We start from the raw sequence: 142,200 nt of genomic DNA, 5'->3' as shown, positions 1-142,200 counted from the left end.
GAGAGTACATCCGGAAGAAAATGAATGCAGTTTTTATAGCTGCTTTATAGCTGCCTGAGGAACGAAGCTGTAAACATAACATTGACATATTATCACCTTACATAATCGACATGGGTGAATGTGTTAGCAAACAGTCGGCTGTTTGCTAACACAGCAGAAACACGCTAACATTAGCGTCCATTACGAGTCATTTGTCTGTGTCTGTGATGAATATATGCAGAGGTATTTATCCACCAGCTATAAGCTTGATGTGTCTGCTGATCCTGGGCAGGGAGGATATAATCAGGTTACCTGAGCTAAAGTCAACCTTTAATTCTCTGTGGGTTTGTCTCTGAGTGAGACACCTGTCACTTTAGAAATATTATCAGTGCAGCTTTAAAATCATAAAAGTTTTGAGTTCACTTTGGAGCATGAATGTTCTCGATTTAATGGCTGCTTAAGGAAAGCTTGTGGAGTGTCCAACATGCAAAGGCCACTTTGGAGAGCAAAGACATCACAGAGGAGTCAACAGCATCACCAGAAAACCTACGTATTTTTTGTATCAGCCAGAGTTTAAGCAAAATCGACCCCGTTGTTGAGAGAAGCGTTGATTAAATGGAAGGTTCATTAAAATCAGACAGCAACCAATTTTCCCCCGGACAATAAATACTCATACCACAATTCATATCAGTCCAACCAGATGTTGATACAGCTGCTTTGGACCAGAGCGCTGCTCGACAAAAACCAAACAGTGTACCGGCTAACAGACCGACGGACACGGGGGAATTCAAGGAGCAAAGTGGTAAAGTCTCAAAAGTGACATCTTGTTCTCCCTGTTCAGTCAGGAGTGCTGCCAGAGAGCGGCTCGCAGCGGGGGAGCAAGACTTACGCCGGTGCATCAGAGTTGTTGATGACGGTGTTGATGATAAGGATGATGATGGCAACTTCTCTTTTCCCCCCCTGTGATGACTGTGGTGCTGACAAAATGCGCTCGCTCTGGCCCAGTCAGCGTTTTGCAGTCAGGAGCGCTGAAGATAAACACGATAAACATTTGCAGTTGGTGACAGAGGGAGAAGATGCCTTCATTATGTTGTCTTCACCGAGGATGTATTTCTTTTCTTACAGAACCCTTGCAGCACAGCAGAGTTTGGTGGAAAAAAAAAAACTGTTATGAAAGTAGGTGCGGTAGATAATGCGAGGGGTGACAACAGAAGGTAAGGGGAGCCTCACACGTATCTGCCTCGGGCCCTATAAACACTGGGCTGACCCCTGGCTGTGCTGCAGCTTGCACCTCTCGGCTTCAGGCACCTTGCAGTTTTGGAAGAAAGCCTTGAGCGCCCCGAGTTGAAACGAATCCGGCTTGTTTTGTTTTTGTTTTTACTTCCCCTCTGTTCGCCGGTTGGATTAATGCGGAGACGGGCCTTCTGGGGGAACTAAAGCAGCCTCGGAAGCAGATAAGAGCTGTTTTGTAACCATTCTTCTATTTACCCGTGTAGCCGAATCGCGCCGACCTAGCACAATAAACAGCAGCTGGGCCGCGTGACTGACAGCAGATCGTCAGCTAGTCTTTAGTCGCCTGGCAACGGCGAAACAAAACCACAGCGCCAGGCCGGGTTTGTGTGTAGATTCCCTCCACAGACACGATATAGTAATGGGTGATGTTTCCTGCGCTTTAAACACAAAGACACTGCAGCTGATGTTGCGAGCTCCGGCTCTGCTCACTCGGGCGGCTGTCGCTGCGAGAGGTGGCTACATCACGGACAATTAATTACAATCAGAATTCGCCAGACCCTTAGTGATTACTTTTAATGGTAATGAGCTTTAATCACTTTAATACCGTCATTATCAAATTATGACGAGGGTCTTTATTAGTTCAACATGAATACGTTACATGTTATTATTCATTTCATGTGCCGCACAGAACCCCATTGTTATTTGTTTAATTCATTAACATGCTCTTAAGCCAGCTTAGAGCCATACCCAGCGCCTAGTGTTTGCTTTAATTGCCTCATTTGAGTAAGTCATTCAAATCGATGGTATTCCATCTTCGTGGTAGATTATAATTATATCATGTAATTAGAAGTTAGATCCATAAACCTTGGCATGAAATGTTGTTAGGCTTTGGCGCGAGGTGTGACTGCAGTCCCAAATCAAAAATATTCGGGCTGCTGTGTTCAGCCAGAGTTTTTTTCTTTTTCAGTATGTTTACATTCACATTATACTGAATTGCAGTTGAGTCAAACACGTGTCTGGTTTGCTGTATTTTGTGAAAGATTAAGAGAGAATCATTAGTTAGGACTGAATCATGTGCACTGTTCCCGTTCAAGGCCGAGTCTCTAAACTACAATAATGCTCTATCAGGTGGTCGTTGTAATTAAGCATCAAGTAAAAGTATACTTACGCTTTGTATGTTGTATTTCTAATACAATAAAGTACTTTCAAAGCGTTTTACCTTGGTGGAATGACCCACAGGCCGTTGGCATAGCTGAAGAAAACTTTGTTTAAAATGCTTAATGAATTGTATTTCCAGCTCGCACTTCCTGGTGAGCTGGCACTGCTGCCCTACTTTTCACAGTAGTTTTTATGGTGTCACTGAGTACTACATTGAACAGAACAGAGCGTTTGGTTCCCCTGTCACCAGCACCCACTTGAATGACAATCACTGTCAATTATTACTATATGCCCTCCATCAGTAACAGCAGCAAGATGGTAATTATTTCTTCATTTGTGAAAAGAAAGTCTCATTTTTCTGCAGCTCAGAGGTCAGACCCCGGAGCCGATGGGGTTCAAATTATTGCTCAAGGACAGTTGTGAACTGAGTGAGGAAACTGGGGGTTGGGATGGATAATTAGGCAGAATGGTCTGTGGACACTAAGAAGGTTTGCAAGTCCAAATAGAAATTTGTATTCAGCTATTCAAGAGGTTCAGTAGTTGTCAAACTGATTTTCTTGTTTACTCAGTTGCGTAGTAATACTTTCAGTTCACAGTCTAATGTTCATGAATCAATTATGAGTGTTTTTGTCTCATCGGGGCTGGACTAACGTAATCATTCTCTGTTCAAACAACTGAAGTTACTGTCAGTGAAGAAACTACGGCAAGACCCACCAGCCCGGATGGGCCCTGTAATGCAGGAACAATTCAAGAACTGGCTGATTCTGTATCAGGTTAACCAGTTAGTTCAGCGCCGGCCCAACCTAAAAATGGCTTGGTGCTGAAATTCTCAAAGGATGCACAGGACAACTCAATCCAACATCCATCCATCCATCCATCCATCCATCCTTCTTTCTTTCTTTCTTTCTTTCTTTCTTTCTTTCTTTCTTTCTTTCTTTCTTTCTTTCTTTCTTTCTTTCTTTCTTTCTGCAGTTGGTCGGCTGGTCATCGAGCGGAAAACCTCTGCCGAGCAAAAGGACAAATTACACAAAGTATTATTTTCAAACTAACTCCAAACCAACAAACACATATTTCATAGATTACTCAAACATTATGTCACTTAATCAAAAGTGAACAAAGGATTTGTACACTTCTGTCAGCAGCGCTTGTGCTTAATCAACACATCAATCATGAAATCATTTTTCAATTCAACATGGCTGCAAATTACACACACACAACAAAACCCAAACTGATGTGCTGATGGAGCTCATCAATAATACTTTCGTGTAAATGACTTCCAGCAGCACAATGCAGCGTAAATAACCAAATTAAAAGTCTTTGTTACCAGTGAGAGTCGCTTCTCCTCCAGGTGCTCCCACTTCAGTGGTAATGAGCAGCCTGCTCTCTGAGCTAGTGGGGCACCATGGGAACCGTAGTTTTGTTTTCTGTCTCGAATGTTTTTTTTTTTTTTTTTGCTTCCAGCCATCATGCCATCATTTGTGAGCCCCACGATGTTGTGGCTGGAGGACTTTTTAGAGACCGAACCAGAAACAGAAGCAGGGTACATTAGGTTTAGGCATGAGGAGGTGGAGATCAGAGACAGAGCAGGGCGGGTCTTGGCTAAAAAAATCAATAGAATCGATAATGACGACCCAGAACAGCCATATCAGAACAGACTGACCTGACTTTCATATCTGGAGGTGCAGGGGAGTGAGGTTGGTTGAGTTACAGGCTAATGTTTGTAAGTGGAAACCAGCAGACATTAATGTTGAATGGGGGTTTTGACATTTGTAAGACTGACTGGATATTTTTAGGGAGACCTTATGAAACATTTCAGCTGTGTTTTCCTCACCCTACCCTAATGGTTTCTGTACCTAAACTTAACCAGAAATAAACACTGCATTGTCAAAGTATAAGATAAAATAGAAATAAAATTGAAAATTTAACCCAAAGACATGTAAAGTTTCAACTTAACCATGGTTCGCATAAACATAGATTGCCAAAATGTATTCTAGTGATTGAATTGTGTTAAAAACCTGGCACGTACAACACCCCCAATTTAACTCAATGTAATTCACCTGACTGTAAAGATTTTGTTATATTATGCTAACAGCAGCTCACTTAGCCTCAAGGCACTGCCTGGTTTAGTCAACAAGCAAAGATGAGGTGCAGGCAACAGAGGTCTGGTAAACTTCCTTTTGTCTAACCCAGATTTAGTTTTCTGCCACAGCCTACGCTGCCAAGTCAAGACAAGTGACATCTCTGTGGTTTATCAGATTTTGTGCAGCTTCATCCGACGCCACAGAGTGCTTTATGCTACTTTTTAACGCAGGCAAATGTATCCCTAACCTATTCTCTTAAATCTCCCATCCCAGTCTAACCCAAAGTACATTCAAAGCTGTTGTTGAACTATCTGGAGTGTTGGGCTTTCTGAAAGCTTATAAGCTGAAGGTGTCTCAAGGTGTCACAGGCTCTGTAAATGCCTCTGGCATCAATCTATAGGAGTTTGAACATGCTACTATATTTATTTATTTTCTTGCCCATGTTTTTTTAATGCAAAAATCACACACAGAGTACATTGCATAGTTTTGCATGGTCAAAGTTTAAGTTAGATAACAATATCACTGAAAATAAACATGTTTTTCCAATGAAATTGGCTGTTCATACCTACTAAGATGCGCTGTCAATCAAATGTCTCAGGATTTCCTGTGTAGAGGTAAAACTGTGTCTGCTGTGAAATGGAAGTTGTTTGATGATGGAATACTAATGATAATGATAGAATACTGCATTTTGCACTAAAAATGTTAATTAAATGGATCAAGTAGACAACTGGAAATAAGAGAGGACAGTTGTTTGATTTTTTCGGGTGTATCTTGCTTTAGTGGTTTTATCTTGAAATAGTCTGCAAGAATAGAATCATGAGAATCTAAGGTTTCTAATGATGTATTGCATGTCTGTACATTTGAATCGAGGCATTGGCTTTGCTGTGTTTGTGCTGTTAAGTCAACTAGCCAGACCTTTGCTTTAGTGTTAACATGGGGATAGCTCATTTTTACCTCTGTTCCTCTGATGGAGCTCAACCCGAAAATAGGGCAAATTTAGCCACAGATCTATGTACACCCATGTGTCACAAAGTGCTTCTAAGACTTCTCCTAACCTTTGAAACTCCACACCCCAGTGATCCCCCCCTGAAGCTCTTTCATATTGTTTTGCAGCACAAGGAACAGATGTGGAGAAATTATGGAACCACTGTGATTGCTCTGAGGGTGAACAAAACAAAATGGTGCTGGGAGAAGTCAGCATTTCTCTAACATATTGCGCCCTGGAGCAAATGAAATTGAACACCACAGAAGACTGTACATTGTATCCATTATTTTTTATGACTCAAACGCATTTAGAAGTATGTACTGAGTCATCCAACAGTGAGAGGATTATGTTGTCCCTCGCCGCCATCAGTGAGCCCTGCAGCAATCAGTTCAGGATGCTTTAACATCAGCCTTCCCAAAACTTGAGACGTCCTGGACTTTTCTGCTAGGTGTCACACAGTATATCAGACCTGTCTGCGCCGTGATGCTAATCCCTCAGGGCTTTACAGTAGGTGTGTCACACCAAACCACTGCAGCTTTATTCATCGTCTGAGACTGGCACTGGCGTCACTGGAAAAAATAATGAATTGGTCACTTGGTCAAGCAATTATAATGATCTATTTTTACATTTCCTTGTAACCGTGCAAATCAGAAAGGTGGACAGAGAATGTAATTTCAGCCATCATGGGTCTCTCAATCAAAAAAAAAAAAAAAAAAAAGGAAATAGTGTGGGATCATGGGAGTTGGTTTCTCCAGTGTTAAACAACTATCATTGCTGATGCAAACGTAATGTCGTTTCTGAAACACCCGGCTTGACTATGTAAATTACATACATACCTTGGTGGTACCAGAGTATATACTGGCCTTAAGAGCAGTGGTTGTTACTGTGCTTATTTATCAGACATGCTTGTATTAATCAGTCACACAGCTTCCCTGGCTTCTTTTTATTTTCTCTGCAGGCTACTGCCCAGACATTTAGTTCTCCAGACTGTGCATCATTTCATTCAATTAAATTAATTTCACTTATTCTCCTGGACAGAGGGACAAAGCTCTCCAGTCTCGCAAGCTCCCTAAGTGCTTGGTTGCTAACAGGATGATGAGTTCGCAGTTAATTCAAAAGACGTATTCCTATCATAGAACCCTGTCTCATCACTCTCAGCAAACCAATAGGTTCGACTGCGGAGAGTGAATAAAAGTAGACGGTGCAACACAGCTAATAGGCTACGACAGCTTTCTCTATTTTGGACTGTGGACTACCCTCAAAGGTCAACATTGTCAGCACTGGTCAATGGTGTAAATTCAATGCAACTTCGTTATGATTAATTGAGTTTGCCACAGAGTTTTGCAGTTTTAAATGCTGGTGTGACCAGGCCTTTAAGGGAGGAGGTCGAGGCTGATAGTTGTACAAAAAGAAAAAGCATCTGAACGTATCCTTCAACATGTAAAAGAGAATTTTAGTCATATGAGCTTCTGTATCCTTTTCGGTACAACCTATATTTAACACCATATACAATGGAATATAATGATGCAGACTGCTCTTTATACATGCCTCATTATTCTGATATTACTGACTAGTATTCTTGCTTTGATTAATAAATTATATGTATTTTGTGTGAGCCGCTGACAGCTACAATAAGATGTGAGCAACAACAAACAATATGTGGCAATTATTCCAGTGTTTCCCACACGTTCAGTTATTTGTGGTGGTCCGCTACAATATCAACATTGGCCGTCACACATTGATTTTCTATTTTCAGAGCTGCGCATCCCGTCACTAAAGATAGTGCACCCATCAGTGAATAGCATGATGTTATGTACTCGATACAGTGGGTGGCGGTGCCGCTTTTAGTCCACCAGTAAAACCAACGAAGAAGAGTACTATTTAATGCAGTTGGCTCGACCGTAAATTCCTCTGCGAAGAAGACGGCTGGCCACATCGTCGAGAACAAGCCTCCACAAAGAGCGCCAGGCCTTGAAGCCAGTTTTTGTTGTCGCCAAGCAGTGTAGTAACGTCGTCATGTAAAATGGTAATACAAGCCTCACAATCCCCGTGCAATGACTCGTTTTACTGTCAGGATTTGAGCAATTCAGTCCAACTGGAGAGTCTAGAAGAATCGCGCGATTACATATCATCCCCATCCAAGTTAGCTCGACACTAACCAGAAGTCAGCCAACTTGGTTGGTCGGAATTCTGGAGTGCGCATGCTCTATGGCATCCCAGCTGGACAGCAACTGCCACAGTTAAAGTCTAATGCTGTGGGAAATATGGTATTAGCTCTGTTTGTAACCTGCACTAGGAAGTCATCATAGCACCTCAAAACAATGTGAAAATAACCAAATCTTCACTTAAGAAATTATTATGGTATAGGAACACTGGATAAAAAGGGGTCAAAGAGGTACACACAAACTGTGACAACTGGAAGCATTTAAATGCTTCCACACGAAAACAGATGGAACAGGTGTTAACACGAAACAGAAGACACAAGAAAGCAAATTAAAATAAAAATGGAGTCTCCAGAAGTTCAATACCCTGTGAGAATGTCGCAGAGCACTCTATCTCTCTCGGCGCGCCCAAGGGCAGCTCAATATCTTACACTCGGCTGCCAAACACTTTGTAAATGCAAAGTAATGGCCAAAGTCACATTACTGTTTTCACATCATCTGTGTTGGTTTGTTGCAGTTCTTCCAGGTTTGTCTTTTAGACAGAAGAAAAGCTCATGACTGCTTTATTTCCACACACAAAGCCAGCTTCAGGAAACGTTTCAGGTGTTGGCACACTTCACTTCCATAATCAATGCTTGAGGAATAATTTAATTCAGCAGTTTCAAATATTATCTCATGTGTATGCATCTCCTCCTTTCCCGCACTGCATGATTAAGCGCTGATGCCATTTACTCAGTTCCTCGAGCAAACAGCTCAGGAAGGGTAGATATTATGAGGCTTTGGGGGCGGCCAGCTGCTAGCATGTGTTTCTTCCCCGCACAAACCATGCACCTAATTGCTTGTGAACATATCATTTTGCAGCACTTTCCTCCACCTTTTCTATTCCGTTCTCTCTTCTTCTCTCTGCAGTTTCTTTTCTCCACCCTGTCGGTCACACGCACCTCACGCACTGACTCACTTGAATGAATTCAGCAATGAAACAACAAAACTATGAAAAACCTTTTTACAGTCTAAACACAAAAATAAAACAGGAAACGAGCCTTTCCCTCAATGATGTGGCGGGTGCCCAGTACAGTGCGATCATCCACTTCCTGTATTTTACAACCCTGCTTTAGAGGGGCACGTTTCCTCGGGGCTGACGAGATTTCCCTCCAGCAGCAGGACCCACAGCACTGGTAACTCAAAAGTAATAGAACAAAATCAACTCTGACAAAAGTGTTGACTCTATATTAACTAATGTGTCTATGTGAATGTAACAATTATAACTGCCAACAGTAATACATAAACCAATAAGTAACAACGTCATAATTTATCTGTTTGCTGTTGTACGAGAACTGCGCATGTGACGTGAGTTCAAACGTTCAACAAACTAAATAAGTGCAAACTGGGGCTGACCGATCCATGTGACAGCGTCCACTGTGAAACGCTGTGATGGACGATGACATCACAGTTGGAGGGGGGTTTCCCCTTAGAGTTGCCCATCAGAACCCCACTGTTGTCACTGTTGATTCCCACTGTCTGACCCCGTGCTGGGCTTTAAAGGCTACAAGGACCCTCAAAAGCTTGAAACAAAGTTAGCCGTCGAGCTACACCGATGTCCTTTATCACCAATCATGGGCAGTTATGTAGGGCCAACAAGAGCAGGCCTCTATCTAAACCAGTGGGGGAGAGAGAGAAAAAGTTTGGTGACTTTGCCCCAAAATAAGATTTAAATCAGGCATCAATTAAGTATCAAATGACAGGGGCGGGGAGACTTTGTCTTGAGCTGTTTCTCACTTTAACGTTTAATAAGCAGATGTCCACACCAGATATTTTACTTCTCAGCCCCAAAGATCGATGAAGAGATTTTAGTTATTGCTTTACTCCTTAACAAGGCTGCTCGTAATGATGCAGACGCGCTGGCCTGCTTTCAACCGCTGGTGCAAGCGCCTTCAGACCGATCAATCTAGATCAATTGAGGACTGTAACGGACAAATTCATCTCAGGTAATGAAGACGCTTAACAATGTTTTCCTGACGCGCAGGATGCCCCCTAGAAGCGCTCAGGAAAAAAAAAGAAATACTGCTTGTCTGGTAACTTGTCTAATTGCCACAGGGCATCACCTCTGCCTTAGTTTTCCTTTATTAGTTTTCCGAGCCCAAACGAGGCTCATTAGCCGGCTCGCTCTAATTAGAGGACATATATCAGAACACTCCAGGGTTTCTCACGCTGCATGCTGGGAAAAATGAAATGCCATTAATCAATCAGGCCTCGTGTTTAATGTGCTGGACAGTGGAAACAAACAAAACGTTGATTGAGTCGGCGATGCGGAAATGAAGTTTGCTCGACGCACAGAAAACGAGTATGGGAGCCAGCGAGGCGTTGCAGACACGCGCCTGTGGAAAAGGTTCTCTGAGGTCCGCTGAAGTCGGGCGTACTCTAGTTCGTTGCATCCACACTGGAATAGATTTGATTCTCAATTTAATTAGCCCGCTGAAAGCAATTTAAATATTTAGAACGTCACCCTTAAACAAAAAACAGAAAATGTTTCAGGCAATTAAGGGGAATGCTTTGTATTGCTGTTTTTAATTGCCAGAGAAGAGTTGGGAGGAGACTCTGAGGGAACTGAGGGAACCTGGAGGGATTCCAGCTCAATAAAGCGAGCGGGAAGTCTTCGAGGACCATTGTGCGCCTTCACTGTATATTATGACAACTCCACATTTGGCACGGCGCTGTATACTGAGCGCGACATGCCATTCCTCTTTTCAAAATGACACTCCTTTAGTCTCACTCAGCGCTTGAGACATTCATGAATTTTAACAGCTTTCATGTCATTTTCTAAAGCGATCCTATTACCCTGAGGGACATTTGTCATTTTTTGTCTGCGCAAAAAAACTTTTTTAATTTTTTTTTTTCATCCAGTCGACTCAAAAGGCTCCACAGCTCCTCCTATGTTTTAATTAAAGGCACCATTTCTTTATAGATTTGTAAATAAACTCGTCTCCCTTTTAAATTATTCATGTGGATTTTTAGATCAAGCGTTCACTTCATTTAACCACGGGGAGTAAATGTGTCAGATGCCATTTGTGGCCTGTTCGGGTTGCATTTGAAGAGCCTTACATGAGAAATCCAAATGTTCACGTTTTCAACATCATCATCACCAACAACAGCATTCAATTTTCACAATCATTTCAAACAATCAAATGACCGCAGGATTGTTTGTGTTTGTTCAAATTACTCATGTGAGTATGACCGCAGAGTTCACTCGTCCCAAGCGGCCAGATTACCTTACTGTGCATTAGCCACGAGATGGCGAGCAGCCAAGGCTGTATGTCTGTGTTTGTTTTGTCATTAGCACTAACAGCATACAATCACGTTCATGAAACTATTTAAAACTACTACTGCCAAACTATTTACTATTTTAAAATAACTTTATTATTTTTTTACAAATTAAAATGCCTTTAAATTAAAAATTAAAATAACTTACTAGGTCCCAGAGGGATAATAGTTTGAGGGTCATATAAAGCTGGGTGGGTGTCAGCATTCACCTTCAGTACCAGCGTACTGTTTCATATCCCAACATGTCCTGATCGTTAGTGGTGACAAGTCTCCAAATTAAATGTCAAAATATAGTCAGTTTTCTCCCGCTACTGTCAACAGGGTGAAAGTGTTTGTCACTGACTTCAGAAGCCATTTAAATCACCACTGCAAAAATTACATTTTCAATCTGTCGCCACAGAGGTTAAGATCTGCTGCGGTTCAGGCACAGAAACTCTGTTGTTACAGTTTGGGAGATAACATGGTTTGGGTTATAATTACCAGTTCAAAGTTTGAAGATCTTTGTCGTGGTTACAATACAATTTGTATCGGGCCTGGTCGGCTTGCTTCAGAATTTAAAATATTAAAATGTAACCTTTGGCTCACCATCTCCCCGACTCTTTATGACTTGAGCAAGCTACAGGGGTGGTGTCGTCCGGCTTTCTCTCTCTGAACCCTTAATTAAATGCGCGATAAGTGGAACAAGTGGGCTCTCTATCAAAATAACAGATGTTTGCCAAGTGTTGTGTGCAGTGCTGAGTGGTTCGGTCCACAGGATTGAGAACAGGTACCAAAAATCTGGCACAGATTAAGTTAACATTACTCAGTGGTCCCATTGTAATTCAGTCGGAGTTCAGTACCAGTTCTCGTGCCATTCATTCAGCTTGTAAATGACGTCATTTAAATGCCTCATGAGAATGCTGGGGAATGCTGGGGAATTCAGAGTGCCAACACACGGAAACACAGAAATCACCAGTGGGCCCTTCATTTCCCTCACTGATACACTCATATCACACATTTTAAAAAATGGATTCAAAAACAGGTCCGACTGATGTTCAGGTGACAGAAAATGTTGGCGGAATGTCGCAAATATCAGCCAGTTCAAAGCAAACCGCTGTTTTTTTTGCTCAGTTCAGTGGCTCCGACACTTCAATGTGGAATTGGATGTTATGAGTAAAAGGAGGGTGTTGTTAGCTTTGAATGGCAGCTGGAAACACACTCTGCAACGAGAAACAATCTAGGTTAGCAGGGAAAAAAGATCAGGACAAATACTGGCATTTTCTTTTGACAACAAACAAACCACCTGTAAAGGACTCAAGGACATTCACCCCGCTGCCAGCAAACCCCCTCAGACTCCCTCTCTATCATATGAGCGGTGCAGACCACATGTTGCTCTTTTGATCCATCGCTGTGCTGAAAAGAGACGGCAGGAGGAATCTAAATTAGTTGCGTGGTAATGATTTCACAAAGGATGAGCTTAAAGGACTCGATGTACCGTAAATCTTGTATAGATATATATCCACAAGTGTACATCCACCTCATCACCTCATCTATTTTTTTTTTTTTTTTTTAGAGAATCACGGGCGCCCTCATCTCAGTTTCTCTGGTCTCTGGATGGAGTAGGGTGAGGTGGGGTGGGGGGGAGACCTCTAAGCCCTCTAGCAACCTCTAATGCACTGAAGCTATTGAACAGGCAAGAGGGGCTGTATTGACTTTGATCTGAATTGAGCGACTTTCATGGTCAATTTTACACGGGCCGCTGGCTCGGCGCATCAATTCACCCCGAGCCTTTTGGCCGCGAGGAAATGAGATTCCTTCTTCACTTGAGGATCTACTGCAGTGTGAAGACAAGATACACGCTCCCTCACTCTCACATGACATGATACTGTCTTGCTCGAGACACAGCGCGCGCACACACACTCACGCGCACACACACACACACACACACACACACACACACACACACACACACACTTGACCTTGTAGTCCGACTTTTGTGACAACCGGTGTTGAAATTCAGCCAGTCCCTCACTGTCAGTCCCAAAACGTTTCTTGATCACTGGGGAAAATGGCGGTTATTAAAATCTGTAAATAACTTCTTCATCTGCACCTTGTGTAACAACTTTACCTGCTTTCTTTTTAATATGATAAATGACACTCAGAGCAAATGTGTCTTACAGCTGCAATATGTAAGAATTTTAATTGAAAACATTAAAATCATCAACGGAACGTGAGGAAATAACAGCTTTGAAGTTGTGAAGTCTGTATATTCTATTATAAAGAGGTCCACTGAAGTTAGCATGCTAACCAGCAATCCCTGGTCTGTCCCGGTCCAAAGCTCCTCCGCTAGTGGTTTGAAAAAAACAAAAACAGAAAACCCCCCAAAAAACCTCTCCTGGTACCTGGAGACTGAGTCTTTACCACTAGCTGCATGGCTAACTGAGCTAACTGAGCTAACTAGCTAACGGCAACCATAGTTAGCAGCGGTTGGCAGTCACTCTGGTCTGGTTATTGTATCTGGTTTTATATCTATCCATCTTTATAACCGTGTTGTAAAAGCTAATACATGTAAATGCTTGAGGACTGATTTTTTTCTTGATGAGCAGTTAATGAGGTATTTTGTACAACTTGTTTCACGTTGTTGCTAAGGGTCATTTTTGTGTATGACCCATCCATCTTTACATACAGTGTACTGTGTGTGTGTGTGTGTGTGTGTGTGTGTGTGTGTGTGTGTGTGTGTTTAGGGTGGTGGCGACCTCCACTGCCCCTCCCTCATTACCACTAATGAGGTAGCGAGGCCCTTAACCCCAAAGTGCTCCAATGGAGCTGCTCAGTGGCCGGCGGATCAGACTGTGGTTGCACTGGGCAGCTCCCAGGTGTGAACGTGTGACTGTGCGAATATGACCAGGGTGTCACTCTCAGTGAACTGACCCTGAATTAATAGAATTAAAAAAAAAGAAAGAAAGAAAGAAAGAAAGAATTATTTTTTGATATCTTGTTTGATTTTGTACATTACTCACATTAAAGTTCTCACAGAGTGGAAGTTGAGGATCAGTAATAAAAAGACAAGACATTCTCGAGCACTAAACCAGCAAATCCAGTTTAAGGGAACCAACCTGTGTTTGCCGCTCCGCTACATGAATAAAGTTATTATTTGTGCCGACGTGTTCCAATAAAATGAAGCAGAACAAGACTCATTGTAATCTGGCAGTAATACATTGTGTTGGTAGCGTTATCTGCTGCTGGTGTTGGCAAACCTTCGTAAAGGCTTGGCTGTGGTGATTCTAATGCAGGTGGTTTATATATATTCTGCCAAATAAAATTCAGGTTCAAGCGAATATACAAAAGAAATCTCATGTAGCAGAACCTCCACACTCTGAAATGCAAGTTAATTTATGTTCTTTGCCAAAACACAGTGAAACCAATAACTTGACATTACTATAATGCCGTGTTTCTTATGTCATCCTTAAATCAGGCTAGCAAGGATACAGGATTTTTGGCCTATATTATCTGGTATCGGGTACACAGCTCCAGTCATAAACCTCCCAAACTGCTTACAGAGTCATCTGAGTCACATTGATCAGTTCAATCCTGTTTGATATTTAAGAGTTAAATCTGGATGAATACATCAGTACTTATCAAGTTGGACCACAATAGCCAATAAGAGAGACATCTTCGAACAGTCATCAATGTTGGTAAACATTCCAAATGCTTATCGAGTACGCTACTGCCGATAGATACTAAAACCTACATGGAACAATCTGACCGACAGTTTGCCTAAGAAGACGACTCGTGTTGAACGACTGTCCAATCAAGACTTGTTTGTTCCTCTGCTTTAGGATTTTCTCATTGTAAAGCAGCGCTACAGCAGGTCGTTGCACCTTGTCAGTATCCATTCTGTTTACGTCTGCTTCCCCGATATCGCGTGAGTGGGTGCATTGTTGAGTCTGTCATGATGATGTTAAAATCCTGTAGTGTATGATGTGCCATTACTAGATTGTATTAGATTAGATAGGGAGAAGAACATCTGCAATTTAAAAAAACCCCATGTAGTCTGTGCCCGGCTTCAGGGGAAAGTTTATATTTACCCGTTTTTCAGGTGCTGGTTGCATCACCAACAGTTTTTTTAACCCGTGTCACAGACAGCTAGAGGCCATTAGGCCTGAGCAGTGGGCGATTTTTATATGCCCTGAATGCTGAAAAATCGAAAGCAGTATCATGTTTTTAGCAATGTTAAGGAAAATAATGGATTTAAACTTTTGGTTCAGCCCAGGTAAAGATGCTCTCAATTCGTCCGGGTCTGTATGGAGATAGCTTTGAAGATGAAATCCCGGCTGCAGGTAGTGAAAGTTAAAATGTAACCCCTTTTGATTTTCATTCCCTTTAAGAGTGGCACAGGCAACGCTGTGTGACCAAATCACGTAACGCTGAGTAACGCTGAGTAACGCTGAGTAACGCTGAGGCAGTCAGATGGGGCTACCTGGGAGGTAGGAAATCAATCCACGAACTAACAGTACGCTTTGGAAACAAAATGATCCAAAAGGCCCGGGCTCAAACGGTTAAAGACATCATGCTGCCGACAAAAATAGGCCATAAGGAGGAGGAAAGGAGGCACAGTATTAGCTCTGTGTATAAAAGTATGATTCTCCTCACGAGTAAACAAACAGAGCTGCTGTATTTTACAGAGTGAGCGAAGTGCCTCTCAGCACTTTGGAAAACGGTCAGCAGCACTGGAACATATTCACATGTCTGGCAAATGGGCTAAAATAGACAAAAGCTCATGTACTGGTTGTCATGGCACCATTAAAAAAACCCAAAAAAACCTCTACTATTTCTCTTCAAAACTGTGTGTCCACATTGCAATGTTTTGATAAAGAAAGCACACACACACACACACACACACACATGCCCACGCAGATATACTGCATGCCGCTGACTGCGTATGGTTCCAGTTAAAAGAGGCTGTGTCATCGTGCAGCTTTTTTCTTTCCCCAGCCATGTGACGGGGAGCATCTCTCCCAGTGGTTCTCTCTGCTAAAGAGCTTTGGCAACTGGGAGATGCAGCGGGGGTGAAGTGTAAGGATGGAATTAATTAAAAATGCAGGAGAACATCAGCAGACTCTCTCCTCAAAGCAGGCGCAGGCACGCTCTCTTCTGGCGCGTGTCGCATTAAAGTGCAGTTGCAAACACATCCGATGCTGTTCCTCACTTAGCTGCTAAGAGCTGACGCCTGTCCATCCGCTCCGTCCGACGGTGTTGCAGCGTTGAACGTCTACAAAAAAACCTTCAACGCCGCCAGAGAAGTTTATGCTAGTCCCCCGGTGAGCCCTGAGCTCCAGTGTGGATTACTCAGTGATCACCCAGAGGAATGGAAAATTGAAAAGAGAAACTGAGCTTCTTTTCAACGTGAGCGTGAGCTTTTATCTATTTTTCCTCTGCTTAAATTTAGCCGCTGAGAAATAACCTCTCTCTTGACTCGAGATCCTTGCCTTTATCCCTTTCACTCCACAATTTTATTTTTCTTTTCATTTTGGAATGACTAGGAATATAAGAAATACTCAAAAATACACGCAGCAAGTGAATCTGCACAGTAGTCAAATATTCTATCAGTGAACTAATTAAAGTTGTAAAGATGCCATAAGACTAGAAAACATACATTGTTCTAATTCTTGTTCAGTAATCTCTAAACAATTAAAAATTAGTCAAATATTTGGCCCTCCTGCTAAAGCTGTTGGGGCCCAAGAACAAACCATATAAACCAGATCTGGCCCCAATCTGGGCCACAGCTCACTGTATTCTGGTGGGCTGGATCTGGCCTAGACTTGGGCCAGTATTGGTGTATTTGATTTGCTCTAGGCAGGCCATTGCATGGCCAGGAGCGGGCCGTGTCATCATTCCACGTGATGTATGGGCCAGATGAGGCTATCTAGGTAGCAACCGCTAACGGCCATATTTATTATGACGGGAGCAAAGGAGGAAGTCAGCGACATAGTTTGAAGAGGTTAAGGTGGATGGAGGGGTCATACACAAGACTTTCACCCATTAGACTGCTGTTCATGTCCCATGTGAAACCAAAAGTCAACGTCGATATGTGTTAATGTTCGTACAGTATGTTATCTTACATAACATACAGAACTAAAATCACATACACATAACCTAACATACTTCTTCAAAACCAAACCAAGATTATTTTCTAAACGTAGCCTTATAACCAAACTAAAGAAATCACTAGTCTGGTGGTACGATACAGCACTAGAACAAAGTTTACAACTACGAACAACATCAAGATATTCCTGTGGCTCTGAAAAAGTACAAATCTGTGTGTCCAAAAAAGTTCAGGAAAATTCGGATCATTTGAGGCATTTGCACAAACGACTGGTGAAGGCTGACGTCAGCCCTCCTTTTTAAACGGCTTCAGCATATTGACAGCAGCACTAAAATAAACCATCCAGTGATTCACACATCCAGCTGTTATAACCAACTAGCAGCATGAATTTCATCATTTTGACATCCACTGCGATGGTGTGGGAATGAGGTCCTGGTGGTGAAATAACAGACAGAGCGGTGCCTTCCTTTTCTCTCTCTCTGAAGCTTCGAATTCGATCACTGCAAATTTGATTAACAACAACCCTGTGCTTGGCCCTTGGAGATTAAGTTTGGTTTAATATTTCATCAACTCTGTCAAAAAGAGAGTGAGGGCAGCATCACCCAATGAGCGGGATCAATGAGCGATGTGCCGCTCGCTGAGGATTAATCTTGCAGTCTGGTCATGCGGCATTGTTTTTCTCTGCTCTTTTATGTCGTCAATACCTAAAGAGCAGAGGCCCGATACTGTCCACAAAAACATGCAAACAAAAAAAGAAAGAGTCTGGCTCTTACAGTACTCTAAATCTAATCCTGATGGATTTTTTTTTCCCTTTTCTTGCGTATGTAAGCCTCACAGACCACAAAATCAGAGACTTCATTGCTAGGCAACTAGTCTCTGCACAGAGATGGGGAGGGTGTTCAGTGTTTACTGTCAGGGATCTGCTGCTAGTGGGAGTGCAGCCTCTCCAAAAGAGAATAGATTAAAAATAGATAAAACAGATAGCGGTGGTTTACGCGGACTTAAAACAATTCCAAGTAATTGCTCAATCCCGGCGGAACATGTATGACTTGCTCATATTAGAGGTCTGTCCTGACTCGTAACGCTCAGCACCCACTCCAAAGGCGGCATATTATAACGTCTCACGGCGAGAGACGCTCGCTCTCCGGGTTACCGCGCTGTAAATTTACTGGGCAGAGTACAGAGGGAGCGGGAGCTCTCTGGAGGATGGGAATGATGAGGTAATCATTCACCCTGATCTGAATTAATAAGGCCTCATTAGGCAGTCAGAGACACAGTGTGGATTCACCCCATCATCTCCTCCGGTCAGATTCGGTCTCTGCTGCAGCCCGCTGGTGCACACCGCGTTCGTTAGAGAACTCAATGTCTCATTCGTACTTTGTGCGATAGCCTGATCTGAGATGCATGGGAATAGTACAGTGTGTCATTTGCGGGAACAAGCTTTCGCTACGCGCTCGTGCTCTGTCACAACGTGATATTTGAGGTAACAGGTTTTTCTTTCGAGGGAGCCGAGGTTTTGTCACTGATTACATCTCATATTCCGGCATATTTCTCGTTGTTTTAGTGCCCTAACATGTGAGTAACACTTTGTTTATCGAGTCTGCCAATGCATGTGGTGTGTTCTGGGTCAGCGTGAGAAGCCCTAGAGCCCCCAAATGCCCACAAGGCATCTTGTGACGACTCATATTCACTTCAACTTCAGCAGCCTTTCTGGTGTTTGCACCCCTGTGAAGCGATGTTGAGTGTGTGGACAGCCCCCAGAGACAGTATCTCAGGGGGATTGATTAAATGGCCAAAGACCTCACCACAATCAAGATTTCATTACCCAGAATAAACACGTTGCATCAGGGGCCCGAGCTTTTTGTCCCTCTGCCAGTCAGTTTTGAAATTCAATAGATTGTAGTGGCAGATCTCTGAGGAGTGGCAGAGAGAATTGTTTCATGGAGTGGAAGCCTGTGGTTTTGGTTTTATTCCCAGGGAGTACTTGCCCGAGCAGACTGAAGGGCACTTTGGTTCAGAAAGCACCCCACCTTGCCTCAGTCTAAGTGGATGTGACAGGTAGCCATGAACGGGAGGGGGAAAAAAGAGAAGAACAAAAAAAAAAAAAAAGATGCAACAAAGACACAAGAGTGAAATAACAGACATGAAAAAAACCTCTGCGTGTTCTGGCTGCGCCCTCTCTTTCTCTCCCCAGTGTGCACGGCAAAACATTTGGAGCGCAAACAAGTGATAGGAAGAGTTTCAGTTTGATGTGTCTTGTTTACTTCCATTCCATTCCGTCAGCCCTCCAAAATCAAATGGAAGTTAGGCGACGGCGTTAAAAATTAAGCGGGAGGGGTGAAATCAGATCCCATGAAACATATATGAGGGATGGAGGAATCTGTTTCACTGGTATCATTTGCTGAGGTGTGGTGAGCACGCACAGAGAAACTTTGGGGTAAATTATTGACGACTTAGTCATTAACCTACTTCTGCTGTTTAGACAAAATTAGCCTCAACTAAGAATAAAGCAAGAAAGAGGGCCAGACACTTGGAGACGTGACGGAAATCAGATCATTTCGACTTTTCAATTGTCCTGCTGGCGATGAAAACAGGTGAAAGGGAGTGCGAGCGGCGTGAGCGGTGCGAGCGACGCGTGCCGCATCACAGGGCGCTTCTTTCTTTTTCCCGACGTAAAACACTCTTGGGCGTGCATGTGTAAGTTTTTACTGGGGCAGATCTACTGCTGTGAGAAGAAGACAGAATTCCCAGAGGAGAGGTCATTTATAGGACAGAGCCACGCTGTCTGTCAGAGGTTTCGTTGCTGAACACAGACAGAAGGGATGAAAAGGAGAGCCGCTCTGAGGCCAGAAGTGAATCGCTTTAAGATCCAGCAGCCACTGAGCTGGTGCAAAAGATGTCAAAATGGAGACTCGAGCATTGGCGGACAGTGTGTAGAAAGACGGAATGGCGAGCTAGATTTGGATCAATACAGACCGGCGTAATCATGTTAGGTTTTCTTGTATCGGAGTGAAGATATTAGTGCCTCAATGGAAGTAATCACATATCGACCCACATGATAGCATGTTGCAAACAGGCTTCTGCCTCTTTAACCTTTTCCTGAGAGCAGTAGCTATTGATGTCTTGATGAAGCCTTCAGGTGTAGAAGTACTGGAAATGAAGATTACAGATGAAGTGTAACCTATTGCTCTTTTTAAATGATTACACTCTTTTTAAAAAAAAAAACCCTTGAAGGAACAGTTCTACAATTGGAGATTTTTAGGCAATGTAACGCAGGAATCTGTGTGAGATCAGAGCAGTTGTGGATAAATTGTCTAACATCAAAAAGGCATAGCCGAGGCTACAACAAAGTTGACAAAACCAAAATACAATATCAGTACATACAATACAATATCTTTGACTGACCAACTGACAGTCATCCGAACAGAATGTCTGGAAATAGGGAGAAAATGCTAGTCTGTCACTTTAAACGTAGACAAAATCCTACCAGTTCCTTTTGAGCCCAATTTTAATGAAGCCTATGATATGCAGTTTGTCTATAAGTATAAATGCGGTATAAGAGCGACAGTTACGGTCGACCATTGCATGACCAAAATGATTACTTCCTGGGGTCTGCGCTGCCAGGCACTGCTCAGATCAATAAATAGTTTGCCATGACAACAGCAAATTGTCATTTCTACACATCAGTATTTATACGCATTTAAGATGTAACATGTTATTGAGCTTTAGAGGGTAAGCAGATCGTATTACCTTCTACAGACCCGTACTTACTTGTCCCCCCTGCTTCCAGTCAGTGCTATGCTAAGCTAACTCCCCACCAGAAAGCGACTTCTTCTTTCCATATTTGTATTTCCCAAAAATGTCCGGCTTTCACGTTAAATGAAGACTTCAGTGCTCTTTGTCATAGATTTCAACAAGACAGGACAAGTCTAAACAGGATTCTTTCAAATTGTATTCCTTTATATGTGTTAAATGATGGTCGAGAGCTCAGTGTCACTCTTCCCGACAGTCTTCCATTCGTGATGAGCTGGTTTGAGATGTGATAAAGCTGATAGTCCAAAATCCAAAAGTGCGAGCAACGAAAAACACAAGAAGCCGACAGGGGCAAGTCAGAGAGCTACAGAGTAACAATTAGAAAATAAATAAATAAATAAATAAGGTACAAACCAAAGACGCACTTGGAACACGGAGGCAGGGACACGTGGAACACAAGGAACACAGGACTGAGGTGGGGAATCCAAAACAGACGAACTGACAAAGAGTGAAGGGAAGGATTTAAATGTACAGGGAGTGATACAAAATGGTGGGAAAACAGACAAAGGGAGGAAGCAGAGAGTGAGATGAGTAAAACAGAAAAATGGGAAGATGACAAATGACAAAAAACCCAAAACATTACAAAATCCTGTAGTGTGAAACAAAGTATTGCCACTCAATGCTCTTTGTCATGGATTTTCTAAGTCTTAATAGGGTTGTTTCCAATAATATCCCTTCATAGGTATTTTAATGACGTTGGAGAGCACTGTGTCACACTGTCCGACAGAAATCTCCCATTGGTGATGAACTGGTTTGAGATGTGTCGCCTTTAAAGGCCACATCATCTGACTCACATACTTTTAATACACATTAAACCTTCCGAGAGCCCTGGTGTCTTGTATGGAAGAACTTGTCATGTTCCTCCACTCATTTATTTATATTTTGCTCCTTTTAATTTGCCACCCATCTCTAGTTTTCTGCCAGCAGGCCTTGGAACAACTACAGTCCCCACTTAGAAAATCTAGGACTCGTGCAGGTGAGCAGGGCATTGCTGTAGTTTCGAGGTTACGTGATGAAACCATTGATGACTTCAGAGGCTCCGGTTTGTACGAGGGACCTCATTTTTGCTCCAGATTGCTTAGTTTCTTAGCCGAAACGAGCAGGAGTGGCGTAGTATAAGTCAAGTAGTTTCACACAGCAGACGTGTTTCTGACTTGTGTTGGACCACAGTGACAGTTTCCTCTGATTAATCTTTAGTGTGGCTTTTAGTGGCGGAACTCCCCTTCACTGGTGACTGAGCACGGCAGTGTATTTAAAGACTCTGAAAGGCACATAATCAGAATTACCAAATAGGTTTAATTTCACCTCCCTCTCTCCACACAAACACACCCACACACCTGCATGCTATCCTCCCCCCTCTACTTGTACCATTTCCTGCTACGCCTCGGTCGGACTGCACGACACGTCGGATCGCTCTACTGTTCATGCTACACAACTTTCTGTCTCGCAGTCAGGAGACTTTGTGGCCGGTTTGGTTTGCACGCAACATGATTGATCAGCGACAGGGCGTCACACACTCTGCAAGAATGCAGATGCGAGACGTGACACGGGAATGACACGGCCCAGACAGTGGAAGTTGTTTTGCGTGCCGATTTGCAGAAGAAGAAAGTAACATGGGTGAGAGAATGGCTTAGGATGCGTGGGCAGCAAGGATTATCTTTGCATTGAAAAACATAAAAACCGCCTGCGCGTATTGTGGTACAGCAGGGACGATGCAGTCACAAGTACCAAGGAAGCTTGTGTGTTTGTACTCTAGCAGAAACTAAAGGCTATGAATGTGCCTGCTCCATACAAATAGATGCATGACAAGACTTCAGTTCAGAGAGCTACTGCAGATGACAGCAGAGCAGAGAGGGAGAATGGAGAGGAGTGTCTGCTCTCATTGGTTGTACTTCGTTTTTTTTTTTTTTTCTTTTTTTTTTTTTGCGCCCACGACCCGTCAGCCACTCAACCAGATATTTACCATGCTAGATTTCCAGCAGGTGTCAGAGACACGTTGGCGAGCTCCCGGGCCACAACGAGCGAGCGCTGATTTGCCTTGGAAGAGGGGCAATTTCACAAAACTGCCTGTGACTGAAAAATCTGGGTAAAATTTGTAATGGTGGAGAAGGTGGACCCAATCACAGACACTTACAGGCAGGCAGGTAGAATACCAAATGGAGAGCTTTAATTAGCTGATAGTCCAACATCCAAAAGTGTGAACAACAAAAAAAAAGTCAGCAGCAAAAAACCACAGAGAGACTAGCAGGGGCAATTCAAAGTAAATGAGGTAGAAACCAAAGATGCATCGGAAACACAGGAACATGAGGAGCACAAGGAGCAAAACATAACAGACAAACTGACATGTAGAGAAAGGAAGACAGAGACTTAAATACACAGGGGGAGCACAGGTGAAGAGTGAAAAAGGGCAGGAAAACAGACAAAGGGAGGAAGTAGAAATGTGTAAATATATATATATATATATATATATATATATATATATATATATATATATATATATATATATATATATATATAATAGCTTACTTACAGTATACTACTTAATATTTATGTATAATATTTATACATAAATTATTTCATTTTGCAAAGATTGATCAACCTAATTTCATTTTATTATGGCTACGAGTGCTTCCGGCATCGGAATGCTGGAAACACTTGTAGCTTGTGGCTAGTGGGCCACGAGCTTGATATGTAGAAGATTTGATTATAGAAGGACTCAAGTGATTCGAGTTAATGATACTAGAGATTCACGACTCACGGGTTATTTTATTTTGTTTTCCCACTTCGGCTCCGATAAAGCATGATTTGCATTTGAGGAGAGACGGCGGGATATGTATCAATACAATATATTCTCTGGCCGTTCAGGATTTTCCTTCTCAAAATGCCTCAAATGGTTTGTCTCTGGCGTGGACAAAGACGGCCTCGGAGGAGGATCGTGATAGACAGTCTGATGACGGCCGCTGAGCCAGTTTAGAGACATCTTCCCTTCAAAACAGGGGAAGACGCAAACCTGGTCAGGTAAAGCTTGAGTCACCAGTAATGAAGAACATTTCCACCCACAAAGGAGCCATCCGAACCGCTCCTTAAATAACCTCAGTTAAGTATGCATGACGCTCCAGCAGCCTTGGCTTGCAGCGTTACCACTGAAAGGTCACAGAGAGACAAGGCATGTGGATGTGCATTGATATAGAGCCATTAGTCAGGCGTCTCCTGTGAATTCTCACTTAAATATAAAGCCTCCTATGTGACAAGCGACCTCAACAGCATGAACTCCCCCTTCAAAGCTGATGTGTCTCTTGTGATACACGACGCCCACGGATCCTCAGCGGAATGTGGCGAAGCTGCAGCAGCGGCGGGCCCTATTGGTTCCCTGCAATTTACCCTAATGGTTTTACATACTTCATTCAGCGAAACAGTCACTTTGATTTACCTGAGCGGAGCGGGCGGCCAGGAGGACATTGGGATTCCAGCGGATGGTTGCCGTGTACAGCAGCGATAAATAATCCAGAGGGTGTGTTTAACAGATAAATGGCTTTTTGCTTGAGTGCCGTCCCTCCCGTGTAGACCGTGTGGGCCTGGAGGGGCCGCCGCCGCGCCGACCCACACCGCACACTGTTTATTCACACCACCTGCAGCTTTAATGCTCAGCTGCTTCACACTGTTCTCATAAGATACAAGTTCAAGTACGCACACTAAGCAGACTGACCCACTGAAACAACACACACACACACACACACACACACACACACACACACACACACACAAGGTTAATAAAAGTTTCTACTGATCTGGACTGGACACATGGTGTCTACAGGCTGTTTCGCTGCATTTTGGTGAGTTCTGTTTTTGCCGAAGAAGTGATTCTCCCTCGGGCAAGAAATGACATCAGTTAATGTTTTTATTTCCTCACTAATTGCGTTTGAAACAAACACCGTTGCATGAAGACAAAGAAAGGAAGAAGTGCAGTGAATGTCACTCGTTGCCTCCTCGTGATCAGGAATTACACTTCCTGCTTGTGATTACATGTAGTATTGTAAGTCATAAAACTTCAAGGAAGTTGTCAGGCTGCTTGTCACTTATTAAAAACAATTTTCCCCCTGCAGCAATTCCCTCAGGGACAAAAACTGCTCTGATATAAAGTAAGCGATGCGTTTCACAGTTAAATAACAAATCAATCTCCTGATTGGGCATTTTTTGAAAGATGTGCTCGTCCATCTGGAGACAAAGTCTGACCATTGCTGAATTTCTTTTGAGGCTGATGGAACATCAATATTTGAGAGTTCAAACAATGTGATGGTGATATATCGGTCGATCAACACAATCTTGACAAGTACATATTACAGCACTGCAAACAGCTCTGTAAGGCGGGGCAGCAGTGTTCTGGACATGCTCACGACAGCGTTAATATGCAGATGTTTTGCCGGAATTAGCAAAGTTCATCATCTTAGAGTTTTGATCGCTCAGATTTATTAATAAACACTGAACACAAGTATGGCTGAGACTGGGGTGGATGTCATTAGATTATCAGGTATTTGGTTTTATTGACTGTAAGTGACACCATCAAAATGACAAAGTGGGTATTTTCGTACTGAAGTTTGTTGGGAGGTGTTGGCTGACATGATACTCAGACTTGGACACATCTGGGATCAGCTAAACTTTCTCAAGCCAGGACTGTCCACTGCGGCGCTCTCCAAGGTGCTGATGCTACAGAGCAGCACAGCGGAGCTGTGCGTCTCAGTCGGGGTTTTTGCTCACATTTTGTGACACAAGGCCTCTTATTTGTTCATGGTCAGCGCTGTGCGTTGCCTAGCCAACTGTTTGCAAGGTTGTGATAGAGATGCACGCACCAGAGGAAAGAGCCCACGTTGTTGGTCAGAAGGAGAAGCACACGACTTTTAAACAAAGACTTGGATATTAACAGGTTTTTGAAACTGAGTAAATTTTGAAAACTAAGTTTTGCATGGTCAGACAGGTCTACCACTGGTGGTAAAATACGGTTCTGACGCAAAGAAGAAGATGGCACAAGTAGTTCCAGCAATTAAACATTTCAGTGTTTTGAGGTGAGGAACAAAATTGTTAATCAGAGTGTGAAAACAGTAATATTCTCAGAATATTTGTTAGGAAAACTGTCTTTTTTGGGTAAAAGGGGTAAAAAAGAAAAATTGGACGTACTGTATGCAACACACACACACATTCCTTTTTAGTGTTTTCTGGTGGCTGAGAATTGACTTATCCAAGCTTTGATTGCTTTCTATGCCAAGCGGGACATTTAGATGGCCTAGTTGGCTGTAGTGTTGTCAGTTTTGGAGAGACAATAAAACCCTTAACTTTGTTTCCAGTCGCCTGCCTCTCAATGGTCTTCAGTCATCACTGCATTCAAAGCCCAAGAGTCCACAGGGCACGTCTGCATCGCATTTCGACCGTCAGTTTTCAAAATAAAATGCCCTGTGCAAACTGGGATCTACAGTGCAACAAAGTCAAAATTAACAACAATAAAACACAACAAAAATCATGGGAAAATGATGAAATCTGCAGAATCTGCACAAGTCTACAACTCCGAGCAGGCAGTAAGCGCCACATCTGAAACCCTGCCGCTGGGTGTGAGGACATGTGTCGAGGACCAAACAACATCACACATCGTGCTGCCCGGCGTGGTGAAATCAATGTGCTGCAGCTCTGGTCCAGAGCTGCGATTTAGTCCACCGATGTCACCCCACTTTAAAGAAATGGGTAATGACGTCTGTCACACTTTCGAACGCCATTATGCATGTAAAACACTCAGCAAAGCAACATGGGAGCCGAGCGAGAGCCACTATTTAGGACACCAAAGGCATGTCCTCTGTTTTATTCATGGGGAATTTTGTTTTTTTCGCCGGGCTGAGTGACGCAGCTCACAGCTCAAAGTTTCATGTTCATCTCCCGACGCCTTGTGGATCCTTTCCACTGACGCCGTCCGTGTTGGCCCGCGCTCAACGGCGTGACGTGCGGTTTGTGTTCACCTGCATAACTCTGCTTCCTTTTGTACTGCAAATGACTAAAGAGTGTAGGTACAGTGTGCACATAGCTATTTTGGGTACGGGCTCGGATCCAAAAAAAAAAAAAAGAAAAATCCTTCCCAAACAAGTTTAGAGAGGAGGCCAAAATGTGTTGCTGCTCTGCTTCTATCTGAGGTGCAGCGCGTGTTCGGCTCCACCGGACAGCCGCTGGATAACAGCTTACACTCCGAAATCCCGCCGCTAAAAGCTGTACCATCACAGCACAATGCAGGCGGCGCTGTGGTGAGGAGTGGACAAGTCATTTTAGGGGGACTGTATCTTCACTATCCTCTTGTCAAAGTCTGGAGGCGTGAAGCAGTGTGTATATCTGCTGCGGCTGAGTTACATTCGCCCCGTAAAACCTGTACAGTAAAACGTATTTCATAGTAGTTGCCTCAGTTTGCGCCTGTCGTCTTTGCTTTGTGAGACCGCGACAGTGTTACAGTGGCTCCAAGGACAAACAAATCTCGAGAGGGAAAGCACAGACAGGAAGGAAAATGTGCTCTAAATCTAAAAAAAAACAAAGGAACAAAAACACAGAAGAAAAAACAGAAAATGTGCAGGCATGACGTTAATGGATTGGAGTTGTATTATGCTCTCTATAAAAAGTATAGTATCACAAATGATACCGTAGGCCCGGCCTATGAAAAGCCTGGGATTTGTAGTCTTCATACTCAAACAGGAATAAACAGTGCATTAGCCGGGGACTCGCATGCATGTAGTGCAGGGAGTATTTACAGCAGCGGAGCGGTGTATACGGGATTAACTCAAAATATCCTGCTATATGGTTAGCATACTCTGGATCCTGTTTGTGCTTACACTCTGAATCGTGATCTGTGTGGGGGTGCAGCTGCTTCTGAAATAACAATGAGCCACGTGCAAGAGCATTTATACCTCCTTATGCATTCCGAGTCGGATTTAACCAAACCCCATTAACTACCCAGGCACGTCAGGCAAATGTCAGGCCTTTCATGAGGACGTGCGAGAGTTAATCTTGAGAATAATCTATGGCCTTAGAGTGGTATACAAGACTACCTTTTGTGCTCTGCTCGAGGGGAAATCTCGTTAACAAAAACCGCGAAACCGTGAATTGAAACATCAAATCCTGCTGTTGGAAACCAGCAGATGGAAAAAAACCAAAACACGAGCAGTTAACATTTAGCAGTTAGCGGTGGCTGTATCATAGAGGAGAAGAATGGATGTCAGATGATGCATGCTAAAGCTAAGTGGTCCTCAGCTGAAGCGGGAGGAATTCAAGGGGATTGTCAGGTCCGATAGAGGAGGATCACTTGGACGGCGGTCAGAGTGACAGAATTTATGTAACAACTGCTATGCTGTAAAAGTTGCCTTGCCAACAACAACAACAAAAAAAAAATAATAACAAAATCAGTAAATCAGGAAATCAAATTTTAATAATGATATTCTATATGGAGAAAAGGATATAAACTTTGCATTATCTCACTTTATTTAAAGTGAAAATAGGCACCTCTTAAATTCCCCCTTGCATCAGCAACATGGCTTCCTCTAACAGTTGTGGGTGAGTGTTGGTGTTTACACTGCTAACACTGAAGTGTTTGGACCACTGGGCCAAAGAGGTTTTCAGACAATCGCTTTTCTTATTGTTCTTAAGCAAAAATTACCGCATGAACCCTTTTCTATCCTTTTGACATAACTCCTGTTTTTGTCCTTAACTCTCCTAAACATGTCCGGAACCAAAAATTAACCTGGTCATGTTCCAGTACTTTGATGTATTCCAGTAATAGAGAGTCGATCTGTATGTATAATCCAAATATTCATAAACATAATTAGACGGCCTCCTAAGCTATTAGCTTATTCCGTTGCCTCCAACCTTCAAGCTGCTATGAACTACGAAATGATGTTCAGTGAACCTGCGTACCGAGTCTCTTCATCATTAATTACTCTGCAGGGGTGATCAATCCGAACCACACTCACAGTTTAATGACTGATTGTAGGTCGGCCCGTTATAAAACAAATTTATTTTGGAATTGGCCTCTGCAGCCACTTGTTGATGAGAGCTCGCTGTTTTGTTTTGTTTTTACACAGGAGTGCTCGACCTTGTTAAGTGCTCGGGGAGATGCGGTGGGGAAACAAGGCTAATTGTGTTTCACTCAGTCGAATCATGCATTCATTTGTGCATTCATCATGCGACCGTCCACCTGTTCACAGCTACTGTACTGTATAATACAAAGTATTACAGTCACAGGACGGACCGAAGAGACATCCCCGAGGAGGTCAGAGGTCGCCGGTAACGGGAGTCCAAACTAGACTTAACTGATACAACTACTTCGCTTTATTACTTTTTCCAGTGGCCTCAGAGCGCTCCATTTATTTTGGCGAGCACTCACTTCCTTCCTGTTCGGTCGGTAACAAGACAGAGGAGCTCCTGCAGCCCCGCTCCGATCGGTGTGAATAGGAAAGGAGGGAGATGGAGGCTCAGGGAGCAGGATAATTCTTCGGAGGATAATGGGTCCATTTTTCTCAGTCGGATCAGTTATCTCTCTAAAAAAACAAAGCTCATACGGTGTGAAAACAACAGCCAAAACAAAAAAAAAAGTTCAATAAATCAGCACTGGCTGGTCAATGTCAGTGAGGCCAGCTCCAGGGTGCACGTTGCAAACATCGCAAGATAAAAAACCTGTGTGATGTCTAACTGCAGCCAGGGGTTTCTCATGTTTGATTGCTGTTCCGTTTCATTTTCGCAGCAGTAAACAGCTGATAAGATGAACACAATTTCCCAAGTTTGTCCACCAATCTCTCTGAAAAATAACTAGGTTGGAACTATCTGGAACAGGGGGGAGGAGAAGACAATCGTTCGATGGAGCCTCGCAACGAGGCCAGACTGGTTGATGGAGAAGGCATGTTCGTCTCCGGAGCGCCTTTATTAATATGTAAAGCTCATGTAAATGCAGGATCTGTCACTTGTCACTTGAGGGGGAGCGAGAGCACCGGCAGGGTGGTGTTTATTTTGATTTTTTATTTTTTGCATCTACTGGAGCTCCTCTCGCTCCGTTAGGGCCTCAGTCTGAGGAAGAGAGACAGACAGACTTTTTCTCTCTGTTATCAGCTGGCGGCGACATTATTTATCCCCCTCATTTAATTGCCGCCCACCCACACGCTGGGAAAAGGATAAGACCCACGCATGTTGAGCACAAAGGGTTACGTACCAACTTGAAACCAAAAAATTCGCCGGTTTAGCGATGATGAAATTGTGAGGGGCCCGTAATTAATTTTGCACCAAAACTTTTTCTAATGTGCTTCGCGGTATTTTTTCCTTCCGGGCAATGCAACAGATGAACGCAATCGGTCTTCCATCCGGAGCCTCCAGCTGCAGATTAGGATTTAGTGCAGCTCCACTGGTGAATCCTAAGCACCTACTGTAGGGAACACTGACACTCAGAGCATCATTTGTTTTTTTTGTTTTTTTTTTTCCAGTCTTTTTTTTTTTTTCCCCAGCTTTGTTACCCAAACAACACGTGTTGTTACATAACGCTCAGCTGCAGAGATATTACACAGAGCGCATTTGTACGGAACCGCCTTTTTTTTCTCAGTTTGATTGGTGCGTAACCTCGACTCCATCCGAGGTGGAGCATCAGCGTTTGGCCAGTGTGTACGTCTTAAGAATTACCTTGATCCTGAATTATCTTTTCTCACAGCGTGGCGCATATAATCATACAAGAAATCCAACATGGACACCAAGAGGTTTTGAAACTGTCTTTGTTGTGTAACCAAAAACTGCACGCGACAAGAAGGAGCGGGTAGCTTCTGTTAAAAACCACTTATGCGAGAACTGTCATCGGCGTAAGCAAGTAGGTCACTTGAGACGTGGCTCTTTATTACTCAGCTTGGCTCGGTCAAACGTGCATTCTGACCACTCAAATCAGCTGCATCCACCTTTTCTTTGCCCCGGCACCGGTTCTTTTTGTTGCGACAATATTGGGCCTCATTTGCTATTTTGTCTGAAAGGTTCAGTGTGTAAGAATGTAATATCATATTCATAATTATGTTTTCACGAGTGTACAATCACCTGAAACTAAGAATCGTTGTGTTTTCGTCACGTTGGAATGAGAATGATAGTGTTATATCCCCAGAGGGAGCGGGTACACAACCAAACACTGACTCCAGTGGTCTGAGCTGCTGAAGGGGAGGGTGAGCTGATTGATTCCACTAATTCCCAGACACCGGACCGATAAATCTGTTTGTGAGAGAGGGTCCTAAGTAGAGGTTCCGTGATATGCCAACGCTGACGATAACTGTGATAATAAAACGTGAAATATTGATATTGCATCGATATGATGCAAATGAGAATATCATGTAAATAATCCAGTCCAGATGTTGGGCCTTGTGGATCTTTTGTTTGTCAGCACATCTGGTTTGCCTTTTCCTAATCAAATGTAAATGTTCTTCTTGTGCGCTTTTGTACAGTTATAGTTATTGTTAAACTCCTTTGAATATCTTTGAAATCAAAGTGTTATACACTATACAATATCTTTGAAATCTGTTAATATGTTAAAAATGCATTTCTTATATAATTATATAATAATGACCATAGGTTAAAGAGGCACCGTGAAAACAATCAAACTGAGAATTGTATTATTTATAATATCATTTAAGTAATAATACAAACTCAGAAATATTAATCTTTGCAATGAATGAATAACAAAAAATTTTCTCAGAGGAAAATAAGGTCCCCAGAACACTGTGTAAAGCTAGAAAGGTGGCAGGGTCCGCCACACATAAACAAAGTTGAACAGTATGAAATTGTTTTGTCTTTAGGGGCAGTTTGTTTATTCATGAAAAGTCATAATCACAACAGAAAATGAATATTCACTTTTTATCTGCTCACCCTCATGCCGATGGAAAGTTGGGTGAAGTTTCAAGATCCACAAAAGATTTCTGGAGCTTCAGAACAAACTGATGTTGCAGCATGACTGAATTTTCTTTTTGTTTTTTGGCTGAACTTATCCTTTTCATTGAAAACTGTGCAAACAAGTTGTTATGATGAGCGCCGTTAGTCGCTCGGTAAACCCCTTATCGGTCAGGGAAACACAACCAAAAAACAGCTACCTTAAAAAATTGGTTTGATCTCAAATCTGTGGCTCAAAAACATCTTGCCAAATACAGAAAGAGACACTGATCACTGGAGTGTCGTCCAAGCTGGATCAGCACATTGGGGCCATTGATAAAAAGACTGCACTCTCAGGTGTGGCGTCGTTTGGCACTGAGCATTTGGACACAGACCCGGGCCACGAGTCAGCAGTTTCACCTACTCGATAATCTCCTGTCTCAGCATCAGAAGGTCGGCTGGCTTTTCAGAACTAATAAGCTCACTGATTAGTTAAAACTGTAAAACCGTGAAACATTTCAGGCGCAACACCAGTGTGTAAAACCTAAAGGCAGGTGGTTAACAACATGTGAACAACCCAAGTACTCACTTTGTATTGGAAATGCTGACATTCGCTTTCGCATCATAGACCAAATTTTACATAATTCAACCCCACTACCACGACTGTTAAAAAAAAAAGGTCACGACTGTGGTTCGTTTTTTATCATTTCATCATTTATTTATGACGCACTCCCGCTGGAGGCAGCCACCCTCTGAGGTGGAAGCTGGCTCCTCGCAGCCGGTGCTTTCCTGCAGCAGCACCGTCATGCCTGCGCCCAGGTCCCATTGAACTGGCCCCACATCTGATCTAGGGTGCCGTCTTGGACCAAAAGCTTACGCAGATAATGCATCTCCGAGACGCTGGAAGAAGGAAAGATATGCCCTCGAACACGTTCAATATTTCTAAGTGATGGATTTCTTCACTGAGATTAATTGGAAGCTATAAATTACCACACTGTGAGACTCCAATTATTTTTCAAAGCCTTTATCACAAATGAGTAACTAATTGCTGTCGAACTTGGACAGCGGATGTGTTGTCAGGTCCCAGCAGTGGGCCATGACGCCCATCCTCTTGGTGCAGGGGTGGCTGAGGGTGGGGGGGAGTGGTGCGCCATCTTTCAGGGCGATGTTGTTGAAGACACAGCAGGTGACGATGATCCTTCGACACGGAACGATCAAAGGTTTCCAAAAGATCATAAAGTGTTTAAATTGATCTAATGATGGAATTCTGCTGGTGTAGTATACAGGCTTCAATAAAACACACTCAGCTGTTATCTCTACACACACCTTCTCCCATTTGTAATGCAGCTTGCCTCCCGCTGCACCAAAACACACCCGGCGTTCTTTAAGGATGCCAACGGTGAGTTTGCTGGTGGAGTGACTGCTGAAGCATGCTGCTAATTGAAGGACACCTCCTGGTGAGTCCGAGGGTTGGCGAGTGGTGTAATTAACCAGGGGACCAAAACATATGCTTGATCTCTGAACAAGTCATTACGGAGAAAGAGGCACGCTGCTGGTGGAATTAATAATTAGTGAAAGATGTGCGTCGATGTGCAAACCGACCCCAGGAGCTCCTTGTTCGAGGCAGATACCTACAGGACTGTGTTGTAAGATGTGGGAGTCGTGTACAGAGGGTAGGTTTGGGGGCTGAGGCTGACTTGTACATTAATAAAGCGCTTTTGCTTGTGTTTAATTTATGGGAACAGATCTGAGAGAGTGCCTTGATGTGCACGTGTCTGCAGTCTACCATGCCAATGGCGTTGGATAGACTGAAAAGCCCTGAGGTGGAGGGCACCTGCATGTGTGCTGGTACAGGGGCTGACAGGCTGGTTTGGCTCCAAACTACTGCAAAGTTCCAAGAGGACAGCCTGAAGCATGCCAAGAGGTCTTCTGAAAATAGATCTACGTGCCCTTGAAAGAACAGAATTTCAGAAGTTCAGAATTCAGCCTACTTTATGTCGACAAATATTGTGATCGATCACTGAACATTGGGTGGCATGGCTCCCAATTTACATGAATGATGCTCCCAATTAACACAAATGATGTTAATTGGGAGCCATGCCACCCAATATTCAATGATGGAAGTGCGAGAGCAATGTTTATTTATTTTACTAGAACATGTTTTGTTAAATAAGGAGAAAAACTAACCTCAAATAACTGTCGTATTGAAGACAACACAAAAAAAACCCAGATTGTTTTGCACAAATGTGTCATGGCAATCAAAGGAAGTCGCACGTGCACACAAGTTATAAACACCCCCCGGGTTAGTCAAGCTTCCTTTGAAGAGCAGATTCAATAATGCATTCAAATTATTTCCCAAACTCAGCCACAGCCAGGCTCACCGGTTTAACTTTACTTGCTGTACCGCCAAACAAAAATGGTAAGTGACAACAGCTAGAGCTATTTGAATAAAACTGCAGTCAATTTCCTTCAAAATTTGCAGCAAGAGGAAACAAGCAGCCACGGTTAATGACCAGTTTTTCACCCTGGATGGAAAAACCTTCACTGAATAGCACTGTAATTTCTGCGCAGAGAGAAGCCTGCTTGGCTGAAGAGATGACAGATAATAACAGCTCCTCGCCACACCACACAGATCCCAGGTAACCTTCCTTACATCCGTACATTAATGACAGATATCTTATGTTTCTATCATGTGTTCTTCATTGTTTTGATGATCATCTGGCAGTCTTTTAATTACGCCATCTTGATGCACCAGCCCGACTGGAGGAATCTCACCACAGTGTAGATAAACCAACTTCTAACAATCACACAATCAAAATTTGGTTAGAAATACTGAGCATCGACAGCTAGCTTAGCCTTTTGTGGCTGCATAGCTACAGCACTGAAAACGGAGAAACTGTGGAGCTCACACACCCTCAAACTGAGGAAAGCCCAGGTCGTTCCTCAATGCTGGCTACCATATACCACATTCACATGGCGACAGTTTTCTTCTGACCTGACAGTCAGGTTGGGAAACTCAGGCAATATCAAATTATTTCCGTATTTCAAGGTTAAACAAGAGCATCAATAACCGATTAGCTTCCGTTAGCATTCCACCACATACTAGCTAATGTCATTGTTGGATGCGATGCTGTTGTGAAGCGATCCAGGCATAACAGTCTAACAGGATGTAATCAAACTGTGATGTTAGCTAAGCAGTTGTTGAGTGCTAACATCAGTTAATGAGTCAGTGAGTCGAATGAGACTCCAGGGGACAGGGGAAAATGGCCGCCGTGTGAACAAGGTAGGCTAGCTAGCTCGCCACCGAGCAACACAATGTTTACATACGTCCAGTTAGCTCAGTGCTGGTTCACCAATTCAGCCTGAAGGTTTGGTGTCAACATCTGAACCTTGAGCAAAACCACCCCAGACCAGTCTTTAATTAATTACTGTAACTCATTAGTATGTCTTACCAACACTTGCTGTAATAAGGACAACAATTAAATCCTGATTCTAATAAAGCTACAACCCCATCCACCTCTGTTTCTTTTCCCCCAGCAGGTGAAGTTGGATAAAACGCCTACACAGACACAAGGCAGCAAGGTTAAACTAAGACCACTGGACTGATTCCCAGGAGGGTGAACGTTAATTAAAACAGGCGCTGGTGTCGTAGTTGTTCCTGTCTTTCCTTCTTATGCTGCGTTGCGCTGCTACAGGCTTTATATATTCAACTGAGCCCCCGAGAGGTTTCAAAGTCTGATACACCCACAGTTTTCCATGTCAGCTGTAAACAATAATTTGGTTTTTTTTTGTGTGTGTGTGTGGATACTTTAACAAAACCATTCAAAAAGGAAACTGACTGGCACAATAAGACCTAAACTGAACGACTGGTACGTTATGTATCCTTTTTTAATATATACAGTATATTACATTCAGAAACAGTGATTACATGCCCTGCAGTACATTTAAACTACAGACTCAAAACTCGACTGTGAATCACTTAATGATTTGAGAGGCTTCAAAGGTAAAATGAAGATCGGTCTCCGGAGAACTCCTGATGCCATTAGAAGTTGCGCAAAATCACGGCTGACTAGCTCCGATCCTTCATCGTGACAACGTTTCATTGTCGCGGAGGGGTCCTCAGAGTCATTCTCTGATCTTGATGCCATAATGGTCACAGTGAGAAATGGATTGTTAAATAGAGATTACAGAAGTGCTGCAATAAATCCTCGGCCACGATTCAGCTGGGAAACTTTCACCTCTATGTAACCTGCACCTGAGTGGGGAACATTGATTTGCTATAAAAAGGGATCGCGCGCTCTCTCCGATTCTCCTTTCCTGCTGACCAGTCTGCAACATGTGTGAGAGAGTCACTTTTTCAGGTTCGCTGGACACGTTCGCGGGTGTTTGACGGGGTCAGTATGCTCTCGTTTCCTAGGACAGAAAAAGAGCACATGGTGCCTTTTATCCCTTTTCTCTGCAAGTGGCGGGTGTAAGGGTCAGGATGTCACTCTGTCTGTTTGTATAACACTTTGATACTGGCCAGGATGTCCTGACATCTGCTGTGAGGATATTAATAACCCCCATAGGATGATTCTAAATGATTGTGCTGAACCCTAAAACCCTGCGCTGTGCTTTATAGGCTAACATTAGCAGCCTGTGCTCCTAACCTGCCAGGCTGCGGTGATGTTGGGGGAGTGGTACCAACTGCAGCAACTTCACTGCACTAACAGTGTAACGTTTGCCAGCCAGATGGTTGGAGCAAACTGGTCTTGATTGTTTTATGTGTTGTTATAAAAAAAAGGGACCGTTCTCTTAACCCTCGGTTTAAAGTTTCCTTTCAAAAAAAAAAAAAAAACAAAACACTTTTGTCTCTTTCAGTCTCTTAGAATTCACTCTAAAGTTCCAATTCATGACTTCCTGTGAGCCAATATGCCGTCTCCAGTTACCACATCTGATACCAACATAATAATAATGAGGGGGGGGGAAAAAAAGTCTACAACATCTAAATTGGTCGAATGGGATCCTCTCAGTTTCATTTCACTTTTGCCACAGCCTTAGGGGCCTCTGTGATAGAATTGGCGTCGGAGGGAGAAAATGAATTTCCAACACAAAAAAAGTGAAAGTGATTTGTTTCAATATGCACAATGAAAATATAAAGTTTTACATTCCCCCCCAAAAGATATCTTTGAATATTTAATGTCTCCAAAGCATTTTGAGCCGCAGTATAATTATTTGAAACGCAGTCAATGCATACAGAGTGAGCGCATCCGTGCAGACGTTATGGTCATAAAAACCTTTGACTCCTGAGGATAAGGGGGAGCACTGTAAGCAGCTCTGTTTGCTCTAAAGATGCTCCGTATAATGTGTGCGATCAAGTTTGAGTGTTTAATTGTGTCTTTAATAATGCAGTTAAACTGCAGCCTGCTCCTCTGCCAACTAACATAACCCACCGCCATGGATAAAATCATTTCTTCAATTCTTTATGAGGGATGGGGATGGAGGGGGGGAGCAGAAACTACCAGAACACTATAGGCTTACGATAAACGAAATAAGCCGAATGCATTTCCATTTTGAGCAGACCGAGATTTAAACAGACGATTCAATAAAACTGACCCTCAGAGACTGGCCCTCGTGAAATTGGAGTCACCATTAATAGAGGAGGTTAACATTCTCAAAGCAATTATAAGGAAACACAATTGCAACGGTCATACCTCAGGATCCTAATCCGATAAGGAGAGGTGGAATATGCTGATATGATGGAATATACTTTCCCAAGGTTACTGGGGAACATTAGGCAAAAGCCTGAGGACAGAATAAGAAAAAAAAAAAAAAAATCAACCAAATGGACTTCAAAGGAATCAAAGATTATTGAGGTGAGTCCCAGTGCAGGGAGCCAGATGTAATTGCTTGTCATTAAAATACGCATTACGGCCGGGAAAATAAGTAAGCCCTGTTGATAACTGGACTCCATTTGTGTGGCCCTGTTTAATGGATCTTGCGGTGCTGATAAAAATGTGTGTTGTTCATGAAGAATTAATTACCACCCACAGCTGAGAAGGCCGCGCTGGGGAAAAGCTACCAAACGGCCATGTTCTTTTGTTGGTGGGAGTGTTTATAGGGCTTTAAAAAGAGTCGCACTTTTAACGGCAGCTGCCCTCATCCAGAGTGTGTCACTTCATTACCAGCCGCCCCGCTAAGAGAAGAGGAAAGGTTCCCTCAAGGGCACTTAGGATATGGCACTGGTTTACATCGAGCAGCAGCAATTTTAAAGAAACCTGGCAATTTATGTGAAATACCCTTGTGGTTTTCCTTTTAAAAGATCATGTGTATTATATCACGCGGAGAATTTGCAGCTGGCTCTTTCGCAGAGGATGGCACCTGCCACCAGCTTGGATCAGAGCCATGGAGGAAAATGTGTCAAAATAACACAAAATGTCAACCTTTCAAACCAAAGCTCCTGCGACATCACTCACTTTCACCACCCCAGATGTTTGAGGCTGTCCATCCAAGAAAAATAACAGAATTAGTTGTTTCAGAAAGTTTCATTCCGGTGAGGTGGACCGCAAGTTCACTTAGGGACAAGGCCTGGGCCGACGGATCGAACAACTAAGAGACCAGACTTCAGACATCAGAGTTCATTTCACATTTTCTTTAGATTTTGAATGTGGATTTCAACAACCGCCATTGTTCCCTAACCTGAAAGCACCCGTATGCAACCGCTCTCTGTTGCCCGTACCTTCGGCGAGCGAGCAGCATCACAGCGCGTCACGCTTTATGAATGTACCACACAAACAGCACCAAGTATCACTGATTCTAGTGAAACTGGATCACATTTTAGGGAGAAAATATTTTTTTTTGCCATGTGATGCTACTGTTTTGAAGTTTAGCTACAAGTCAGCTTTGCCAGCTGACTGACCTGGGGAGTGATGGTGTTTACTCTGCTGTCAGAGCAGCTTTGGACCGCCGGGAAGAGGAGGTTTTTTTTTTCTTTTTTTCTTTTTTTTTTTTTTAATGTCTGGGGCTAGAATGGGTGTCAGAACCCGAGCCAGATGAGCGGGGAACAGAACAAGGCTCAGCAGCCTCTTCAAACATAATGACAGGGGTGAAGTGATAGAAAAGGGCGTTGTGAGAGGACGTTTACCAGAAAAAAAAAAGAGATGGTCAGCGAGCAAGAGGCAAGAGACACAAACCGGATGTTTTTGTTGCACGTTGAGAAGTTACATTAGCTGGCTTGCTAAGTCTTGTGTTGTTTGCACTTGCTTGATGTTTGGCTGTGTTTGCAATGTTGTTATCTGGCTAGTTGATCATAAGGCAAGTCAGCCTGTTTGGACAGAGGTCTAACAGGTAGCCTGTCATAATCAGGTGTTACTGTCTCTGGTTCAGGTCATGTTCGCTTGTCATTACTGTTCTGAGGTGTGTGCGAACTTTGACTGCCGCATTGCAAATAATGCCTGAGCGTGTGCATTTACCTCAAGACACACGTTAGGTCTCCTAACCTTAATGGAGATGTCATTATAAGCCTGTGAGCCTTCAGTGTTGCACTTCATCCTATGAGGTGCTGGTTGAGGTCAGGGCTCTGCGGAGGCCGGTCAAGTTCTTCCAAACCAAATGTGCAACCTGGCTTAAGTACACATGGCTCACTGCCATATTGAACAAGACATGAACTTTCCCAAACTGTCTCCAGAAAGATGGCCGCACACTGAAATATCATATTATGAGGTTCCCCTCAATTAGTACGAACGGGCCGAGCCAACATCATGAAAAAGATCTCCGTACTTGAACTACACAGAAGCACATACCGCCTGAGCAGTTCCTCCAGACACTTTGATAAACATGACACTTTTCATCTGCCGGTAACTGAGGGCCTATTGTAATCCAGTGTAACTGATGTGGATCTGAACTGACTGCAGCTGCCAAGCAGGAGCAAACTTTCCACAGCCACCTTTAATGCTTACAGCGGGTAAGAATTGGATGCATTTTTGGTGCAAGGTTACTTTAAAACTGATGGATATTTGATGCACTCTGAAAGTGCCTCTTTCCAGCGCTGTAGAGAGAACATTACATGTCAGACAAAGTGTATTATGACATAAAATCTATATTATAAATGATTTCAATGTCACGGTTGGCCAGATAGACTTCAGTGAATGAGAGGTTTTAGTAGTTACTGTTTATTCAATTTTGAAACCGAGAAGATATTAGTGCTTGCGCATTCCCTAAGTGGTAACAATTCCACTGAATTAAACCCCTGAGAGAAAATATATTTTGCAGGAGGAACCTTTGGCGAGTCTCAGGATCGCACCGCTGCTATAGTAATCCATTTTTGTTGAGCGCATATGATGCCAAAGTGTATTGTTTGCTCCAATTTACATGCAGCTGAACTGGACCGTGATGTATAGTACATTATGTACAATGCAATCGAGTCAAGCCGAGGCTGGCGCCAGACCCGCTGAAAAACAAGGACACCACGGCACAGAGGGTGAATTCCTCCACAGTTGGCTGTTCCATGGCTCAGGGCTCAGGCAAACATCTGTTGAATGTATTAAGAACTCAAACCGAGCCAATTACCAGAGAGAAACGCAGCCCCTGGTCAGTTTGTCCTCCGCCCGTTTCTGGTCAGCTGTTGATGACTTGCGGCTCGCTTCCATCTTCCTCCCTCCTAACAGCCGTGATTGGCTGAGTCTGGTCCAAGGACGGGGATGTGGAGAGCTACAGCGGCAATAAAAAGCCAACCTGACTGACTCATGTTGTTTATAAAGGAATTCATGCTGGAGTGGGTGTGAGGAGGTGGACCTCTTTGTTTGTGTGTGTGTGTGTGCTGGATCTCTGGCAGCTATTTAACATCAATATATTCATATTCAGATATGTGCTTCCAACCACTGGGGTGTTTTAAGGCTCCTCTCTCTGTATAGGTGGCTTGATGTGGAAGGAGGAGGCAATTATTTTTGATTGGACACAGATAAAAGGCTTTGCTAAATGGGGATGTGCCAGGTCTGTTCTGAACCGTAGCTGCTGGTTCGTTGGCATCAACGGCGGATTAAAAAGACAGAAGGACTTCAGATAACAGGCCAGTTGTATAGGTGATGAATATACGTAAATGTGACATGGTTCAATCAGACCATGAGATGATGGCTTAAGTGAGCTCCCGCTGAAATTACGTCTTTTTGAGTGCTGATTATTTTTAGTTTCGTGACGTTAAACCCAAGGCATGTTAGGGGACCTCAGCGGCAGGTGTTCTGTGTTCGGCTGCTGTTTGCTTGTCCTACCATGGGTGCAGAAAGACTTCACCTGTCGGCCCATATTTAGATTTTTAAGCGCCAATATGAGCAAAAATTGCAACAGCATTTTTCAGAACTGGGAAGAGCTGAGAACTTTTGTGGGCTTATCATAGGTGTATCATTTTAACTTCGCAACAATATACGGAACGGGCAAATTTACCAACCCTTTAGAAGATGACGATGTAAGCTCACTTGATATTTTGTATGGCGTAACTCTCAGGTCACAATCCCCTTTTGGTTAATGGCAAGCAAATATAGAGACTGGGAATCCATTAATCCTGTCCGTGCTCTGCAGGCTCCCCAAGGAATAATTCCTGCTATTTATGCTCCTCTTCAGACCTTTCCACAAGTGAAATGTCAATAAATCTAATTCAACCTCTGGGGACTTATTCCGGTGGACAAATATTTATTGACATTTGCACAATAAAGACTCAAAATGTGAACAGCCTTTTGGCAATTAGATCCCATCTCTACTTCCTCATATTTAACGGGGTAACAAAGCCGTGCATGGTGTAGGAAACCCCCCGATGGAGTCTAGACAGTGGTGGTGGTGGTGGTTATTAGATGGAAAGAATGGCTGAGATCTGGGTGGATTTGAGAAGGAGTGGCTTGCTCTGACCTCAGTTGATTTACAGTTTGGCAGCAACAGTATAATTGAGTTGAGAAGATTGTTGCACAATCTGGTGAACTGTTTAGAGTCTTCCTGATTGAGTTTACGCTGCTCCATTTGGCAGATCGTCAGGATTTGACTGGGTGTCCAGAGAGCGATCCTCTTCAATCTTTGGTGTACCTCAAGCTTTCTAGTCAGTGCTCAAGCCAGCAAGTCATATTACACAATATTATAACATCGCGGTGGAACTCACTGAGAACTTCCAAGTGGAGGAAACTACTACTTGCCTGTGGGTTAATGTTCTGAGCACGTCACTCCGAGAGCAACTGAACAAGATCTGGAGCGGGTTTAGTAAACTCCCTTGTGGTCTTCAGCTAAAACCAGTGCTGGATGCTCCAGTGACATCACTTATGACACATTTTAAACATAATAGTCATATCATAGTGAAGGCAGATCTTAAAACAGTCATACGAGTCATTTTGGAAAACAGTGATGTTTGAAGTCATTGTTTGAAAGAGCCATCTTGATTTGAATGACTCATTTTTTGTATAGCGTCAATCCAAGAACCAACGTCATCCCTAAAGCTCCTGAAAATCATCCGTCATTGAAATAACCATTGTTCATTTGAAGGTTTTTTTTAAAATTGTATATAGCATTTTAACATTTAAGCCTGTAGCAGACTCTATTGTGTTTCTGTGCATCTTGGTAAAAAAAATTAAATGGCACAACTATTTAAAAAAAAAAAAGAGAAGAAAAAAAAAGGAAATCCTCTGGGAAAACTTCACATATAGAATAAGCCCAAGGCTCATGAAGGAGTACTCTGGTGTTACACTGTATCTCACTGCACCCCGAGCTATTTAAAGGTGTCAAAGGATATACACAATTGTAAATGTAACCTACTTTCGGCCACCTGGAATGGGTGTTTGATTAGCGGCTTGATTCTTTCAAGCGGTTTTCTCCACTAGTTAGTGTTGCGCTATGCAACAGCAGTGATTCTCTTCAAACTAGCGGAGCAAACGTCCAGGTGATGCTCTATTTCACTCTCCACGGGCTACTCCATTATTCTGACAGCAAAAATATATGTCATCGTGGGAGATATATAGCCTGACGATGACAGCACCGTGTCAATTTTATGCTCTAAAAGTTTGAAGAATAAGTACAATGAAAGCAAAAACCAACAAAACACGAGCTTCACTTGCCCTTGCAAACATAAAATATGTGCTTGTAGCCATCTGAAGAATCTGACCTGCCTTTGTTGCTTCTCTTTTCTGTTCATGAAAGCTTAAAAAGGCTACACTCTAAAGTCCAAGAACATCAGCAAACATCTGGTCTTGAGCAGCTTTGAAAGCCAGGAAGCCTGCACCCAGTGAGAAAATGCCATTTAATACACTACAATTCAAAAGTGCTGATGGAGGTTCTCGGTCATCCAGGTCATGGTAATACTGTGCTCTGTTGTAGGCAGCTGGACATGTTTTGGTTCTTTGAAGAAGTTTCACCCCTCATCCAGGAGGCTTCTTCAGTTCTAACTGCAGGGGAGTTGCAGGCTTAAAAACTCTGTGTGGGAGTGTCCTTACAGAGTTGTTAAGGACACGTGAGCTCTGAGTTTTAGAGTTTTTAGCACCACTTGAGGGTTGTTGACCCAGCCTGCCTTCATACGAGTTGCTAGGGCTGGGTGAGCCATTCAAAAGTTTAAATTCACCTCTTAAATTAACGGTTTTCCTCTTCCCTTAATAATGCCTACTTAAACACTGATAAAAAAACAGTATAATTCAGACAAATGTATTACTGAGAAAAGGAAAGAGAAATTCAATTAAGGAAAAATTAATTTAGCTGATGTCCCAAAAGTGGTGCATAACAGAGAAGAATCCTGTTGTGAAAGTTGTTCATATATTCTTTAAAATGAATCTGTCTTTCAGTCCATGAAAAATTACCTGGGATCATTATTGAAGTAAAATTTGTATTAAATATGATTAAAAATCAGTTTGCATTTCAGCCCTCTGAAGCCCGCTGATAGTTGTAAATAGGTGTAACCCTCTTACTGTTCTGAGGTTTTTAAGGATAGCTTTGCTAATGCAACATATCTGTTACTGTTTTTACTGTGCACTTGACACTGAAACAGAAATCTGTTCCTATCACTCTACAGCGTTTTGTTCTCAATGTAAAACACCTTTTGCAAACTTTCGCAAACCCTTCATACAGAGTCACATCCATTGTGCCAAGGACTTTCTACAACCTACAAGCATGAGCAACCGTTCAAAAATATAGAGTAGAATAGTCCTCTCAGCCTTCTGACTGTGCTGAATAAAGCTTTTTGCAGCATATGCTTGAACCTTTGCAGTGTACATTTCACTTCGCTAAATAAGTCAGGATACTTTCTCATAGGAAGGGGCAGGTTTCATCACAATACAATATATACATTCTTTTTGACTATACAAAAAAGTTTAACTCAATACTATCAATCTGATTTCGTTCAGGGGCCTCATGTCGATATGAGACCATGTCATATAGAGGATTCATTTCCTTCATTAAGTGCAGTAAAATGTAGCTTAAATTAACTCCAACAGAACATAATAAACACAATGAGAAGAACATTTTAAAAGTATAACATTTGGCTCATTGACAACTTTTTCTTCTGCTAGCTGTTACTATCTCAAGCCCCTGTTATTTTACATTGGATAAATTAGCCTAGCAGACTGTTCCTCTACTCATAGCTAAATATGACATTGATTCACACTTTTTCTTACCAACCCTTTGTTAGCGTTAGCGGACTGCTGCGTGAGATGCCCTATTTTTTGACAAAATCCAAAGTATGTCCACAGGAGATAAAATATTTTCTTTTCTTTTTCTGGGCTGCTTGTTACAATCTATCTCGTGCTGACACTGGTTGAATTTTTCGGAAGGATGTGCGAAAGGTGACACGGAGGCGTTTCAAAATAAAGTTGTACATTAAAGACAATGATATGGATCAGTGGTTTCTCTTTGCTATGATATTTGAGTGCTGATCACTGAATCTTTACATCGGTCTATATCAATGGATGGTTACGCCCCTTCCCATAAACATTCAGTTTTACTCTTACTCTTGAACACTGCCACTGAGTGAAATTTTCCACTAGGCCTCCTCCTTTTGCCTCCTCTAAGAAGACAGTATTCTGTCAAACAAGTGTTCAGACTGATTCAATACTGGAGGTCAAGCACCTCCCATAATCCAGTGTCAATACGATGACATGCACCAAAGCCCAATTCAAGTCAAATTGGGCTTTCACAGCTCAGTATGTGCGGCAAAGATCAGCACACAGCCTTCCTCTCTTGTGTTCATTGCTAACAATACATGCACCTCACACCTGAGTGATGTCGCCACTTTAGTTCTCAAAAGCCAGGCTTCTACACGACTCAGTGACACATACAGATGAATCAAAGCGCCCACTCTTGTCTCATTCAGCAGTGGGACATGCTATTGTACACAAAATTTGTAATGTGATAAAGTATTTATGGCTGCAGCAACATGCTGCTCAGCCTGGCCTATTACCTACACATGTGCCGGGACACACTGGGCTGTGACTGCCCATCTGGGTGAGCTGCAATCCCTCATCCCTCACAGAGCCTCTGCTGGAATCCATTGACATTTCTTTGTTTATGTCGGGCCGACGGCACTATCAAGCTGTGCACAACTTTCGTCGGGGTGTCTGTCAACCATATCAAACCCAATTATTCCCAGTGAAGTCAGATACTTATGCCTCCACCAAAAAAGTAATTTCACACCAATTAAAAGCTGCAACAACAGAATTTGCAATCCGATATTGCGGACCCCTTTCAATCCCGCCTGCAGCCCTGACAATGTGATACAATGAGGTCAGTCGCAGGCTGAGCGTGATGATCGTAATGGCTGTGTCTGTTTTTTTTTTTTTTTTTCCTTTTTTTTTCTCACAGGATAAAGTGACAAAACAGGGAGCAGTGATATTAAGAAAATCCACACTATATGACAGCGGGGCGTCTATAGGGAGAAAGAGTTTGGGGAGGAGGGGTTTTCAAGAGAGTGGAGAGCGCTCCTTTAAGTGCGATGAGAAATAAACACACAGCATCTGTTGAAGGCTATCGTGAGATAATTAAAAGTGGCGCAATACCTGCCGCTGCCTCATTGGGTTTTATCGCGAATGTTAAACTGCCAGATTATATTTAATGGAAATTGGGTTGTCACTGCGGACTGAAGAGGTGAGGAAAAAATTAGCACGGGTTAGCGAATCACCTCATTGGTGTCGTCGTCAAACCGTCATTAAACACACGGATGTGCACAGGAAGAGGGGGTCCGCTCCCCCGCATCCATCACGGACCTCATCTATGACACCGAACCTGTTGGGATCCAAAAGTCCTTTTATTATGTTGTGCTGGCGGGAAGCAGCCTCTTATCCAATCTCTCATCCCATTGGACCTGTTATGGGAGATCTTCTCTCTGGGAATCTTATTATTGACGGTTTTCTCATTTGAATAATTTTGCAATAACAAGAAAATGAATTTCCTGTGTCCCTCGCCTGGTAGCGTTCGTGCAGCTAAAAAGTGTATCAGTGTTTTAATGGCTTGCCTGTGGTTGTTGTTGCATCACTTTGAACACAGTCTGGGAAACTATTTGAATGTTGTCTGCTTGGAGATAATCTTCAGCTAATAAGGGTATTTGTATTCTCCTGTCACAATGGTTTTATTTGCTCATTATTAAATGCATAGTTTTAAACACGTGTCTTTTTCTCTATTATGAACAGTGAGATGTCTGAATGAAGGGATTTAATGCAGGATACGGCTGTGCTCCCAGCACATATCATGTATCTACTGGCATGTAGTGAAACAACATACAGCACTGACACCTTAATCCTGGATAATACCATACAACAGAATATTGGTGGTCCCATATTATGCTCACTGTCATGTTTATACTTTTATTGTGGTAGTCTACTGGAAAATGTTTACAGGCTATAATATTTACATTTTTTTTTCTGGACATTGCTGCAGCACTTCCATTCACCCTCTATCTGAATGGCCCGTTTTACTACCTGTGACTTTAAGGCTCCCCCCAAAAGGCCAGTCTGCTCTGATTGGTCTGCTCTCACAGGCCTGAGCAGGCACTGTCCGCTGTGCTTTGGCATCAGCTCCACGGGTGTATTTTCACCCACAGCTGTCCTGTGGGTGTGGCTGAGGGCGGTGACTGTATAAATGTGACATCACAACTTAACAGGAAGTCCTGACGGCTCGTCTAAAGGTACAGATGTTAACATACTACCGTGGACTGAGCATTTTGATACTTTGACAGTATCTATAAAGCACTTACACCAGCTTTTTTTTATTTTTTATCAAAACAGACAAGAATCTAAGTCTAAGATCTAAGTTTGGACAATACAGGACCTTTAAGGAATTTATCTCATCACTTTTGTGAGTGCCTCCTCTTCAGTAATTCTGAACAAGTTCCCCAAACTACAAAGCACAAGAGGGACACCAGTCTACATACCAGAGCAGCACTCTTTGCCAACTCAATGGTAAAACTACTTGATCATTATTACTGATGCATTAATAGGCCTTGGGGTGTAACAGAACACATGGAATGGTGTCATGTAATCAGGATACAATTAAAGGTACTTTATTCCATTAATGGTGCAATATGTTATATTTCAAATTAAAGTTCAAAACAAATCAGGGCAGCATATCACCAAAGTAACCGCTAACTGCTGTTAATTGTATCTGCCCTCAACTAGTTAGCTCAGTTAGCTGTGCAGCTAGTGGTTTGGACTGGGAGCTTAGGGGAGCGTGCGTGTTTACAATGCTAGCACAGGAGCTTTGGACCGGGAGGGGGCCGACAGGGCTAGCTGGCCAGTAGATGTCACTGCAACACAATCAAAGACATGGAAGGGTTAATCACATTGTGTTGATAATAATTATTTTGAGTATTTTCAACTGAATTTCTTACATATTTTCCCTTTAAGGTAATGTAACATAAAACCAAGATGTACTGAGATTACCGATTTTTGTAAAAATGGGGATTTTTTTTTATCAGCATTACAATTTTAAATTGGTCTGACTGTCATGATTCCTGTTTGTGTTGTGTTCTTGTATCTGGTTTTTGGTTTCTTGTATTTGATTCATGTCTTTGTATTATGTCCCTTGTTGAATTTCCATGCCCTCTTGTGTCTCTTGTCCTTTAATTGTCTCCTGTGTTCTCCCCTCTGGCTCCCTCTGTCTGTTGTATTGTTCCCTGCATGTTTTCTCATGTGCTCCTCCCCCTCGTTACCTCACCTGGCCTCCTCCCTCCTCTCTCCTCACCTGTTCGTCGTCTTGTCATTAGTGTCTGTGTATTTAGTCTGTGTGTTTCCTTCACTCCTGGTCTGGTCATTGTCTTGGTTTGTCTTTGTTTGTCCATGCCCCTGCTCCCTGTTTGGTATGTTTTGGTTTTGAGTTTTCCATATTTGAGTTGAACTTTGGCTTTTGATTTGTACTTTGTCTTGCTGCTTTCTTTGCTACTTTGTTTTTTTTTTTGGACCTCCTTGGTTTCACGCACCTTGATTGTTGCATTCAGCTTTGTTTAATAAAGCTCGCCTTTTGTTTTTTCTCCTGATCTTGCCTCCTCTTTAACTGCGTTTTGGTCTACCTCCCCTTTCCATAGTTTCCCATTTTGAACCCTGCCTTGACACTGACAACATGACTGTGAGACTTGGACAGTTAGGCAAACATGGGAATAGGACATGAGGAAAGGATATATGTAGTAAAGTCAAAAGTCAAAATACATTACTATCACAACCCTAACCCTCACCAAGAGGGAAACCAACCAAAATTGACCGTTTCCATTATTCTACCCTAAAACTCAGAGCAGAAGTCAGAGTACCAAGGTGAATGTTGAACTTTCTCTTCCAACAAAGAGATTAGCAAATTAAAACATGAATAAATAAACATTTTCTCCAACTTTTACACACTGATGGACTAGATGAAATACAACCCAGTCACAGTCACCAATTACTGCTGAAGCAGACTCCCTGTCTGAAGTCTCTGTCTCTCTGTATTACTGTGTCAACTGATCTTGGTGGTAGAGATTATTTGAACAGAAAACACATTTCCCTAATTAACAAGACAGGGACGTGGGCTCCTGCTCTGCCTTTGTTTGATCACACTTGTTCTCTTAGAAGCAGGTAGCACTACTAGAGCAAGTACACTTGCCGTGGATTGTGTCGGTTAATTAGATTTTACCCGTCCAAAAAAAAAAAAAAAAAATACCACCAGACTGCCGTTCGCTCATGTGCAAGGTATCTTGTCATGGTGAGGCAATTTCTCCAAGGCATTCCATGACTGATTCTTCCTTTTTGTGAACACGAAAGAGAAATCATCTAAACAAGCAGAAGGAAACAACAAACTTGACAAAAGTAATTCCGGGGCCTGTCAACACGCCGTCTTGCCTGAGACGTCGCTGCAAACCACACCGGGTATCAAGTCAGCACAAAATGAGGAAAAAGACTGAAAGGTTTATTATCGCGACCTTCTGTTTGGTCTATTTTGGTGCTCGGCTGGCAAGGAGAAGAGTATACACAGAGATTTGTTGTCTGAGTGTTTACGTGGACTATTGACAAAGCCGCGGATGAAGAAGGTGTCCATTAAACACCTCTGGCTCTGCTTGTGCCATTGTTGATATAGTCAAATAATTTATCTCTCTGATGCGAGGAGAGGACAGAATCAATGCGGACAGAGCAACCAACACCAATAAGCCCAGGGAATTACTGTTGTGCGAGCCTTATGATATGTGTGGCGTGGGCAGAATAGAAACGTCTTTTCAACAGAGAGTTAAGAAAGTCCTGCATTCAGAAAAGTTCTGGCCACTGAGGAAAGACAAAAGTAGGAGCACTCTTTCAGGAGCTTGCTCGCAGAAACTTTCTTCAACTTTTTTTTGTACTTCTACATTATGCATTAGAGGGGCCACAGCAAATACGCTTAAGTGCATTCAGATGCTGAGGCAACATGAAGTACACACTTGCATCTGTTCTGCCGGAGAGGCCGAGTCCAACTCCTTCCATCGAGTCTGATGCAAAACCAAATCCATGTCACATCTCCATTCAGGAGCAGTTCATACTCCAGCGTTATAAAATATTGGATGGTGCAACATAGCTGAGACCAAGCCTGAAGACTGTTTGTTTAAAAATTGAGCCTGATCTTGGGCCATACTTTTTTGCTACTTTAACAAATTGCCAAGCAGATCTGATCAAATTTGGCCTCGCTAGCTGGCTGGTGAAATAGCGACGGTGTAAAAGTTTTAGGTTTGAAACATCAATCTTAACCTTACCTGAAATTGTTTGGCTTGCCCTGTTGTTGATCCTGGAGACACATTTTGTTGCAGGGACTACAACAGAAGTGGCATTGAGCACTTTAGCAGTTGTTATATGTCTGTTTGTGGACAGATTTTTATCAGTGCAAGAAACAGTCACAAAACTTTACAGGTGCGTAGCTGAGATCAGAATGAAGGCTGTGTCTGATGAGTCCTCATTGGATGTCAAAGATATACAGTGTTTAGAATATTTCAGAGGTCCATGATGCAGGAGTAAAGGGGATCTACAGATCCAGAAGAAATGAAGCAGAAATGAAATAAAATGTTCATCTAAAAATAAGAATTGTTGTGTTTCGATTGCCTTGGAATGAGCCTTTTTTTCTATAAGAGTGAAACAAGTCATTTTGTTTCAGGTTGTGACACTCAGAAAACATCTATCCACTGTTGTACAGTTGCTTCTTCCACATTATAAGCTTACAGGGGAAAAGTATTTTAGGGGACCAGTGTGTGGCCACTATCCAAAACTGACTTGAAAGCCTGGCATTTGGCTCTAGAGTGGGCCACCATAGGGGAGGGTGAGAGTTTTAATTTTATCATATAAAATGGGGCTAAAAATGTTTGGAATCTTCCTCCGGGGGAAGACGATCCACTGCAAAACTAACAGAGTAGCAGCACTGTAGCAATCTGAGAAATGATGGTGTTTGACAGATGGATGGACAGACAGACGTCACAATTCTTCATTCTCACTGTTGGCAGGCCAAACCATTCACCAAAAGGAACAACACACAAGCCCCTCCACAGTGGTATCATAATCAATTCATTCTCTGTGGTCTATGTGGGCTTTCATTGGGCTATTTAGAATATTTTACACAGGGGTTTTGTTTGGCTTTGACTCCATTTCTGCCCATTTAATGAGTGCTAATACTACACGCCTAGACCGCGAGAGGAATTACCTCCGCACTCATGAATATTCCAGCAGGGTGAGGTGAAGGTTTTGGAGCTATCGTACCCCAGATCTGACTATCCTCATCAGCCAAACCCGCTGCAAAGATTATACACGAAACATCACTTGCTTTGGATCAAAGAAGACAAAGACAGAAGTATAACTTCAGTGAGAGTTGTTGCGATTTCTCCTGTCAGCAAGCGGTATCAGCAATGTATGGTAAATGTTTGAGAGGCTTTCTGTATCACTTTCCTATAGATGTCTTCATTGTAGCGAGATAAAACAAGCAGCAGACAGTTCAGACAGACTTGGTGAGAGGCAGTCTGACAAAAAAAAAAAAAAAAAAAAATCCTACAAAATACTGTCTTTTGTTGATTCAAACTCATGTTAACATGTCAACACAGTTTTTCGGAAGTGGTTGGCAGATGCATAATATAGCATAAAGGCACTTGTCAGAAGGTACAATCAAATGATATTATAATGACAGGCTACGTGGTACTTAACAGCCACAAAGAAACGGCAGCAACATAAACAGTGAACAATGAAAATGACAGAGATCAAAGTGCCAATCAAGCTTTTTAAAAGACACTGATGTGATGTGATTAAAGTGAGGACGTTAGCTTTAGAGCTGCTGCGAGCCATGTTTTCATGTTCGAAACAAATGATCAAATAACTTCATGTATGTGAAAAGTGTCGGGAACGTGCAAGTCTGCCATTCGCCTCAGCTCTATCAGGCATCTTTAGCCATTTGTTTTTTTGTTTTCCAGCACAGAGTTTCTACCATTTAGTTTGCTTTGACTGCGCTGAATGTCAGTCACAGGCACAGCAGGCAACTGCTTTTATGGAAGAAAGGTTCACCAGATGTTCTACCCGCCCAGAACCAGAGAGCAGACAGAGAACACTAGCGATCAGCCGGTGAGCATAGAGAGGCATTTAGCAGCTGAAGTGCCGGATATTTCCCCCCAGCTGGTGGAGAAAAGAACCAAGATTTGTTGTATTTACAGCTTGTTTCCGTCGCCCACAGGTGGCCAAAAAGTGCAGGTCAAAAAAACAAAAAACTGACTTGACACGGAAATGTTGATATTATGCATAGTGAAACTGATAATCTGACAATAAAATGAAATTAACTATAGTGTAACAAGCTACACCCAGTTTAAAGCTGCACAAAGTGAGTTTTCACCACTAGGGTGCAGAAAGCTTCCAAAAAAACCAAGCACTGAGCAGCGTCATCCGGTTGGAGTCACACTACTTTCCCTCTGATGACAAAACACCAATACTCACTCTGTTCCAGTCTTCACCCAGTGAGAAACATACCTCACTCTAACACTAATACAAATTAATTCACCAGCCACTATTTGACTCCAGCTCTCTGACTCTTTTGTGTTGGGCAGGTACAATGAACCCGTCTGAACAAAACAACTGCTCACAGTTATGTGAGGGATCAGCGACAGAAGTGAGACTCAACAGACATTTTTATTCATTTATTTTTTTGTGTCGCGGGAGCTACAGGATTGGGTGTCTGGTTTCTTTTAGTTCAGTGCTTTGAGTGAGCCCTCTGCAATATACCCCTGATTTAAAGTTAACATGAAATACATTGCCGGTTTAAAATATGGTAATTATGACCTTTCCTTCAAATTGTGTGCGGCTGTTGCTCAGAAATATTTTAGAACTCCAGATGAGTGGAGTAGTGAAGTGGATGCTTATTGTAGACTGAGCTGCTGAGTTATTTGCAAAAGTTAAATGTAATAACTTTGGTGATCCCTCCACCTCTCCTGCAGCGCCATCATCAGGTCAAAATGTACTTATAAATACTACTTATAACCAAAAACTTGCAAGTCTGATGACATTCCCATTCGTCTCAGCTGTACTTTGCTTTTAGTGCTGATGCATCAAACCAATGCAGATTGGGCATTCAATTACATTTTTGTTGGAGGAGCAAAATGAAGTGTCATTTCATGCTATTATGCTACTGTACAGCATGTCCAAGAAAAGCCCAATTCATGCTGGTGAACTGGAAAAATATCACTAGTTGGCCTGGTTTATTTATATATTTGTTAATGAGAACAATCTTCTCAAAGGTTGGAGACAAAAAAGTCAGTATTCAAAGCTTTTATAGGATGATTTGAAAGTCTTTAACAAAAGCACTCGAGTTGTACAACTGAACTGAAAAAGACAGCTATATTTGATTGATAAACTTAGGTCGTTCTTGTTCATGAGCCTGTGGATTGGAACAGAAAGCAGCATCGGTTGAACAATCAAAGGTTGCTTAATTACTGTTGGAATGTCCGGCTGCTCTTCCAGTGAGCCTGTTGTCCTCCAAGTCATGTAGCTTTACACCACACTGTACACTGCCAGCATACAGGGAGCACGCCGACTAATTCCACCTGAGACCACTGCATCCCTTACTCCGATAACACGGGAGATTGATTATTGAACCAATCTTGCACAACAAACCTGGCTCTTCTGCGGATCATACGTCTCCAACTGATGGCTTTAACCTCAGTGTCAACCGAGGGGTCAGAAAACGAGATAGAGTTAAATAGCAACATGGATTGGAAGGTGGGTGAGGTGAGTGATTACGGTCCACGGACGAGCCTTGAGTTAAGCACGCCGCGGCAGTCACAGTGAAAGTGGGGGTTCCCTCACGCCGTTGGACGAGGTTTGAATCGCACGGCACGTGATATATCTAATGACCCGTTGTCATGATGAAATATCTGGTGTCGCCTCCACACCCTCTGCGCCCATGATTTGCGGCACCGCAAGGTCACGGCGGTGATATATCTGTCAGCCCACTTGACTCGTTTACTGCCAGCAGGTTCTTGTCCACAACATCATTCAGGGCTTGAACAGCAAAGCAGCTGCAAGACATATGGGGTGATAAACCTGATGTTCCTCGTCTTTGCCGTTAAAATGAGAGCGATGTCCACTTTGATAAAGCTGACGCCTGAAGAAGGACAGGTGCGCTCTTAGATGTATGCTTAAAAGACAAACTACGGCGGCCTCTCTCTGAAGAGTAAACTCTGATCCACCCATTAGACTGCTGCGGTTTCATGTTTTTGATTTGACGGGATCTCTCAATAAAAGGTCACCGAGATCATTTGTAATCATCCACTTGGGACCGCCGCTGTATTTCATGTCCGGCTTGACACCGGTTGTCGCGATTGTTTTATTTCGCCCCCTGCGTGACCAACCCACATCGCCATCTTTAAAGAATAAAATACGTTTCATGGCGTCTTATTTTGTCGTGCCCTTCGCCACCATTCTTATTGATAGTGGTGCAGCCCAGTCTCATGCCAAAGCGTGTAACAGACCAACAGATCCATTAGACATCAGTGAGTGACGGTCACTGTTTGGCTTGTATGAAGGTGCAGTATCAGAAGTGAGCGATACGGACTAGCATAGAAAGAGCTAGGAAATCTAAAAGGTGGGCTGGGACGTTGGATAAAATTTCAAACTTTCATGCAGGTGACCAGGTGTTGAATCCCAGTGCCAACAGCCAGTGGTACCTGTTTTAAGGAAGTAGTTATTTAAGAAAAACCCTCATCCTTTACTTACCAGTAGTGCTTATTGGTTGAAGGAAGTACTTATTTCAAATGAAACCATATCTTCTCCGAAACCTGACCAAGTGGTTCTGTGGTGTAAACCTGACCATATGCAGTTTGTGTGCCTTTATTTTGAAAATTTAACTGGTCCAGCCATGTTTCTTATCGGCACTTTGGCCATGGCAGAGCTGTTTTCACGGGTAAACAAGGCCAGATGCGACGGTGACATGGCAGACTGGAGGGTCTTTCACACAGTTTGGCGTGATATCGTGTGGAATAGAAAAGCTGCATATCCTGTAGAGTTTTTGGAACGCTAATAGCATTATGAATTACAAACGCAAGAGGAAGAAAATAAGCACCAGGTTGGCCAATGATCTAATGTACTTAGAGGAGTACTGTGCTTATACAGTTTTGAGGGACAATGAGGGATTTTCAAGATAAGATGGCCATACCTGCTTTGTCTGCTTTGACCCATATTGTTTTTCGACCCACCTGACTTTGGTGTAGCAGTAGAACTATTACTTGAGTCTCAATGTGACTGATAAAAGAATAAAAAACAAAAAAAGGTGGCCAAAACCTTGACAATAAGACAATAAGACAGAGCATTACCAAAGAGAACAACAAAACAGTATCATTTTTAAGCCCCTGTGTCAGCAGGGCAAACATTGCTGCATGGTAGAGGTGATCTTATGCCAGACAGTCTGACAGAACCTCCCTCTCTCTCTAGTTCCTCCATCATTTACACAACTATTTCTGTCACTCTTCGCGTGCAGACCCAAGTTCAACGCCTTCCAGGAGTAACTGGCAAAAAGAAGTGTTGTTATGCCCATATTCAAATAAAATTGCATCTGCCCCCTCTCTGTGACGGCTGATTTTTAACTCCAAGGGTGGCTTTGTTTGATTTCCAACAAATTATGAACACAGTTCTTTTTTTTTTTGAGCATAACCCTACTGCTTTGGTTTATATGATGTCTAACTTAAATATGGTAATATATTTTAGTCAGGCTAATTAACACTCCAGACAGTTTTATCACAGTTTCACAATGTAACAGCCATCAATCGCTTTCCTCTTTCATTAAGAGATGTATCCATGCCGAAAGCTGACATAGCGGAAAACTCACTTCTGCATTCTATGTTCATCTCGTAATAAAGGGAAGATAGCATATCCAATTAAAGCCGAACATAGATGACGAGTGCATCAATGTGCCCTAATGAGGCTGAATCAAGTAACATCCGTAAAAAGCAGCTGGTAGCCTAACTACTGTCCAGTATCTTCCCTGTTGAACCCGGTGGCTGGCTTCCTTAAAATCCCAGCCATTACTTAAAAGGTTGGCACTGGCAGAGAGTTCTTTTAATATGCTTTTGATCCTGTGGCCCTCAAGAAAGTCTTTACAATTCTAAAAGTGGGCAAATGGTGATGTCTGTCCTCCCCTTAATGAGCGCACCCAGACATTATTCTCTTATGAATATTGCTCTCAGGCTGCCTGACCTGTGCAAAATAGCGCTGTGGTACTCAGTCACAGAGTGATGGTAATGAGCGAATTTAATCACAGCTTTCGGCCTTTCGCCGAACACGTGATGTACATTTTAATACAGGCCGCTGCCATAGCCTCGGAGGAGACATGATGGCTTTAAGTGGAGTACCACCGAACTGAAATAAACAGAAATCACATTCGGATTCTGGCCCCTGGATGACCAATCGGCGTCTGTGACCGTGACTCCAACAACGCCCCCGGACAAACAGAGACAAATCGCCGAGATGCATCATGCTAATGTACAGTGTGGTGCTCCTCTGCAAACAGATTTACATATTAAAAAGCTCGAGGATGGTATTTTTGTGGTTTTGTTTGCCAGTTTTTGCAAATTTAAGCCCACATTCCTGAAGGTTAAATTACTCCAGTCAGTTTGGTCTATGAGTAATAAGTGGGCTACAGATTCTCTCTGGGTAATCTTAGATCAGTCACCAACGCGGAATAACAACATGAATACTCCCTGTATACAGTAGTAAACTCAACAGTTTATTCCGGAGAGTAGAAGAGAGTGTCAGTCATCATCATTTTGCATCCTCGCTGACAGGTGTAGAATTACAAAATGGCAAATTTTGCATGATGCATTGCGTTATGGGACTGTTGGCAGGAATGTATGTAAATCATGTATGTGTTATCAGAGCCGGATACCAGACCCAAAGATGACTACTCCTCAGTCCAGTAAAAAAAGTTCTATATTCAGGGTCACTCCTGGGTGCAGCACACTGGATACGCACGGTGGCGTTAATCCAATCATGCGCCTGGCCCAGCTGGGCTGTGTGCACCAATCCCGAGACCAAACATGAACACATGCTTGTACACGGCAGTGATGCCATTTAAAATAAATGAATAGTTTTTTGTTTTTTTGTTTTTTTTTAAACATGAAGCCTCCTGTCTAAAAAAATACAGAATACAAAGATACTAATGATTAATAATTGACCATGTTTTTAGCTTGGTCGATGTGGAAATTGCCTTTCAGACCGCAGGGGATTTTGTTGTTGCCAAAAGTAAATATAGCGCGCTCTAAATGGGGACTGATGTCTGGTAAAGGCTGGGCTAGATTCCTAATATACACACTCACAGTCTCGCTGACTTTGAGGGGCATTCCTGGTCCCTGAGGGTTTAGGGCGGTCCCCCTTGTAAATAGACATTTTTAGACACTTTGAGCTCTTTATGGACATTTTCTGTAAATCTGAAGACTTTTCCTGAGGGATCACAGCTCATAGTGTTGTAACCTTAAACTGGGGCGCTACCATTGGTTGCTATGGGAAGCACGGGGAACACACAGATGATCCAGATTATAGCGGTATTGAATATTTGATTGATTTAATTCAAGGCTTTTTATTCACAGTCTACAGTGTGATCATCTGGCTGCATTCACGGATCTCAAAGATGACACGATGATATCACAATATGATATAGTCCAAGCTTGCTGTTCCCATTTATGCTGAATGATTAAGTAATCACAATTACAGAGATGTAAAATGCGGTTTTAGCAGGTCTGCATGGCAATCGTCAATAGAACTGTATCAGAGGCATATACTTCAAGTTAAGTCAATTTTTCTTTTGCAGTAATTACTGCAGAAAGGCAGTGTCAGCCTGTCAGCCTCAGTCTCCCACTGTGCTACAACAGATCTGCATTGCATTCAATGAAGAAAATAACTGGGGACGTTATCTCATAATTACAAGATCTTTATAGACGATACAGATCTCATAATTATGAAATCAGTAGCCTATCTATTCAATGTCATGTCAAGATTTGGATCTCATAATTATGAGGTTTTTGTCATAATTATGACGTCTCCTCTCAGTCATTTCATATTTTTAAATGTATTTATGAGATGATGAGTCGGAGTTAAGATACAGAACCATAATTATGAGATACGGTCTGTGATTCATTGGTTGAAACTACGGAATGGAATGTGCCTCTGCGTTATATACAACACACGAACAGTAAAAATGCATTGACGCACAGTGTTATAAACAAGCAACAGTGGTGCTTTTTGTTAATTGGGCCTTAAATCAAAGGGCTCACGGCGAATAAGGCTACATATAGAGGGAGGATAAGTAAAATGATTCAACAGCCGACAATAAATAGACACCATAAAAGTGGCAGAAAGACGCAAGGGCTCGAGCCAGTTTGAATTAGTGCGACATGAGAACGAGGACTCTTGGAGCGAGCCGTGACAGTTCACACTTATTTTGCTTCGGAGTGTTGTATTTCAAGATCACTTCCACCTCGCTCCCTTCAGCTCATCAGCACATTTGCATATCCTATTGCAAAAGTTTGGCAACCACTGACAGCCTTCTAATTCTGTTGTGAAACATCTCTGTCTGAATCAACTGCGTGTTTTCTCCATGCTGAGTCCTGGCACCGCGCACCGTAAGTGGGAGACCGACTCTTATATCACCAAATAACACTGCCATTGACTCATATGCAGAGTGATCAATACCAGCGAGGCATTCTGAAGATTAAAACACAATGACAGTGTATTGAGCACAGTGTCTTGTGGAAAGCGAGCGGTGTGCGAGCGGTCAATAGATGAGCTTGTCCCCATTAAGGGAGTAGATTAGAATGGAGAGGCTGGATTTTCAGTTCTGACACACAAAAAGGCCGACCTAATAAATTCAGTACAATTACCGGTATAATTAAAGGTGCAATTAGTAATATTTACTGGCTCATAACTCATCAGCTATGGCTCCTGCAAGTGCTGCTTAAAGTGTTTATGATTATCTCAATTGCTACCAAGATTTAAAACTGTCTAAACAGGCGGTGCTGGCCCAGACGCTCTCAGACCATCTGAACTATCCAACGTGTGCTGTGCACCTGTTACAGAGTGACAGAGTCAACATCATCTGAGCCTTTGAAATATGGTGGAAGCTTTACTTTCTTGGGATGTGGATTTGGTGCTACAGTACATCTGCAGCAGAGGTGAAGACAATGATCATCATAATTCACATAAGCCAGGGAAGAGCGAGCGCACCTATATCTGCACCTGCCAACCAACAAAATTGTCTGTATTCGTATGAGTGTTGCCAGATCTCATGAGAGAAACAAGCCAACCATCATCAAACGAGGCATTTTCATTTCATTATATGGGAGAGATCGGAGACATGGGAGGACACTTGAGAAACAAGCTCCCCCCCTCACCAAAAAACACATCTCACGACTACCACTATTTGTGAGCTACTTTACAGAAAAGAAAGCCCCAAGTTGCTTGTAATTAGCCGACTTAGCAACACTGATCCCTACATTCCTACCAGAAAAGGGCGGGGATTAAATGCAGAGCGGGTGGTGCTTAACCAGGAAGTTGGTTGGACATACCGGAAGTTACTAATTTAAGCCTAAAACTGATATGAGTTGATCGTATCATTGCTATGTTTATAATTAATTTGAAAACTATTTTCAGAATGCCCTCAGAAACGAGCTTCAGATCAATGTTATCAGTCGCTGTATTGTATCGGTATGGTATTGATGCAGTTTTTGAGATGATACTCAGTCTCGTAAACAGTAGCCCGCATGATCTGTGCGGCTTACAGATGATTTTTGCATATCACTCACTCAACCCTACTGGTTAGTGAAGGTTACTGTGGACATTGCAAACACCAATTTATCAAAGATTCACATTCACAAGGATGTTACAAAACATCCAGTGTTACTGGCATTGTGTAGGTGACACCAAAAAATGTTGCATTTGATGCAATACTGTAGATTTAATATGCACTGTAGATAGAAATACATTAATATCTACTACTAATAACCCAAACCCAGACATCATCCCTGCTCGGGTTATAATGGGTATCCATACTCTAATCCTAACATCAGTTTTGACTCCTAGCTTGAAGACTGTGGCGCCTCCATCGTCACTTTGTACCTAATGCAGATACGTGCCAGTGTGAACTTGGAATATGTATCTAAAGTGACAAATGAGGTCTTATGCTCTGAATGTATTGTGTGATTTAAGCCCGTCATTTTATTCCCCCTCAGGGTTATAAAACTTTGTAGAATTAAATTGAACTGATTGATGGTCTGCAATGCTTCGCTTAAATGTTACTGCCCCCTGCGATTAATCACAGTCCGATGTAATTGTACCATGATTAAATATAAATAAACACTGGAAAAAAAAAAAATGTGTTTGTGGTGCGAATTGAAATATTTTTGCAGCTGATGTAGTGAGCTGCACAGGATGTGCCTGTCTGCCGTGTTGACTAATTATGTAAATTTCATTTTTTAGTTCATCAGAAGTTCAGGGAGAGCTGGCAGGGGAGGATGAGATAATTTGAGAAATCACTCATTTTATCAGCCATTTGCATTTTCATTTAAGGTCTCAAACATGACCCGTTCGCTTCCCTGTCGCTGGGATAGAAAAAAAAAAGAAGAAAGAAAAAAAAGAAACACGACTCATTCATGATTCCACGATAAAGTCCCCTGCTGTCTGGCCCGTCTCGGATCCATTCATCTAATCGTGTGTTTGATTTGTTATATTACAAAGATTCTGAGCCAAATAATATGTCATATTAAAGTCTTATTTATTCATCTTGATTCTGTAAACGTGCTTCTAATGTGTGAAATAAATCTATGCATTTAAGGGGAAAAACAAAGTTGTCACATAGACAAAGATACATTAACCACACATATACTTTTCATATATATATATATATATATATATATATATATATATATATATATATATATATATATATATATATATCCAGGGAGTTCCAGTTGTCCGACTCTAACTGTGATTGATCGTAACGAGCAACCGGTACAATTCACAGCCGGTGACGTGTTTATTGTTGCTTTGTCTCAGGGTCCACCGAGCCACAACTCATTCATAAAGAGGCCAACATGCGTGTGCCATGTCGGCCGACTCTAAATTTAGGTTCAAGGCTGCCGTGTAATTTAAACAAATGGTACAAGGCGGCATCAATTGAGCATCATGGGGGCTTGAGAAGTCATGTATTTACTCCAATATTTCACTCCTCCTCTGCTCTCAATCAACCCTCTCCCAGCGCAGTGGGAGAAAAAGTGAGTGAGGAAATTGAAGGCAAAGGCTGTTATATGTAAGAATCCCCACGCCGCACTTCCTGATTTATTTCGTTTGCTCTCCCTCGACTCTTTTCCCTCGCTAACCTCGCCGTTCTCGCTCACTCATTCCCCCTCTCTCAATGTCTTCCTCACTCTCCCTTCACAATTATCTCTTATAGCCTGTGAGGTGATTAATGGGTTTCATTTGACATCCTCTCCTACCCTTCGCCGAGCACCAACAAATAAAACCAGGGCCCAACACACAAATTGTCCCTCAGAAGAGCCGTAAAACTGGGGGAAATACGGGGGCTGCAAAGACAACGAAGCAGAGAGATCTGGCCTTTGGAAAGAAAAACATTTGCAGAGGAACGGCCTGGAACAATTTCCTCTGTAGCCTCTCTCCCCAGAGAAATCCCCCTACTGCTAATCTACAGTTATTGCTACTGCCGACGGCAGTCTCCAAATTAAAGAGGGGAGGGGGATAAAAAACACTTAGACCTTATCGTCTTTCCAATACTCGTTGTTATAAACACCTTTCTTTTTCGGTGTTTCAGAGAGGCCATGCAGGTTCTGTTATCTAGCCCCTCATTGGCTTAAGATTACGGAATAAGTAAAGGTGGGGCTTATCGACTGTCTTTGGATTTTTGGTCATAAATTGCTGAAGGAACCGCCATGTCTACCGGCTACCAAGGCCATAAAAATCCCAAAATGGCAAAGAAAAGTTCTGAATTTCAAATGCCCACCCACTGAACCTGCAGATTTATCCCTCGCAGAGTTTAGTCATACGTACTGTGCTGTGTCAGAAGTCTGAAGGAGCACTGAGCCTTGAGGGGATTGAGTGTGTTATAAGGACAGCAGACCTGAATGGCTGCTTGGGATAAAACCGAGATCTTGACCCTGCTATCCATCTCAGAGTTTTTATTTTCAACAGTGCTGAAAGGAAATGATAAGCAGAGATGAACATGAAAACTGTCAGGAGAATGTAGTGCACTGTCTTAGAAGTCTCTGATTTAAAGTTTAGCAAAAGAAATAACTTACCTCAAGGTCCACCTGATATTGTTTTCTGGGGCTTTTTCAACCACATCTCATTATCTCATTATGACTTTAATGCAGACTGAAGTGTCTCAACAACCACTGGATGGATTGCATGGATGAAACTTGGTGCAAACATTCTTGGCGAAGAATCCTTTAGACTTTTCTCCACAGACACCAGCACGTAAGGTTATTTCAACATCTCAACACCTATTGAATGGAATAACATGGAATGAATGAATGAACTGTAATCACTTTATCGATCCTTTTACTGTCCCTTTAGCGCCATCAGCCAATCAAATTTGAATTCGACCAATAATGACTTTCCCGTCAGTCTCGGCTGTACTTCGTGTTTTGTGCTAATCAACAGTTGTTTGGATGCTAAAACCCTGAGATGGTAAACATGCTAAACATTATATCTGATTGACATCAGCATGTTAACTTTATTAACAAAGTCTGTTGAAAAGTTACACTTCTATCAGTTGCAACATTATGTTTCTTTGGTTAATTTTGAAATGATATGTTGTGATAATGTTGTGCGCATGTACTGGTCAGTCTTAGGGACAAAAACCACTTGGGTAGGGTGAGGAAAGATCATGTTTTTTTTCTGAAAATACCTGTGTTGTTCTCCACACACATGGATGAATATGTTCTGACTTCTCTTCAAAAATATCCGGTTCTGTCCCCACAAACATGGATGGACACTGTCAGAAGAACGTTACAGATGTTGAAACGCAGTCTCGAACGGTGGTCACCAGCTGGATAGCCTTCTTATCTATATCACTTCCACCTCCCAAAATGACAGTCAGGTCATAATGATGACAAGTTTTGTATGAATGTCAATATGGCAGCCTACAACACATTCAAATGTGAGTCTAGTATTGTTTGTCTTTCAAACACCTAAATCCAAGGTGAATTAATTGTCATGCTTAACTAACTGATTGCATGTATCCTAAAGAGCAATGTCATATGTCATAGTCATAGCCATACAGCTATTAAGTATGGGCGACCTTCCTGATGTGGGGGCGTCTTCACTATGAACTGACACCCCATAAAATTTGCATGAAGTCTGCATGCAGCCACTTACAGACTTTATGATTTGTGGATTTGAAATGCCTTTGCCACTCTGAACTTCATGGTTATGCCCTCATCAAATCCATAACCCTGCACGTACGGGACAAGCCCATCATTTGGATTCAGCCGAGGAAGCCTCTGCGAACCACCGAGGCTGACTGTGACAAACAAACAAACCTACCGAGATGCGTACTCCTTGACCGCACAGTCGTGCTTCAGTCTTTTGCAATTTAGTCACATTAGCATATTTTTTTTCTCCTCCAAGATTTACAACAGCTCTATTCTGCGGGAGTCGTTCACTGGAAAAGCACGAACAGCGTTTGAAGCAATCGATGTAACTTTCATGCGTCTGATCACACCCCTAAGCTTTTCATTCCCCCGTACATTGTTCGACGAGGTGGGCCTTTCCTTCTTTCTCTGGGCCTTTTTCAGCAGTCTTATCCACGAGGCATGGTGGGAAATGCCAGCCAATGACATTCAGCTCGGTAAAGGGTACATCAGTCCATCTGCTTTGCAGTTCGCAGCTGTCTGACCACTTACCAAACCCTGTCTGGGCATCATTACCGTATGTTCGCTGTCCTACCGACAAGTGGACCCTATGTGAGACAAATACAAAGAGAGCCCTGAGGTCGTCCAGGAGAGGAAGAGCCAGAGAAGGAAAAGGACAAAACTAATGTTAGTGTGTGCTGCGGCAATGTAAGTGTCCCAGCACGGCGTAACATCATCAGCGCATATCTTACGTGCAGCGTGACATTTAAGTCGTAACCAAAGGCTTTTCGTAATTTCATGTCTGTTTAATTTCCTGTGCGGGTGATCAGAAGTCATTATCATGCAAACAGGACTGCCGCAGAGTCACGCAGCCTCCTTAAACCTCGCAGATATTCAGATGCCAATTAGCAAATGGTAAAATATAACCCGCACACCCGGCCGCAGCGAAGGTATTCAGCAGAAGTGGATCTCCAATCAGCAAAGTGCCAGGGTGCACCACAGTGTTTTACATTAACAAGGAAACTAAAGCAATGTGTAGGTAAGGGGACGTATAAATCATTCAAATCACCTGTCTTGAAACCTTGGAGGAATTTATCGCCAAGTGTGGATTGGGAAGCTGGCGGCGGCGGCAGTGGTGGCGGTGGCGGTGGCGGTGGCAGCAGCAGCAGCAGCAGCAGGGGTGTCCTTGCGAGCGAGCTTTACAAGCCTCTCAATAAACATATGAATAATTTTTGAGAGCGTCGTTAGGAGCGGCCCACGCTCTTGATCTCAAATCGATGCATTGAGGATAAATTAAATGCCACAGAGAGGGAAAGGAGCGGGCGGAGAGAGAAGGAAGCGAGCTGAGGCGATATTACAAGGTGATTAAAACAGTGTCTCAGTGAATTGCTGTGCTGGGAGGCTGGCACACGATGAGGAACAGGGGTGTAAAGGAAAAAGGCAGGAGGCTATCTTTTAGGCCTGATTTGTCGAGGAAGCTCCTTTTTTTTTTTCCTTCCTCTTCTCCCCAACCCAGAATGTGCAGAATTCAGCTTTTACGCGTTAGCATTTCGTGAAGCGAGTAAGTGTTCGACATGCCGGTGGACCTGTGTCAGCACAATCGGGACTCTGCGGCTCCTTTGAACATTCTACTCTAACACGAGCGTAGGAAGCATTTAAAATGTGGGTGGGACGAGAAAGACGGCGCAGGAATTTTCCCCTAGAATATTTGAACAGCGTGGATGTCATTCCCTGTATTCTGGTTCCTTTAAATGATATCATTATTTTCATCATGACACATATGAAGATATTAGAAAGTATAGAAATTCATTTGATGATTACTTTATAACAGCTTTGTGGCACGGGGCCCTGATTAGGGGTGAGAACTGATACGTTTTTATCAATATCAATGCCGCTGTCGATTCTGCCTATCAATCCAATTCCTTATCAATTCTCATATCGATTCCTGAGAAGTTAATTGAGTGGCAAAAAAGGAGTTCTCCACTGAAAGCAACCATTTATTTTTTTTCCCCAAAATTATGTACAAGAAAATATAGTTTAAATAAATTAGTTCGACTGCCTGCATAAAAGTGCAAGGTTGAAGGTCTGAGTCGTCGCAGAGAGCGTGACGCAAATGTACCGCGACACATTTTTTCAGGAAAACCGGAAAACCTCGTGCAGGTAGGGAAATGAGAGAATCGTTATGGAGAATCGCTAACGTTGGAGGCGTGCAATTAAGATGGAATTGGTTAGTTGGAACTGGTACTTGATTCCCACCCCTAGCCTTGATAAACCTTTAATTAAATATCAAATTAATGGGACACAATCACCAGTAGTAAATGCCAATAATGACTTCCTTATGACTTATTACTTATTTTTACTGGCACTGCAGTAGAGATCATTATTATTTAGAGACAGGAATGATAAATAACAATGTGCAGCTAGCTCTTGTCTTTGGTGTCCTTCTTTTTCATCTTCATTTTATCCCATTCCTCCTCTCCCTTTTGGTCACTTTTAGTCATTCCCTTCCTTCCTGCCATGTCTCCCTTGTTCCTACCTAGTACACTCACTGTGCTCGATGGTTTTTCATGGTGACAGTGTTTCATACACCTTAACACAGCTGCCTGGCATTCGGGCATCAACCAATAGTTATAATGAGCGGCATGTTTGTCTTGTATCTGTACGCAGGCCTTCTGTCAATCCGCCTCGATGCAGTGTAATAATGAACACAGCAGAGTATTTCACCGATTTTGGGAATTATCCCAGTAAGAAAGCAGAATGGATTCGATAAGCACTGACTAAGCACTTTGAAAAGAGTTCTTGGTGAATAGACTGATGCAATTTCAATGCGGCGCAAGCGTGGACGTGCGTGCGTGTGTGTGAAAGCTAATATTTAAAAAAACATTTTCAATGGCTCCAACGCTTTAAAAAGATTTTCCAGGTCTTTGACAAGTGGTACACACGATGAGTGAAGAATATTAATGCTAATCGCTGTCTGGAAACTGATCGATTGTACCGCTTCTACCCGTGCATACCGCGGGCTAAACGATATTACACATTCCTGACCATAACAAGTTGTTTCTGCCCTGTCATTGTTCTGTCAGGATTCTCACGCTCCACGTTGGGAGTAAGTACATTCGGCGTCCGCTTTACACTGGATTAAACTAATCTGATTTGAGCCCGTGATGAATCTTATTGGATTTGTGACCCTCGTCTCACTCGCAGTGGCGTAGACCCACGGAAGGGAAGGGGAGTACTAAAAAGAGGAGCATAGGTGAGGAGATGAAGGGACGGGATGAGATCGAACAAATAACATAACCTCAGACGCCCCCCTCGCCCAATCCGGTATGACTGAATTCGCGCTAAATCTGCATTTACCCACGAGACAGAACGGGGGCATTAGGACAAGGAAAAGGAAATTATTATGTTCGTACAGCAAAATCCTTTGAATTGCAGATGAAAGCAAGTAAAACCTATTAACTGCCTCATAATACGCTGGCGGCACACAAGCGCTTATCAAGACACACTATTATTCAGCCCCCAGCAGACAATAGTAGTGGTATGGTATGGCCGGATATGTTACAAGGATGATTGCTGCTTTTGCTTCAGGGGTCCTGTTCTTTTTCAAATGTCATATTTGTGTAGCTCGAGAAGAGGAAAGAAAAGTTCATAGCCAGAGTGTCTTTAATCCATTGGCTGACATTTTTTTTTTTATTGCTCAGCGGCAAAGTGATTTACACCATCCCGGCAGTGCAGCCCGAGGAGTAATACCATCAATTTGCCCTAATTCAGTTTCAGTGACAAGCCTCTCGCACTGGGTAAACCCATTCCCTCTGATCACCTCGCTGCTTAAGTGGCCGGCGGTTAAGGGTGTGGGTTTGTAGCACCGAGGCCAGTGTCCCGAAGTGGCATCATGACAACAAGTCTTGGTGTCAGATTACTGTCAAAACTTGAACAAATCTCGACAATAAGCAGGTAAAGGCGGCTGTATTTCACGGGCAAAATCTCCGGTGCAAAATTCTTGTCAGCTTGTATGGTGGAGCAGCTGAAAGCTTCCTGACTGCTAACATTACAATTTGGCATGGATTGTTGCCATACAACTTTTGACAGAGACGGTATTTGGGACATCGCAAAGAAGAGTGAGATTTGATTCTGAAGTTGCTCTTGACCCACTTTCCAACACGTTTGTCCGGTCAAGGTCGGTGTTGGGTGAACCAAGGACCATGCACAAAGATGCGAGCAGAGATTACATCATGCACCATTAAAGCAGAGAATGACGAGGAAACACACACACACACACACACAAAAAAATAGGAGGAAATGCGCAGTTACAATGTGACTGCCCGATGACGCCAGGGTACATTTTCACATTTAAACCGTCCCCAGTGCAGCTTAAAGGATCCATTTCTTAAATATGCAACTGCTTCCTTCAATAACTTCAGCAGCTGTGAATGTATTTTTCTTAATGTAGTTAATATCTCCCTACAGTCTGGACCGTTTCTGTAAATTAAAGCCAGCCCTTTATGGACCTGCCTCCCAGAAAGTCAACAACTGCTACTCAGTGCTCTGCCCATTTTGTTCACTCTCTCTCCATAGATATCTCATCCTACTTAATACCAGAGCCAACCATGTGTGATATTGGCTGTGCTGGCTTTCCAATGACCACGCTCCACCCACTTGCACTCCAGCAGCATATCTGCCCCACCAATAGTCAGGAAGCCGTGGTTTTTCCGGCTCAAGTTTTCCAACAAGAGGACAGCATTTTTCTAGGTGACAGGGGTGCACGGAAGTGACTTGAAATAAATCAAATTACCCTCGTGGCCGCGCTGGTCATCACGCTCTGTTTTCTCGAGATGGAGGTGAGGAGCTCGTCTTCCTGCCTCCCCCCAAAACCCTGTGGGGGGGGGGAGAAGAAAAAATATGTCTTTCGACAACAGCACTCGATGAAGGCTGACATTATGTGCTTAGAAGTGTTTCATATTCCTCCAGGTAACATAACAGGATCAAATAAGAGAACTCTGTGTCTGGGCCGACTCCAGCTCGGAGCTCCTGTGCAGACACCGCTCCTCCCTTCAGGCTTTCATCCGTTGTCTCTGCGCGGCGGTGTTGCCATTTGTTACAACAACTTTTTTTGCAGCGCCTAGACATGAGGAAAAATGTGCTGCACGTGTGACCTGGGAAAATGGGAACAAGGTGTTTTCTCTGCGCCTCCGTCAGCGCTATCGACCAATCAATTAGAACCCTCTTCCCTCCGCGGCGCGCTTTCTGCTTTAAGTTATGCCACGCGTTTGCCTCTTCGTCTTTCAGCGTTCTGCCTGTTTCCATAGCGATGACTCCCATGCTCCCACACTCTCTGCTTCCAGGTAGGCACTGCCGGGGTGACAATGCTTCACAGAAGAATTTCTCATCATTACAGCTCCTCTGCTAGACTAAAGACAGATATTCTAGCAGTGCGTCAATTGTCCTTGACTGCGCTCCAATAAATTCTCATTGATATCTCTCGGAAGGCTCGGGCATTAACATTCAACATACCAGTGAGGCTTTATACTCATGTCTCCGCATGTCAAGCTGAATGAAAAGGGTCGAAGTAAAGGAAACAGAGTAGGATGGCGCTTTTTTTTTTGTTCTATGCATGATAAAAAATCAAAGAGGGAAGCGTGATCAGGCACAGCTTCATTGTTTCTATACATAGCGACGCTGTCTTTTCACGATATTGTCAGCAACTTTAACATTATGCTCAAGCACCGGATATGTTGGCATCCTCTGGGCTCAGATAATATGCTGTTTAGCCTGAATTTAGCCCCTGCCGCTACCACAAATTGAACATTTCTTCAAGGTCAGCTCCCCACATTTCACATCACTGCACCCCCTTCCGCCGGCTCTGCTGACGTTGCCCAAATTCTAACTGATTTATCTGGCTTCCTTTGTATGATTCAACAAAATGACGAAACAAAAGAGGCAGCACAGCACAGAACGGAGCTGGAGCTGGAGCGACGGGCATGCAGCAACATTTAACGTCCTCCAAAGCCATATGCATTACAGCGATAAGCTCCTGATAGGGGCTATGAGATACATTTTTTTTATCTGGACAATCATTTTTCCCTCATGCATGTAAAATGCTTGCAGCTAGAATGCACAGGGATAAGGGTCTTCTTGCAGCTAGTCAATTAGCAAATCGAGCTTGATTTAATGTTCCCTCCACCATCTAATCGTGCAAAACACTCGAGCGCTGTGGTGATTTATCACGTGCCAATCTTTCCCACTTCCAGGAGAGGGACTGCACAGTGTGTGAAATGGATCAAGTCACTTTGTTGTTTCGTTTGATTTTTTCCTTTATTTTTCTGCTTATTCCAGGCATATGTCTGTGTCCATAAATAGATGCCAAATGAAGGAAGCCCCGTCTGTTGTCTTTGGAAACATGTGCCATGGCTCACAGACAAATAATTGTTTATCCTTGCATTCTCAATTTCTCAGTCTCCTCAGTCTCAACTTTACCCTTCTTCCTGTTTTGCTGTTATTAAAGGAGACATATTGTGCTCATGTTCAGGTTCATAATTACATTATGGGTTACTACTTTACATGCTATAGAGCTTAAAAGGTTTTCTCATGTCCAGTGCTGCAGTGCTGTTTTCCCTCTCCGTCTGCACCAAGTCTGCTCTGATTGGTCAGCTCACACACGCCTGAGCCAGCCCTGCTAACATCAACACGGTAGCTGAGCTAAATAAATTCTTATGTGCCAAACTAGCCACTAGGCATACATTATGCAAATGTATTACACTATCATGCAGTGCGATGTCACTAAGTCATGGGAATATAGGGGGAACTACTGACGAGGCGTTTCAGGAGCTGTGTTTTCTGTGGGAGAGACACGCTTCTGTTGGTGCAGAATTTGACCTTTTTAACTTTTGAGATGTTTTACATGCGCAGGGACATTAAAACACTGACAGAATGGAAAAAAAAACCCCCAAAAAAATCACAGGTCTCCTTTAAAATTAGCTCATTCCTATCTGAGGAGACACCTTGCTAAAAAATCTCTCTGCGGCACCAGTGCTGCAACTCGAGGGTGTCGGCGTGAACCCCTCAGGTTTACATATGACTTCACAACAGCTGTGTGAAAGCGGCGGGCGAAAGTAGTGGATCAAGATACAAGTTGTTACAGACAGACGGAGAAGGCGTATAGGTACATTTTGTAAGTGTGCAATTCCTCCCCTCCTCCTTCAACATTCATCTCCGAGCTATCTGTCGACGCACAAACTGCCAGCTCTCTTTCAGACATCTCCACCTGCCTTCTCCTGCAGCACAGCTGAAAATATTTCTTTTCTTTGTCTCTCCCGCACCAAACACTACGTGTAGAGTAAGTGAAGGTGACTGTGAGTTGAAACTTTATTGAGAAAAATCTGTTGCTTGTCTTTTGAATTAAGAGGATATGACATTTCCTTGAAAATAATTGTGCGGGCCTGGCCAAGAGCCCAGTGTGCTGACAGGATGTCTTTGTCCGTTTCTGTGTGTGTGTGTGTGTGGGCCTGTATTTAATAAGAGATGGAATAAAGTGCATGTCCAGCTTGACGCCAGAGTCCTGCTGGGGGAGTGTTGAGTATCACAGCCCAGGATGGCAAGAGATCAACGGAGGTGTCTCATTCACACACTCTTGACAGCCGCCCTGCTCGCACTTGTTCATACTTTTATCTCCTCTTCAAAGACCCTTTAAGCAACTAATGTCACAGAGATAATTCCAAGTAAATCACAATCAGCCTTAACAAAGACACCTAAGAGCATTTTGTGAGGCAGAAGTGTTCAAAATGAAAGATAGAATTGAGGAGTGGGGCTAATTTCCTGCTTGAATCAGGCCCATTTTGTTCATTACAGCAGTGTGAAATGAGTGAGCAGTTTAGTTTTCTATATTAGATATCCTGATTTTTACTTCTCTGTGTGCATTAAGCTCCAGAAACACTGAGTCATACACGTCCCATTCAGTGACTACTAGCCCTGGCTATGTTGGTTGAACTGGCGTAACAACATATGTTAACCCTAACTACATACCCCGACCCCAACAACATACCCTTAACTTAACCTTTAGAACATACCCTAACCCTGACTACATACCCCATCCCCACCTCACACCCTTACCATAACTCAAACAATATAAACCAACAGCATATCCTACTTTAACCCCAACAACATACCCTAAACTTAAACTTAACAACATGCCCTAACCCTGACAAAATACCCTAACCCAAACTACATACCCCCACCCTAACAACATACACCAACAACATACCTTAACCCTAACAACATACCCTAATCCTGACAAAATACCCTAAAACTAAAAACATACCCTGACTCCGACCTGGCACTAAGATATCATGGGCAAAAAAAAGTTAAGTTTGTATCTTCTGCCGGGCAAATAGGAGTCGGTCCAATGAAACATTTTTCAAACCACTGGGATATTGTAATAATTGGCAGCCAGAACAATGGCCAGTCTCTGTATGCGACAAGTGAGTATCCTGCATCTGAATTAATGGCACCATCTTGGAACACAGCATCCTCTTCTCTTAATACATCCACACTTTTGTTAGCCCCGTTGTGCCTGCTAAAAGCCACATTTGTAACACTGACGCTCAGCTGAAAACCACAGCTACTGAAGACACTGAGCCGCTTTCAAAGGCTGTCTTGTCCTCCCCGCGACTCGTGAATGGATTCTCACTTCTAGACATCAACTTTTCACAGCAAAACCTGCAACTTCCCCCCTCGGTCTCCTTGTCTCTCTTTTCCTCATCAGTGTCTTGTACTGTGTGTTCTCCAGACCTTGCTGTACCACACCTGTCCACTACAGCTTCACCTGACTGCTCCTGCCATCAGCCAACTCCCCGCACAGCTGTTCCTCATCCGCTCGTTCGCTCCTCAGTACTTCCACAGACAGTATCCCACATGCACTGGCCTGATTGTGTATGTTAGGTAACTAATGTGGAGCTATTCCTGTTTATCATATCTCCCAATTACAGCCCATGTAAGAACAGCGAGTGAAGACCCTTACATGAAACTTGACCTGCTCCGTATGTTGAGGCTTCTTTTTGTCCAAACATTGTTATCCAAACCACACAGCTTATTGTCCTAGTTTTAATAGATGGTCAAAAGGTAACATGCTGCCAGTATCCCAGCACGAGTATGTTGTGTTTAGATAACAATCAGCTCTTCTGTATATCTCCTATATGTACTGTGCAACCATTATGCTCAGCATGAATCAAGAAATATTGGAGGCAAGATTGCTGAAATTATGTCTGATTCTCTCCACTACAGCTACGTTATATATAGTTCACCAGACTGGTTCATGAATTTGAATAATAAATACAAGTAAAAACGCATAAAACATTTAGGTGGTGACATAATTTTAACCAACACACACCGCTGGAGTGCAATCAAGTAAACAGCAGCACCATACATATATTTTTCGTGGTGGAGAGGTCGTTATTGGACTTCATTTAAGAGGGCGTAACTCAGAGGTCTCGTAAGTGACTGTACTAAATTGCAAGTTGAATAATATGTTGCCCTTTCCGTATGTACTTTATCACACCCTGTCTTTATGGGGTGAATCATACTCATGCAACTTGGTTATATGTCGGCTGTGTCACATGCAGCATACTGGGTTCACATGCTGCACATCGTGACACACATTTCCGTTTTATGTCCACAGCTTGTGGGCAGCCCACAGGAAACTGTTTTAATGTGAAAGATGTGACACGACTGACATCAGCTCATGCCGGTATGAGGCCAAATAACTAAACAACAACAGTCACGTCAGGGTAGACAAGTTGTGGTTGGCTGGAACTGAGAAGAACACAGCATTAAAAAGTGTATTTTTAGTTGTCATTTTGCCACATTTTAACAAATAATTAAACAGCGTGATCCCACCTCTCTGAAGTTTTGGTTTGGTTCGCTTGCATCTTCAATATCTATCCAACAGAGACACCTTGGATCAGGTGAAAGTTTCGGGGTAAACTCAGGCTCTCACTTTTGTCGGTCTGTGAAATAAGATTACGAAAAAAGGCAACTAAATTGTATGTAAGCCAGTGCAGGTCGCAGGGTTTTCTTCAGAAAGTTAGTGAAAACAAACATTGTGATAATTTCTTCATTAAAATCTGCCTATTGTCATTCCCCCAAGCTGTGATTGGACAGTTTAATGTTTTCCATTTTGGCATCAATGCTGCATCTCCATTTCAAAAAAGAAAAAGCTCCCTTGCGCCTCTAGTCTATAGTTTTGACAGATTTATGATGCTTCCTGCTGGCCAACACAGTAAAGCTATACCCCCCTTCCCTTTGTTTTTGTTTTTTTTGTTTTATGATTTGACTTTGATTTGGCATTAAATAAACATAACATGCATATGAACAGATACATACATAATGTGTTCTGCATATCACTGTTTTTCTATGTTTGGTTTGTTTTTTTCCCTAGGCTTTTTAAATCTTCCATACTCAAACTCTGCACCGATCAGTACTGCCGTGCCTCTGCATGGAGAAGCCGTTAGGAGGATGCGTTTTGATGATGCAAACCAAGAGGGAGCTGCCTCACTGGATTGTACTCTGACAGGACCGTAGAAGTAAATGAAAATATATAAATGCATATGTGATGCTTCGAGAGAGTATTGTAAAAAAAAAAAAAAAAAAACTCAACACGAAATGGTCTCCCTGACTAGAATGTCAGTAAGCTCCATTTAGCCACTCTCACAGAGCACTGAGTGGGCAGTTGACGATGCAGGTAATGCCTGCTGTCATTTTCTGCAAAGGTAGAAGTCCTGCCTGAGTGCTGCTTTCATGTTAAATATCTGGGTGTGCCAATTAGCTGTTTTATGCAGTACAGTACGTTGGATAAATACAGCGAAGTGGACAAATGCCTTGAGCCTAAGCTCTCCACTTTGCAGGGCTCAGCCCCCCCCCTTAATACCCCCGAGATGAAGACCTACAGGGCAATATAATCATCTCTATGAATACCTCGACCATGTACCTGACCTTTCATACTGTAATAGCCCAATATTAAAGATCTAATATACAAACATCAACATCAATATACCAACAAATTACAATTTCATAGAGTTTATTCTGTTCTTTCGCGCAGGGAAATGGGTTTCATGCGCACATTTCATTTGCTGAAAAGGAAAACAAAAAAGAAAAGAAATTAAGACTGTTCATCTCAGCTGCCACTAAAATGATCATCCAAATGATGTTGCCATAGTAACACATCAGCTTTCTCACAGTCTCATGCGCCACAGTTTTTTGGCGCTGGAGATATGGTGATTATATCAGATTTCCATGAGATGCTGTATGGTTACCAGGCTAAGCGAGTGGGTATCAAGCATGTTGCCATTCTATCAGTCTAAGTTAAACAGGAGCGTAGCCGATTTTCAAACAGCTTTGTCTCACTACAGTGTATCTAGTATATATGCAAATGAACAATGTTCAAACAACTTCTCTCCATCTTGTCGGCACCCAGAGCCCACCGATCTTTTGCCAAAAGAGAGCCGCCTCTCCTCCTCTCTCGCTCTTGTGATCGAGTGAATGGTGTCTCACCAGACTCTGTTTGAACTGTCTCAACTAGGCCGTGCTGATAAACGATAAACCAAGGCTCTGTTACTACACTAAAACAGTGGCTGAATAAACTCAGATGTGTCAAAGGGGATCACCAGGGTCCTATTCATCATTTTTTCCCCGTCCGAAATGTATGGCAGGTGGACCCCAAGAACTGTCCATGTCCACTTTGTAGTATCACGCACCAGCAGGTACAGCGCAGTACAGCACTGGGCCGGTACAGTACATTGTGGTTGCTGTAGGATTTCTACATTTTGGGCAATTGGGACTACTGCAGCCCCTTTTTCTCTGTTCAAATAATATTCATGTCTTTCTACTGCAGAGACAGCATAATTTTATGCAACGGGCATCTTTGTATTAACATATCAACATATACACACTGTTTTATTTGAGCATGTCTTATGTGAACTATGGCTGCAGCCCTATCTTTCCCCTTAACCCTGCAGGTGTGCAGCGCAACACCAATCAATAAGTGGCCATAATTCAGCGTGACACCTCCTACAAAATGATATAGTAAATCAATTGAAATGGAAACCTGGGACAGTCATCTGTTCCACTCGGACCAAGGTTCTGTCTTGATGTATTTGTTTTAATCAGCACTTTTGCAAAATCGAGTCGTAAGCACGGATTCCTAAAAAAAAAAAAAAACAACAAAAAAACCCCCAGAAAAACAGAACAGACTATAGATGCACAGCAAGTTTTAAGTTTGGCTGATCCTGCAGAATCTGTGGATAACATCCATACACAGAATATATTTACCAACTAAAGCGATGCATTTTGGGCCGAAGTGTTGATGTCAGTGTGATCGTGTGCCCATGGAGAAAAGAGTTAATACATGTTAACGCTACTTTTGCCCTTTGTTCTCTATTTTCCCCTGTGTTTTTTAGCATTTATCTCATCACCGACAATTAAAAGTTAAATATGTGAGTGTTTGAACACGAGCATAGCAGCCATAGGAAATACAACAGTTGTAGCAGTAAAGGTGCTCCGCAGAACTTCTGTGTCGTGCTCGAAGCCATTCAATATTTTATGTAAGCGGAGTCCATTTGTAAACTACCGTCAGCTACTGTTGCTCACTGTTAGCGGGGCGGAGAGTGGCTCTGAGACGAGTCACTCGAGGACGTACGTAAAGTCAGACTGTCTTTCACAAAGAAATCCAAGGTCTCATTTTTCATGTCACGTTACAATCCGCTCACATGGGGCCAGTAAAAAGGTGACAGGAATATGTAAATTGCCACAAACTGATACATAGAGTACCTTTAATATAGTTGTCTAGAATTATTAATCGCTCCAGAATGACGGGTTTTAATGACCTGGGAATGTCACTCAACAATCAGCCACCTTTTTCCAGGATAGCATATTGCACCTATTGAGCGTAGCGGCCTAGAAAAATAAATGAACCCGTGTTCTAAACGTTCTATTATTCATCTAAGTGAATTTGCCCTCCACGGTGCAACTCTGACTTAAAGGAAACTTTTTAGGAAAGTTAAAATAAATCTACCTGAGTAAGGTGTTTTTGTCTTACACTGCATGTTTTGCTGTTTCAAAAGACTGCAATTTTTCTTTTTTTTTTTTTTTGTGATGTTCAAAGTTGCGTGCAGAAACTCCCATGATAGGAACAGTTTTCCTCGCATTATTTTTGGGCTTCTGGGAGACATGACCGCCAGCCAAATCTGATTGGCACTACATTATCACTACTTTTTTAGTGGAAACTAACAAAGGTCCACTTTGCAGCCTCTGCAGTTTATTTCATCTCTGCCTGTGATTTCTGTTTGGAATTCCCACTTGTGATGATTGTAACGGCTGGAAATCTAAGAATACATTTCTCGGAGTCAGTGCTTCATAACGTTTGGCAAGGGCTCCGTCACGGTGGGGGGGGGGGGAACAGAATAATTAGGGTGTTTTGTGAGAGGATTAGTGGGGTACGCTGAATTGAGTTATGTCATGTCCATTTATCTTATTTTCCTTTTATTTCCTTTCAGCTGCCCAATAGTTTGCAGCCCGCTGACAATCAAATAAAAGAATGTAAAAACCTGAAAGTCATTCTTCCGGATAAACCACTTTGCTTACAGTATGTGACAGGAATCGGAGTTCAGGGATTGCTTTGCGTTATGTGTCAGAAGTCAAAAAGATTAAGTTCCACTTCTCTAATCTGTCTGAAACCCAGAGCTGCTTTATTCAATGTTTAGTGAATCTGCCTCATATCCAGTTGTATTTATTTGCTGTTAAACTCATTTTTACTTTCCACCTTTATCAACCACTGCATTTTAGAATATAATTAAAAGATTAAAAAGTTTCAGGTAAGGAAGTAAAGTTTAATTTATATGTGCTGTCTCGCTTCCGAAAAAGGAGGAGGAGGAGGAGGAGGAGGACGTATTCTGCTCATTTTCAGGTTCATAATCTTATTTCAGGTTACCACTAGAATAGATTTACATACTTTAATGCTCAAAAAACGCACCAGTTTTTCCATTCTCTGCATCTCTGTCTTAAACGCTCTGTTTTTTTTTGTTTTTTTTTGTTCTCTTGTTTCTTTAAGGCCCCCTTCCTGAATACAAAGTCTCTGATTGGTCAGCTCACACATGTCTGAGCCGACACCACTAATAACAACTGAGCAGCTGTGGTTGACTGAATTCTTACTTGCCTCTGGGCATAATTTATGAGAAATACATGATTTGCAAAATAACATAATCAAAGGCGAGGATGGTGATGATGCATTTCAGGAGCAGTGTTTTCTGTGGGAGAGAGGAGCTTCAGTTGGCGCTGGCTTTGGCCAGTTTAACTTAAAAGACATTTAACCTGCGCAAGAACCTATACAACACAGAGGAAAGGAAAAAAAAAAAACTTGAAAAACGATAATACGTCACCTCTAAACTTTCAGAAATACAGCCTAACCTGTCCACGAAAAGACAGGTGGATTTCTCCTTTAAACCGAGAGCATGGCATTGAACCGTATATTAATGGCTGGTTAAGTGGGTCTTTGCATATGCAAACAGAGTAGATAGCTCCTGTGTAATCAAGCACAGGCAACACTAGAAAAGCTGCCAAAACACTGGATTAAGTCATTCTTATAATGGAAGCATATGGTCTGACCCGTTACGGTGCTATCGCTTGACAAGAATTAACTCAATTATAATAAAATTTAACAGTATGCTCAATTAACCCAGTGATGTGACAGTGGACTGCATAGTCTAGCATGAGATTTGAAAAGCTCTCTGCTTATTCACATTCATTCATGGTAATAAATAATAATCTTACAGTAATAGCCTACCCAAAATATAAAAACCCAATAACTGTAATATGAGTCACAATCTTCGCTTCAAATTAAAAACACCCACTCATGCTTTAGTCACACCAATGCAGCGTGGTCATTCGGACCAAAAGCCGAACATGTTTAAATTCTAATGACATTACACTGTATAATGGTGCTGCAGTGGCTCTATAACTGCAGATTAGAAAAATGAGCTCTGCTGCGTGAGTGTAATTACATTTTAAACATTTAGACATCCTCTAATGTATCTGTTCATTACGAGGCTGTTTGGTAGAGCTCCAGTAACGTCGTCCAGATGCTCTGCGTGTGTTAGTGTATGTCTGCGCAAAGTGGTCAACACTGTCTCCATTTGTGCCGCTGTCTTTATTATTTGTTCAGCCGTCGTCGCCGTAGCCCGCTGTTCCCTAAAAGTTTTCTCCTTCTTCTCGTATTCTCATAGACCTTGTTGTATCAGACTTTATTGTTAAATAGTAATAAAATCGAGGATTGCAATTACATTTCATCCAATCTCGTTATTGTTGAGTAAATAAATAAATAAAAGGCTGTATTGGCTGTAAGGAGCAGAGCTAGACAGAGCGAGAGGGTTTTATTTTTGTTTTCCAGTGTTACTGGAAGAACAGTCTTTACAGCTCCACTGATCAATATTTTCATATTAACAATGGATTAAATGGCGGTGAGTAATGTGAGAGAGGTCGCTCACAGTGACAAACCCAAGGAGTTTATCACCCGATGAGATGCCCACAAATGTGAGCTGAAAGACCCTTTTTAACGCTCTGTTTTGAATCCAAGGCCCCCCACATCTCTGTCATTAACCAGACGCAGCAGCTCACAGATAAACCTGCTGCCTGCCCAGCACTGAACACAGACAGACATGTGGATTATTTAGTATTTAGTACCCAACATTTTTCAGCTTTTTTTGGTCCTTTCTTGTTGGAGACTGTAAAGCTTTGGCCAATTAGCACAGTCTGACCCCTAGGCTGAAATAAGCACAATAGAATATACTTAAAATTGAATTGATAAAAAACATAATTATCAGCCTGATAATGGGTTAACATTTTGCCTTAATCTGGCAGACATACATCAAATTGATTATAAAGTGGAAAAAGACCACTTTAACTGCTTCTCATTGGTTTTATTGTCAGTGTCGCTGCCACAAAGGCACTGGATTGCTCTCTCTGTTTCCCTTAGAGTATGGCAGCTACCAACATCACGGCACAAAGTGTGAGTTTATCATTCATTTAGTGTTTGATGGAGACATGAAAGCAAATTGAAATGGTCCCAGGCTGCCGGTCTGACAGGTCAACCTCCATCTTCCCAGAATTTTCGTCCCCTCTAGCAAAATTGCCAAAATCACACGGTGAAAGTGAGGTTTACAGGGACCCATTATAAACGCTGATGGTGTCATAATTCTAAAGCCATTATATTGTGCAATTGACATTTAATTTATAATGATAAGGTAAAGCTAAAAAACGACTGCCTGTATAATGTGTGCTGCATCGTACAAAAAAAGAGTACAAGTAATTATCTGCATTAATGCCAGGATCTCTTCTTCTTTTTCCTCCTTAACTTTGTATTATTATTAAAGGGGCTCTGTGGAACTTGTGTGTTGTGCTGGAAGCAAGTCATTAGTTTATGTTATTGGACTCCATTTCCAAACTAACATTAGCTACTGTTGCTTTCTATTAGCAGAGCAGAGAGAGAGAGGCCCTGAGACGAGGTGCTCGAGAAATGCTCTTAATGTCCACGAAAGTCCTTCATAAATAAGTCCACAGTATTAAACAACTAAAATGTATCATCCTCAGGCTTACAAAGGGAGACGGGGAAGGGGTAGTAAATAAGTGATTTATTAAGCCCTTCGTGTTGTTAAAGCTACTACAAGGCGCTTACATTTTTGTGGATTGTGGCGACCCCTGTGGACAAAAGATGAAGCCGTTTAAACAAAGCAAACTTCGGCAGCTTCAGTGTCAGTCTGTGACACTCCTCAATTCATCAGCAGCAGCCGGCCATAAAAAAAGTTTGGATTTTATTACTTATCCAACTAGGTTACACTGAAATCCAGCCTGGTGTCAGGCCTTAGGAATACATCCTCATAACGAATATATACTCATATTATCTCATTATAAATAGCCAATCTTCTCACTGAGGGTCTCATTTGCTTATGCGGGACATATAAAGGGATGACAATATTAAAGTGAGACTGTTTCATAATCAGTTCAAAGTTCCTTGTAGTGCATTTAAGCGGGTGAAGAAATGAAATATATACCGTGCATGGCACGACCCATTTGATGATAACAAGGCCTCAGACAGCTGCAGCACGCAAAACCGTTCCCTAAAGCACAGAGAAGCCAGAAGCCCAGCGAGAACCACGTCAGGTCCCTACACTCCCCGTCCGTAACCCCAGCAAGACCGCAGCCGTACACCCCCTCTGCAGCATCCAGTTCACCCTGCACACTTAAACTGTACAGACAACTGCCGTTCAGAGTGACTCAATCCAGCTTAGCAGATACACAGCAATACTCAAATCCCTCTTCCTTTTTAATTCGCACTCTCGTGGCGGGGTGTTAATGGCTTACACAACAGATGTTTAGTATGCCGCGTTTAGGTCCATGTGAGCCGAAGCCACCCGCAGTCTCAGACATGCATGACAACCTGGGACTTCTTGCCTCCGAAGGTGAAACAAACATGTTCACACCGTGTCACGCTTACACGCACGGAAACAACAAAAGCAAGCGTTTCGTACGAGCGTGTACAAAAACATGCGACGCGGGAAGACAACATGCGAAAGCGGGAGTGTGGGAGAGGGGGTGTGAACGCGAAAGGGAAAAGATGGAGAAAGTGACGGAGAGAGGAAGAGAGCGGTGACAGCTTCCATCTGCTGGGGAGCTGCTGATGGGCTCCTCAGACAGAGGAATCCACTCAGATCAGTATGTATACATACACACTAATGCAGTAATGAGGGTATTTGACAGAAGTGTGCTTTATGGCAACAATTAGTCGGGGAGGAAAGTTGCCTCATCATGTATGGAGCGGTGGAATTATATAAACAGCTGCAATTCATCAGACTGGGAGGAGAGCGACTGCGTTCATTATTAAGATCCGCTGATCGAGGCAATCCTGAAACCCGGCAGAGCTACAGAACCACACCTGAGGCAAAGGGAAGCAAACTCACAGGTTCACAATACACAGTGAGAATGTATGCACAAAAACAAGCGCAGCAGCCCAAATACAGCAAGCATAAACAAACCCATCCTTTTTTTTCATTCCAGGAAAGGCTAGAGCAGTCGCAAAGGCTAAAACAGGTGTGATGTGTTCACCGGTTCGACACTTTGACCTCGAGGTGGACAACAAAGGCCGCCACATTCGCTCTTTTTCTCACGCAAGAGTTAATCTTGTCATAGGTAATATTCCCCCCCCCGTCTTGCGTGCGGTCACATCAGCACATTGATTCTAATGTAATGGGATTTTGCCTACCGCTGACATCTTGTAGTACAGGTGTGCAAAAAGCCTCCAGGATGACAGTTTAATGCTGCTTTCATGTCAAACAAGAGAGACACCGTTGTAGATATAAGCCTCCTCCATTAGGAAGAGGCTTTCCGCTTCAGCATTCAGCTGGTCAATTTTGTGAGAAAACACAGTTAACCTCAGCTGTGGGAGTTATCACTACTCCGAGGCTCGGGGTGATGTGATGAATCCTGACGCCCGAGTACTGTATACTGTATCGCCTCCCTTATGGAATTCCACAGTGGATCTGACGTTCACAACTTTTGGCAGGACACAGCTCTTTTGGATAAAATGCTGCAAAAGTAAAGACCTTTAAAGCATCCTCAAGGATTCAAACCGAACAAAAAACATGCACAAATAAAATACATATCTTCAGCCTCTCTGGCGGCATGGCACTTGGTCCGTTGGTTTACCTGACCCTGAAAAATTCATGCTCCCCAGAAGAGGAATCCTTACTACTTTGGTGATCCTCAGACTTTCCCTCTAGCGCCCCTGTGAGGTTGACATTTTTGTTTTTGAGTTGAATGAATCATGATGTTTCACTCAAAAAAGCATTTTGTTAGCATTTAGCTCAAATTACACTGGTACTCTGATGAGCTTGTGCTCCAATGGGTGACATGAGTGGACCAGCATGTATAGATCTGTGTGTGTAGGTTTTCTGTTCACCTCAGTGTTAAGGCTTCATATCCCAGTTCACTTCAAACCAACATGGTGAGGCGGAAACTTATCCATCCTAAGGACAAAACACCAAGCATAAGCAGCCGGGGCGGCACAGATTTGTACACTGGGGAGACAAAACAACCTCTCCATAAACAAATGGCACAACACATGAGGGTCAACTCCTCAGGTCAAGACTCTGCTGTCAGAGAAGACAGATGGTCTGAAAGAGGAGTAAAAAGTAATCCATCTTTGTCAAACTGGAACGACCGTCTTTGAACAGAGGAGGTGGCCTGAGACATCACTCATCACCCACCTACAATGCAGTACTGAGTTCCCTCCCCAGAGAGCTTAACAACTACTCACACCTGGGCTCACCTAGCCCTAGCAACCCACATGAAGGCTGGTTAGACCCACAAGTGGCCCTAATGACTCTGAAACTCAGAGCTCACAGGTGTCCTAAACGACCCTGTAAGGACACTCCCACTCAGAGTTCAAAAGCCTGCAACTCCCCTCCAGTGTGTTAGAACTGAAGTTGTACCAGCATGTTAAAAACTTTAAAATAACTGCATTAATAATAATAACAGTTAATAGCATGCTCATCACCACCATGCGGCACTCTGTCAAAGAATTAGCTAGAAAGGGACCATGTCCTTGTTGCAGCACTTTTAGAGGTTGGACAGTGCACCTGCGCCTAAGGATAAGGGATATACAGGTAGTGTGAAACTCTAGACATGGGACCACCATCTTGTTCTACTGCCAAGTAAAAACAAGCCTTGGGCAACACATTGAGGATTGAAGGAGCAACTGGAAATGAGTTGGAATTGTATGTTTTAATGCAGCCAACTACAGTAAAAAAGTTGAGACGGACTCAGCTTTTGGAGAGATGCAGCTTGACATCATGTTGTGGTGGCCAATCACATAAGCTAGCGATCAGATGCGCAGCATGAATGAGTGAAACCACAGTGGATTGTAACGTAGTGTGTATTCAACCAGTTTAGCTTTGTGACGATCACTGTAGGACTGACATGTTTAACCCTCTGTGGCAGAGGCAAGACTGGAGGTCATAACAGAACCGGACATTTCTGTAGCTGACTATTAACAGCCAGGCTAAACGCTACAAAGGAAACACAATGGACATTTCTCTGTGTAGCGCTGTTTCTATTTTTATTCATAATTCGTCAAACTGGTAGGACCAGCGCGCTGGGAGCATAACGACATAGCAGCTTCGCCTTTTTGGCAAACTGATCAGCAGGGGTTCCCAACACGTCACCCACACGGACCACAGGTTGACTATCGCACACTTCCGCACATACCTGCAGCGTTTCGCCGCGCTGCCAGATTTGGTCTGAACGTAGTGTTATATGAATAAGTTTACAAATTGGCTGTCTCCAATCTCCAAACAAGCAAACGAATAATTTGTTTTGTCAGATAACAGCCCCCATATATGGAATTTAAAATTATTTGACATTAGTGCCACCTAGTGGTGTTTTCAAAAAGACACTGCAGCAAAGCTAAAAAAAAAAAAAACCCTACGCCACACGTCCGACCTACAGACGCTGGAGTTTTCATGTGAATCGTCATTTTTGACATTATGTAAACAGAACCGTGTGCCATCAGAATCATTTGAAATGTCATTTAGTTACTTTTACAAAAATCAACTCATTGTGGCTTTAATGTACTCTGTTTCTCTCGGCACATGGAATTGATTCATCTTCTGCACATTCCCAGTTATTCGCTCAACTGAAAGCAAATTTTAAAAAGCCTGTTATGCTGGTTTGTTTTGTCACCCATTGCTAATGTCTGCACAATTATCCTCCTGTATCAATTAAAATAATAATTACGCTAATAATTTAGCTAATTCCACTGACACGTTCAAGAGTGGTGGGATGGGATGCATATGTTAGTTATTAAAGCTTCTTATAAGTTAAGTGGTATCCAGATGTGACCTTAGGTATGAAGTGAGAGTTCAGATCCTGCCTACTGTAGTTTGGATGTGAAAGGTTACATCATACATCATACAAGCTGGACTCTTATCAGCTGCTCCTGAATCCTGGTCTCCAGCTGTTGTGACTTAATGTATGTCCCAGCATGTCTTCCACGCCGGCTCCATCCCTGTCTTTGCAGTTCTCCACTTCCACTCCTGCGCCTTGGTGCGGCACGGTGCAGCTCCGGACAGCGCTGCCCCCCCCCCGTTTGTCAGACCCAGTCCGACGCTCCATGAGCGCGCAGCCACATGACGTGACACGCTCCGGCACATGACATATTTGGCTTTAAAATGACGTCACGGCAGCGTGGGGCTCAGCGGGCAGGTCGTTCGTCAGTCTGAGAGAAGAGGAGCAGCAGGAGACGGAGCAGCCTCCTCTCCTCTCTGATGACAGCCTCTCATTCCCCCCTCCATCTCTCTCTCTTCTCTTCTCTCGTCTCTCTCTCTCTCTCTTTCTCTCTCTCTCTCTCTCCAACTCGTCCGAAACAACTCTCAACCTCCAGGATTCTCCTCCGTCGCTTCCCCATCGTCCCTTTTTCAGTTGCACCTCGTCTTTTCTGCCCCTCTCTCTCTCTCTGTGTGTGCGTGTGTTACTTTGCCTCACCCCTACGCACCCCCTCGACACCTTCCGGAGATGTGAGTAGATAATGAGGACCCCCCGCCAGCGGTGACTTGTCTCCTCCGTGCATCATCTTCTTCCATCCTCAATCTTTTTTTTTTCTTTTTCCTTTTTTTTTTTTTTTTTTTTTTCTCTCGGACGCTCATCTGCCTTTCAACAATGTAGGAGAAGGTGCGCTGTCATTTCAGCGACGAGGATGCCAACTACATGCCTTGCCTTCGCTCTCCGCAGCTCACATCTTCGTCTTTTTCCAGACTGGGGCTTGATGACAGACCTGCGTGAAGGCAAAGTTTGAGGGCACCTCTGCTCGGTTTTCCCGCTCACCTGTCCGCCTTGCATGCGCCTGCCCCCCCCCCCCTCACCCCCATCCCTCCTTCAGACTGACAACGGCGGACATTATCACCACCGAGAGAAACAACTGACGAGCAACTTGAGACAGAGACCTGACAATTGTTCCGGTGTCTCCTTTTTGTTTTGTTTTGTTTTTCTTTTCTTTTCTTCGTTTTCAATTTTTTTTAGTGGGATTCGGCAGCGCTGTCGGAGGAATTTCATGTGCGCAACGTTGAAGGATACGGCTCAAACGATGGTTGCGTTGCTGACGGCTGGAGTAAGGTCCATCACTTGAGTGTTTCCTCTTTATTTTATTTTATTTTTTTTGTATCAGCTATTGTCGACTTTGCTGGGGGGGGAAAGCCCATCTAAATGGGAGGATACCTGGAGGATTGAGACGAGACGAGTCGAGAGAAAAATGTGGATAAAACGGAGCGTTGCGCGCAGGTAAGAAACCCCCCAATTCAGTTTTAATGGGAATTGCGCTGTTTGGCAACGAAACGCGGAATGTACATGTTGTTTCGTGTTGCTTTTCGACAACATGTTGTCTCAGTTCATATGTTTTTGTTTTGGTTTTTTTTTTGTTATACGCCACTGCAAGTTGTGAGACTCTGCTGAAATTGGTGACTGGATAACATTAAGCCATTAAAAAAAAAGAAAAGAAAAAAAAGAAAAAACGCGCACAGTGAATGCGCCCTCGCTCCAAACTTGTTCAGATCACAGTCTGGCTCTCTGCTGTGGTTGTTGACATTGGGGTGTTGGTGGGGGGAAGTCGAGACGGAGGCTTTTTTTTCTTTTCTTCGTGAATGTGTTTTGTGATGTTTTGGAAAAAAAACAAAAAAACAAAAAAAAGGGAAGCGCGCGATCGAATGAAACGCGCATCCCGTACGCTGGGGGTCGCCAGCAGTACGGAGCAGGCAACGCGCACATGCGCTCGCAGACGCGCGCACCCGCTCACGCCCGCGCGCGCACGGCCTCAAGGTTAGGTCCCGTCGGCCCCTCCGGCACAGTGAGAACTAACCGGAGGAACAGAAACAAGCGCTTAATACGGTAATTAGGGGGGGTTGGAATTATGGGTCAGATGCGTAATGCAGGCATAAATGAATTAACTTCTTTGTGGGATCTTGATTTAATTCAGTTTTTTTGGGGGAATTTGTGGCTCTTCCTATACGTCTGGCTCTTCTCCCCCCCCCACACACACACACACACTCCCCTCCAAGGGAGCATGGGAGAACTGGGTGTGTGTGTGTGCTTACCCGAGAATAAAGAGGTAAGGGTGGCACGCAGACAGCCTCCTTTTTTCTCCCCAACGACACCCACTCACGCTTCGCTCCCCTCGTCCTCCTCCATTCTTATTTCACAGTGGATCGTCTCCTAGTCACAGAGCACGTCACCCACTGCCGGATACTCGCCCCGCTTTCAGGATAAAGAAAAATGCTGCCCCTTAATCAGGAAGCAGGATGGAGACCTGTCCATCCGGAGTTAGTTGGGAAGTCTGCAAAACAAAAAAAAAAGGCCAAAACTGAGCTCGTTCATCCGCCGTAAAATAGGTTTAGAGGTAATGACACGCGCTGTGGAATGAGACCAAAACCAGCCAGCGGTGGGTGAGATTCTCTTGCCACCTGCTGGAATCTCATTCCCACCGGTGGCTCTAATTCCTGCCCCCGTTTTTTTTTTTCGTTTTTATTCTGACTGCCGTTCATCTATTATGCATGACACACACCGCACATCTTAGGGGCTGACCTCGCAGGGTAATGGCAATATGCAGCGCAAGACAGAACAGTTGTGTTAGACGAGTTGTGCTAGACGATGAAATGAAATGCATTTAGGTCTCATATCTCTCGATGGATCCATCAGGGGCACAGAGAAACCAATTTCTATCACACGGAATTTTCCTGTCACTCGCCGACAAGATGTGCGACGTCAAAAATGGGATGTGGGATGAACGGCAACGGCTGTTAGGAAGTAATTCAGCGTGTCCTAGATTGTTTTTGCCTTCACATGCAGGCTGAAAGCTTCCATTGTTGCGACCATTTATTAGCAGACAGTGATTGCAATACTTGGTTCCGAAACATTGCGTGGGATAACGTCCTGCGTTCAGGTGCAGGCTGTCATTAACAGTATTAAGTTGCTGGTTTTTTTAAAAAATTTTCTCCAGAGAACAATAAAACGAAATTTTCCGTGAGCATTTGGAGAGAAAAAAAAAAAGCTCCTGTACCTGTTGGAACAGACAAAGAACAGACCACCTACAGGCACTCGATACGTGGGCGTTAATGCAACAGCAACAACTAGCAAATCTGAGGAGAACAGACTGGATAGATACATAGATGTGATAAAACCGAGCAGTTGGAGGTCGACCGCTGTGGTTGTTCTTCATGTGATGTGGGCAAACCCGTGAATGAAGATGAAAGCTGGGTGTCATCCTGTAGAATTTATGGGGTGATGATGCTGATAGGATCATTTTGTCATTGCAACTAATCAGGCTAATTGTCATTTTGAAAGTTATTTGTGTTTTCCTTTTTTCATGAACTGTATTTCATACATCTGCCCCTATTATAATATCAGATCAGATGTCCTTTATTATCCAAAGGGGAAATTCGTTTAGCGATATATTGATTTCAACGTTTATTCCACATTGTGATGACTATTTTGACGATATGACCCGACCCGACTGTAGAGCGAGAGCAGGAGCCACCTTTGTTGTGATGGATCCTGGACAAGATGTTTTTATTTCATGTTTTTTATACCAAAAGTTAGAGGAAAAAAAACTTCAATCCTAACTTCCCTCAGCCCAAGTTTACATCCTCAGATTGTTCTGTTTTTATTTTTTCCTAGCAACAGTCTAAACTCCAAATATATTTATGATAAACTGGTTTCTTACATGGGCAAATCCAAATCCAAATTTCGTCCTGAGATGTCAACTTCTCAAGCAGCTCAAATCGATCGAGTTGATTTGTTCAAATGGTCGCAGCATGTAAAGTATTTTGGTAACATCGTTCAGCAACCAGCAACAACCTCTCTGAAAACCGACGTTGACCTGAACTGCAGCTAAGTTGCTTTTTCAGGAGAGGGAATGCTCAATTTCGACCACAGTGTTTTTTCAGTCATCACTGGATTACGGTGATCTGCTCTTTACGAATGCACCTGACCACTGCCTGAAGGCGTTGGACGCCATCTACCACTGTGCCTTACACTTTTATATTACTGCCTGTGGTGATCCCGAACACCACTGCACTCTGTGTGCTCCTGCTAAAAGGCGATCCTTGTATTCCTGCAGACTTTCATATCAGTTGGATTTATTTATAGATCCCTCCTTGGGCTGGTTCCTCCTTATCTGTGTACATACATGTGTCAGAAGCCAAATCAATATTGCCTGCGCCCGCACAGTATTCTACAGATGTTGGTCCCCAGAGTTAGAACAGAATTAGGCAAAAAAAAAAAAATAAAATCCTGGAATAATCTAAAGAAAGACCTGACATTGTCAGAGATGGCTACCATTGGGGAATTTAAGTCCACTTTAAAAGAAATGGGAGAATTGACTAGCATTGTTTTATCATGTTGTTCTGTATTTTATGTATCCCAATATTTAGATATAGATACATACGGTTTCGGTCCCAACTGTCGTGTATTTGAAACAAGCCAGTTGTCCTATGTAGTGTATTAGTTAACTTTGGGAAACAGCTTTTGAAGCACTTTGGGTAATAAAAAAGATTGTTCCTGATTCACTGGTAACATTGGAAGGCTGCTTCATCCTAATTATACCCCTCCAAAAAATGAAACTTTATTATTTGGCCTGAATGGTGTGCGTGATTAAATTCTCCCTACAGCAGTAACTAACCAAGCACAAACCCATTACTCAGTCTGCAAATGGAAAAGAAAAACAAGACTGTGCCGGCAGGAAGATGCGGTGCTCCATCACACAAAAGCGCACGCTGGGTTGCCAGTTAAACGTGACACTTTTTGGTCGGCGTAATGGGTTTCTCAGATTTCATAAATGTATCTCGCACGGAAGATTGATGCCGTTTGCATTCGGGGTGCGAGTTCCTGTAACGGTACAGAACAACAACACTCCGGAGCCAGAGAGAGTGTCTCACTCGAGGGTTAACCAGCGGGGATTCGCCTCTCTCTGGCTCGGCAATCTCCGGGCCCAATCTTTCACGGACGTCACACAGTCTTAGGTTCCCCATGGTGAGCTCTCATACCGCTGAGGCACTGGGGAAGCTATCAGGCCTCGGCACGCTGCAGCTGCCAAACATTACTGGCACGGACACCGGTTGCCTTTCGCGAGGGGCTTTCATTTGTCGGTTTCCACTTGTTAAGTGCAGGTGACTGTACCTACACGCTGTTTCTGGCACAGATAGACGGCGATCTGTCAAGTGATTGTTCCAAAGGACTGCTCAGGAGATGCACGAGCTCGGGATTATGTCCCCATGTTGATATTCCTGGTGATGATGTGGGCAGTATTCTGTTAACTATCCATGCTTAAACAAGAAAACTGTTGTGCATCCCAGCACCAGTCTAATTCTGATTAATATCGCCGGCTTAATGACCCAGGCTGATACATTATACTCTAGACTGAGGTGTTTTCTCCAAAGGGAGGTTGTGAGCAGTCAGTGTCCTCACAGACGGGTCGACCACGAACTCCAGGGCTAAACATGGCGTTCAATATGAGGGGGCCGTCTGATATTCAGATATTCCTGTGATTTAGGTGCCATCTTAATATCCTCCGTGAGGGATATTAACTGGGCCTCTCTGGAGCGTGATTAACCTAATTTGCAGTGAAATAGGCTGTGTTGCTTCTCTGAGATCCTATCCTCTAGAGATGTGTGTGTTTGTGTGTGTGTGTGTGTGTGTGTGTGTGTGGTAAAACACCCCGTGCTCAGCAGTCTGTTAAATCCAGAAGGACCAGAGCAGGTTGTCCCTCAGAAATGGTGTAAGGGACAAAACAGACATGGATGCTGGTTCATCTGATGGCGAGACGGCAGAGGAGAGCAGAGGACGAGAGGAGAAGAGAGGACAGGAGTGAGCCATATGTGGCTTGTTATTGACTGGTGATGCAATTAGTAGGGAATGGCCATCAGCAGAATTGGACCATAACTGCCACTGTAAAATTAATTTTCCCACCATAACACATGCTGCATAGTGGATGCTTGAAACGAGGCATGGAGTTCAACTTTAAGAAAACTAATTACACTGAAATACTCTGTGGGTCAAGTATCCCAAATGTTAAGCAGCATTATAAGTATTTTATTTATATAATACACATCTATGAATATATACAGTGAGTATTTTCTATAAGCTATTTTTGTACTTGAAAATCCTCTTAACAAGATTTAGGATCAGGACTACTCAAATACAAATTCGGCTTTGCCAGATTTTAAAACAGGGAAATACAGATGGTTCTGACATTTTCACCATCCCATTTAAAACCTTTTTTTCTCTTTCAAGGCTTTATGTAATGATAAACTTTAGACAAATGGAAATTATATCGTCAAAGGCAAACTCAAACTCTCTACACTCCTGTGATTTTCCGGGGTATCTGCAAATGCCCCTGGGTTGGGTTGCCAGGTACCATGACACATACCACACATAAACCTGGACTGATGCATCTGATTTGACTGACTATGGAATCGGGAGGTTAGCGGGAGAAATGACCAAATACAGCCAGAGAACGGGTTAAAAGTAGGAAAAGAGTACTGTCAGGTAAAGTCTGTAACGTTTGGTGCTTCTCAATGAGCTCCGCCAAATATTCTTTCATTGAACATTCATTCAAGTACACACACTGGGTTGGTGTTTGGAGATGGCTGTGAAATAAGCAAGGAGTTGCCAGTGTAGGCAGGGCTACGCTGACAGCTTTCATCGACTGCTTTACCTTTCAGGTTTGGGACATATTTCCAATAGAGCGCTTGTCTACTTGTGATCGTCAATAGCCAGATGTATTTAAAATTGTCTCCTCTTGCATTGTGGGACTCGCAGTGGTCCTGGTCTGGACTCGATCTTGACCTGCCTTGGTCTTGCCTTCCCAACCGTTAAAAGTCTTGGTCTTGGTTTAGGTAGTCTTGACGCTGGTACTGTGCATTTGCAACTCTCGAGGACGCTCTCTCATTAGCTACCAGCTGCTAATTGAATAGGCTCGATTGAGACCATCATAGAACAGTCCTCCTCTCCGCTAAGGCATGCAAATCAGTTGTTCACAGGTGGATTAATAGTTTCTCAAGGCAAGTTTTGACTTCAGGTATAAGTGAGTGACAGCTTAAGAAGTTGCTCTTACTTTAATGACGATCATTTGAGAACTGGAAAGAAACGCTAATTGAGGGCTCAGGTCACTTTGAACTTCCTAGGAGCGGTTCATGCTAACAATGACACTGTCTCACTTCAGCTTCCCACCACAGTGCCAGCAGCCCTCAACATGAGTGGGTTTAATGACCGGCTTGTCTGGTTTGGGCTACACGAGAAAGCGGGTGTTTCTGTCACGCCGGAGCACATCCATCCCCACGGAGTGAAGGAGCTCACAGCGCAGAGCTCATACTTGATTCATGTAGTGAGCTTTCCTCTGGATCAATACTGCCTCTACAAAGGATCAGATTTATCCGTCATGGCCCTTCCCACTAACTGGCTGTCTCGAGGCGCGGGGGGCGTCTCTCTGCGGGCCACTTTCTGCTATAATACTTCATCAATGAACAAAAGAAAGTGCCCCCCCACCCCCCACCCCCTGTATATTATTTCCCCGATACTTGGCGGTAATTGATGTGAACTGGGGGCTCAAGCTAAAATAAAAACTTTGATAGTGTGCAGCTGAGTTGATTGGAGCATTGTCCTGTTCCCCACCCCACCACCACCACCACCCCGCGCTTTTCACCCTATTCCCATACTCTCCACAGCCACGGCTTATCTTTCTGAGCATGTGGGTCATGGACACTGCGCAGTGGGAGTAATTAATGGGGTGATGCAACACCCTGGACCGTTGCATCCGAGACCACTGCAAAACCACACGCGCTCCACCCAACCCAACCCAACCCGACCCAACCCCACTTTTCTCTTTGTTTTTCCTCCGTGAATTATGTCCCGACCTACATGCAGTGCAACAATGTTTCTTAAACTACAGCCATAGTAGCAGCTGCAGCAGCTCAGCTTCACAGGCAGGGGATGGAGTCCGTGTGTGTGTGTGTGTGTGTGTGTGTGTGTGCGTGCCTGCACTGAAACATGTGGAAGATTTCATAGAATATTTGCCTCTCAGAGGCCCGCCGCACAGAAGCGATCCATAAATCTCCGGAACTCTTTGGAGAGCCAACTGTGGTATTTATCTCCCTAATACAGGATATCTAGCGAGGAGAGCTTAACTCCTACACCTCAGAGCCTGCATTTTTCAAAGCTACACAGCCGCATCCTCGCTGGTATTCTGAAAGGCACAACAAACGCGAGGAGATAATTCCAAACGGTGCGTTTTGATTAATGATGAAAAGATGTGATGAGGTGAAATTTATTATAGTGGACCGATGTAACATGGCGACTGTATAGCAGCGCGCTTATCTAAAAGGAAAGGTCAAAGCAAACGATTGTGCATCGTTACAGATGAGTCTCGCCGGCCCTCCACCAATAGTCCTGACCCCCTGGAGAAGTCACTCGGTTGGTTTTGCATGTTCTAAGTGTCCTGGAGAGTAGCCTGTGTCATAATAAAAGGTTAAATTGGACGCTGCGTTGCTCGTGGGTAGACTTGCTCACTGGTGCCTTACACCTCTCCTGGGATACAGGCCCGTCGACAAGGATAGAAGTAAATCCTAAATGTTGAAATTTGATTTCTACAGTCAAAATCAGACTTTAAAGGGGTTATTGTAAAAAGGGATAATGGTTGTGTAAGCCAGCCTAAGGCAGACGTGCGGGGGATTGCAATTCTCTCTTGAAAGATCATGTCTGGCTGCAGAAAGGTCAATGACTGGAAATTTAAAAAATGCAATTCTCAGCATGGTGATGGCCTGGAACAGCCTCGTAAGGCCGGGATGTTCCTTTTGGCTGAAACAATTTGTTGGTAAGACATAAAGGACAATGTTAATGCTCCAAACTAAGCTACTTTGTTAGCCTTGGTGTAAATGTATTCCTTAAAAATGCATTCAAGTTAACGATCTGTGTCCGGAGTCTGCGAATCACATACACGGGTTTGTTGCCGTTCAGAAATGTAGAAAAGTCGGCGTCAGTAGTTGGGAGCTGAATATCTTGGCACCATTCCGGCTCCCTCGTCCAGCTCTGTAAGGATGGCTGAGCACGAGCGAAGATAATGGAAGTAAATGAATGTGTTTGTTACCTCCTCCAGTGAGGTTATGTTGTCAGCCATGTCTGTTGGTTTGTTTGTCTGTTTGTTTGTTTTGGGTGGTTTGTCACTGTTGGTTGTTGGTGTTTTTGTCACACACACACACACACACACACACAAAAAACAAAAAAACACTGAGCATATTTTCCACAAAACTTGGATCTGGGCCCAGAACAGAACCCGGTTAACTTCTGGTGGGGATCCAGACAAAAGGAGGGTCCAGGAATTCTTTCTCACTTTCCTCAAATGTGCAGGGTCTTTTTTTTTTTTGACATTTCTGTCACTTCCTGGGGAAATAATACACAAATCTTCAAACATATCTACAATAATCCATGGCAAGTGGATCCTAGATCTGGTGAGCTTTGATTATAAGAAGTTCTGGGTGTTTTGAGTGATACAGGGCTATCAAGTGTGAGATTGGATTTATCAGAGGTGACTGTTAAGCCTCAGGCGGAGGTATGCGCTCTACTGACTGCCATTGTAGTTTTAAATATGTTTTGGTTCAAGTAAAACTATGTATTTAAATAAGCAAGTACCCATACAGGTAGAAAAACAAAAATCAGATATAATAAAACTGTTATTTCGATGCCTTGTTGATAATTTCTTCCTAACTGCACTGCCCTGTGAACTGGAATGGGATCGTGAGGAGCCAGTGACATGTCTGTCTGTCTCTCCTGTCCTTTGTAGCTGATCACTGGGAGATGAGAGCGGGGGGCTGGGACCACCTGTCCTGTCTCGATGGCCATCCCGCTCGGTTGATATCAGTTGCATGCCGCTGAGTTGGAGCGGGATCTGGGAGGATTTAGCCACCATAATCAACAAATTAGAAACAACATAGTGGGAATAAGCAATTTGGTCCCTGTGTATCTTGGCAATAGAGCTTGCCACCACCGAGCCATTCGCGCACGCGTATGTGCGTGTATGTGTGTGTGTGTGTGTGTGTGTGTGTGTGTGTGCATGCTGGGTTATATTTGCCCTGTCGCTTAGTCTGAGAGCTTGAGCACACAGCGCTCTTCAGTTCAACAAAGGCATGATTGCATATTCAACAGGCTGCAAATAGAGACTCAGAGGTATCAGTGCTCCTCCTTTTAGCGGATGGGGGATGAACCCCCTCTGCTGTGCCGCTTGAAACACCCCACGCTACCACAACTGCGGTGTGAATCACAAGCAACAACCAGGGGAAAGAAAAGAAAAAAAGTCCTGTTTGCACGAGGATCTGGTGTGTGTACATGTGTGAGTGTCTACAAGCAGCACTTCAGGGTTGCTCGTGAAGCCGAACGCCACTTTGAAGCATTGAGATCGAGACGTTTCCGTCCGCGCGCACCGCAAAGACGAACAGGGCTGGGTTTCTAAAAATGTCCAGTTTGAATTGATCTTCATTCATGGGGCGTGATTCATAAAAGCCAGAGATTGAGCTTTAAATATTTGAATATTCCCACAGATGCATCTCACAGGGTCTGAATTTAACACCGGCTGAGAGCCAAACGCCGGCAGATACTCTGCTGGGTGGCCGGACACGGTCTCTGACCGGTAGCTGACACATTGATGGGTAAACCGAAAAGCAGTCATGTAACTTAAAAACTATTCTGACAGGCCTGACCACGTTTTGACGTGCCTGTCCTCTGTTGTCTCTCTGCAGCACAGGGACATCGCTTTGTGCTGCAGAGTGCAAAGGGAATATTTTGTGCGTTCAAGTGCTCCTCAGAAAGACAAACACCGATGTTCGAATGGCCACAAAGGATGTCTGAAAGGAGAGAGTTTCTGGGTTTTTGAATTTTTTTTTTCACATCCGTCATTACCTCCGTGCTCTTTCGCTGCGACGTTTGTAAAAAGCCGGACACACAGATTTTAACCTCAATGCTCCAAACCGTTTGATTCAATTACGGAGTAGAAAAAAAATAATAACATCTTCGCTAATGCAACATGTCAAATAGTTCCTTGCACAATTTACAGTGTCAGCTCTCAGAATCTCTTTCATATCCAAGCAAAATTGGTACCGCAAATGAAATAGCGCCAAATGAATTGATATCGAATCAAATTAAATCGAACTGGACATCCCAATTTAATCAGGACCTCGTGAATCAGAAGTAGATCGGTTTGGCTCTAAAAGGAGAGAAAATGAGCCTTTGGCGATCGGGCCTCATCAGCACTGATGGCGATGGTGATCGGAGGGAGAAACCGTCTGAGGATCTGGCTGTGATGACGAATGGACTCTGATGAGCTCAACTGGGCAGCTCGGGGCGCGATGAACTGGAGGTGAATTTGGTAGAGTGGCGGAGGGGGGCTGCGACGATTTTGCGCTCGAGTGACGCTGACAGCAGCGGGGGGGAGGACAGATTCAGAGTCTGACTCCGGTGACACGATTGGCTCACTGATAGAGTAAATACTCTATCAGAGTCAGCTGATTATGAAGAAGCAGTGAGAGAGAGAGAGAGAGAGAGAGAGAGAGAGAGAGTTGTGAATGAATGAGCATAAAGGAAGTTGTCCTGATTGAACTTGCGCTGAGCTTCATTATGATAACAGGATCTTGATATCAGATTGATATCAGAACCTGTTGGCTGAGTGACACTGCTGAAGTATTTATCCCTACAGACCGAGATCATGAGATATTTAAATGCCTTTAGCTGTGAATGAAATGAGGCTGAGTCGTTATAGTAATGCGTGAAGTAAATCAAGTGGTCTATAATAACCCCCTTTAACTGTGTTGTACCAGGTGTTGACCAATGAACTGATAGTTCTCTGTAGTTATTCAAAAGTATGACTAGTTATTTTCAAAAATGCATCAACAGTCTCCATAAAAAGACGACAAACGAAACAACGAATTTGTCCTGATAACAAGCCGGATGTGGCTTATTCCTGCCATTCTTCTGTATTTGTGCCATTTTTGTCCCAAAACGCATCAAAAACACATAAGTTAGCATCGGCGTTGCTACTGAGCTTCTCCCTCGTTAGCATGAAAAATGGGCACTGCAGTTAAGTTTGAGTCGGTCACGCACACAAACGTTGCTGTAAATACTCACTAGTATGTCAAATGTGCATCAACCCACATCTCAAAATAATCCAAACAAATTCTCTATTTTGTTTTTGTTTTTTTTTATCATTTACAACATTTGTGAACGTGACTGGAAACATTTAAGGAGACCGTATAGAGTGTTTTTTACATAACCAACGTTCATTCTTGAGATCGGGTCAGTATAGGGGAGCCGTAGATGCATGTGATCATTCTCAGCTGGCTCCTTACTCCGCCATTTGATTCACTGTTGTTATAAAAACATCATTTATAACAACAATGGGATCCTGATAACCATGTGACGTAGTTTGACCCATGTATAGCGCTGCCAAAGTCACTTCTTGAAAGATATGCACACAAAACATGAGTTCTATCAGCCATGAGGATCTAAAATCATTTCTAGAGTTCAGCCATCAGGATTTAAACTCCCAGAATCTGCCGTCCTCCTGATCCTCCCTCAGAAGTAAAGAAAAAAAAAAAAAAAAAGGCCTTATCCCTGAAAAGTGGTCTGAACAAAAGGAGACGATGGAGTGAGAAAAAGTGCCAAGCAAAGGAAAAGAAAAAAAAAAAAACGAGCGGAACTGGATTAAAATAACAATAGAGCGTTTTGCTAATGGTTCATTTTGAGCTGCCGCCACATTATGATACTGTCTGCGTGAGAACTGTGGCGGATAAGAAAGGTGCTGATGTTTCTAGAGAAGTCCCAGCACTGTGCCGGCTGCGCCGTGTGAGCCTGTTATTTGAAAGCACAAGTGTGCTGACCGTCGTCCTTTTTCTCTCCGACACGTTCGCTTATTAACACGCATTAGACAATTTTGATGAATTAGGCCTTTTCTTCCCTGTAGTGAGGAATTTAACTCTCGAGTCTGAAAAATGTGGAGCTCCACTTAAACAATGTGCTAAAGTTTGCCTTCAGTGTCATAACTGATTCCGCCGTGTCCAGGACTGTGGGCCGGGTGCCACTTAAAATGAGTTTTAAATGGAATAATGGAACACGCCATGTAGCCTCATAATTCATAAATATCTAATGTGCAGCTCCATTCATCACGCAGCGGAGAATTCCTCTCAGCATTTTGTATACCTTCTGACATTTTCAATTTGCTTTATCATTAACAGTTTATTGAGTTTATTGGACTGGAAAGGCAGCCCTGCCATATTTTTCATATGAATAACACATTTCTCGGAGAAGTTCAGCCTTTTGTAATGGTCGTACATTTTTCCTAAATGACAGTTGGGTGTTCCTTTCAGACTGCACGCGTGATTGCACTCCCTCGAGTGGATTTTATTTCCCTTTTCCGAAGTTGGTGATGATTCCAGTCAATTTAAGCATTTTCTCTGGAGAGACGCTCAGATTACGCTGCTCCGCGGCTCCGATCCTCCTGTCAGGTTGCAGTGATCGATGCATCAGAGTGGGGACGGGGTAATGAGGTGAGATCAGGATGAGTTCATGTGATGCTGTGGCATCAGCGAACACTGCCGTCCGCCACGAATAACCGATGTACCGCAGAGGCCGAAGCGCTGATCACTCTGATCTGATCGCTTTCTGTGGTGCGAACCAATCGTGATCACGCGGCGTTATCATTAGCAGTACATGATAAATCATGCAAATCATGGCAGTCCAAGGAAAAGAATATGAAAATATGACCTAAAATATTCAACAGTAAGTCATGATTATAAGGTAAACAGTCGCAAGATAAAAAATAAATAAATAAATAAATAAAAATGTGGTTGGGAAGAAAAATCATAATTGCAAGATTAAAAAATTCAAAATTATGAGATAAATCTCCACTTTTTATCTTATAATTACAACTTTTGTCTCTCGTAATTTAAACTTGTTTTAATCTTGTAATTACGATTTATTTCCTATATATTCTTTAATCTCTTAATTTACCTTGGGAATGTTTTTTTTTATTCAGCTTCAGTTTCATCTTATAGTTTTTTCTCCTTATCATGTGAAAATAGGCTTCCAGATACATCTACAGCACTCTCATTACAGCCTTCAGGATCAGCTTTGGCACACAGTGGCTCCATTGTTTTGTATGCAGTATGTGGTGAGTTTGACCTACTGGCAGCACTAGATGAAAGGTCAAATGATCGGCCATGTCGACAGGATTTCTGCCGCGGAACCTTTTAATGTCTGCATCAAATCTCATGACAACCCAAACAACAGCAGGAGATAGAAACTCAGATGCAGCAGGCAGGCGTGTTACAGGACGGCTCTGAGTAATCTCTACTACATTATCTTTGTAGAGTACAGTGAAGGGTTTTGGCAGATGTCAGTTCACTAGATGAACAGACGAGAGGACGACACTTGAAAACAGCTGATGAAAAAGTCATATCCGTGATGTTTTTACGCTATAAATAATCCGTCAAGGTCTCACAGTTTCCTTCTTTGAATAATGCAGCGCTTTCTTGTCCCCCAGCCGTGGTTTCATTAGTCCGTTGTCCCCTGTGGGCGTAGAAAACAATGTTGAGGAAAAAAAAAAATACAGGAACACCTAGAGACAGGTGTATTAAAGGTAGCAGAACGGTCAGGGAGTGTGTGAGTAAGTGGGTTTCTGGAGTTGGTTGAGTTGAAGCCCCTGCATACGCCGTCTCGCCCCTTGAGAGTTATGTGCGAGCGCTGTGCAACGTAAGTGCCTTGCTTTTGGTCTGTAATCTAAATGTCCCACAAGTCCCCGGCCCGATTGTCTGCTTTACCTCACACATGCATGGAAATGAGCCCTAATACATGAATAAATCCAGTGTAGGAATTTATTGTCACGCAATTAAAGCCTCTCGTGTATTTCCAAACAATGAATAACTTACATCCTATGATATTCACACAGCTGCAGTCCAGTCCACATGAGGACAGTAACATTACATTCAAGGGTTTTCAAAAGGTGTATCTTATTTGTTGTAAAAGCACTCTAGTTTACATCATATTGATTAGGGGATTGATTATATGATTAGATTGTTGTATGGTTGTGTTGCTGTGCTCTTTTCTACTGTGTTTGGATTCCAGTCATCTTACATGTGGTCAGTTGTGCAAAAGTAGCCCATGTCATCGCTATTTATAAAAAAAAAAAAGAAAAAGGACGTGATGATCCATGTAAAATTTGTTCATAAGTGTTCATTTGCTCCTGCGCTAGCCGTGCAAACGCCAACACCTCCCTGGTGTGTGAACAAATCTGAAATTGTTGTCATTCTCAAATTGCAGATATTTAAAGGTTTAAAACTCCCCGTCAAACTCAGTCAGTGGCACTGCTGACTTATTACAAGTCGCTCATCACGTCCCAAGACAGTGTCTGTTAAAAGCTCAAGACAAAAACACGGGCCGTGAGCTTTGTGGTTGCCATCTCAGAACACGTTGGCTGTCGTCTGACGATGACCGTGGCGTCCTGGGGGCAGTGGCCGATGTTGGCTTCCAGCGAAGCCGTGTGATTCTGCCTTCATATGCTGTTTACAGAGATTATCAACAACATGGCGTTTACGAATATTAAGCCACAGTCTGTTCTCCCTGCTGCCATCTGGCAATAGATACAGCAGTATCTGCTGCCATGTCAGCGGACCAAAGGGATTACGACTTGGTTTTGGTTGCATGGCGCTGTGTTGTAGAATGACAATTAAATGAACCTCGAAAACGAATATTTCATAGCGTTCTGCACATGGCAGCAATGTTGTTGCACGAGCCTACAGGTCACCCGTTACACCTGCTCACAGCGCAATTTCAGCACAATAATCTGATCCTCAAAATGAACAGTAGATGCTGTTGCAAACACCTGTTTGACTGCTCATCTGACACTGAGTTTGCTGTTCGATATCCTCGTGGCTGAAGACTGAATAATATCACACCTTTTAAACCAATTTGATGGCCTTGGTTAACATTTGGGTAACGGCAAGGGACTGGGGTAGACATCCGAGCACCCTCCTGCTCTCTCAGACCTCAGGTTGCGGCTCCTCCGTTGAAGTGGAAACACCGAAAGTGTACAATGGCACCGTTGTGACGGCCCTCAGTCCAACACAGCTCTCGTGATTCCTGCTGAGCGAATCTGTCAGTCACTCTTTGGAAGCTGAAAAGAAGGAAAAGGTTCTGAAGAGAAGCCTCTCTCAGAGTGAACACGCATACAGCTTGTACTCTTTTTCGCACTCCAGCGGGGGATTGCAACCCCACTCATTCTGTAGGGGAATTTAGATCCACAGGCAGAGGACTTGGAAGTACAATGAAGTAAGAAAACCTGCCGAGTGAAATAAGAAAAAAAGCACAAGGTCTTATACTTACGTTACGGTACAGTTTATCATAAGAAGCTTTACTGTATTTTTGTTTGTGTGTAAAGCAATGCATCACGTTGACCCTGTAATAAATCACCAGCAACACTGGCCGTTCTGGGAATTTTGACGTGTAATGGCTTTCCTTGCGCTGTTTGTCTTTTACAAAGAGAGCAGTAGTTAAGTTCAATTGTTTGGCGCTTCCCTACTTGAGGCTGTCTCAGCTTTACACCACATCTCCGCTGACCTCCTCTTGAAAACAGTGATTATTCTGGGTCAGACTCTCTTAAAGCTACATGCTGGAATTAATGGAACTGGGAAGGGCAGAGAAGGACTGTTATCGTGCCCTCATTTTCTCAACGCGCTGCAGTCGAGGCTAAAGCAAACTGTTTCTCCCCCACTAATCCCAGAGGGGTCGGAGTCATTTCCATACCATTTGAATTGATGTTTTCTATAAGGAAGCAAGGCAATTACCAGTATATTAATGGCATATTTACTGTGCGTCGCGGTTCGTGTTCATGAGGTCAGTTTAGTCTTTGGGGGGATTAAGCGACGTTGTCTGCTCCCCCGAGGCTTCATGCACTTTTGATTTTTACTGTGATGCTAACACAAGTTGAACACTCGTCCATTATTGAAAGCTCAGGTCTGTTATCGCGGCGTGACAGCGTGTGATGTCATTTAATGTACTGTACTGTCATCAGTGTCAGCTGACCAGGCAGTGTTCAGTGGAGCAGAAGATGGATGTGTTTCCTGGACAGTGGAGAGGAGCACTTACTGTAGGCGTGGAGAGCTCTCTCAAACGTTCCCGGGCGCAGCCTTAATAACAGGTCAGGAAAAACCCTTCTGATGCACCGACTCAACAACACCACTCCATCGCCATGGCTACATGTAGAGTGTTTGACTGAACTGCGCTAAAAATACAATGTCATAGCGACGCAGTTATAAATAATAATTAATTGGAGTATTATTATCGTGAATATCCTTGGATGCTAAGTTGCAGTGACGTAAGGACACACGTTGTGCTGAGACTTGGCGCTCACAGAGGTTTCAGCTTCTAGTTGCAGCAGCAGATAATGATGATGTTCAAGTCAAGCAAGTAAACCCCAGGAACACATTGAAGTGCTTTAGATTAGGTTGATGTAAGATAACGATAAGACTCAAATCGAGATGATGTTGAGTTAGTAAAGCTGTTGAAACTGATGCCAGGAAACCAGCGCGGCATTACATTTGACTTTGCCAACATGTTCTCACTTCCAGCTCGTCAAATATGGCAGCTTGGTCGGTGGCCTTAAACTTCAAACTGTGAGGCTCTGCTTTCCCTGTAGCAGCAGTTTGGTATGTGAAAGGCTTTACGCTCAAGTTAGGCAGAAAACTACTTGCATAGCTCAGTTAGACTTTCAAATAAAGCTTTATATATTACAACATACTTTGACTTTTAGACTTTTAACATTATCACCGTTCCATTCAGTTTAAGCTCAGAAACTGCTTGGTAGGGTTCAGGAAAACATCCTTCTCTGTGTTAAGATAATGTTCAGTCATGTGAGGTATCTTACTTACACAACATAACTTAAAGTCAAAGCAGCAGTGAAACTCGGTCACACATGGGACTGGAATCCTGGTCTCCTGGGGAAACGTCCTGTGTGTGACCGCCCCAGCCACCCCAGAATTCCACTCTTCTTTCTGTTTATACTACTATGCCAGAGTAAACTTCCAGAAATGATGCTAGATGAGTAACTGCAGCATCATTCTCAGGAGTGTAGGGCAACTGACCAGGCTGCTGTATATACAGTGTATACAGCCCCCCCCCCCCCCCCACACTTTCTTTCTCTCTCACTCGAGGGACCATTGTTGTAATTTGATGAAGCAGTCAACTGCAGCTTGCCTTGCCAGTGGGGTCCAATCTGCACTCCTGTGTGTGCTGCCCTCACAGTGAGCCATCTGAAAGGAGAAGTGTCCTTGTTCCATGGCCTGGATGTTATCAGAGAATATTTTTTTACCCCCCCCAGAGGGGCAAGACTGCCACACAGCTCCTTCCCTGTTCTCTCTTTTCTTTCTCCATCTCTGTCGCTCTCTTAGGGTAATGCAAATGCATAGTCCAGACCCCTCCACCCACCCCATCTCTATTTTAAGAGTCCTCTCCCCAGTGTGAGCGGGCTGTGCTCGGGGCTGGCAGAATCAGGGAAGGTGGAATGAATGGAAACATTGTACGAGCTCTCACCAGTTTCCCTCTGTCTTTAACGTGCTATTAATCCATAATCCTTTAAAGTTGCTCAATCTAGCAGCGTAGCTACTGCAGCTGCTTAATAGTGTGCCTCGTGATTTTAAAAGGAAGACATAACCCACCCAGGCGCCTGGAGGCTTTGGAGAAAAGCCATGACAATGTCATGTTTTTGGCTATAAATAACATCTAATGCAATGATCCACATGGGCGCCGAACGCCAGGATGATTTTTTTTTTCCAACGCGAAACATATCTGATTGTGCCGACACTTTCAAAGACAGTACCAAAATCATACAGTATTCCTACAGATCTCCCCCCCATAGAGTACGTATGGCATATGGCGTTCCTGTGAAAAGCTGCTTGATAGGTATAAAATATTCATTCACCGACTGATCGTACCAGATATAATGTCTCTCCGCTGTGATAATAATCATAACAGGGTTAGGATAATTTGTGTAGGATCGAGAATGAGAAGTCTGCTTTGTCTCAAATGAAACATGGCCTGGAAATGAAACATGGCCTGGAAACTGTTTTGCAATTGATTAAAATAGGTTTGTTCAGCGAGAGAGCAGGAATCGTCCTTTATTTGGGATATTAAATATAAGAAGGAAACCGACATTGAGACCAGAACAGCACCTTAAAGAAGACAATATTGTGGGTAGTCTGTGGCCAGTGTCTGTGCGCTGGACTTGCTGACTAGATAATCCATATTGTGCTGAAACCAACAGCACAATCTGTTTCGCCCGGTTCAAGTGTTTGGTTAAGCTGAGAGATTTCAGTATCTGAGCGCGGTTGTGATACGAGAGATCAACAACAAAAGCATGAATCACAGGTAAAAGGATCTGTCTTGAAACGTTGTAGACAGGAAAAACCTCCCCTCTTCCTCAAAGAACGGTATTGACTGTCGGCAATTTACCGACGTGTATTTGATGACGTGCATGTTGACTGACAGCTGTATCTGAATACTACGGTTCAGTCGCAGTATCATACACATTTAATTGTGCAGAGAACTCGTCAGTTTTTGTTTGCTCCCAGTTGGTGATTTTTGTTTTTAACAGGGCCAGCTCGCACCCAACTCAATACTTACCTTCACCCTTTTGTAAAATATTTATATTTTGTTACAGAATACATTTTGTCACAGTTCTGTGGGTGAATTTAAGGAGAGCAGACACTACTGAATGGGTAGTCTGACTCACTGGATGTATACTTTCCAGCTATATATATATATATATATATATATATATATATATATATATATATATATATATATATATATATGTATGTATATGTATGTCCTTGGGCACCCCCGCCTTCCACTTTCTACAGGTTACTCTTTTCAAATTCCTCATTTCCATGTGAAACAACAGCAACCACCGAGCTAGCAATCTACACACTGGCATGGCTAACCCTAACTTGATTGCTGTAGTTACAAACCTCAACAAGCAGCTGTTTCCCGTTTCTTTGTAGGGATATAGCCATTTCTGTGCCTGGGCTGGTGTAAGACAAGTTCCCCCGGCACTATTCTGCAGGTAGGGGGCACCTTCACTTCATCCTGGGGTTAGCACTGCCTAAGACAATTGTAATGGTTTTAAAGACATGCAGCATTTTTTTTCCTCCTAAACCAGAATGTGTATGTGCGGCAAGACCTTTTTTCTCACGGTGTCAGTGCTGGAGAAAATCTGCCTCTGACCTGTGACCAAGAACTAGACCTTTCTTTTAGATCTAGTCGAGGTTAAAGCTTCGGGTTAAATGTCAGGGAAATGAGTTGTTTGTGAGCATGAGCATTTATAGGATATAGTTCAGAGAATATTGTAGATCCAAGACGTAGCTAAGAGAAGGGCAGGTCTGAGAGGAAAAAGGCACAATTACGAATGTGTCTGCCACTTCAGCACCACAGACAGCGCCACGGGTTCACTGGATGCACTGCACAGTTAGGTTACTGATATTTTACAGCCGTGGTCGGGTGCCATAGATTCTAATATACTCACACGAACCTCAGTCAGATAAATGATCAATGAGTTGGGCAGACTAACACATTTAACTCAACAACCCCTCTGCTTCATCCCTGCTCCCTCTCGCTGTTAGATGCAGAAGGGGGATGGCGGGTCAGCCATGGGGAAGCATTTTGCTAACAAGTGGGATAGCACAAGCAGGTTAATAACCAGACAACGCTTACAACCAGCCCTCTGTTGTGAATTGATCCCTTGACGAAAATGTATCAGTTGTCTCATCAAGTGGAACTAAACAGGCATATGAGCATTTCCTCTCTTGCAGAATGAGGTAAAGCTGGGTCTTTTTCACAACATACAGACAATTAGTTTCAGTCCTCAGATATATTACCCATCTTACAAACCCCCCTGGTAGGATCAAATTAAGTCACTTGATTAATGTTTAATGTCCGTTTACATCGTAGTGTCAGCTGAAAATGAACAGTATTGGATATATAGCTAACGAGTGCCTCATCTAGGACTGCGTTCAGTCCGTTTCTGCCACAATCGGTGTCTGCAAAAGCGCAATGCCGGCTGTGACGATGAAAACAAATCGGCTGCACCGAGGCAAATCCCCCGTTGCTATTCCGAGAGGTGAGACTGTAACATTTTGTAATGTATTTATTTCACATTTATCGTAAATCCTTTATTGCAAGAATTCACACACCACCGACCGAATGGAATGTCACAAAGAAAAAAACAAGTCAAGTGTTTCGGAGATGCAGTCGTGCTCGTGAGGTCTCATTTTGACCTCTCGCTGTGTCTGCTTGGACCCACCAGAGAAAACCGCCCACTGCAGCTCCAAACTTTCGTGAACTGTAGCTGGTGAACCTTCTCCCCAGTGGATCTTGTTTTTTTTTTTTTTGAGAATGATTTTTTTTTAGAAATGTGTGGGAGAGACATGGACATTGCAGTTCAGCGTGTAGATGCTCTATCAATTGCTCATGTTACCCTGAATGAAAAACACTGGTTATTTTCTGTGCTCTGAAATTGATAACACAGGAGCAAAAAAAAAAAACAAAAAACCAAACCCACTGAGTGGTTTGGAAAAAAAAAAAAAAAAGTGCCTTAAAAAACCTACCTGGAAGAAAGAGTCTGCCATCACGCCCGGGTTTGCAACAGAGGTGGAGTCACCTTCAACAAGGCACTTTTCAATGGCTGGTGCGCCGGCCAGAAAATGATGTGTACTCAGCGGCGGAGCTGTCGGGACCATGCTGATAAAAGTCTATTGATGGCAGCCCGGGGACGCGGGGCGAGGGGGATGTAGAAGGCATGCCTTTTTCACCTCCCTCAGGTGGGAAGGCCCATCTGCCGAGGTCTCACTTCTGTAAAAAAAAAACTCCCCAAGAAGTTCTAATTAAGACCTACTTCGCACAAGTGATCACAGTGCGAGGATGGCGCGAAAAGTGGGCCAGGGATACAGTGCAGGAGACAATAATTAGGTGCAATATCTGATTAGGCGCAGAGATAATAGTTTTGTTTTACTGGGTCTGACATGACACAAAGGATGAGTTCAAAGAGTCAGATAATCCTTCATTAGCCCCTTGTACTCTCATGACAATCGTTTATATACACTATAAGGGAGGAATTTGGCTCCAAATTTAGACTTTTTAATAGTCCCTTTGTGTGGATGTGACTTTAATGTATTCTTAACTGTTTTGCCACCCTTTGTTAAGCTTGACTTCCTATGATTACTGAAACATCGGGGCTCTGTGAAGCATTCTGAAAAGGCTTCAGAAGAGCCTTTAAAGTTGGCCTCATTCACAGAGACTATATCCTGCCCTTTGTTTCTTTGCTTGCTGTGGCCCACTGGCACATGCTTTGCAGAATTGCTGCGCATAATAGCCCACACAGCACTCAGATACTTTGATCTTTTCTGGGGGAAGAGCAGATTCATCAAGCACCGGGCACTGCTCACCCTTTTTTTTCTTTTTTTCAAGATCCTTGACATGTTGCAGGCCTCGAGTATGTGATGAGTTTCTTCTTTTGGAAATAAAACAGTGACTACAACTGGCTAGAAATCGGATACATCCTGTCTGATCAGATTATATGTTACTTTCAGATGATGCTGATTTGATCTCAAATCAGTAATGTACTGCAATGTAACCAAATATATTAGAAACATTATTAACGAAAACTGTAAAATAGGTGTGACAACATAATAATAGCAGTGTTATTGGATCACGCTTCGTGAACATTAGCCCAAAACCGGTCACACCGTCAAGTGTGAGTCAGTGGATGGCTGGAAAGAAGGGATGGCCATCTGACGCCAGGGACTGTGGACAGACTCAGGAGTTACAAATGTCTACAACCACCTCGCTTGACTGTCTGTAAGTTCAAGTAGTCAATCCATAGACAAAGAATCTGTGACTTCATCGATAATTATTCAGAAAGCTTAAATGTCAAACATTCTCATTCAGTTGCAGCCTCTCAGTAGTGAGGATTTGCTGCTTTCCTTTATCTTCTGTCTAAGCAACCTGTCTTTGGGTTGGTTGTAGGGGTGTCACGATTTCAAGTTTAAATGGAAAATCGGGTTGAGATGAGCTATCAGTTTCAAGGCATGGGGAATTCTCCAAGTCCTTTATTGACTTGTTTTGGAAGAGCGTTTACTCTGAACGGATTTGAGAAACTGAATCCAACTGAACTGTTGAACTGGAATCTGTATTTTGGGTGAACATTATTTAAAGTCGCCCATCCCTAACCATCACAAGGCCACCGGGATAAAGTCCAGCTGTTGTTGTAAAATACCATAATTTCTCTACCCCTAGTTAGATGGCGCTTTGGACTATTTTTTATCATGATCAATCCTGAAGGTGTCCACAGTCTACTTCTGAAGCAAATCGTAGAAATGGAAACAAACCAATGAAGCGATTGATTGATTGATTGATTGATTGATTGATTGATTGATTGATTGATTGGATAACTTATTTCACGTGGCTCCTCCTTAAACAATGCAAAGTGTGGTGTGGCCATCAACATGGCAGATGAAGACCTTGTGGCAAAATTAACAAAATGGTATTTTAATGGTGCAAATGGAGAGTGTGACTGCAGTCGTTCAGCAGGGCATTTCAGAATTGAAAACTGATGCGGGGCTGTGTGACATTTTACAGACCAAAGGATTAATCGAGGAAAACAGTCAGCGGAGTAACCTTTAATAAAAATAATTGCTTGTTGTGGAACTAAATTACATTCAGCATTAGCACAAATCATTCATTATTACCAGTGGGGCGTCGGTGTTTGTCATTCAGTTTGTGTGTTTGTCTGCGTGCGCCGCCAGCCGCCCTGGGTGTAGGTCTATGACGAGGACGAAACAGTGGTGCCTCCACATGCGTGACTTTGCTTAAATTATCATTTAGCACATATAAAGGTTAGCCAGCTTTGCATCATATCACTGCTGACTTCATGCATAAAGATGGCGTGAGTCATACAGCGGAGTTAATACACAAAGGATACAGCGGTATTAGCACCAAGTGAAAAACAGAAAACAGTGTCGACTGTGCCCGATGAGTAAGACGATGAATAAGACCCGGGTCGTCGTGGGAGCAAAGCCGCAACTCTTTGACCCGGCCCTGATTTTGTACCATGCCCCAGTTCATGCTGACACATCTAACATTTACACAAGGCCGGCCCTCCTCCGACTGCGCCCCGTGGACGGGTCCGTCGCTGCCAATCAGAGGTACATTCAAATCAGTTTCACCATCTCTATATGAGGCCCTTGAGCGGACACTACATAAGAAGCAGAGGGAGGTGAAATGTAATTACTCAAATCGAGGAGCGCTGTAGTCATTGTGCCGCGGAGAACTAGAACCCTCAAAGGCTGCTATGGCTCGATTCACAGTTCATGAAAGAGTGAAAAAAACAAAAGCACAACAGGCTGGAAAACCCCGACGATCATTAAACAGTGCGAACGGGAGCAGAGCACTTCACGCGTCAACAATCTGACATGAGGGACGCAACACAACAGCCTCTTCTGCAAAGCAAACCTGTATCTTCAAGGCATGGCAGTTCTGTATGAATGGCCTTTTTTTTTTTATTACCCCCCCCCCCCCCCCCCCCCCCTTTTGCTCAAGCATTCGATTCAGGATTACGCTGCGAATCTTTCGCGTCGACTTCAAAGGCCGCTCTCCATTCATTCGGGCCTTTTGATGGCATTATGTCGGTTCTGTGAGGTTTTCCAGTTTCAAGGGCAGGTAAATGGTATTAAGTACTGTACGCAATTGATTACTCAGGCTAATGTTTTTTTCCCTGTTGCAGCAGCGTGGGTTTTGAAAAGGAAAAGTGACAGGAGCACATAGAAAAAAAAAAAAAAAAAACGTCCATTAGCCAGACAGATGGTATGTGCTGTAAGTCTGCTGGCAGAGTCCGCGTCCACTTTGTGAGGCTAAATTCTTAAAGTTTCGTCATGCGCAGGCATTTTCAGCTATCGGCCCGCTGTAAAAACATTGACGCGGGCTGTTATTTATTTATGACTCACGCTAAGAACACAATTTAGCTCCATAAATCAGAGCTTGAGTCATATGTCAATGATGTTTTTTAATCAAACGGGAGACCCTAATTAAGTGCCGATGACGACTGCGGTTCTCAAGCATGAAGATCACGTGTTTTAATTTGGAGTGACTGTCAGGGCCTAATCCCGACTCATCCTCCTCCTTCTCCTCCTCCTCCTCCTCCTCCTCCTCCTCCTCCTCCTCCTCCTCCTCCTTCCCATGACAGTGGCATTTGTAGGAAGCTGCAGAATAAGTTGGGAGTAGATTTACTGAATATAGTACAGCTTAAAACTGGCACTGAGGAGAGAAAGAGAGAGAGAGAGAGAGAGAGAGAGAGAGAAGTCAAGCTCAGTGAACCCTCCTCCACCGCTTTTTTTTTTTTTTTTTTTTTTTAGGCTGAGCAGCATAATCCAAATATATTGCTCTGAAATATCACATCTTACATGTGCTGTTACATCACTGGCTTTCTGTTAAAATTACACATTGCCACAGTTTGATGAAGTACAGCAGAGGCTGGGATCACACACACACACACACACACACACACACACACACACACACACACACACACACCCGTCCTCCCAGCCCCGGATATCTGCTATAATTGGACATGTGGCAGGCGTCACGGTTGCCGGATCAATAGGTACGAGAAACAACGTCGTACACAGAAAACACTGTGTTTGTGTCTGTCTGTGTGTGTCTTGCGAGGCGAGCGGCTCGAGGAGTGCGCGTACGTGTGATGCACAGAGATTGCGTCTCTCCCGGTGTGTCTGCGGGCCGAAGCCCCGGCCGCCCCGCTTTCATCTGCTGTCTGTCAAGTCCTGGGTTGAAATCATCATTCCGGCGAGTCTTAAGCTGACCTTCATTCCAGAGTCCTCCAGGCCAGCAGACACGCTAATTAACGGACCGCTCCACAACTCCACAAAGTAATTTCATTCCCCGTATGTCTGGCTCCAGAATGGACTCGGCATACTGAGATCCAGGACTTGAAACTGCCCGGATAATGCATGCAGAGTAGCTCCCAGTCAACTTTAACCTCCCCCGGTCCTCCACCAGGCCCGTTCACGGGAATGTGCCCGCCTCCACCAGCGTACCATTTAATCAATTCTTCTGCTTAAAACTGTTTTTTTTTTCTTCCCATGCACATCAATCTGCCGTGTGCCCCACAGCTACTGCGTGCACCATCACAATGCTTTGCGATGATGCGAGGCGGTGACAGCGCAGAACGAGCAGACGTCACAATCTCCCGCTAAAGGGATTTCCTGCCATATTGTTGAGGCTTAACTATATAGCGAAGTTTGGAATGACGGCACGATAAGCATGTGCTCATAAAATAGGACACCACACACACATTCCCACCAGAAAGCAATCTGGTATGTTGACGCTGTGAATACGGCACTTTATCTGCCATCTGTGCAGCGCACTTCCAAATGATAATTCACAATGCGAGATGTCAAAGAATATTAGAGTCCTTCTTGAATAATGAAACTACAAGTCAGAGAAAATGTTATTTGCAATCCATTTAATCTGTAGCATGTGCTGTTCTCGCTGAAATTAGACCCACTGTAGTGTAGTGGGGTTTGTAATTACACTTAGGGGTGTCGGGGTTTTAATTCTGAATCACAATTTGATCAACATGAGATTTCAGATTCGATCATTGTGTTCTAGTGGCAGTATTTTTTAATAAGTGCACTGTGGTTAACTTGCAGGGTGACCGGCACGCTGGCTGTAAAGGGTCACTTGTGGGGGAAGAACTGAACTGAACTGATAACGCTGCCAGAGATCCCTTATTGATTTGCCTGGGGGGGTTTACTCAGGACAGCTCTGACGAACTGAACTTTGTCGCAAACTGAATTTCTATCTTTCTTTCTAAACCTTTACACTTAGATTTTACTGTTTAAAAACAAGTCATAACATAATGATTATTGTATTATTAAGCAGTAAGGAGTGATGGAGATACTTAATTGACATTAGGGGCAAACTTCTGAGACTCAGTGTTAAGATTACCATTACATTACAGCACATGGACAGTGAGGATTCCTCTGGGCTAAACCTTGTTTTACTTTCAGTGTGTCGGCTAATCAACATGTAAACACATCAGCAGTGGGCTCGTACTGTGAGATGGATTCTGAACAAGAATCTTTGTATAATTCAAACATGCTCATGCTCCCACCATCTGGTTATATGTAACCTGATGATGTTCTTTCACATGTATTACTTTCATACCTGTACATTTGAATTGCACAGTTATGATAATTGTGTCATTAAGATATCTTAATAATTGATCACCTCGAAATATGTTACGCTAATTAAAAAACAAATAGCTGAACACGAGCTGATCAGAGCAGGGGAGGAGATGAATTGGAGGGCGTATTCAGCTGTTACTTCGTTGACAAACTAACAGATTAGGTGACTTCATCAGGTGTCGGGCACTACTGAGCATGCTCCGTGCTAGCTGGCAGATTTGACGCGTTTGTCGCTGTGAATATGGAAGCTGAGTTCATCCTGACTGTGACACTAAAGAGCTGCGGCTTTAAAAAACTTTGGAAGATCAACTATCTTTCTGCTGACTGTTTGGGGGAAACACATGGAGATTTGCCTTCATCGAGGCTTCTTCTCTCTGTAGTGTGTAGTGTGTCATGCCTACTGCGTTCAGTAGAGCTGTTTCTCACGAGAACGTGCACAGATTTCTCTGGAAAATCGGTACCCAGCCCCGGCTCCATATCTGATGATACACCGACTCGACTACCTGACATCACGGTAGTCACCTTTGGCAGTTCTGTGTTATTATGGGTTTTCCCTCTGGTTAGATAACCGTTCTATCGTTTATTACCGGCTGCCCTCGGGCTGCTCTTCCAGGCTGCTTTGAACTCTTCATCATTGCCGGGACCACGTTCCGGCCCAGCAGGGTTAAAAGCGAGGTGCTCGACAAACATGGTCATTAAACACTTTACAGCCCTTTTTTTTTCTTTTTTTTCCTCCCCGCTACAGATCATATTAGTTGTGATGAGTAACCCGCATTGATCAGATTCGGCTTTAATTTCGGCCCGCGGAGTCAAACCTGCCGCCTCTGTTGTGTTGATTGGGGACGTGCCAGGAGCTCACACTGAGGTCAGGGCCAAAATACTCACAGTACAAATTATTGTCCATATTTTTAACTGTCAGTAATACACTGACCTTGTCTCTGGTCTTTCACGACCGCATCAGTCACCATTTATGGCTCAATTAAAATGCCATTCTCGATTAGTGGTTTGCTGATCCCTCACAACTCCAGTGAAAGGTGTGGTGAATGAGAAAAAATCATTGTTCGCAGTCGCTAGGCACTTGAACTGTCTTGAAAAGTCCTGTCGTTTTCATACTAGCATGCTGGACTTGACATAACCACATGTGAGTGATGCATAAAGGCAGTGCGTTTTAACTTGTCCGATGTGTCAAATGATCCTAATCTACGTTTTACTGACATCAGCCACCCTGCTGAAGGTACAAGCTGACGTTACTTTCAGGCAGCTGCTGCATACAAACTCCGAAATCCCACTTTGGTTCTGAGGTTTAACCAGCAAAGAGAACAAGAATAGCTTGGTTTACTGACAGGAAAACAGGCCGTGCAGAGGGTCAGACAGACTGAAACTCCGATTAAAATTGACATCTCTATTAAGCAGAGTCGACAAAAAAAATCTGTTCAATCTATCGCAGGGCAGTTACAATCCATCAAATCTTGTGTTGTGAGGTCTCGCCGGCCTTAGTGTAATCTCTACCATTTGCTGAACATTAAAGTTTGACACAAACAATAATGTAGATCTGCATCTGGGAAGAATCACCGCCCATCCATCACAGGCTCGAGCAATTCTCACATACCCGCAGTCCCAGCAGAGGCCCGGTCCGCCCTGTCAGATGTCAGCAGAGCGGAGTTAGGCTATAGTTGGAAACTTGTTAAAACGTAAATCGGTGATAACGGGATTGACGGCCGTGTTTTTGTTGCCTCTGACAGTCGATGAACCCATTCACACTTTTCCATCCATCATCGCCTGTGTGATGCTTCCAAAATGAGTCAGCCATGTGGGCCTAAATTGGCCAAGGACAGAAGAGATGAAAGATAGCCCCATAATGAGGTTTCTCCCTTAGGAATCAATGCGGAGCTTTGTCCCAGGGGCCACTGAAGGTTGTCTGTAAAATCACTCTACTCCGGGGTCTCGGCCTGAACGCCCGGCCTATCTATCACCTTGCCGTCGTGTTGATGAGCAGGAGTGAGCTCTGTACGGTAACAAAGGACTCTTTGGGGCGCGCTTTGGTGTCGAATACATTAATGCAATAACCGTGCGCGTGAAGATTTTTTTTTCACGCTGCGTCTTCCGCTGGCGTCGCGTGTTACCTCCCTGATCATTGCACTGCATAATCAAATTGCCCTTTGGGAATCAGATGACTTTGTGTCTGGGGGAGATAATGCAGAATATGATGATCAGCTAAACCACGCCTGACCTTGTGTGTCGCTGCAATCATCCCTGGATTGATATGAATCTGCAACATCAAGGAGGATAAGTCCTCGCTGCTTCTAACAGCTAAGAACAGGGATGGCAAATCCGTCACCTTTCACATGTTTTACAACATTTACTTTGTGTCCGACCTTTATACTGTAATTCAAGAGGCGCACTGCGAAGCTAATTATTATGGAGGCTTAATTGAGTGGGAGTGTAAGAAGTTGTGGAGTAGAAGTTTGCCGAGAGTACAAATGGGGGGTGAATACAGATGTGGATCTTTACAACAGGCCACTCGTTTGGAGGCGGGAGACGGATGTTGCCTGATTTGTATGGTTTGAACATAAAGTGAACCGTGTCTGAATCTAAAACCTTTTCTCTGTCTCCCTTCTCCACAGTCCGTCTGCTTTGAGGCCAGGCAGCTGTGTGGGACACCGGGTGTGGATCCTGCTGGCCATGACCCACCTCACCCTGGACTTCTCCGTGTGCAGTCCCCTCAGTCAGGGCCTGGGGATCAAACTCACGCCTAAACCGGTGCCTCGCTCACGACCACGCTGGCAGCCGCTCTGGGACACGCCCAACAAGCTTCCGTGGAGAACAGCTAGTCCGTTGGCCCGCCGGCTCGCGAACCCCATCCCTCCGCTCCAAGACAGCAGGGCGGGGCTTAAAGTCAAGGCTCAGAAGCATCGGAAGCCAGCGCATAAAGGACAAGCGGCATGTAAGGACTGCCGGTTGAGATACTCTCAAAAGGAGACAGGCGATCCTTTGGCTGTAATAGCCGAAGCTCCTGCCGCTTTATCCAGCGGGAGCAGGGGAGACGCGGTGAGGCTGTTACTTCGAGCCAGGAGGCAGCTCAAATGGGACAGCTATGACAAGTCTCAGGAGGGCCGGACTACCACAGTGGCCGGATTTATCGACTGGGGACCCACAGGGACAGATAGCATAGACGATGACGGCAAGCCAGAGACCAACATGACGCTGTCGACCCGGGTCTCAACCACCACAGTGGCCACAACCACTAGCACTACAACCAGGCTCTCCCAAAGGACGTTCACTGTGGTGACCACACCAGAGCCCAGGAGGCTAAGCACCACCAAGGCCCCTGTCGTGGAGACTGTCAAACCACCAAAGCCATATGAGGAGACACCAGGTGAGACACTGAATGTTAACTGGTGGGTGCTGTTAGGAAGCTGTTTCAGTCACACTTTGCAGTCTTACCGCATGTCTTGAGCACAAAACAGATACAGTGCTGTGAAGATGTTCCTACGAAGCCTGCAGTGTCCAACCCTGTGCCTCCGTTTCATTCTGCAGGAGGTCATTTTAACAAAGAAAATAGCTCCGTTCACCTTTAGCCAGAGAGGATTAACAATTCATGATATCGCTGCTAACAAACGGCAAATCTGCACTGCACAGAAATGAACACCGTGGATCTAAAGAGAATCAGGATCGTTTTATGTCTTGAAAAATTCGCGAATTCCATTCGCAGTGTGATGAAGTCAGTGCTTATGCTAATTATAATTATATTAATTTAGCTAAAATGTGTAACAAATTCAGAAAGGAGCGATGCACACACAACACACAGTGACAACGAGCAAAACAAACAGCTGAGTCTGAAATGTTCAGTTTTGCCATTTATAGCCAGAGAAGCATCCTGTGACTGTGTGTGCCATTGTGGAGGTTGTCACACAATTCAGGAGAATCTAGACGTAAGATGAACCTTGAATGCTGAGTAGATTTCTCACCCGCCACCAGCCCCATGGTTTGATCGCCGGCAGCGGTACCTCCCGATGGGTTCGCATGTGGGAAGCCAGTGTGGGATCACATTCTCACAGTTACAGTATGGTTTGTAAGTGACAGCTCAGACAGGGCATCCCGAGTGATCCGATCACAGGTGGGCAGCTTGAGGACACATCTCAGATCTGACCACTCAGACCACATTCCTTAAACTGACGTCCATCCGCAAATCAGGAAGAGGAACCTACTATGAATGATGAACTATGACTCCAGATGTAGGCTCTCTTAAACTCTCCATACACTCCAAAATCACTTGATTTTAAGCATTATTTAATGAGGTGAATTTTTGCAAATGTTTGCAAAATGACTAAAGCAAATTCTACACCATTCAACATTAGGTGCAATACATGGAGTAGTTTCTCTCCTTATAAAAAGTTGTCTCAGCACTGCTTCACCAGCCTGTTTTCACTATCTGCGTCTGTATCTGCAGTATATCTTACCTAGCATTAAAATCATGAGCAATTCAATTGACAGTAAACATATCACATTTTACACTAATGCTGATTATACAGGTGAGTATTTTGATGCCCGTAGAGAAAGTCCCCAGACTTCATTGAAAAATCGCACAATTTTGTTCATTATAGAGTATATAGAAACGACATGAACTTTGTGATACGCCGTCTCCAACAAATTCTGAACTGTTTGGGCCTACGTATTAATTCTTATTAATTGGGCAAATGTTATACATGATGCGTGAAATTGGTGGACTAAAGTGCTGTGAATAAATGAAAAAAAAAACCAACTTGAACTTTTGGTCAAGACAAACTCTTTTCACCTTTGCTCAGTAATCTATGACTAATGATCCAGAGTAATGATCTCCATTTTTCATTAATACGATATTACAGCTGGGGGAAATAGCCCGGCTCGCAGTGAATGACCTTGACCACACTGTGGTTCCTGTGCCTGAAGCTCTGTACGTGGGCATATGTGGGTTGTTTTTTTTTTTTTTTTCCTTTTATGGACGGTCCCTCTGTGCCGGAGACACACAAACCTCTCAGCCAGCTATATCAGATTTACCATTTCATTAAGTCCATGAGAACACAGCGTTTTAAATGGACCATACAGGTTGTCATAAAACATAAGTCATGTTTAACAACTTATGAACAAGCACTAGGCTAATTGGAGCGTTCCCATTCGTTGCATTAATATAAATGTCGTGAAATTAGGCAGTAAGGGTGATCAGTAGTCCCTGGCCACCTCCTGCATTAACAATGAAAATGTCTTAAAACGCAGAGCAATGCGGAGACGTATGCACAGCAAGAGTGCCGCGCTGTTTTGGCTCAATTAAAAGGTCAGCTCGCACGAGAATTTATTCATGCCTTTTTAAGACTCAAGTGTTTTTAATCATTCACTCCAAAGACCTGAGTGCTGTTTGGAAGAAATACAGCAACCAGCGTTTTGGCTTAAGATGACCTTATCAGCCACAAACTGTGTGTTTGTTGGTCCCGTACGCAGAGGTGCACCAATCTACCAGAGAGGGACTGGAATTGGATGGTTTCAGGCATGACGAGCTGCAACGAGCAGCGATAGTAAAACAGAATAGTCGAGGGTTATAGATGCATGACAACAACACCGTGGTCTGCTTTGTCTGAGACAGGGGCGGACATCTTTAACAGCAGTGCATTAGAGACGGACCCCTTGTTTACCTTTCACAATAAGAGTCACCTGTATACGCTACATAAATGCTCATCATGGGAATTCATTTAGACCATTTCAGGGGGCGGCTCAATAAAAATAGCTCACAACGTGTTATATGAAGTGGTATATACTGAAATATATTTTCAGTTGGATGTCAACCTCTCCAGTTGGAGCACTTCATTTTAAGATTTGTTTGAGTGAGAGTGAGATAAGTTCCTGTAGCCTGCAAGAAGAAAGAGAATTGGGCCTGCTTAATAATCAATGTTTTTTTCTGAACATACAAATGTGTGTGTGTGTGTTCACAATGATGTTAGAAAAGAAAATCGGAATCGGCAGGTAAAACTCAGAATTAGAAATCAGCAAACAAAAATCGGTGCACCTCCACCTGTGTGCACGCATTTTAACTTGGAATCTTTTCCTTTAATTGTGTTCGACTGTGATTCCAGTATTCAGATAATAAGCAGACACAGCAGTCTGTCCTGAAGGGGGACCGCCAGCAAACCCTGATCCGTTGTCTTATATGACTGTGGCCTCCTCCTCCTGTCAGTGCTCGCAGTGTAAACATGCACATATACAGTGAGCGAAGTGAGTCGTGACAGCACAGTGAGTGTGAAATTAAATGGCGGTACGTAATTGTCTTGTCATCACTGTTGTGATCTCTTCATTTCCCCCTGATTGGTGGGAGTGAGCGTGAGACCACCTGCGATTCGGAAATTGATGGCTTGATACGGTATCCTGGAGGAAATCAGTCTCCACTCTTAACTGAGAGCTGAGGAGGAGAGGAACTTTTTTTTTTTTTTTTTTTTTACGTCCGGGGGCACTTTATTGTATCAATAAGACGGCTGCGTCTCATCAGAGCGGATGAGTGGAATCGCATTTCAAAGGCAAAGCCCAGGTGCTTTAGAGCTGCGGAAAACTTTCCCTTTCGCCTTCACAACACATTAACCCGTGTCTGCCTCATATTGGCCCAAAGGCAGGATATAATTACCACACCGACGGCACGGCATCAGATTGCTGATGAAATTAAACTATTAACGGAGGAGAAGTGCCTCGCTTTGTCTCTGTCACTTACTCTTATCTCTCCCGCTTTGTGTTCGAGGGAAGTTTATGGATATGTTTCCGTTCAATCTGAGTCTGATTAATGCAAACTCGGATGGGAAAAACTCTGAAGTGATTAACTTAATGAAAGTGAGGTGATAATCAGAGCTCGCATAACAATTGAGCTCATCTAGATTTCTGCTAATGTCGTGTGATTTATGACGGCATTCATCCAGTTGGGTTTTAATTTACTTTGAGCCTTGGGGGGGGGTTTAAGGTAACTGGGAAAAGAGAACGCGTACACATGCCTCATGCATGCCGCCATATATATATATATATATATATATTAGGTTACCAACGGATGAGACTGTTTGTCTTGCATTAGTTGAAGAATCTGTCTTGTTTATTACACGTGGGTCTAACATTTTACCCACAAAAGTAATTTCTGGCAACTTGACTGCATTTCACTTTGACAAATGGGGATTTTAATCCGCCTCGAATGCTTCTTGGTCGCATTCAAACATACCGTAGCTTTCTGATACTAGAACGCTGTCAGATGCCTCTGAGTTTAAAGTGGAATGTTATTTTAAACCTCAGTGTTGTAGTATGGTAGTTGCATTGTTTAATGTAGATGTGCACATCCTTTAAAAGAAACATAATTTGGATTTTATTGGATGACTTGACTAGAGTTGACACAATCTAGATCATTAATACGATTTCATAACACGTTATTCAAACAGTAACAGGTGCAAATGAATTAAATATGAATAAAGCTTTTCTTTTTTTTTTTTTTTTACCAAAAAATAACTAATTGTTCGCTACATTGTGAATTAGCCTACGTTTTGAGATAAAAAAATACTCATGATTTTTCCTTGTCCCTGTGCAAAGGTCCGTTCACAATCTGCAGAAAGATGTGTCTTACATTTGTTCAAAGGCAACTGTCTGTAAAAATTGAGTACCAACTATGGAGGGGACAACTACATGAAATGAATTCTCAAGGGGATGAGGGGGGGTGTTGTGATTTATCTCCAAGGAAAACTACATTACACTGGTTAATATTATCACAGCTGGCTAGCTAACATAAAGAGTGACCTGTAATTCAGTGCAGATAAAGTGAAGATTAGAGACAGTTATACATTTGGTGGGAAAAGTCAAGAAATATGTAACATATCCTTTGTTTTACTACTTAGACTCAGACTCAGATTCTCACACAGGTGGGCTATCAGGTGCACCCGATGAAAACGCTTAGCTGTCCTCACCAGATTGCCCTGGTGTCCTCTAACTGATACAGTGAATTCATAGCATAAAATAGCTGCATCAGTCACAAGCGGGTAAGGCTGCTGCGTTACAGCGCGACCTGTCAGTGGCTTAAACAGAATGCTGCTTTGGCACCGCTGAAAGAAGTTTTCTGGTTCATGCTCAAACAGATTTACACAGAGGGGTGTCGACTTCCATTTAAGGCTAATTTTGAGAGTAGGAGTTTGGCTGCTGCACATGCTCACCATGTCATGATAAGTGAGATGTATTACTGAAAAATGCATAGCCAGTTGAAATGCCGTAGAATGCATTATGTATGTTTGCTCTGATGCGTGCACAGACTTTTAGTCCTGAATCTGCGGCGTGTTGGGCTGCTGTTGGGTGCAGCTCTTCCCTCCGTGCTTTAGTGTGTTCGTCCTCTGGCGCACGCTTATCATAACCGTGACAACCACCTCAGGTGAACGCTGTGAGATCGGCCCCTTTCCACGGCATTCGTGTCTGTGCGTTCAAATACACGCAGGGCAACGTGCGAACCATGGTGATCTGTGCCCAAAGCTGTTTTTTTCTTAGTATTTGATTAGTCTAAGTAATCAGAGTATCAGTGTGCATGCAAAATGCTGTCTTTTTCTTATCCGGCGTCTCAAACAGGAGCACCGCAGCTCACGGTAAACCTCTGGGAGATGCAAACCCATCGCCCCGGCAGCTAATGGCAGCTAATAGTAATCTAAAAAGCGCTCATGTAGAAATGACAGGTGGCTCATTTACACGTCTGTATTATGTGGAGAACTGTGACCAGCGATTACTATTTTAAGACACCGTGGATATTTTTTCGCATTCAATTGATAAAATGTATCAACTCATACATGTCCATATACATGTCCAATACAAAAGTAATTAATGCATGTAAATAACTGCAAATTGTTACGTAGTGGCCCTTTAGATTGGATGTCAGGGATAATGGGAAGGCAGGAGCAGTCACTAAAGATATTTCCAGAATGATCTGAGAAAACTAAAACATATTACAAATTGTTTGACAAGGCAAATACCATATATTGCATCGATATATAACTCAGCTAATTATCTACTAATCAAATGGTTGGCCTGTTTTCTGCATCCCTGCTCAGCTCAGTGAGGATCTGTGATTTTTATAACCAGCTGCATGAATTTGATACGACCTGTTTGTTTCCATATACAACTAAATTAGGATCTACGGTTTTAAAGGGAAAACATGACTGTTATGCTTCAGACACTGCAGCTCAAACATGCTACAGTCACTCATTGCCAGTCATTCTCTCTGTAACTGTGAGATTACAGTACATGCCTCCCCCCCCTGCAGTGAATGGGCTCCGTGGACTAAGCCACTGTGACTCATGAATACTGTAGGCAACCGGCACAAACTGGAGCCATTAGTGTACTTTGTCTGAACCGCGTAGGACATGCGTGTATCATGACCGTAATCATCTCGCGCTGTGTGTACGGGGGTGTGCGCACTTCACTGTCAAACACGGATGCAAGTGCTTGTTTTGTGGAAGGAGGCGGGGGGGGATTCTGAGACGCCTCCGTCTCTCACAAACACTGGAGTGCTGCGCACAGTGAGTAGCAGTCTGAATCCTGTCAGCTTCTAGCTCCGCTCCGGTCCAATGTGATCATTAATACATCAAGTGACGGCGCATCTTTGACAGTCCGTTTCACTGGCAAGATTGAAAAGACAAGAGAGTCGAAGCGGCGAGCGTCAGAGCGCGCCGGAAAAGTTGTCCAAGTTTGCTGCCTGCTTAAATGAAACGTCTCCTTGCATTAGGGCAGGCGCTGTCTCGGCACAGTAAATACAACGCCAGGCGTGATCTGATCAACCTCAGCCCGCTCGTTAGATTAACTTTGCACAGGAAAACTTTACCATTCACTCATTTAGATAATTATATCACCATATATGGGAAACAAGTACAAGTGTGGCTGTGTTGTTGGTAGCTGTGTTTATTTTACTGATATTTTATTTGCATTTGAGTTCACAACAAATATAATGTCCCTCTAGAAAGACGGTGGCAGATGAGTCTTGAGCTTAAAGGGGACCCCTAAGCCTCCAGTCTGAACTGCTAGCTGCACGGCTAACTGAGCTAACTGGCTAACCGCAGCTACAGTCAGCAGCGGTGGTGACACACTGCAGCCTGTTTGCTCTGCATGAATTTGACAGGTGGTCTGTTCTTACATATTGCACCTCTGATTTAGATGTGGCTTGACTTCACCTTGACTAGACTGGAATATTAGAATAAGCCTGATTATTCCTGCAGTAATGTGTTACAGATGATTTTCTGCACATGTGATGGAGATCAGCGGCTCAAAATAACCTGACAGGAGATCCAGCGAGGATCAGAACGCTGCATGAGAAACGCGTGAAGCGGCCGGCCAGTGTGAAGAAAAATGAGCCGTGGATTCCTGGACGTCTCCGGTGCTCGTTTCGTTAGTTTCTTCTTGTGTGACATTTCGCCAGCCAGCCCCGTTTCGGTCGGAGAGCTTAATGACACAGAGAAAGTACACGACAGCTCGCCACAGCTTGTCTGTGTTGCACTTTTTGACTGCAGGGTATGTGTCTTCACGCCCACGCGCTGTTGGCATCGACGGCGCAGGACAACAAAGGAGACGAGTTTGTGTGTCGTCGCGGAAAATCCAGCAAGTTCACAGCCTCTCCCTGGATACAGAAGTTATTGTGTCGCCTACAGTCAGCTTAAAGGGCGTTCAGCAAATACACTCTGCCTGCTTTCCGTCTCATTTAACGGGCTAGAATTTCTTCTTTTGGACTGTTTTCACGCTCAGTTTTCCAATTACTGGTGTCAACTGTCAGCACATGGCTCTCAGTTGTGGCTTAATGAATTGCAGCTCTAGAAGTAAGCAGCACCGACAGTCCATCCACGCTGGTTAGTAACTCAAAATGTAAAATGGTTTCCTTTGTTGAGACAATAGCTATGGCATGCTAATAGTTTCCAACAGTTATTCAGAAAATGGGAGTATTCCATTTGATACGGGTCGTGTCAACAGCTAGTTAGTTTGGATTTTCAAAATAAGGCCTTTCTCCAAAATAAGACAAGTAAGATTATGCCGATAGATAAATCTGCTTCTGTTAAACTGCATAGAGCACCTTTGGAATGCGTGTCCCAATAGTTATCCCAGTGGTAACACTTCAGAATCACCATCATTCGTAAATGGTGAATTTATAGTTAATGACATTAATTAGTTAATCAGGGCTCTGGACAAAATCTTTACACTGATGTGGGCCTCACATTTTGATTTAACTGCACGGTCACAGCATTTAGTCCACTAATGCAATTGTGTTTACCTTATTAACAATTTCATTTAATTTAGTTGCTTTAGAAAAATAGATGAATTGATCTAAAATATTATTGGTATTATTGAAGCCATTAGTTAATATTAAAGTGTGAACCAGAGACTATAGGCCTGGCAAAATAAAAAACAAATTATTAATTTATAAATCATTTGCATAAATTATTAATCGATGGAAAATATGTTTCAAGGCTCGTATTTGTTCAAAGGCAACTGTCTACACACCCAGTGAGTGTTAGTTAAACAAATATTTTTAAACTGTTCTGAATCCCGACCTGGTGAATATCAGGCGCGACCAGTGAAATCATTCAGTCACACAGATGAGCTGCACAGTATTTGACAAAGCAGTATAAACATCAATAAACAATTGCTTTGCGGACAAATGTTTATAGATCATTTAATCATTTGTTAACAGTGAAATCAGTTAAATAAAGTTGCAGTAGATATGCAGAAATATCATAGCACCAAGCTTTTTGAGAAGGTAGTTGAAGGAGGCTGTGTGTTAATCAGAGTATGCACGCGCACTGGAATGTTAGCGGATTGTTTGACAGCTTGGTAGTGACGACATGTGGATGTGAGCCGCTCCACTTGTCTCAGTCAGTGTTGGTCGGAGTTTGTCAGTATGCGGCAGCTCTCGCTGGTCGCCTCTTGTTGATTCTGTTCTCAGTCCTCTGGCCGTTATACAGGAGGTGGGAGGAGAGGGAGGAGGTGAGGAGCGATGGTGGTGGTGGGGGGGGTTATAGCTGTGGTGCCTCCAGATGCTCGCTGATTGTTCCCAGTGATTGTGCTGCTAGTACCGGCGACCCCCCTCCACTCCACGCAGATGGAGCTGTCAGCTCCTTTATGGGTATGAGATGATTAAAAGCGCAGTTGGTGAAGCCACTCCTGATAACTCGGGTCTTGTTAGACGGTCTGAGAGTCGCGGGGTTAAATGTTTCAGGTTGGCGTGGACCGAGCGAAAGCTACCGTGTGTTCCTGACGGACGCGGCAGAGCCTCGGGGAGCCGCGGCTTCCTCAGACCGACGCGTTCGCTGGCCGTTTGAAGCGAAAGACGGCATCCAGTGTAGGAGCCGGAGGCTATTCAAAACAAACACATCCGTCTGGCAACGATTCACATCACGTCGTCGAAGTTGGTGAGGGGAGAGGGAGGGTTAAATGAACGGTGTAAATAAGTAAGTCTGCAGAGCAAAGCGAGCCCATGTAAAATGTATGTTAAGTGTCTCAGGAATCTATTTTTAAAGGAGCGAGCTCGGTGCACATTGTAATGCGGCGTTCTGACCCGTGCTGGACCTGTAGAGGCGTGCAACACAGCCTCCTCAACAGAGAGACGCACGCAGAGACAGAGAGAAACCACTTCTCCCACCGGTTACCATGGCAATCCAATAAATTTGCCATTATTCTTCCGTATTGACTCTCAATACAGTGGGTAAAAATGAATCTCCTTTTCTCGAGCGTTAAATTCTGGACTTAAACGCTGATGCCTGGTGACAGGCGTGCAGAGTCAAACCCCCTTTTTCCCCCCGATTTACAGAAAACTCAGCCAAGAGGAGATGACGGGGCCAGACCGAGCAGATGCTGCCTCACTCTCTGCTCCTCCGCTGCTCAGCTCTTTTCTTCGCGGCCTGACACATCAGCCCGAAGCGAAGAGGAGTGCAGATGTTGACTGAGACACTGTTTTGGGCAGACGAGATTGTTTCTGTCAATCAGAAGGATTAGGGCAGGGTTTTATTATGACCCCCCTCCCACGTCTTCAAACTCATTTGAGATTATTCACTCGGGCTTTCAAGCGACTTGCGTTTTTGTAGCGAGATGACAGTAAAGACAGAGAGAGGATGACGGAGGAGGCGGAAGAATCGGGACTCACAAAAAAAAAACAAAAAAAACATCGCAGGTGCGTGACGCGTTCTCGCAGCCCACCGGCCCACTGAGCGATTCAGCCGAGCTTTGTTTGGTGAAAAAAAAAAAATAGAAAAAAAAAATACATCCTGTCACCGACGTGACAGTCCACGGATTTCAGGACGGTTGATTGAAGCGGGCTCAGCAGCGGTGCCATTTTACACCCACCTGAAAATTGGAGTCATCTCCATTTGTCTGTTGTTAACAGGATGAGCCGCGTGTTGCTCACTGTTCCCACGACAGGCCGGCACACAAGACGGGTAAGGGGTGTCATCATCGGAGCGGTATACTTCGATGACCCCCCTTTTCGTCGGTGGGTGGGTGGGGGGGGGGGTTCCAGCGTTTGCCACCCAGCCTGACTGAATTATGCAGCGATGCCTTTGACATTGAGAGAAAGGCATGTAGAGTAATTGTCTCTGATCCTTCCCTCTTCAACTCTCCCTCTCCCTCTTTCTCTCCCTCTCTTTCTCTCCCTCTCTCTCTCTCCCTCTCTCTCTCTCCCTCTCTCTCTGCACCCTCCTCTTCAGTAAGTGTTTCAGATTGCTCGGTGACTCGGTGGAAATCAACCCAGATTGACACTTTGACACCAACGTTAATTGGCAATTCCTCACCATCAGCAGACCGTCTTTCTGACGGAAGGCCCCCCGCCGACCAGTCCTGGTCAGGGTGCACTGGCGGTTGGGGGGGTCACGTGGCATATTTAGCACGTATTGAATACGCCAGAACAAATGGGCTTTGTGCCTCGTGGGCGTGAGGTGGCTCAGCCTCTGTAAGCGGCAGCTCCATTTTACAGATGAGGGGGCCTTTCCCCACATTTTGCAGGCGCTTTTAAGCCAGCACTGTGTGGGTGTAGGCACCATTAGCCTTAAATGGCTCTTTGCTATGATAGGGCTTACATACGGGCAGTCCATTAAACACGCACACGCGCGTACACACAATTAAAGCCCGGCGATAACTCATACATACATGCATAGTAATTAAATAGTCATTTTCCTCATCATTTGTCCAGCGTCGCCTCGTTACAGCATTGTTACGCAGAGGACAAACTGCCCGCTGTTCCAGCCCTTCTCACACAGCTCGCCATGTAAATTGCAGATTGACAATAATGAATTCATTAAGGTGAAAAACCGCCACATAATCGGTCGCATGCCAAGGCTGAATTGTCTTTGAGCACTTCAGCGGTACGCTTTGCGCTCGTTTGTCAGCCACACGTCCACAAGTGCGGCGCTTTGATTGTCAATATGTTTGTGATATTGCAGGGGGCTGTCTGTCACGGCGGCTTGAGGAATGCCCGATCGTCGAGCAATGGTAATTCATCGAGGCTGCGTGTGTTCAGACAGTGTGAGAAAGCACACGCTCACGGAATCCTTTCCCCTCGAGCAATGGGATTTTTTTTTTTTTTTTTTTTCCCCCACAATGTTGGGAAATGTATAATTTAGGCCGTTCACTGGTATAAGTGAAGTTGTGGCTGATAAGTAGAGCTGACAATGTGAAGGCAAATTGCTTCAAATGAGTTAACGAGCGCAGCGTCTTGACACTCCAACAGAGGAGGTGGGTGTTTGCACCTTGAAAGTTGATTTGCGATCCACCAACAAACTCAGCGAAGAAGAAGAAGAAAAAAATAAAAATCCATATCACGCAGACGGAGTGTTACTGATAAGATGAATGACCGTTCCAGTGGATCCGCTCAGCTGCCTGTGTTCCAGGGTCCTGGCTCTGTGCATGCTGGCTCACTTCCACACTGACATGGTTTACTTGGACGCTCGAATAGACCAGAGCCATCCTTTAATCTCATCACACGTGTGCTTTTTTTTCCCCCCACCATCGCCGTTCGACAGGGTTTGTTTATTAAACAGGTTTATTGTGTCTAACTCAAAGCGATAAAAAGGTTCCTCGTCACTTGCTCGTTTTTTAAACGCGAAAAATCTCACGGTTTGTCCGTTGAGCAGGTGAAGTGTGTGAAAAGACGAGCTCAAATTACTGCCGACCTTTAGGGTTAATAACCGCGACTAGCAAGAGCTCAATTTTGATGCTTCCCTATGATAAGCATTAACGAATAGCCATGCACCAACACGTACCCGACTGAACGATGGCTGGTTTCTGTGTTTCATCCAGCGAAGAGCAAAACGGAAGGAACAGGTTTAGAGATGAATACAAATTACACAACCGACAAGAAGTGTCGAGGTGTAAATACAATCCACATCTATGTGACGAGAGCTAGCAGAGCTGCTGAAACACACCACTAGATTGTTATCACTTTTAGTACGCCAAGACAATATGACGTGACAATGGTAGGAACCGTACTGAGGAGTTGTTTTCTTTTTTAGATTTATCGTCTGCACGCTGTGTTTTTGCTTCTAAGCTGGGCACCTTTTATTAAAAACAGGAGGTGTGGAGAGGTTTCGTTTAACGACCGAGATTGTCTTTGACATCTTCATCAAACTGTCATGAACAAGGAGGCCTAAAAATCTCATTTATTTTCTCCTGGGAGCGCTGACGGAGGCTCAGATCCTGCTGCTGCAGAGGTCACCAGCTCGCCGTCCCCTTCCTCCCTCCATCGTGTCCGTTGCTTCCTTTATTTCTCCCGTCTTTCTCTCTCTCTGTCTATCAATCTCCTGCTCAGCCTTGCTTTGTTTGGCAGTGATTTGACCAAACAAAACCTAACTAGGTATCTCCAAAGCAAGGTGACTGCCAAAGGTGATTTCTCCTCCTGACTGCCAGGACACAATGAGCGTTGGATCGCAGGGCCAAATTTTCCCCCTCCCTCTGACTGGTGGTTGTGGACCGAAATAGAACTGGCCCCTGCACCCACATTTGTCACCCGTGTCATCATCTGCTCTTTTATCCGTGCGCCCCTCCCCTTGAACGTACTACCCTGAAAATGAGGTTATAATGGACTTAAATGTTGGTGTTTGTGTCGCTGGACCTCGGGTTCTTGGGTTCATTTGTTTTCACTGGAGAGCAGCGCTGTGGCAGTATGCATATTTTTGGCTCCACGAAGCAGCCCGGAGTAACTCTCAGCGAGCCGCTTGGACTTAAATACCCTGAAACATGTCGCATGCCGCCAGTAGGCTACACACAGCGTGCTCGTGTTTACAGACCGAGCCGATAACGGATTCCTCCGGCACAAAGTCACAGACTGGCGGAGCTGCTAGACGTTCTCCGATCGATGCCTGCGTGCGCTTTACGACAGCTCTGTTTTAACTTGTCATTTTGAGCGCAGTGATGTGATTTAATCAGTTTGCCGTTTTATGTGACAAAGTGCAGCTTTCAATTCGAACCCCCCCCCCCCCGAGTTGAAAGTGTCCCCTTTCGCTCTTACATGAATATAGTATGAAACCATTCTGAGGGGAGATCTCAGTTATTGATCAAGGTCAGGGGCGAGCTCTATTATGCCTGAACCCTCGGACAGATGTTAATTTATAACAGAGCGCTTTCAACCTAACAGCCTCGATGCAGCCGGGGAGACGGGCAGAGCGAGGAGGCGGAGGAGGGAGGACAAAGACGGGATATGAGGGAAATGCAAATGACTCGCCAGATAAGTTAATGTGCCTTTGCCGGGGCGAGGGACTCTGATTGCGCGGGGAAGGTAAGGCTTCTCTGAGCCAGCCTGAGATATCATTAATCCAAGGTTGACCTGGCCTGGCTTTCGCACGGCCCTGCCCACAGAAGTTTATTATCCAAGAGGAGGCTGTCCTGGCAGTCAGAGGAGAGGCCGTGTGCTCTTTTTTTTTTTTTTTTTTTTTTTTTTTTTTGCCAACCAAAATGACCGAGCAGCACTTCCTTTCGAGCCTTCCCGAAGACAAATTGGCTCGGATCAGCAGCCAGGCAGCTGGCTGATGGAGAGGTGAGATGCGTAAGGCCCACGTGGGCATTTTCATCATGACGGCTTTTCTTTTCTAGTCCCCCCCTCACCACCCCCTCCCGCAGCATGTCACCTGCTGCAGTGTGTCATTGTGTCCTCGTCGCTCTCATGCTCTATCACTCACCTACACACACACACACACACACACACACACACACACACACACTCAACATCAGGCGTACAGTGCAGTTGAATAGGCTCACACTAATCCTCACTTTAGACATGTATTTTGTTTGTGGATTACTGTCCTCTGGCTAAAGTGAGAGATCAGCACACACAGGAGTCTTAGGAGTTTAAAGAAGAACAATGCTTTTGTACTTTAGTCGCACGGAACAAAAGGGAGCGAACAGAGAGCCGTCGGTACACATTCACATCTGCAAAAGACATTCATTTAAAGAGTCGTTTCATGGCTCTGCACTGTCCAGACAGCTTAGACCAGATACCTGGAGGATGTCACAAAGGTGGGTGGAAACATGATGCCTGGTTTTCATCGCTCTGATTCGTGAATATTCTGATGTTTTTGGATTCATAAACCTTCTTGAGTCAGAAAGAAAAGAGTTTAGTCTCTGTTGACTGTTCATTGTTGTGTGAACCAGAGAGCGATCCCATCCGTGCCAGTTACGATTATCTCAAACCGGTGTCGCCCGCTGTCCGTTTGATAACACTGGAGTTGGGTTTTAATTATGTCCAATAAAGATTTTCTATAATGGGGGTTCGGACAAGTGCAAGTAGATCTGAAGCAGCCCAATTCATCATGGAAAAGTAACAGTTGGTTTGAATGTGTCTGAACAAGACAGAAGCTCCGCAGCGAAGTCCTGGCTGGAGTTAGTGTTTCCATCTGTGGTTCAGATACTTGGTACAGAAAATACTGAAGTCTGTAGTGATGAATCTTCCATGCACCATCTATCTATCTATCTATCTATCTATCTATCTATCTATCTATCTATCTATCTATCTATCTATCTATCTATCTATCTATCTATCTATCTATCCATCTATCCATCCATTGAGGCTCTTAACTCATTGTTCTGGTTTTCCAGTCCACAAACTCCACCCTCAATTTGTTTTTTTTTACGTCACATTGTTTTGGAAGGACGAATTTCATCCGTTCCCAAAGAAATGAAATGAAATGAATGACAAATGAAAAATGGGGGGAAGAAATAGCAATCAATTTTTATTGAAGTTGAAGCCTGGAAAGGCCACTGAACGAAAACCAGTCTAATGAATTCTTCATCATCAATGAATAAACATTAGGACTGTATACAAAAACACAAATACACACGAATGCGTCTCCAGAAAGAGAAATAGAAGCAAAAGCATGTAAATGACATTAAATTCTGCCCCTCTCCTTCTTTTTTATCCTGAGCGGTAGTAAATGTTTTCCACATGATAATGAAATCACAATTTAACGAAGTAGTAGGATCACACATATCATTTATTTATGGACTATTTCAAATGTTTCTTTAATGTTTCGTCATGTATTTAGGCCATTGGGCCTGATGATAAAGGTTTTAATACAATGTGTTTTTATGTATAAGGATGTATATGTTGGATTTTGTAATTAGTATTGTTTCATCTGTCAATGAGAAAAAAGAAAGTCGTAACAGCCAAGATCAAGATCTACTCCAGACACAGAGGCAGATTTATTTTTGTTTTTTATCCAAACAGCTTTAATGGAGCCTCAGCACCACACAGCAGACAGACGTACTGCAGCAGCTGTATCAGAGCATTCAACAGCTAAAGAATGAGAGATATTTTCTCTCAGGGAGTGAAGTGGTGAACTAATCAAGGCCAAAAAGAGAATAAAAGAGCAATATTGGACTTAAATTCATTCCAGTGTGTTCACAAAAACATTTCTGATTTTTAAGTGGATGAGACTTGTCAGACGTTGTGTTTTCAGCCTGTTCTGCTGCACGCCGTCTTTCCTGCAGTGACTCCAGAACTGTCAAAAACACTGAATTGTGTGCCTGTAAAAACATACGTTTGATTTAACCTAAGTTGATAAAGTTGACAGCGCATTGACCCAAAGGCAAATATTTTGAGCGGTTCGGTTTTGGTTGAGGCATGAACTTGGAGTTGGTCATACTGAGAACGATGTGACGTTGCTCTTATTGTCTCATCGAGCATGTCTAATTTTGGCACTTTGGAAAAAAAAAACAACTCTGTGTTTTGTGTTGAATTTGTTTTTAATAAGATAAACACCAACAGTCTTCTCTATGTGTCTCTTCAAAGCTCAGAATAGCAACACCTCATTTACTGCTCTACCAGATCAGCCTCAGAGCTTGTGTGTGTGCGTGTGTGTGTGTGTGTGTGTGTGTGTGTGTGTGTGTGTGTCTCCGTTCCTCTGACTTGCATTAACACGCCTCCCCGTTTTCAAAGCGTTCAGACTATGTATCGGGATCACTGTTTGATCACGTCTTTCATTTGATGTATCATATCCAGTAATTTGCTCTGCCTTTATGTTTGAATAAGAAAAAGCCTCAGGGCAAAATCTACAGAGGTACTTTTTTAAAACCGGCGAGCCAACAGGGACGGTCTTGCTCCAGGAGGAAGGATTTAACACAGACAGGAGTAACGCTGAAACTGAACATATATGATTTGGGATTTATTAGTATTTTAATGACACGAAGATGATAACGTTGTGTAAGCACTGAGAGACGACTCGGACACGGTTATCCATTACAGCCGACCGTGCCATAATGGAATAATTCATGTTGCTCCTGAATTATGAATGGCGGCGGATGAAGGTGTCATCGGTAGTTACCGAGGAGCAAAATTGTTCCAGGTTGTCATCCTCTGCTTTTGGAAGTGAGCTGTTCTCAGCAGAGTGCAGCGGGTCTGCACAGTGCGGGAAAAACAACCGCTGTGAACCGCAGGGGTTGGAAAAGAAAAAAAAAAAAAAAAAAAAACACCAAACATTTCCTCCGCAAACAATTGTAATCTCTTCTCTTTTGTTTGTTTTCTGTCCTTTTTTTTTTGTCCCCCGCAGGTTTGGCAGTTCACCAGATAATCACAATCACTGTGTCTCTCATTATGGTTATCGCAGCCTTGATCACAACACTCGTCCTTAAAAACTGGTAGGAAAGATTCCTTTACTTTCTTTCTCTTTTTTTTTTTTTTTTGCAAATATGTCAACCGCGGAGGCGCGTGCTCGCGCTGGTGGACCACCAAAGGTACAAGGTATGATTTTATGTTTGTTTCTTGTCTTTGGTGCGTGTTTTTGTAGCTGTGCGCAGTCGGGGAATGGCCGCCACAATAGCCATCAGCGCAAGATCCACCAGCAGGAGGAGAGCTGCCAGAATCTGACAGACTTCACCCCGGCCCGGGTGCCCAGCAAGGTGGACATATTCACTGCCTACAATGACAGCCTGCAGTGCTCACACGAGTGCGTTCGGACTGCCGTGCCCATCTACACCGATGAGATGATCCAGCAGACGCCTGTCTACAAGACTGCTTACAACGGAAACAGGTAAGCCGGCCCAGGAGTGGATTTCTTCAGAGTTTATACGCTTTTCCTGAAGCCTTGTCTGTGTCCACTGCAGTTATTATCACCAGTGCTCCAATAGCCTGAGTATTATGAAGCCCCATGCTGAATGGCAGAGCTAGGTCGTTTTAAATTGGGTTAAGAAATCAAAGTCTGTTTCTTCTTGTGAGGGGGGATAAATGTTCAAATAGCTCCCGAGCATTAAGAAAAGAAAAAAAAAAAAGACCAGAGTAACAAACAGATGAGCAGGAGCATCATGAAACAACAATCGTGTCGAGCATTGTTTCTTCACTGAAACACTTGGATGTCCTCCCACTCTGCTCTGCTGTTCCCCTGAACAGAAATCAGCTCCCGTCGGAGCAAATCAACGCATACATTGTTCGCCTTTAATGCCGTCGTCCGTTGCCTCATTCCTCGTCCATCTGCCGGACACCTGGCCAGGCCTCGGCGCGCTCAGGCCGCGCACGAGAGCTTAAATCCACCGCCGATTTTCCCTGTTGTGCAGTGAGTCAATTTATGGATGCGAGCGACCGGAATGAGAAGTCTCTGCAGTGACATTTTCTGTCTGATCTGTCTGTCAACAGTTGTCTGTGCACTTTAAAGAAAAAAAAGAAAAAAAAACGGAACCTCAACACCCAGAAGTCATGTAATGTGATGTCATTACACTTTACATAACACATTCATGTTTACCGACCCAGCTAATCTGTGTTGCATTATACCAACAAAAAAAAAGAAAAAAAGAAGCAAGAGACGTAACACTGGTGAGTCACTGGTGCGTTCGCATCTCACTCCGAGTTTGAACTCTTTCCTCTCGGCGGGTGAAGATGCTTCTCTCTTTGTGATGTAATCTGACAAGGCAGGTGTGTTTGACACAGAAATCTGACCTACTGTGGTATTATACTCCAAACTATCATTCATATGTAGTGTGAGGATGGAGCTCGGTGGAGCTTCGACAGTGTTTACTGTCTGAGTGGGTGACAGTTACAGTCACTGGGGCTGCAGGGCCGGCAAAGATGGTCACACTTACTCTGTGTGTCCGAGGCCAGTAACAGATTCATTATTCTGGCACCGCGGGGAGGATCGTTCAGCTGGTGTAAATAGTCCAAAGGTTTATTTATGTGAAGTCGATAGATGGATAGAGGATAGAAGCAATCGCTCATGCTTAACAGGAACGTCGCTGATAAATCTCTGGTCAGTATGTGATTATCACTGTTGATGTTCGTCTCTGATCAGTGGCACAGTGCAAACAGTGGCACTGAAGGCTAACTAGAGGGATCATTACAGTAAGCCTTGGAAGATGTACAAAGTAAGAAACCCGTCAAAGCACCTGCTCGGAAATACTCCTACATAAAACTTTCATCTGTACGAGACCATAAATATTCTAGGTACTTAGCTTTATATTTCCCTGCAGTGCTTGAATAAGGAAAACATGTGTCGGGAAAAAAAAAAGAAAATCTTGCAAAGGTCTTCAAAGGCGAAACAGGCCCCATGTCACAAATTCTAGAAGTTGTTTTTTACTAATCACTTCATAATTGGCCATATATGAGCAGATTGTAACAGCGTCCCCATGTCTCTCGGTTGCCTCTACAAGGTTGTGGCCAGTTTGTTTGGGTCGTTTAAAAGGGCAATATTTGAGTGTTCCAGTCGAAATTATTCAAAATTTAACAAAAATGATCACGAGAATGTGAATCAGTGTCGGCGTATTCATTATGGTGTCTTTGTATTGTGTTGTCAAGCTATCGACTGAAGTTAGCATGCTAACTGGCTAGCCCTGGGCAGGTCCCTTGCTAGTGCCTTAAACACTAACACTCCCCTGGTCCCTGACCTCCTCGTCAGAGCCACTAGCTGCACGGCTAACTGAGCTAACTTGCAAAGGGCAGCTGCAGTTAGCCGGAGTTAGGGGCTACTCTTTGATATGCTTCCTCCTGTTTGTTTTGAGGGTGATTTTGACAGGTGGCCACTTCTTGAATATTGCACCTTTAAATTTAAGTGTTTTTTTTTTTTTTTTTATTATTATTTTGATGTGACTCTATATACGTTCTCAAGTGCTCTGACTCTGACCCCTTCGTCCACCGAGCCCCTTTAAGTGTGTGATACCTGTATACCTGTAGTCTCCAGTATGAGTCCACCTAATGCTCTCGCCTCTTTCTCCTGCAGGCCCTCCCCCACCGAAAGACAGCTGATTCCTGTGGCCTTCGTGTCAGAGAAATGGTTCGAGATCTCGTGTTGACGAGCTGAAGGCCTTGTTCACTTCCTGTGGGTGGAAGAGACTTCCTGAATTCACGCTCTGGTGGGTACTGTGCCACTTTGTCCCCTCGCAAATCATCGTCTGAGCCGCAGCCACCTCGATCCCCGTGGTGACGCTGCCCCAATTTGGGAATAGAGGGGAACTTGGCATATGTTTGTTATTTGTGACATGATTCTGCTGCCTTTCAGTTTTTTGTGCACAGTGATGAAAAAAAGGGGGGATGTGTAAAATCCAGTTCACTGCAGCATCACAGGTCTGAGTAGCTGAGATGAGAGACTAATCGCGTATATATTAGTATGAATAAGCTATATGCTCTCAGTTAACGATTTGCACTTTCCATATCTGAAACACTTTCATTAATATTTATGTCAACACTCTCATTCTTACACCCATAGCATATTGTTTTTAACATCTCCAGGAGTGGAGAGGCACTTTCACTTGACTTGTGACATATCTTTATGCATGGCTAATATATGCCAGAATGGGCCGCATTTGAAATTCAAAGCGTGAAAGTTAAACACATGCTCCGGCCCCACAGTGTTGCAGGAAGCCCGCGGGGGGGGGGAGGTGTAACGTCTGCTATTGACCCAGATTTTTAAAAGGAATAGATCGCCTGCAGGTAGCGTAGTGAGAGGACAGCGCCTCGCCGTTGTCTGGACACACATTAGTCTCAGTCAGCCCGGCCCCACGCAGCCTGCTCCTGTCTCTGCTGTCTTGAAAAGACATAAGATCCCTTATTATGGTACTGCAAATTTAATGTTTTTCCTGGGCTTAAGCGTATGTTACATCAGGCCTCAACAGTGCATTTTTTATTCATCTTTCATCTCGTTTGGAAAAAAAAAGAGCCACTGGGTCGGGGCTGAACGAGAACAAAAGCTAGTTTCCGAGACTCAGATCTGTGTAGGAATGTTTTATTCTGCACTCGGCTCATAATGAGGGGGTAACTGTGGTTTTTGTTGTTCTCCCGCATCTCCGCAGGATCCAGTTGGAAACAAGAAACACAAAAAAACAGCTTCTTTTGTAAAATAGTGTGATCACTCTTTGGACACTGGTGAAGATATTTATTTTTCTAGAGATGACAAGCAGAGCGGCCTCGACGCTGCCACTCCATATTTCCAGGAACGTCCAGTCATTTAGATATAGATTAATATATAGGTATATTTACAGGACGTGTGGGACGAGACTGTGGACGTCAAGGATGTCTCGAGATACAAAAGAAACACTTGACATTTGACAAAATTAAAAAAAAGGAAACCCACGGAGCTGCCATGGGTGGAAGATGAACTGTATTTCTGAACAATGTGCCAATAATGCCACTATGTGCCACAACCTGGATAGACGGAAGATTCAACAACAACTGATGGACTACACAAAGAGCGCTATATTAACCCTGTATCGACTCCAACTACATTGTTTTTTCTTCTTTTTTTGTTTTTTAAAGAAATGTGAAAGATAAAAAAATGCTACAAATGTATTTGAATATGTTTTGAAAATAGTTTTAAGAAATGTGTCGCAAAAGAGTCTTAAAAGATATTTAATATGAAGCACTATTCTATTAGTCGGGGGAGGGGGGGAAGAGAGAGGATGGAGAGGAACTGAAAACGGTATATGCTTTAGTGAACAGTTTGATTTTAAAAACATTGTTTCTATAGGTCCCGATATAAAAAAGAAAACAGATTAGTCGTGTCTATTTTTTTACACGCTGAAGAGTCGCCACAGCCCTGACAGTGGAGGTTCCAACGCCGCTGGGGTTCAGCGCTGTTAATTAAATACTCCCATCCGAGCTGAGATTACAAAACTAATCTGAATACACCTGGTGCATGCCAATCCATCGCTCGCTCCAATCTCATGCAAGATTTGTACCTGATATAACTGGACGGGGAAAAAAAAAAAAAACTAAACTAAAAGGTGCAGGATCACTGCTGCAACCAAATCCCATGTATAGATTTTTGAGTATAAGTAATGACAGCCACAACAGACTGCATGGAGCTGGACAGGACATCCATACTGCCTCAGGTCTGTCGAGCTCTCTTGCACACATTATGTTGGTCTCGGTTTCAGCAGCTGTGTTGGGGATGCATTCTGACGATCGGTTATGATTTAGAATCGGAGCTGCAGCGCGCAAAGGGCGGACTCAGATTCAGTTTGAGCCCCGAGTTCAAATAATTCATGCGATCACTTTGCATTAAATGGGAAAGAGATTGAAAAATCAATCCGTCCGCAGGAAGTCAGTGAATATCTCCGTCCAACTCCCAGATAGGTTAGTGTGGATAAATAATTTTTGAAACAAAATGAAGAAGAACATGAACCAATTTATTCAAGATGAAAAAAAGAAGAAAAAAAAGAAAATGATCATCAGATTTTCAACGGCGAACAAAGACGAAGCTGTGAAGGAGTAGCTGCAAATTGGTGTCCCTCAGGATCAAACTGATCCGCATCATGTGTTTTAAATGGAATCCCGTCACCGGGTGCGTGCTAAGGGGTTAATGAGCTCTCCACAGAGCCAGACCCCGCTGAAAACTCGAGGACACTATTTTGAGCATATCACAATTTCAGCTATCACAGCCAGGACGTTGTGCACAAATAATTGTTTTCAATTTGTGCCGAAGGAAGCGGAGCGAAAAAAAAAAGGAAAAAAAAAAAGAAATACGACACGGACTGAGAAATGAGTTGAATTTTTATTCTTTCGAAAACCTAAATCACTCCGCCAGTGTATTGTTGAAGTGAGGGGATTACGACGAGCCAATCAGCCGCTGCCAAATTGGTTTAAAACTATCTGTTAAGTCGAGGCGAGGGAACTCCATGGTCAGGAAGGGCGGTAAAGCTCTCCCGAGAGCTTTCTAGCACCAGTAGTTTTATTATCAACCTTAAGCTCCGACAGACGGACGGACGGGTTACCTTTGTGCTACAAAGCTTTTGAGGGAAGCCGCCTATGGATCTACCTTTTCGTTGTGCTGTGGGTTTGTACAAAGCACAAATACAATTCTGTAATTGTAAAACGTTTTTTTGGGGGGGGGCTGCAGACAGCAATATGTACTGATTTAAAAAAAAGAAAAAAGAAAAAAAGGTGGGTTAAAGCGTGTGATCTCCAGCAATTGGATTACGGCAGGTGGGTTTTACGCTCGCGCTCACTTCCTTAAAGGATTCGAGGAAAACAGGTTGTCCCGGTGAGATCGGAATCTGTAAAATGCGAGCCATTCAGGACTGGCCTGGGATAAACACTGTGGTGCAAAACTCCTGCATTCACAACATGAAAAACCACTCTCATGAATGACCCATACCAATTCAGCCTCACGTGTGTGTGTCAGGCTGCGGAGTTGCTTCTTTGACATAACATATATTTTTTTGAATGAAGAGTGTTATCTTAATAGTCAGAGGGTTATGAAACTTACTGTATATTATACACGTGTAAATGTATTTTCTATATATTTGCTTCTATTTGTGTACAGGTGTGTTCTATTTTTCAAGGCCTCTCCAGTTTTTGGGAAGGTTTCAGCTAGGTCGGGGATAGTGTCTTTGTTTACATGTGTAACTACGGTATTTCTTTTAAAACACACAAACTAACCTTGTGCCAAGCTTCCTACCTGCACTTTCAAGCAGTACTTGTATTATATCTTTAGCTAACCAGTATAATACTTCAGTAGACGCTGCAAAAGTTCAGAGACTGGAGAGTTATTACCAGGAGGAATGTCCGAAAGTGACCGGGCGGTTTTGAACAAGTGTTGCGATCATGTCTCTGGTTCTGCTGTATTCAAGGTTGGCTGGGCAAACCGGTAACTCTCTGTTTCTTCGACATCATTTCTTCATGAATTCTAATAGTGTTTCATCACATGAATGGAGAATTAACAGTGTAAGTCCAACAGTAGATGCCAAGAAACCAACTAAACTTGATCAAGACTGGTTTGCGTTCATGTTTCATAATTTATCACTTGTTTTTGTGTAACCGTATTGCTAAAACCGCCCCGGAAAGTGTTTGCCACAAACTGCAGCCCAGTCGCCAGAATAAAATGTTGGCTGTTAATGTTTCTGCAAACCACTGGTCCATTGTTTCATACGTACCCTATTGACATTAATACAATATGTGTCATCTAATGTCCACATGTGTGTGACAGGGCTTTCTTATCAGGAGGCGTAGCTAGGCAACAAGCCAGTGACCACAGTTCCAGACTGCAAAGCCAAAACATGATCTTTTCCGAACCTTAACCATGATTTTTTTTTGTGCCTAAACCTGACCAGATCATAAACACAGTGTCATTGTAACATTAAATAAAATGAAAAAAACCTTAAGTTGCGACATATCGGTGGCTTGCAGAAATGTACATTGCAAAACATTCTTTCTGGAGATTGGGTTGTATACCTCAACGACTGCCACAATGATCTAATATTAGCATTTATGAGCTATAAAATAATCAGGGAATGAAGATTTATGAGAAGAAGGTGTTGTGTTAGCTGCTCTTTTGATGCAACTGCTAAACTGACCCAGACTGACACACAAAGACGTGTTTAAGGGAATGTCATTTTTTATTTTTATTTTTTTACATTTATTCCTGTTTTTTAAAGGATAACTCTGGCTTATTTCATCTTTGGGGTGTATTTTTAGCCGTGCTAGCTGTTGATCAGTCAATCCACCGCTTGACTGGAATCGACTACATTTTTGAATCCCAATCATTCTTGTGATCCCTTGACTGTATGCTAAAACATGAAAAACATTAGTGCTAGACATCCCCGTCTTTACATTATCAATACATTATCATAGCTGTTGTCTTGTTGCTTTGGTCAACATTCTTACACATTATGATGACATTGTACTCACCAAATGAATTGCAGAGGTCTAAGAGCGTAAAAACAACAAATGTAAATTGTTTGCGATGGCAGGCCAATGATGATCCTTGACGTCTTGTTTCCTAGCAATGTTGTTGCATTTCCAGATCTTAACATTGAACGTGGCTGAGTGCAATTTTATTATCACTTACAGCAATGATGGCCAAAAGTATGGAAATAAGTTCTACTAAACCCGAATTATCCTTTAAAATGCACATATTGGAGGTTGTTAGAGGTTTTTGATGAATGATAATTAACTGATTCCAAATTACACCAGTAACATTTAAAAATCTGTTAACCATTTGTGACCATGCTAGTTGTTTGTATTGTTGCATCAAAAGATGGTTATGGTGGTTGCCTCTGTCCTACTAACACTGTCCCTGACAATTATGAAATGTGACCTTAACCCTGCTGAAAATTCAATACCAAGCTGAGTAATGACTGTGACGGACTAATCCCTCATTCTTTGAAAACCTTCAAAATCAGATTATTGTACTAAGCCAAACTTTGGGCTTTTTATCATTTCATAAAAGCCCATTTCAAGGGTTAAAAGGGTTTCTTTTTTTTTTGCATCGAAAAGCTTTTTTGCATTGTTAGCATCCCTCATTAAAACCAGGCTGCAAGCTAGAAGCAATTTGCTTTGCATTCCTGAAGGACATCTAGACAAAGAAATATGGAACTGTGTGGCATATATTCTTTAAACATGCACAGATGTCTGGAGACATGGGCATACATCAGCCTCGGTCCCCTTAGCTCCGTCTGAAATCAAACTGATATGTAAGGAAATGCCTTACTGCTTTCTTGCCTTTTCAGTTTATATTTCAAGACAGCTGATGAGTGCGCTGTATTATGGCTAAGAGGGAGGAAAATGATTCCACTCCGCTGGTCAGATTTGATTCAGGAAACATTATCTGAGAGCAGCCGAGGCAAAGGGGTGGGGGGGAATCTTGCAGGAAAGTCTTGAGCAGACACCAAAGACTTGACATGCCTTTTTCACGACGGATGAATATTTTCCGGCTCCAGTGTCTCCTCGGCAACTCACGCAAAGCCCCCGCGCTCCCCGTCAGCACAAACAAGCTATCAATCAGCAAGGCTGCTCCTGTCAGGATGAAGGATGTCCCGCACACTCATTTGCAGGGACAGTGATTCGTGTTTGCATGCGAGACATACAGAGTGGACCCTATTGACATATCTGTTGTTTGAATTAGATGTTGGCTGAACATCCCCCAAAGCCAAGTTCTTTTTGTTTTGTTTTTTTTTTTCCAGAAGAGAGGATTAGTGATTTGAATTTTTTTTTGAGAGAGTCGAAAGAGGAGGGTATTTATCGGACAATGAAAGGTTCAACTCAGAGTGAAGGTTTATAGACTGATAATGTATCTTACTGAATCCATTGTTTAGCTGTCAGAAAACTGTAGCTCCTCACTCCGCTTCTCCCCATCGCTCCACAAAAATCACGTACTGTGCGCTTACTTCTTAAGGGGAGGGCTCCGACCCTCCTCTCGGGTCATGTTTTTACTTTTCTATGTAAAAAGAGCTAACGCACTGTCACTGTCGGTGCTTATCAATACAATCGAAGACTTGAAAAAAGAAAAGCAACTCTTGGTTTGCAGCATCTCAATTCTCTCATAATCCCTCTGCTAGATAGAGACTATCTGCGTGACCCAAATCTGCCGCTGCTGCGTTTTTGATTTGCATAGACAGCGTCGGGCACCGTACAGTTTCCATCAGGATGAAGTGTGGGTCTGGAATGACTGGCGCGGCAACTAGGGATAACGGGGGGGAAATAAAGATCAGTTGTTGCTATTTCCCTGGGAGCTGTGGATTGAAGTGTTAACAAAAAAAATTAAAAAAAAAAACAACAAGAAAAACATAAAACTCATACGTACATTCTGGAATTCTGGGGATGAGGAACATGTGTGTGTGTGTTTTTTTGTTTGTTTTTTTTCAGGGGGAGGGAAGGGCTTTTCACACGTGGGCACACAGCGGTTTGTTCATAGAAGCTGACTTACAATCACGATTCCATACCTACCGTGAAGGAACCTGACTCGAAGTTGTGTTGTCGCCATAAAAATGAAGAGTTTGTACTTTGTGACTCTTAAAAATTTTTATATTTGTGTTTAATATATCAATGAGTACCTCTGTTAACTTTTGTATAAGACTATAGTATATACGAACACACATACACACACAACACACCTCCACAAAAGGGACTCCAGTCTGTCTCTGTGACGGCTAAATGTTGTATAACTTTTATTTTGTGTCTTATGAACCACCTCTCTTCCTTTTGTAGTTATTGGTAAACGTTTCGATTTCCAGGTGACTTTGATTTGGTTACTCTTGTACTACTAAGCTCTGTATTTGCAAGCACTGTAAATGCGATTCTCATTGGATTCGTCCTCTGTACATTTAGTACTCTGATGTTGCTATTAATAAAATGTAAAACAATACATGGGCTTGTGCTACAGGGAGTTTCTTGGACTGGAGTGAGTCCTGGGTGGTGGTGGTGGTGGTGGTGGTGGGGGGGGTGTCGATCAGGGCAAACGGCACAGAAAAAAATAAAAGTTTTGAATATGAATTCTAGCTGGGTTCTGCTCTGCGTTTGTCAGATCGGATGACATGCTCGTTTGAAAGTTGCTATGCTTAGTTAGCCCTTTAATCAATAAATAATTATCTCGCCAAATTTAATACATTAGTATTATCACTGCCAACAAATGAGACCAGCGCCCGGAGGAGTGTCATCGTGCGCTGGCATTTACACCGCGTGACACTGGATCAGGGACCTGTTCCTGCGACACCGTGAGAGTGGAAAGTTAATTGTTTTTTAATTTAAGCAAGACACCACGGGCAAAATAAATTAGGCTGTATCCAATGTTGTTAACAATATAAAAAAAAAAAAAACAGTTGCGCTCTCATGTTTCTCAGCATGGAAGAGAGAGACAGACGTAATATTGCAGACAGTTTTCAGATCAGAATTGGCACCACAAGAGAACTAAACTGTCCAGATAAAACAGTCTAAACATAAACATGCCACTAAAAATCGTATCATCTGAATGAATACTTTGCTAATTACAGTAAGTTGTGTTCATGAGAAAACACTGTCTTAATGTGCGATCTTCAGATGAATGACAACAACAGACACTATTCTGTTATACACCTCAGTCACGTTACGCACATGCA

General features: G+C 43.4%; 1 protein-coding gene across 1 annotated transcript; it reads left to right on the top strand.

Annotated features, from left to right (window-relative positions):
* Positions 1-84,276: 84,276 nt before the first annotated feature.
* Positions 84,277-141,470, top strand: ajap1 (adherens junctions associated protein 1). Its single transcript, XM_037105710.1, has 6 exons — positions 84,277-85,366; positions 114,048-114,799; positions 131,460-131,547; positions 131,697-131,939; positions 134,112-134,244; positions 135,181-141,470. Exons 1-5 carry the CDS (start codon positions 85,338-85,340, stop codon positions 134,182-134,184), a joined length of 1,185 nt encoding a protein of 394 aa, XP_036961605.1. The 5' UTR covers positions 84,277-85,337; the 3' UTR covers positions 134,185-134,244; positions 135,181-141,470.
* The last annotated feature ends 730 nt before the right edge of the window (positions 141,471-142,200 follow it).

This window comes from Acanthopagrus latus, chromosome 7 (assembly GCF_904848185.1).
Source record: "Acanthopagrus latus isolate v.2019 chromosome 7, fAcaLat1.1, whole genome shotgun sequence".
In the NCBI taxonomy this organism is placed as follows: Eukaryota; Metazoa; Chordata; class Actinopteri; order Spariformes; family Sparidae; genus Acanthopagrus; species Acanthopagrus latus.
Note: the sequence above shows the minus strand (reverse complement) of the source record. Positions and strands in the feature narration are given on the sequence as shown.

Bases quoted from the DNA above. Each gene is read 5' to 3' on its own strand.
- ajap1 (XM_037105710.1), top strand. From the start codon at position 85,338: ATGTGGATAAAACGGAGCGTTGCGCGCAG. The intron at 85,367-114,047 runs GTAAGAAACCCC...CCTTCTCCACAG, and splicing joins AAACGGAGCGTTGCGCGCAG to TCCGTCTGCTTTGAGGCCAG. The intron at 131,548-131,696 runs GTAGGAAAGATT...GTGTTTTTGTAG, and splicing joins ACACTCGTCCTTAAAAACTG to CTGTGCGCAGTCGGGGAATG.